Source organism: Pyrus communis, chromosome 7 (assembly GCF_041283825.1).
Source record: "Pyrus communis isolate YQ-2024b chromosome 7, ASM4128382v1, whole genome shotgun sequence".
Taxonomy (NCBI): Eukaryota; Viridiplantae; Streptophyta; class Magnoliopsida; order Rosales; family Rosaceae; genus Pyrus; species Pyrus communis.
Genome location: NC_142571.1, coordinates 26,732,411 through 26,871,127, shown reverse-complemented (window position 1 = coordinate 26,871,127; position 138,717 = coordinate 26,732,411). Strand labels below are relative to the sequence as shown.

Genomic DNA, 138,717 nt, shown 5'->3' with positions numbered 1-138,717 from the left:
TTATTTATTCGCATTTATTATTTATTAGCATACATAAAATTATCATTAATTGTTGATATTTATCCAACAGCCTCTACATACACTATTGATACTATTAGGATTAGAATTATCACAGAGTGGTTAAATGGTTGGAGAAGAATTTCAAACCCGTATGCCACACGACACGTCTTGTGTTCAATTTCTGACACTGGTGAATCAACCATGGTGACCAGAGGAAGCTGAAATGACTTTGTAAGTCTTCTCGACTTCCAAAAAAGTGGACTGCCTTGGTGAAGTCACCAACTAATCTCTCTCTTTTTTTTGTTTTTGTTTTTTTAATATTTAAAAGAATACCGTTAGAACTAGGGAAATAGTTGATTTTTCTATGTATATATATGGGTGTGATTGAGCAAGCCACACACATGCATGCCTCGTGCAAAATCTACGTATACCATGAGCTAGCACAATGTATAGAACAAATATAGGGTCTTACTTTTTTAAGAATCTTCCACATATGTTCCACTTTGTAAAGAGGATAATGCCTCACCTGACATGGAAAACTTATTTGTCTCCTACATATGATTAACGTATTTTTATTGTATGAACATCATAATCGAGACGATTCATTTTTTATTATCAGGTAAAGATCATACGTTTACAAAATATTCAATTTAAATATCTTTTAATCATTCATATGATAAAGAAAATGAACGTTTCTTCCATGAGGGGAACACAAACAATATCCTTTTAAAGAATCCGCTAATTAGCATTCTTAACTACCATTTTAATTTGCAGAAAAATAAACTTTTCTTGCATTTCCAAAGAGATAGTATATACTTACATTCCCTCATAGAAGAATGAACTCATTCCCTTACTTGCATATAATGTATCTTCACCATTGAAATTTTATAATCAAAATTATTCAATTTTTTAGTTAAATTAAAAAAAATGTCTAGACCCCCCCTAGATGCTTAAGCACTAAAAATTCCTACCCGCCTAATCTCCGCCTAAACGCTTGAGCTCAAGCTGTGACATTTCATCTGGAATCCTAAACCCCACCCCCGGTACCTCCTTTTCCCTCAAGAATTTGTAAAGCTACAAAATAGAAATGTATTCTTAATTTGATTGTTTTGTAAAATTAATCACTAATTTTCTTTAGGCCGGCAGCTCAAGTCAATGGCAAGTCTCTCCACGTCAACTTCATCACAGAAGGACCCATGACATGCATGAATATTAAAATAAAAGCCTTCAGTTTTGTATACAACGCGTCAATTTTAATTCGGAGCCTATTAGTATTATCCATCGATTTTGTTCACAGCATGTCACATTACTAATTTTCTTTTTCCACATTGCTGGTTTTTTTTTTATTTTTTATTTTATTTTATTCGATTTTACTCAACCAACAGTGCACGACTAAGAGAAAATTTTCAATGTGCATAAAACATAACCCGATAGTCGAATAATTCAATTGATTGAATTTTTTTTTAATTTTTTAACTAATTATACTATTACTTTTGATGTATCGAATTATATTCTCGGTATACTAAAAAAGTTTTCCACGACTAAAAGAGGAACAACAAGTCATCTCACCACATTTTCTCTTCCACATGAATACAAGTGAAGACACTCCAATATGATTTTATCATTGGCTTGTGCCATCACAACCTGCAGGCCCAAAGATTTTTTGAAAACTGCCTAACTAAAATGGATATAAATTAAGTTTCAAATTGTTGAATTGATTAATATAAAATATCGATGATATGGATAATGCTAGGAAAATCAAAATTTCAAACTAAATTTCAAACCAAATGATGTGGTTATAGATGATCGGATTATTAATTGTTGATTAACGTGTTTGTTTTTTTATTGGTGACACATTATTTGGTTTATAAATTTGGTTTAAAATTTTGGTTTCCTAGCATTATCCTTAAACATTAATAACATATGTAACACTCAAAGACAACACATCGATTAATTTCAACAATTGAAATTTAAAACAAATTTGTAAATCAAATGATGTGGTTGTAGATGATTGTAAACCAAATTTTTACAACCATATCATTTGATTTACAAATTTGTTTTTAAAAAAGGGTTTTTGAACTTTAATTCGTGATGAAGATTAAAATTCAATAAAAACCTGGTGTTAGATTGGATATTAATTTTAGTCCTCTAATGTGTACTTAATTCAAATTTATATATTTTTTTAATATTTAATAGATATCTTAATGTCATTACATTACATTAAAATTATCATTATACACATTTTAATTCATTATATTTATTTTACTTCCTGTAATTAGTGTACCTAAGCGTTCGTATCATAATATATTTTACTAAATTAGTGTACCAAAATGTCCGTACCTAAATATATTGTAGTGAATTAGTAGCACATAAGAAAATATACAAAAACATAAGTGTATCGAAAAATTCCGTACCTAAATATATGATACTAAACTAGTGTACCAAAATTGTAAGATCCCACATCACCCATGAGAGTGATCCTTATATGTATATTCCCATCCCTACCTAGCACGAGGCTTTTTGGGAGCTCACTGACTTCGGGTTTCATGGGAACTCCGAAGTTAAGCGAGTAGCGCGCGAGAGCACTCCCGTGATGGGTGACCCACTGGAAAGTTCTCGTGTGAGTTCCCAGAAACAAAACCGTGATGGCGTGGTCGGGGCCTAAAGCAGACAATATTGTGCTATGGTAGTAGAGCGGGCCCGGGATGTGGTGGACACCAGGCCGGGATGTGACAAAAATGTCGGTACCTAAATATATTATAATAAACTAGAGTACTGAAATGTTCGTACATAAACATATTATACTAACCTAGTGCATCGAAATGTTCGTACCTAAATATATTGTAATGAATTAGTGGCACATATGAAAATAAGCAAAAACATGTGTACCAAATCTTTACGAAAATATTTTTTTATATAAGATACTTACCATAATGATAATGATAATTTATAATATTTTCATAAAATTTAATTTAGGCCAAATTGGATAAATGATCCCTGTGGTTATAAGGTATTCGGAAGATAGCTTCTGTGCTAAAAAAAACTTGGATTTAAACCCTTGTGGTGTACTCCGTTAGGAAATCTAGTCTAAAAGTGATTTTTCCGTTAACTATCTGTTAATACATAAGTAAAATTGTACTTTGGTTTAACCTCCTGGGATTTCTAGGTTTCTATCAAGACTTCACCTTTTTGGACCAACTCCAACAATGGCTTATAACCTAAAATTTCCCTTTTTATCCCCCCCAAGACCCACTCCAACCCATGACCTAAAACTAACCTAAAATCTAAAACCTAAAACTAACCTAAAACCTAAAACCCAAAACTAACCTAAATACCAGCCCAAATTTAGGCCACAAAGCAAAGTGGACCCCAACAAATGAGATTGAAATCGGGCTGTGAAGCCCACTGCCCAATTCTTGACTCGCCTACATGCCCACGCGCTAGACCTTTCCCACCAGAACATACCCACGTAGGGTTGTTCCCCTGGTGTCAGATCCATAAGTAGCCCAACAACTACTTTTCTTCATCCAACGGCTCCATTTAAATGGGCCGTTGGTTAATCCAACGGTCCAGGTTCAAGTTATTATTTTTTTGTTTTATATTTATATATTTATTGAATCCAACAGCTTAGATCGAATATAATCAAATCTAACGGTAAAAAAAAAGATCTAACGGTCCAAATTTAAATCCAATGACTAAAATAATTTAAAAAAATAATTTAACTTAAAATTCAACCAAAAACTCTATAAATACCTATGTATTTGTTCAAACATCCACACAAAACTCACTTTTCTCCTACAATTCTTCCAATTTTTCTTTCTACCATTTCTTTTCATTTCCAAAATTTTCAAGATGGCAAAAGAGCATGTTAGAGGTCGTAATGGGACCTTTGACGAAGATATTGCTTTATGTTTGGCATGGATTTCTATTAGCGAAGATGGTGCCGTCGGCACAAATCAAAATAGAAAGGTTTTGTGGGGTAAAATCGTTGATAAGTTCCATGAAAACTCCAATGGCGGCCAAAGGGAAGTTGGTGGTGTTTATGATCGGTGGAAGATTATCAACAAAGCGTGCACTTTGTGAAAGGGAAGCTTGGAGAGAGCCATGGTTGACATGCCTAGTGGAAGGGGCGCCTCAAAAATTGTGAGTTTCTTTGTTGATATTTTATTTGTCATGTACATAATAGTATTTTGCAACTAATTGTTTTTATGTATTCGTTGCATAGGGTGACAAAGCAATGTCAATTTACAAGACAAGAACTACATAAAAAAATCAAGCTTTTAAGTTGCATCATGCTTGGAACATCCTCAAAGATTGTCCGAGATGGGGAACCGATGCGGACCAACAATGAGGAAGATTATTTCATAGTGAAGCCCCACCCCCAAATGATGTCAACGAAGGTGTGAATTTTGCCGACAATGAAGGTGTCCAACAAATGACCCCAACTTCTTTTGCAAGGCCCCTGGGTAGAGATAAGCAAAAGGAAGAAAAGAGAAAAAGGAAGTCTCAAGATCCAATACGTGCACAATTTGCTAGCAAAATGGTAAGAATGAATGAAAACCATATCTCTCGGCAAGAAGAATTGACCAAAATGTGTTTGGCCATGAAGGAACAAGGGGATAAGGAGCAAGAAAGGTTCAAAATTAATTTGATGATGGAGGACCTTGACAAATACACTCAAGAGAGGAAGAAATACTTACGTGGTAAGCAAAAGAACATTTTACGAAGGGATGCCACAAGAAGTATATTTCAAGATGACGATTCATCCCAAGACTATCACCCAAGTCCATCACCAAGTCAAGATAGTGGATATCATTATTAAGTTTATATGGTTTATTAATTGTCTCTTTTTTTTTTTTTTTTAAGTTTATGTGGTTTATCATGATTTTCATGTATTGATTTAGTGATTTTTCAAAATTTATCGGAATTTAAATATTTTTAGGTTAAAATGTTCATATAATTAATTTAGGATAGTCTACATAATTTTTTTTTTTAAAAGTTAATTTAAAAAAATTAGCCATAATTCATTTTTTGATAATCTCGGGCTAAAATTTTACGCCAGAAGGGTTGGAGCAGAAAAGTTGTTTCTGGGCTAAAACCTAAATTTTCTGGGCTAAATATTTTTAGGTTTTAGATCACCATTGGAGATGGTTTTAGAGAGAAAATCGAGAAAATGGCGAATGGGGTAGAGAGAGAAAGTGGGTTGGTGCTGTTTAGCCACGAAACTGGCAATGTAGGTTTCATTCTCAATACACCAACTTAAAGAAAAGCTCTTTACTCCACAAACAAGCCAGAAACCATCTGGACTCCACCATATGAAGAGTAGGCAAACATATAACTACTGTACACTCAGCAAGGAGAAGGCATTTAGTGAGACAAAACAGCATACACCTCAACTGTATGCCCAAAAAAAATACAGTGAACAGCTTGCAAAAGCAAAAGCAAACGCTCGTCGTCATCAAATACAAACCCAATAGATTAGGCAGATCGGAAAGGGACTGACAGACTGCAGCCATCAACGTCAAAACCCAGTCCACGATGAACTCAAAGAAGCTCAAAACGCAAACAACATGCATTAAAAATAAAAACCCTTTTTCCCAAAAAGCAACAAAGTGAGAGAGATCAAAACGGTAGAGAGAAAGACCTTCTTGACAGCCAGGGGTGCACTCGCAGGTGACTTCCAGGTCACCATTGACGAAAACCCTAAACCTCCCGACTGCATCACCGTATATGTGGCTGGTGCAGCCGCTTGTGACCTCTATATGGTCCGACCCTTTATTCACCCCGCTCATCTCTCTCAGCTCATCGTCGCTAAATAGCACCAACCCATTTTCTCTCTCTACCCCATTCGCCATTTTCTCGATCCTCTCTCTAAAAAGGTGAAGTCTTGATAGAAACACAGAAATCCCAGAAGGTTAAATCAAAGTACAATTTTACCCATGTATTAACAGATAATTAACGGAAAAATCATTTTTGGACTAAATTGGCTAACGGAGTACATCACAGGGGTTTAAATCTGAGTTTTTTTAGCACATGAGCTATTTTCCGAATACCTTATGACCACAGTGATCATTTATCCGATTTGGCCTTTAATTTATGAACACCCTAAAATTATAAATAAAAGAAAGAAATATTTAATATGCTGACATTAAATAGAGTCTAGAGACTAAAATTAATTTTTAATCTTGTACAAGACAAAACTGAAGGCTTATATTTTAATATTCATGCATGTCATGGGTCCTTCTGTGATGAAGTTAACGTGGAGAGACTTGCCATTGACTTGAGCTGCCGCCCTAAAGAAAATTATTGATTAATTTTACAAAACAATCAAACTAAGAATACACTTCTATTTTGTAGCTCTACAAATTCTTGAGGGAAAAGGACGTACTGGGGGTGGCGTTTAGGATTCCAGATGAAATGTCACAGCTTGAGCTCAAGCGTCTAGCGGAGATTAGGCGGGTAGGAACTTCTAGTGCTTAAGCATCTAGGTGGGGGTCTAGACATTTTTTTAATTTAACTAAAAAATTGAATAATTTTAATTATAAAATTTCAGTGGTGAAGATATGTTATTTGCAAGTAAGGGAATGAGTTCATTCTTCTACGAGGGGACGTAAGTATACCATCTCTTTGAAAATGCAAGAAAAGTTTATTTTTCTGCAAATTAAAATGGCAGTTAAGAATGCTAATTAGCGGATTCTTTGAAAGGATATTGTTTTTGTTCCCCTCATGGAAGAAAGTTCATTTTCTTTATCATATGAATAACTAAAAGATCTTTAAATTGAACATTTTGTACATGTATGATCTTTACTTGATTATAAATAGAATGAATGGTCTTGATTATGATGTTCATACAATAAAGATACGTTAATCGTAAGTAGGAGGCAAATAAGTTTTCCATGTCAGGTGATGAGCATTATCCTCTTTACAAAGTGGAACATAGGTGGAAGATTATTTGAAAAGTAAGACTATATTTGTTCTATACATTGTGCTAGCTCATGGTATACGTACATTTTTCTAAACTTCATTTTATTTAAGGATTAAAATCTAGGTTTCTATTTAAAGAATTTGGTTTTCCTAGCATTATCCATGGATAATATACTACATTTTCTAAACTTCTCAATAATAAAATAAAAGAGTTGTGTTAAGGTAGTCTCTACTGCTAAAATGCAACAAGAGCAACAAAGAAGGAACTCAAACAAAAAAGGAAAAATATCAGGGAAAATCATGAGGGCAACAGGCTCACTGGCCGTGATCATATGCTTGTTATGGTGTGGTGTCTGGGAGGTGGTTCCGATGGCGAAGGCGGACACGTCGCCGAGCCAGTGTAAGCAGGAGGTGGGCCACGTTCGTGATGAATGCAGGAGCGCGATACTTCCAGGACGTAATCCTTCTGCACTCTGCTGCCAAATTGTTGGGGCTGCTCATGTTGAGTGTGTGTGCCCTTATGTCACCCCCAAGGTGGCCAATTTTATCCCTGTCCGACGTACAATTAGGCAGATTGAAGGTTGTGGAAGAAGTGTCCCTCGTAACTTTTAAGTGTGGGAGCGAGTTCTCCACATCTAATCTCTATCTGATCCATATTAGCTAATTAATTTATAAATCACATTAATTATTTTATGCGCTTAATAAATATTTTTCCATTTTTTCTTTTGCAGGCATCACAGCCCTGCCATGAGCATCAATCCCACAAGAATAAGTATACTTAAAGAGCTCTTACTCACCGTCCGATTAACGCCTAACGCATTTTAGAGGCTTAATATATATTTCACGTAAAATTAATGTCTTAATACAAAAGATATTGTGGATTTGTAATTAGTGATTACCGTGAAATTTTCCATTTTATTGGGGTTTGAAATTTTCCATCTTATTAGGGTTTGAATAACATTGCAAAATTCTAAAACGAGGTGAACACGTTCACATTTATATTATAAGCGGTGCCATTTTTTCCCCTCCATTTTTCACACAGCCGTACTTTTGAGATTGAGAATTGAGAATAAAAGATTAAGATTGAAAATTAAGAAGTTGTACCAAGGAAGACTCTTTGTTGATCTGTCTCTCCGTTTCTCCCTCGGCCTCGCCCTGGTTCTCTTCTCCTTGATTTCTGCACAACTACAAACAAACTGCCGGTGTGCAGTTAATGACTGCGTGGGAAACTAGCGTGTGCGAGGGCTGCGGTTGACGGAGAAAAAGGATGACGAATCAGTTTTTTTTTCGGTTTTTCTTTTTTTCCTGATTTGTTTACAAAAATACCTTGTGGTTTCATGATAAATCAGTTTTTTTTTTTTTTTTTTTTTTTTGCAGCCCTTCGATGAGAATCGGGTCAGATGGCTATGATTAAAAGACAACCCTTGCCCTGAGTAATCGAAAGACCAAAATCACACCCTCAGTCTGAACTTCTCATCGCCAACTCTATCTCTATCTTCCTCACCTGAACAATGGCTACCACAGCATCGTTGTCGTTCGACAGCGATGACGACGCAGCTAATAAATCAGAAACATCTCTCCGATGCACCTCCTTTCAGAGACGAAGCCAGAATTTTAACTAAGAGGGGCACCTTAAAAAACTTGAGCTCATTTTTCAGACAAATAAAGCTAGTTCTTTTACAATTGCTGAAAAAATTAGTTACAAAATACCTAATTTTATTACTCTATTGTTTAGTTTTGTCTTTAATTGATGTATTGACAATCCAATACTCATTTGTACTAACTAACCAAATGCATGCAACTCAATAAGGTTTAGACATTAGTGCATGAGCAAAATATACAAGAAGGAAGGAGGGGCATTTAAAAACTAAAAGGAGATTTTCATTATTTTAATATGATTAATTGAATAATTTGTAATGCAAACAAAATAGGATGAGAGGGGGCATGTGCCCCCACTGGGCCTTACCTCCCTCCGTCCATGCTCCCTTTCGCGATCTAGCAACCACCAAAACCCTAAATGCCAAAATTAGACGTCCCTTGAATTCCTACCCAATCCCTATCAGCCCCTAACCGAATGGCGGAGACCCAATGGTCAGACGGAATGGCCTCCACCTATTCCTCATCCGCGGGATATCTGAGTTTGCAGTTTGAGAAAAGGCTAATGCGCAGACTAAATTTGTAGACAAAATTTTGAAAACTAAAGAATATGGAAGATGATGATTGATTCATTACTTAGGCGTTAATAAACGTGCTTATTCGTATTGGTAACACATCATTTAGTACGCAAATTTTGTCTCCCTAACATTATCATTGAGAAAAACTGATTTGCATCAAATGTGGTGGGATTTTTCTCTTCCACGTTTGTATTTCTAATTGTTCCATATTACTATTTTATCCCTATTTAATTGGGTAATTGTTAATTAATTTCTTACGACCTTTGAGTTATCTTAGGGTGTTGTGATCATGTTATTTAAGCTATTGGCTAGCTCTTAATCATCTTGCAATCATTAATCAAATAACATTTTCGATTGTGTCCCTATCTCTAGTGAATTCCAAAAATTGTTGTTCCTTGAAATTTACGCTTGTAACCCTTATACCCTCGTGATTTCTCCTAAAAAATTGTAGAGCTACAAAATAAGTGTATTCATAGTTTGATTATTTTTTAAGGCTTCAATGTCAAATTGGTCCTTGTGTTTTAGTCTAATGATCAATTTAGTCATTGTGTTTTCAATATGTTCAAATTGGTCTCTGTGTTTAAATCAGTTAACCAATTTAAGACAATCCGTTACAACATACTTAAAATTGACATGACCTAAATCGCATAGTATATAAGTGAATTGATCAAAGCGTCAATTTCTAAAGATAAACATCGTATATGTTTAGTAGATGTACGTGAAATCATGTTTTTGTCTTCTCACATACTTGCCACATGTCAATTTTAACGAATTGTCTTGAATTGATTAATGAATATAAACCCAATGATCAATTTGATCAAATTGAAAATATAAAAACTAAATTGACATTTAAGCCATTTTTTAATAAATAATTTCTTTAGGGCGGCCATCCGAAGTCAATGGCAAGTCAAGTCTCACCAGTTTGACTCTCTGGAAGAACCCATGTGAATATTAAAAAGCCTTCAAATTTTTAGCCCATTAAACGTCAATTGTGTCTACAACGAGTCAATTTTAATTTGGAGTCTATGACCCATTAATTTTGTCTACAACACGTCACATTACTAATTCTGTTTTTCCACATTGCTTGTTTTTTCTCCTATATTTTCTGATTTACCTAAGTAATGATGTCCGATTGAAAAAGATTTTTCAGTGCGTCAATGACACCATTTAGTATACTAGACCATGTTCTAAACCACTGAAGAATTTCTCCACCACTAAAAGAGGAACATCAAGTCATCTAATACAACAATTCAATACACTCCATTAAGTTCTCATTGACTTGTGCCATTACTAGCAGCCGGCCGAAAGATTTTTGGAAAACTAGCTAGCTAAAATATCGACTTACAGTGATTAAATATTGACAAACATATATAGTGTTCAAAGCCTTCAATGCTTTAGCGCATTGCACGTCAATTTTGTGTACGACGCGTCAATTTTAATTTGGAGCCTATTACCCGTCATTTTTTTCTACAGCATGTGACGTTAATAATTTCCTTTTTCCACATTGCTGAATGTGCGACTAAGAGAGGAACAAGAAGTCATCTCGCACATTTTCTCTTCCACATGAATACAACAATTGAACAGATCATAGTCTTGCGTACACGGTACACTCATTGCCGGCCAAAAGATTTATGGAATACTGGTTAGCTAAAATGATTCGAAATTAAGTTTTGATTAATATAAAATATCGCCGATACAATGATTAAATATTCAAATATCGACAATATAACAATTAATTTTAACATTTGAGATTTAAAAACGATCATTACGGTGTCATAATATCAACCCAAAAAGTTTTATTGGGCAATTTCGTCGAACACCTAGTAGGCACTTGTCAATTCTTGCCAAGGACAGCCTAGGTGAGAGGTGAATGGTCACTGCCACGATTAATTCTTAGACGTTTAAAAAATAATAAAGGGTGCCTAGACTTACCTAGGCACCTACTTAGCCCGTCTAGATCGCAACTTTTACATAGGCAGGAAATAGATAACTTCCATTTTACATTTTATTTTTTCAATAAGTTGTAAGAAACTTATTGGATAATTGAATGAACTCTTTATGACCCCATCTATAAAAAGGGGTAGTCTCCACTGCTAAAATGCACAAGAGCAACAAAGAAGGAACTCAAACAACAAAGGAAAAATATCAGGGAAAATCATGAGGGCAGCAGGCTCATTGGCCGTGATCATATGCTTGTTATGGTGTGGTGTTTGGGAGGTGGTTCCGATGGCAAAGGCGGACACGTCGCCGAGCCAGTGTAAGCAGGAGGTGGGCCGTCTCCGTGATGAATGCAGGAGCGCTATACTTCCAGGACGCAAACCTTCTGCGCTCTGCTGCCAAATTGTTAGGGCTGCTCATGTTGAGTGTGTCTGCCCTTATGTCACCCCCAAGGTGGCCAATTTGATCCCCGTCGGACGTACAATTAAGCAGATTGAAGGTTGTGGAAGAAGTGTCCCTCGCAACTTCAAGTGTGGGAGTGAGTTCTCTCCACATCTAATCTCTATCTGATCCATATTAGATAATTAATTTAAACTACATTAATTATTTTATGTGCTTAATAAATCTTTCTCCTTTGTTTTCATTTGCAGGCATCACCACCCCGCCATGAGCGTCAATCCCACAAGAACAAGTAATCTTAAAGAATAAAACGTCCCTTTTTATTAGCTAGCTTTCTTGCTAGCTAAATGATGAATTAATTTACATGCAATTTAAATTATGAAGGGATGTAACGTACCCATGTTTATGTAATAGAGAGTGGGACGGAATGTATTACTTATAAAAGTCGTTTGATAATTATTTTGTTTTAGGTTTCAATTTTTTTTTTAAAAAAAAAACTGAATTCTTATTTAGTAACTACTTTCAGTTTTCTAGAAAAATGAAAATTGAAAACCAAAAGTAAAAACTCAAGGAAGTGGTTTTTAGTTTTCATTTTTTTTTTTTTTTTTTTTTTTGAAAATTGAAGAAAGTTACCATACAAGATTTTAGTTTTCAAAAAACTAAAAAACGAAATTATCAAACGCCGTGAAATTATCAAATTCTATTGTTCTTAAGGGCTTGCTTAGGGCTGCTTAGGCGTTAGGTGCCACGATTAATTCTCAGACATTTAAAAAGTAATAAAGGATGTCTAGACTTACTTAGGTACCAGCCTAGATCGCGACTCTCACATAAAAAAAAATAGATAACTTTCATTTTGAATTTTACTTTAAGTTTTAAGAAACTTGTTGGATACTTGAATGAACACTCATTATATGTTTGTTCCCAATGTTTTCAATATGCTCTAGTACTTTATAATTTATATATCAATTTATTTTGCAATTTAATATATTAGAATACAATTATGTATATTTTTTAAGTATAAGTCATTTATTTATATGTTATATATTAAATTTAGTAAAAATTGAAAAAAAATATCCTAGGCCCTCGCTGGTCTCCCTAAGCGCTAAGCTCCTACTCCTGTCCAGCTAGCACTTAGCGCATTTTAGAGCCTTAATATATATTGCACGTAAAATTGATGTGTTAAGACAAAAGACAATGTGGATATGTATTTAGTGATTGCCGTGGAATTTTCCATTTTATTAGGGTTCGAAATTTTCTATTTTATTAAGTACAATGCTTGGCTACTTAAGAATAAGTAGGAACTCTTACTCAAAACTCTTCTAGTTCGAATCATAGAGATTTGTGCTTCTGATCAGAACCCTTCATATTATCAATCACGTTGTAAAGATCATCTCTACAAAAAATAAAATAATAGTAAGATCTTTTAGTCGATCTATTGTAGCAAATATATAAACAATTCGTAATGTTTTTACCAATTTCATTCTTTTGTTTTTATACAATTAGATTACTAAACGATCTTAGTTTTAATTATTTTTTGCGGAGGTGATTGTTATAGAGTAATTTATAACATGAACGGTTATGATCATAAATGATACACCCCGACCGAAGTCCAGACGTGCTGGTCGTCATGTGAGGGTGACGTAGCCAAGCGCGCAACAGAAGTGATGATGGTAATAGGTAAATGTGAATAAATAAAAACCAACCTAAGCTAATTTAACTAGTGATAATAAATAAGTCCGTGAAAGTGATCAAATACCAAATACAAGTATTTAGAGAGGCAATCCACAGTGCAATGAAACCAACTAAGTGCTAATTATACAAAACAAGGAGAAGATTCCTACGCTTATTTAGTAGATTGTCAGAACCGCCGAGAAGTCCTCGTGAGCCACCAAGATGTATAGCTACCTAGGACCTAGAGGGGCGCAATACAGAAGGGTGAGTGGGCAAAAACAAAACGTTTGAAAACACATTTATCTTTTCTGAACATAATAACCCCTCACTGTAAAACTCGTATAGTTTCCAGAAAATAATACTACGTATATACATATGAATACCAATGCATAGGGCCCGAAAAAAAAAACGAAGTATGCCATGTCATAACATTTTCGCACTAAAAGATGTAAGCTAGGTGAAATCAATATAAAGTAGTATGCCAGTCGGAGTAACCTAATGTGACCCGTACGACTGGACCCATAGCTCATCAGTATATGCTAGCACACGAGTTGGAACCACCTATTGTGGTATGTACGACAAGGCTGGGTGTAAATATGTATGTTCAAGTGCTACGATCACATGAAGGCTGTGTGAATAATCGCGAGTCACCTACGAGTTGGAACCACCTATTGTGGTCTGTACGACAGGGCTAGCACCAAACTTAGATCTAAGGTGAGCGTGTAGTGCGGGAGGTGAACATCACGTGAAGGACTGTGCCTCAACCTCGGGCGGGAACACTAACATCGAGGTGCAGCAATGATGAGCTCTAAATGCATCCATGCATAACAATGTGTAATGCAACCAATACCATCACAATATACTCACATGAAACTTAACTAAGCCTCTACATCATCAAACAATATAATTCACGATTTATAATAATGCAATACTTAAAATGTAACTCATTTTCGACATGGCACTTAAAGCATAAATCATTTTAAAAATGTTCTGGAAACCACGATGTGTGTGTATATATATATATATATATATATAGAAAGAAAATGGCCACTCACTAATAAGTAGCAGGATCGTGGCCCCCCTAACCTCGCTTGCCCATGCTCATCCTCGGGGTACGTTTCACCTATATACGAAATAACTAATTTTTCGTTAATTTTAAAGCACATACATAAACTCGGGGAATAACTTCTCATCCGTTGCTCAAATGGGGTGTTTGAATATACCAAAATGATCTGCTCGACAACATGAACACCCCTATATTTTTAGAATAATTTTTGGACGTCACATGTGCCAGCCACGCGCAGGCACGTGCCTGGCACATTGATGGAATCCTTAACGGCGTTAGGGAATATTCCGTTAAAATAGTAGAATATTCTGTTAAATCCTAACAGAGTTACCTGACACCGTCAGTATATTCCGTCAAAGTTGACGGAATATTCCTCTTCTTCTCCGGTGACTCACCGAAATCCGCTGCCGACCACTATATGTACTCGCCAGTTTCTGGAAAAATTTCAAAGTTTAATATCCTCTTCAATTCTCAACCAAATCCATGAAACTTACATGGATTTGAAGGTCTTGAAGAGTAGAACACAACCATACCTATTAGAGGTCCAAAATCTAACGGAAAACAGTCAGAATTATCCTTGAAAAAACCGACCAAAACTGGAACTTCAAGAACTCGACAATTCCGACGTCTAAACCACTCCAAAATTGTTCCAAGATGTTAGAGAAGTTGAGTGGGTTCCTTACTAAGCCTTAAAACCTTGAAATCACGTCAGGATCGTGACGGAGCAAACTTCACCTCGTCGGAGGTTATGGTTTCTCGAGTTCTGTTAATCCGTTCTTCGAACTAAGGGTACGGTTAGGTTCCTAAGCTTGCTTGCAAGGAACACGAAGGTGGTCTTCAAAAGCTCGATCCATGCGAGTTAATGATGGTTGGGTGTATGGGTGCTATGGTGTACGGACGAGGAAAGGTCGAGAAGGTGAGGGAGAGAAGAAGGATGCGTACGTGTGTGGGTGTCTGGATTGTGGGGAATAAATGTCTTCACACATGGGACAATAGATTTTTACAGTGCTTAATCTTGGGATGTCTGACTCATCAACAGGCAGACAACGTTGTTTATTGCAGTTCACTCTTGGACATCTGCCAAAATCATAGTTCCTGTACTTCTCCAACTGAATTGCACACTGTTAAATTAGGAAGCCTCAAATATAATGCCACAGTTCGAAACGCGACCGGAGTTTCGGGGTGTGACATCTAATATTTTGAAAGAAAATAAAGCAATATTAATATGTACATTGTAAACACCTTACCATTGCAGACAATCCCTTGTTAGTTGCTATATATCTGGCATGAATTAAACCGTAGAGCATCTGTAACAACCCGTCCCGAGATTTACGGAAGAAAATGGGTATTTTTGTATTTTCACTAAATTTGGGGTATACTTTCTTTTTTAAAATTATTTTTGAACCTTAATTGGTGAGCCCAAGGGGCCCACCCCCTGTCTTGTTCCCGGTTCCCTTTCCCTTTCCCTTTCTTTTATTTTTTTTTCTAAAAAGTCTCTTCTCTCTTCACTCTTTCTTCCTCTGATTTCTCCATCCCCCCTCTCGGTGCTCTTTCCTCCGACAAGAACACACACACACACACCCATGCCCACACCTATAGCTCTTTTCTAACCCTGTGGTTGTGTTTTGGACGTCAAACCACGAAGAAACCACCTCGGAGACATTTCCCAGTTTTCCGGCGAGCACCGCCCCTTTCGAGGCAATTTCCGGCCAAACCATTGCGAGTTGGCCGGCGTACAAGGTATCAATCTCTTCGTCTCGCTGAGTACTACAACTTTATTTTTTGTTTCACTCAATTTCATTGAGTATTGAAGAAGTTATGCTCATTTGAATCTTACCCAGTTTCCAGCGGACACCCGTGGCTTCCAGGCTGTTTTCCGGCCAACACCGGCCACGATGATGGGAACCAAGGGTATATTTCGATTCCTTACCTTCAGGGCTTCAATTTGGTATATTGAATGACATGTTTTGGTTGAGTTTTGAGCTCCATTGGAGCTTGGGAATTCTCCGGCCGAAAACCGGCCTTCTCCTTCCTTGGAATCCGGCGAACCACCAAAACCCAAGGCCTTTGGGCCTTTCCTGCCAAGCCCAAAACCCTGGGCAGCCCAACCCAACCTTTTTATTTATTTTATTTTGTTTTGTTAATTTAATGGCCTTTGGGCCATTTCCTTTAGGGCCTTCGGCCCGTTAACCCTAAACCCATTAGACCAAAACCCTTAGGCCCAAATCCGGATCCAACCTAAGTCCAAACCCTTTAACCCAATTCGGATCCAAGCCCAGACCCGTGTGACCTGTTGACCCGGACCCGGTCTGACCGTTGACCCGGTCAACGGTCAGCGTTGACTATGACCGTTAACGGTCAACGTTTACTTTGACCGTTGACTTTTTGGATTTTCGTGCGGGACCCCTCCTAGGCTAATTTCGACGTCCTGAACCCGTTTCCGATGTCCGTTTTCCCGAATTCAATCGTTTGAGTAGAGTTTGACTAAATGTACCATTTATGTGCTTAGGGGCGATTATCTATGGCGTTTCCTTCTTCGCTAGATGGCGTGGCTTTTCGACGGCGAAGTACTGTGAGTGGACCCCTTCTAAAAATGCATGTTTTGATAGTATAAATGCATACATGAAAAGCATGATTTGATGATTATGTTTTATGAAACGTTTTACGAGATAACATGCTTATTGAGGCTAGTTTGAATTACTACTATTTTTCCTATAACCCATGTTCTTATAGAATATCTGATGAATGACGATATGATATATAGAACATGTTTAGAACACCTCTTTATAGTATAGATGATGCATGATTTTATACTATGAAGTTGATTTTCAATATATGTATGTTCACTGGTTGTGTACTTACCTAGTGGTCCTTTCCGCTACGGGACGTAGGGATAGATCTGGTCCGTCCCGGGCGACGGTTTGGTGTTGGCATAGGGCCTGGAGTGTGTTTTCCTCTGACTGTCTGCTCAGAGATGGGGAGCCGGCATGGGGCCTGGAGAGTTGTATCGGACATCCACTAGTGTTTATTATTTATGCAAATTATGATTTGAGACATTGCACGACATGCTAGGTTCGGAAAACCTATGTTTATCATTATATATGTGTTTTCATAAAACCTGGGGGTTAGTATGTTGATAACTGTTTATTTATATATATATATATATATCAACTTGGTCCACTCATGTTTGTTTTGCGCCCCCTTCAGGACTTAGAATCGAGGCATACAATCCCGACGTCCAGGCACTTCCGCATCGTCATTTTCGAGTCCTCTCGGTGTAGGACCCAGTCCTTTGTTTCATTCAATTTTATATTATTTTCTTTTAGTGTTCTAGATTAGAGGTGTGCTTTGAACACGGTCCTTATTTGCATATTAATTATTCTTTTATATTTATAAACCTTATTTATCCCTTGTTTTTAGCATTTGCACTCAATAAATGGCTTTCGTCACCCTCGGGTGTCAGCCAGCACGTGCCTATCCTGGTATTCGGGGAATATCGGGGTCGGGGCGTGTCAGCATCTCCGTCGCGGATTCGATCAGATTGTTCTGTTCCTGATCAGTTAAGCCATCTGTTGATCCCATTGGAATTTACATAAGAATTTAATAACTTCGTATTGCAATGAAAGCTGAAATCTTCATCAAAGCAATTTTGGCTGATGGACTTATCTGATTCTTACCGTTGGAAGACTCAATGTCCAACATTAAATCCAGTGCATAATCATAGAATGGTACGTGGTTTCTTAAACCTGAACGGTTGAAATCATCGAGGATGTAATCATCGTCGACTTCACAGAAGAATTCATTCCCTTTCTGATTGCAGAACCATGATATCCAAGATGCATCTTCATCACCATATAGCATCTAACATCTGAATCTTTGCAACTTGTATCAGCTGATTCCGCTGCACAATTGTTGTGGGGAAAACATACATTCGAAAGATTAATTGTAAACACATCAGAAAGAATGCAACCTGGAGTTATGGAATTAAATTAGAACCAAAATTGTTGAACAAAAATGAGCTAGAGATACTACTACATAAAGCGGCAGCAGCCACGGTTTCATGGCATGGGTCACCAAACCATGGCTTTTTTCACTCAGTAGCCATGGCTAGCTATCGTGGTGTTTGGAAGAAGTTTGTTCCTAATTGTTCATTCCGATTCACTCAATAAAAAGTATCGCCAAACACATAGGTAGTGGCGTTCTAAGACTTAGTGGGATAAGGCTTTGTTATTATTGTACATGGATTTCAAACATGGATGGAAAAAGACAAATGATACTAACGCCAAACATATATAGCTTAAACCAAATTTAGAAACTCTCTAACATGAACTACTCGATCCATTCAAATGATACTAACGCAAATTCATGAAAGCAAATGCCGCGACATGTTGATATGGTTGTATTTCTCTTCCACAATTAATGTTGGAAGTTCTCTGAGTCCAAATTTCCCTTCCCATGATCGAAAACAAAAATGCCATGACATGTAAACTTTCGTTAACCATTCGACGATGAACGTTTAATGTGGGATTATGCATGCATGCATGAACGTTGAATAATGTTTGTGGAACTGAAACTTACCCTGATCATAGAATGTATCAGTATCATGGGGATTGGCAGCAAGTGACGTAGAAGGAGCCAAAGATTTGTCTCTGAGTCCATTAGGGTTCAAAGCCGGTTCAGAACGTGATCTAATTACACCTCTCTGATCTTTAGGCATAGTAATTACTCAGTCTCTCCCTTGATCTGTCTGGACCTGGAAGTAATGTGCAGTTCCGGTTTCTGTATCGACGGCGATTTCAACGTACATTTGGATCTGGAAGTGGCAATCAAGGGGGAAAATAATTTTTATTTTTATTTTTTGTTTGATGAAATACTCGATCTCTTTTTTCGGTTTTGGGGAAAATGAAAACGTTTAGAATAATAATAATAATAATAATAAAACTATTTTAATTTCTAAATAACTTTGTTTTAAAATTATTTATGTAATACTGATAAACCTGTTGTTATTAGACAGTTTACTAACTCAATACCAAAATATGTGGGTGATAAGTTTACAAACTCTATCACACCTCTTTCACTTTGCACTCTCAAATAAAATTGGACAAAGAAAGAAATAGAGAAAGGAGGGAAGCAACAAGCTTTGGCAAAACACTTGGACTTTGATATATGAAAAAGGTTTACAAACTATTGGAATAAGAAAGCTTACAAGCTTCTTCACAATTGGAAGTGGGATTTGGATGGGATGATTTACAATGCTTGAGAACTTGGGTATTTATAGCAAACCAAATGATTAAACTAAGATTATTTATTACCACACAAAACACATTAATTGCACCTAATAATTTTTATTCAACCATACCTAACATTGCCTAACTTTCCATGCCTAACTTTGACATTGATTTTCAACAATAGCTAGCACCAACTTGTTTTGAGTTGAATTTCCAACACACCTCCTCAAATCAAAACGCCTTCATTCCTAGCATTTCACGCAGTAGCCGGAATGTTTCAATTGGCAATGGCTTTGTGAAGATGTCTGCCACTTGTTCCTTGGTGTGACAGTAGACAAGTTCAATTGTCTTTTGCTTCACATGGTCCCTTAGAAAATGGAACTTGGTATCAATGTGCTTGCTCCTTCCATGTTGAACAGGATTCTTTGCAAGTTTGATTGCAGACACGTTATCTACGTGAATCACAGTCGATTCCACTTGTGGATGACACACTGACTTCAACAGATTTCTTAACCAAATTGCCTCACACACGGTTGAGGCTACAGCAACATACTCGGCTTCACATGATGACAAAGCAACAATTGATTGCTTCTTTGAAGTCCATGAGAAAGCTGTTGATCCTAGAAAAAACACATAGCCAGTTGTGCTTTTCCTTTCATCTTGGTCACCTCCCCAATCACTATCTGAATAACCAAATAATTTTGCATCTTCACCAAAATTATAAAATAGACCATAGTTTAGAGTACCTCTTATGTACCTCAAAATTCTCTTGGCGGCCAGCCAATGAGACTCCCTTGGTGTTTCCATGTATCGACTCACGAGTCCAACACCATAAACTATATCAGGTCTTGTGATTGTAAGGTACCTTAGGCTTCCAACGAGGCTTTTGTACACTGTTGAGTTTACAAACTCACCCTCTCCTCCTTTGGACAGCTTCAATCCAGTTGCGACTGGGGTATTGACAGTGTTGCACTTGTCCATATTGAACTTCTTCAATATGTCTCTCATGTACCTTTGTTGAGAGATGTAGATACCATCACTTTCTTGCTTCACTTCTATGCCAAGAAAGTATGACATTAATCCATTGTCAGTCATCTCGAATTCACTGAACATGGATTGCTTGAACTCATGGAACATTGCCTCATTGTTTCCTGTAAACAATAAATCATCTACATAGAGACAAATAATTAAGAACTCCCCTTTTTCACCATTCTTCATGTAAACTGAATGCTCGTATGGACATTTCTGAAATCCATTTTGGTGAAGGTAGTTGTCGATCCTTGAGTTCCAAGCTCGTGGTGCTTGCTTGAGGCCGTACAAAGCCTTCTTCAAACGATACACCTTATCTTCTTCTCCTTGTACTTGGAAGCCTTCCGGTTGTTCCACGTACACTTCTTCCTCAAGTACTCCATTAAGGAAGGCTGACTTGACATCTAGTTGATAAATTTTCCATTTATGATGTGCGGCAAGAGAGATTAGCAATCTTACCGTGTCAAGTCTCGCAACTGGAGCATAGACTTCATCATAGTCCACTCCATACTTCTGCTTGTAGCCCTTTGCTACAAGCCTTGATTTGTATCGATCCACACTCCCATCTGCAGTGCGTTTGATCTTGTAAACCCACTTGACACCAATAGCCTTCTGATTTGGTGGGAGCTTTGTCAGCTCCCAAGTGTCATTCTTCTCGATGGCATGGATCTCTTCTTCCATGGCTTTCTTCCAACAATCTTCTTCCACAGCTTCATTGAATGAGAAAGGCTCGTGGTCTGCATACAAGCAGAAAAGGTTGGTTTCTTCTTCTTCTTCTTGTCCATAAATCTCTGTGAGACTCCTTAACCTCACTGGAGTTGAGGAGCTGCTTTCCTCACTAGATGTAGGACCACTCCTTGCAATTCTGTGCACTGGAGTTGTTGTGATTGTTTGAGCAGGCTGTTGCTCAATCGGTGGTACAACTTCTGGTTCTTCAAAATCAGTGGAGACGATCTTCTCTTTACTGACTTCTTTGTTGTTCCACGTCCATGTCTCTTCCTCACTGAAGATGACATCTCTACTAACCACTAGTTTGCCAGTTAGTGGGTTGTAGAGCTTGTATGCCTTGGACTCTTCACTATAGCCCACAAACACACACTTCTCACCTCTATCATCAAGTTTCCTCCTCTTGGCTTCTGGAACTTGAGCATATGCAACACACCCAAAAATTCTTAGGTGTGTAACATTCGGCTTGTATCCACTCCAAGCCTCTTGTGGTGTCATCCTCTTGACACTCTTTGTTGGACATCGATTCAACAAATAAATCGAACAAGCTACAGCTTCTGCCCATAACTCTTTTGGCAAATTCTTCTCCTTAAGCATGGACCTTGTCATGTCAAGGATGGTTCGATTCTTTCTTTCGGCTATCCCATTTTGCTGTGGGGTATAGGCAGCAGTAAGTTGATGCCTAATTCCTTGCTCCTTGCAGTATGCTTGGAAAGCATTGGAGGTGTACTCTCCACCTCTATCTGATCTCACAGCCACAAGCTTGTGGTTACTTTCTGCCTCTGTGAGTGCCTTGAACTCCTTGAAAATTTTTAGGGCAGCTGACTTCTCCTTGAGAAAATAGACCCAAGTCTTTCTACTGAAATCATCAATGAAGGTAATAAAATACCTATTACCTCCATAAGACATGGGATCCAATGGACCACATATATCTGTGTGCACCAACTGCAGTGGTGCCTTTGCTCTCCATGTATCACCAACAGGGAACGATAGTCGTGCTTGCTTGCCAAGCACACAACCTTCACATACTTGGCGTGTGGCTTCAATCTGGGGTAGACCACGAACCATTCCTCCACTTGACAGCAACTTTAGGCCATTGAAATTAAGATGGCCAAATCGAAGATGCCATTTCCATGACTCATCTTCCATTACACCGATGTTGCAGCTTCCAATCTTTGTGTTCAAATTCAACGGAAACATCCGGTTCTTTGACATTCGAACACGTGCAATAAGCTTTCTCCTTGCATTCCTGAGAGTGAGAAGCATGTTCTCCATATGTATAATGTACCCTTTCTGGAGCAGTTGACCAATGCTCAGAATGTTGCTCTTCATATCTGGTATGTAGTAGGTATCGGAGATGTATTCTTCTCTTCCATCCTTCTGGATGATCTTGATCTTCCCTTTGCCTTCAACTGGCAACTTTGAGGAGTCACCAAGACTTACAGATCCATAGGCCCCTTCTTTGAGTTCGGCAAAAAACTCCTTCTTTCCACACATGTGATTGCTTGCACCAGAGTCCAAATACCAAACATCTTGTTGGCTACTGGAATCATGGTGTGCTAGTAAGACTGTAAGTTCTTCATCAGTATTTCCACTTGATTCTGCCATGTTGACATGTTCACCATTTTTATGTGAACATTCATTGGCATAATGTCCATATTGCTTACAGTTGTGACACTGGATATGCGCCTTTCCTCGAGTAGATCTCCACTCCTGAGACTGACCTTGATTTTGTGCATAGCCTCGACCTCTTCCTCGGGCTCGTCCTCGGCTACGGTTGGATGAGCTCCCACGACGTGAGTTCCACTGCCCACGACCTTTATTTGGTTTGTCAATATTCAACTTTGACTCCAAAGCTTGCTCTAGCGTTGTGGGGCTTGCATTCTTCTGAATGCGTTGCTCGTGAACTAGGAGGGATCCTAGTAGCTCTTCTGCGCTCATCACCTCCAAATCCTTGGATTCCTCAATGGCAGTCACCACATGCTCAAACTTAGATGTGAGTGACCGGAGTATCTTCTCCACAACTCGTACTTCATCGAGTCTCTCGCCATTTCTCCTCATCTGATTTACTATCACAATGAGCCTTGAGTGATAGTCGGAGATGCTCTCCCCTTCATTCATATGAGCAGTTTCAAAATCTGCTCGAAGTGATTGTAACCTCACTTTCTTGACTCGATCTACTCCTTTGTAGATTGTACTGAGTGTATCCCATACTTGCTTGCTCGTTGTTGCTTCTGCAACCTTCTCGAACGTTGAATCTTCCAAACCCTGGTATAGAAGATACAGCGCCTTTTGGTCCTTCTTTCGTAAGTCCCTGAGAGTGTTCCTTTGATCCGCAGTATATACGGCTTCTTGCTCGGCAGTGGGTACAACATACCCACTACTGACAACTTCCCATAGCTCCTGTGATCCAAACAATGCTTTGAATTGGATGCACCATCTTTCATAATTTTCTTTCTTCAATGTGGGAACTTGGAGTTGCACTAAGTTGGACGCCATAACTGCTGCACCTGCCAGAATGGTATTCTGGCTCTGATACCAATTGTTGTTATTAGACAGTTTACTAACTCAATACCAAAATATGTGGGTGATAAGTTTACAAACTCTATCACACCTCTTTCACTTTGCACTCTCAAATAAAATTGGACAAAGAAAGAAATAGAGAAAGGAGGGAAGCAACAAGCTTTGGCAAAACACTTGGACTTTGATATATGAAAAAGGTTTACAAACTATTGGAATAAGAAAGCTTACAAGCTTCTTCACAATTGGAAGTGGGATTTGGATGGGATGATTTACAATGCTTGAGAACTTGGGTATTTATAGCAAACCAAATGATTAAACTAAGATTATTTATTACCACACAAAACACATTAATTGCACCTAATAATTTTTATTCAACCATACCTAACATTGCCTAACTTTCCATGCCTAACTTTGACATTGATTTTCAACAATAGCTAGCACCAACTTGTTTTGAGTTGAATTTCCAACAAAACCCACTAAGGATAATATTGTTTGTCACTAAGCCAGTTAATTATAAATAAATGATTGTTGTATTTTTAAGTAACAATTTTTGTTTTGTATTCCCTTGAACTCATTAGCTCCTCCAATAAAGTATAGACTCAATGTCATTAGATCATACCAGATTTATCAAGTAATGATTTTATATATAAACGTGGAGATGAATATTGATATATATGAACTATCTCATTTTATGGTTGGTTATGCTATGTTCCTAGTTATATAATTTTGTTTTTACTTTTCTATTCTTTATATTTCTTCCCAGTGTGGTAATAGTTTAGGACTCTAGGAGTTAGAAACATAGATTTTTTTTGTTTCTATTTTAATTTGGTTAGTTTATTATTTTACCTATGTTTGATAAATATTTTTTCTCTACTAGCTATTTATGAATTGGATTTTAAAACTTTGTAATGGCCTTTAACTTTATATACTCAATTTTAAATGAGTGACGTCATCCATACACCCTTTTTCATTCCATGTAATTTCTATCATCTTTTTTTTTTTTTTTTAATTCATTTGATCCTATGCTCTAAATAAAAAAAATATATGAAAGGTAAAAAGAGTTCTGTAAATAGCACCAGACTTTTAATTAATTGAGCATCAAGAGGTCCAATCCACATCATGCCCATGTGAAGCAGTATGCGACGCGTCAATTTTAATTTGGAGCCTATTACCCGTCAATTTTTTTCCACAGCATGTGACATTACTAATTTCCTTTTTCCACATTGCTGAATGCGCGACTAATAAATTCCTTTTTCCACGTTGCTGACTTCTCGACTAAGAGAGGAACAAGTAGTCATCTCGCACATTTTCTCTTCCACATGGATACAGCAATTGAACAGATCATAGTCTTGCGTACATTAATTGCCGGCGGAAAGATTTATGGAATATTGGTTAGTTAAAATGATTAGAAATTAAGTTTTGATTAAATATAAAATATTGCTGATACAGTGATTAAATATTCAAATATCAACAATATAACAATTAATTTCAACATTTGAGATTTAAAAATGATCATTACGGTGTCATAATATCAACCCAAAAAACTTTATCGGACCATTTCGTCGAACACCTAGTAAGCTCCTGCCAATTCCTGTCAACATAAGCTGAAAGCTTATGCCAACATATGTCGACAACTATTCGTATTATAGAAAACTAGATTTTAATCCCTAAATAAGATGAAATTTAGAAAAATGTCTTATACAAGATTAAAAATTGATTTTAGTCCTTAGACTCTATTAAATGCTTGCATATGTATTCAATGTCTCTCTTTTTTATTTATAATTTTATGGTGTTCATAAATTAAATTTTATGAAAATATTATAAATTTTAATTCTCATTATGCTGAGTATCTTATAAAAGAAAATATTTTCGTAGAGATTTTTCGGTATACTTATGTTTTTGCATATTTTCTTATGTACTACTAATTCATTACAAAATATTTAGGTACGACCATTTCAGTATACTGGGTTAGTATAATATGTTTAAGTTGGGACATTTAGGTAACTAGTTTTATATCATACAGTTAGGTACGGAATTTTTTGTACACTTATATTTTTGCATATTTTCTTATGTGCCACTAATTTACTACAATATATTTAGGTACGGATATTTCGGTACACTAAATTACTAAAATATAATATGATACGGACGTTTAGAAACACTAATTAGAGGAAGTTAAACAAAATTAATGAATTAAAATGTGTATAATAATAAAGTTAAAATTTAATGTAATGACATTAAATAGGATATCTATTAAATATCAAAACAAAATTATAATATAAATTTGAATTAAGTACACATTAAGGGACTAAAATGAATATCCAATCTAACACCAGATTTTTATTAAATTTTAATCTTCTTGAAGGATTAAAGTTCAAAAACCCCTTAGTATTATTTGTAGAGGCTTTTCGAATGTGGATGTAGGATATTGTGGAGTAATGTAGAATACTGTTAAGCTTGTCAAATAAGGTACTTCATCGAGCACATTCCAATTGCACACAAGAAGAGAGAAAAGAAATACAAAAATGATAGGTAATGCCCTTCTTTTTATCTTTTTTGTGTTGATATATATATTCATGTAATAGCTAAACCGTTTTCAAATTTAGAGGTTATCGTATTCAGAATTTAAAACAAACAGTGCATCCCCCTAATATCATTCCTAATTACTGTGAGTCGCAAAATGCGTGACTCGGTGGTTTCGTGAAATTCTTCAGTTTTAAGGATGAAAGACTACAATATTCCGTGATACTGTTTAGAAATTAAGCCATCATATAATACAAGAAGCCCCTAATCACACCTTAATTAGCTAGTCAAAGGTTCTGAGACATGGAAAGTAGACATGCTACAATATTATGCCTTCTCTTTGCTGGTTTGGTACTGGTTTTTATATTCAACCAGACCTCATATGGATCGATACCACTGTTTGTCTTCCAGTCTAGCCAATACTGTAATCCCTCTACCCAGGTAATATCAACCATCTTTTCCTACTTTTGTTTTGTTGTTTTTATTTTGCTTAATCTATAATTTTGTGGTGATTAATCTGTTCATATTAAATTTGAAGAGCAACACAAGAAATTATACAGATGCGCTTGAATCAGCTTTATCCGAGGTTTCCATGGCAAACAAGACTGTGATAATTGCAATTGTAAATAAGGCCTATGTAGAAGGAGATAAGCCAATGCTTGATTTGTTTTTAGATGGTTTCTGGCTTGGAGAAGACACAAGAGGCTTGATTTCTCACCTACTTCTTGTTGCGGTCGACCAAACATCTTTCGAACGTTGTAGGTTTCTCCACCTTCACTGCTACAAACTCGAAGCAGATGATCACGCCAATTTTGAGGCTGAGAAACTCTACATGTCACAGGAATTTATTAAGATGATGTGGAGGAGAACTCTCTTCCTCAAAGATTTGCTCAAGCGCGGCTACAGTTTCGTATTCACGGTAAGCTTTCTCAACATAATTAATTTGATCATCATCATATTGAGAATTGTCTGACATCATAACATGTCATATCCTTGTAAAAATTCAATTAGTATTATGTTTTAATTTAAATGATACCTTATTTTTGTGTTTATAGTTCTAAATTGGACTTATAATTAGCTTAAATATATATATCCAATTTCCAATTCCAGGACATAGATGTGATGTGGCTAAGGAATCCATTTCCAAGGCTAAATAGCTTCAATGAGAGCATGGATCTTCAAATCAGTGCTGATAAGTTCAATGGGGATCAATGGTCTGAATCCAACCCCATCAACACAGGCTTTTACATGGTCAGATCCAACAACCGAACAATTTCGTTATTTGAAAAGTGGTACGACAGGAAGAATAACTCCACCGGAGTGAAAGAGCAGGATGTTTTAGACAGCATGATGCATGAAGGTGTTTTCAGAGAATTAGGCCTCAGTGTGAAATTTTTAGACACACTTTATTTCAGTGGCTTCTGTGAAGTCAGCAAGGACTTCAAAGCTGTCACGACGATTCATGCCAATTGCTGCCGAACTATAAGCGCCAAGGTGGCTGATCTGACGGCGGTGATTCATGATTGGAAGAAGTTCGAGATCTTATCGAATTCGAGCCAGACATCGAGTTTGAAATGGACTAACCATGTGAACTGTCAGGGTTCCTGGAAAGATTTCAATGTGACATTGGGCTAGCTAGTTTTGATTGACTTCTAATAAAACCTAGTTTAAGCTACTTAATACTATGGTCTAGTGATTTTCCTCTTTACTTGTAAGTGAAAGATCTTAGGTTCGATTCTCGCCGAACCACAGTATTGTTAGTCTGTTGTGAGGCAAAGCTCATCCCTCTTTTTTAGTGTATATAATATCGTTTGTTAAAAAAAAAAAAACATAATTTATGTAGGATTATATACCTTGTGTTTGATAAATTTTAGGCGACTCATGTGTTTTGTATTTATCTTCACAATAATATCGTTTTGGATTTTAAAATATACAACAGTTAATATATACCAACAATACGCCTAATATATGAATCACAAATATTGCTCTCTTGAACTCTCCAGTTTTTGTATGGATAGAGAGTTTTTTTTCAAAATAATTTTTTTTTAAAACATCTTTTTCTGTTTAATCTAATAATTATTGTGTTAATTTGATACGCGTAACCAATACTGCATTGGATACGGGATAGGCACCAGATTGACGTGTCCGTATGGATTGGGTCTCCTTCACCTTAAGTAGCTCGTCCAATTGTGATTTCGAGTGCTTCCTTATGCTCCTATGGTTTATTTGGAGGGCAAGGAATGAGCTTCTGTGGAATGGTAAGTATGAAGGCCCTAACTTGGTTGTTTCCCGCTCTATCAGCCGGTGGCAGGAGTCCAAAACCTCCCACTGGTTTTCCAAAAATTATTAATGTCGATGGGGCTTTCTTAATTAAAGACCCACCACTTTCCTCCATCCCTCCATTTCAGCACACCACCACTAGGACTAAAGATTTAATTGTGCACTCTAAACTTTTTTTATTTAGAAAGAAACATACTCTTATAAAGAGTGCATGATTAGATTTTTGGAGTGACGATAGTATTTATCTTAACTAATTAATTTTAATCTTCTATAATATAAACGACATATATAGCATCGCAAACTATTCTAATGTTCCTTTGACGGAATGAGAAATAGTGAGAGATGAAGTATACTTCTAGAGAATTAAGTGTGAGAAAAAAGAATTTTAAAAGAGATATTAGATGCCGTTCGAGTTTTAAGAGTGTTGCGATAAATATATCAATCATAAAACCATAATTATCCATGTTCTTTCTCAAATTAAGCTGTATCTTCCATAGATAGTGGTTTTTTTTTTGTTTAGTTAACACAAAGGGTGGATATGAAATCCCAAACATAAACGACATCCAAACTATCCGAAAAGTTCTCCAAGCCTCACATATTTTGGATTAATAACCCCTCTAATCATGCACTTTACCTTAAAGCACCTAATGCTTTGTGGACTATAAAATCAAAACCTTCTACTCACCATTTTAATCAATAGCACCCCAAAAAATAAAATGGCCGGAAAAAACACATGCATGGGCGTCCATGCAGCTCTAATTATGACAATTCTCCTCACCGCCACCGTTGCCACAGCGGACGACAATACACCGATACCATCCGACCATTCCCAAATCAACACATGGTTCAATAACAATGTGAAGCCATACACAGAACGGCAAAGCACGCTTGACCCTGCCGTTGCGACAGTCGAGGCTGGTCAAACAGTCATCAAGGTCATGCAAGATGATAAAGGAGACTTTAACACCGTTACTGACGCTATTAATAGCATTCCGGCCGGGAACACCAAACGTGTCATTGTGCACATTGGCGGAGGAGAGTACAACGAAAAAATTACGATTCCACGAAATAAACCATTTGTCACATTATATGGTTCTCCAACAAACATGTCAAATTTGACATTTGATGGCACGGCCCAAAAGTATGGAACTGTAAACAGTGCTACAGTGATTGCAGAATCTAACTACTTTATTGCCACTGACCTTCTTATTAAAGTAAGTACTAACTATGTCATATCACGTGATATTATCATCATACAATTATTTTTCATTAACGTTCTCTTGGTGGATTGGTTTGTGTAGAACTCTTCGCCAAGGCCAGATGGGAAAAGAGTGGGAGCACAGGCAGTGGCATTGAGGGTGTCGGGCAACAATTCAGCCTTGTACAATTGCAAGCTGGTTGGATTTCAAGACACCCTTTGTGATGATAGGGGCAATCATTTGTTCAAGGACTGCTACATTGAAGGCACTGTGGATTTCATTTGGGGAAGTGGAAAGTCTCTCTATTTGGTAATGCATCCCTATTGACTCTAAAAATTACAAAACTTACGTGGCGCGCATGCCGAGTAACTAATAAGCTAACTACGTCCTTCGGTTGAATGCGGGACGTGCTAACTCGTCGGCCGAGCTCGGCCGAGGAGTAAAATTCGTTGATGTTGCGTTGAGCGCGTTGTTGACTTCTTTATCTTGCGACTGCGACCGAGGAAGGAACATTCTCGGTCTTTGGGTTCTAGAGCCTGAAGACAAGGCTGCTAGTTCTGCGAAGTTCACAAATCGTCGGTGCCCGATTCGGTCACTGTGATTATATTCGTAAGAGTATAAGCACGTCGAATCGACACTGGACTATACGGACACAAGTACTCAAAGGTGATGTAGGTCTTGATGGTGAATGTAGTTCGGCCGTCAGAATGCCGAACTCTGAAACTCACTTGTGAGTATCCAATCATAAAATCACTCGGCGTCCAGCACGCCGAATAACGAACTCGTGACACCTTGCTATGCCACAAGGGCTAACAAGGCGACCTCTGCCAACAAGGATTCGAAAACCCTTCTCAGCCGAGACTTGGATAGGTAACCAGTCGGCCTCGACATAGTGCTGTTTATCTAAACTGAAGGTGCTCCTCGGTCGGCTGATTCTACGGCGACAGTGCTGTTTATCCAAACTGAAGGTGTTCACCGGGTGCCTCCACAGTGCTGTTTATCCAAACTGAAGGTGTGTTGGCGGAAAAGAAAAGGAAAAAATCTCAAGATGTATGAGAGGCTTTGCGCATGGCAATTGTATGTTGAATCGAAGGTCCTCTACATTGCATGATTTCTTGTATTTATAGCCCCCCATTCCTTGAGACCGAATCGCACCCTTATCTGGATTAGGAGTCCTTGTCCCGTTCCAACTTCACTTCGAACAAACCTACTCCCACTAGGACCTTGAACTTTCCCCTCTTTCGAGGCTTTATTCTTTGCCGGTCGGGAATCCTAGTTGTGCCAGGACTTCCTCGACCCTTTCTGTTTATCTGGACTACTCATTCTTAGGATAGAACTCGATCGACCCTGCCAATTGGCCCGTGATTTATCACTCGGCCCATATCATTTGACCCAGCCTTGGGCCGAGCACAACCTTTTGCTCAACTCAACAATATTATTTTGGGCCCAAACATTGCCCCCTCGCTTCTGAGGTCACCGACTGTCAACCTTTGGTCGGGCCTCGAGCTTGAAGAAGCGGAAGCACCTTTTGCTTTTCGGACTTCATTTTCCTTTGATGACCATTACTATGCACATTTATGAGACATGATTGCACTATCCTCGTTACCCCCGACGTACAGCCACGTGTCGACTCTCTGTTGATCCTAATAGCTTTTAATCATGGCCCTCGAAAACGTGCACCCACCGAAGTGTCTCTTCCTCATTAATGCATTAAAACCGCTGCCGCACACAATCGTGCGTCCTGGATCCTTGAAAACCTCGATCCTATCCTTACAAGTTCCCAAAATATCTGAAATGATTGGAACCATTTCCCGGTAAAATTTCCCCCTAATGCAAACTAGTGCTTTTCGAATACCAAACGTTTGGTCTTCTTTCTGAAAAGCCTATAAATACCCAAACTCCTGCTTGTTCAAGGAATGCCCTCAAGTTCATCTTTTTGTAATCTCCTTTTTTAAACCCACATTTTCTCTTCTTTACCAATGGCCTCCTTCATTTCAAAGCTTTCCGACGAGTGCAACAAGTGCAAGGATTTCATCGATCAGAGCGCCATCAAGACGCTACGCTTCGAAAATGACATGGCCACCACTGACCAGATTCTGGGCCCACTCTTCAAAGACACAGTGTCGTCGCGTATCACTAACCTTCTCAAGGAGCAGTGCTTAACACCCTTGATGCAGGGGTTTGATTGGTCGAAATGGAGCTTGGCGCAGCCTCAAGGGGTCTAGCCCTCAACTACTGCAGCCTGGGCCGCCTGGGTCGACCGAATGGGCGCCTTCTTCGGCAAAGAATGGAAAGCTCTTGGTATCTATGATGACATCATGCTTTCGACCATGGAGATTACCATAGATAGAAAGCTGCTCATGGCAGCCCTGACTTTATGGTGTTCGGCCACCAACACCATGATTCTTCCTTTCGGCCCTCTCGGCCCCACAGTCTTCGACATCTCGGCCATCCTTGGAACATCTCCATCTGGTCTCCTAATCGATGCCGGCCTTTTCGGATGCCCCTCGCTTCTCGATCTAAAAGCGCTGTTCGACGAACGGGCCGTCGGGATACTCAGCCGAGGCGATCGGGAGCCTTCAAAAGAAGAAGTTTAGAAGCTCCATAAAAACTTCTTCAACTACAACACTCTCATCCTCCACTTCGCCGGCCGAGGCGAGGAAAGCCTTAGGAAGGGAGAACACGAAGCCTTCCTCTTCTACTGGTACAATAAATTCATTTGTTGTACCAGGTCGAACAAATGCCTGGTCGAGAATATGACGGTGGCCCAGGCCCTGGCTAGGGGTCGCTCATTGGCGCTTAGCCCGGCTATACTTGCCAACCTCTTCCGCTGCTTGGCCGAGACGACCATCAACAAAATTGACCTGCACCAGAACGGACCCCTCTAGGTCTTCCAACTCTGGCTGCAGGTTTACTTTTCCACTCTTCGGCCCGAGGTTCATACTTTCCAGCACTCGGCCGCCCTCGGCCCTCAACTGGCTTCTCGACCGGCGCCTCCTCACCGGGCCGACGAGGTCCTCAAACACTTCTTCAGCCTCGACGTCCTTTCGGACGACGAGTTCCTGGTGTGCCGGCGCCAGGAGTACCCTACCTCGATCAGGCTCCCAATGGCAGCGTGGGCCAAGACCGAGGATGCGGACCTTCGTCAACACTCGGGGTCATTCGTACTGGCTCGCGATCTCCCCCTTGGTTGCGATACCCGCCGAGCCAGCTGGGAGGTCTACCATCCCCACTTTGTCGCCCGGCAGCTTGGCTACCTCCAAGGTTGCCCCGTACCCCTGCTCGCCTCTCGTTCCCTCTTGAGTCGAGGACGCCTTTCTGGTTCATCCGAGAGGGAATGCAAGACGACGGAGCAGGAGTTTCAGGATCAGTGCAAGAAATTTCGACTTCGGCCGACCGTTCCTGAATCCTTGGGTAACGACACCTTCGGAGATTGGTGGGATGAGTACACCTGCGACTTCTTCGGTGCCTCGGCCAAAGACGTGGTAAACAAAGTCTTCGGTGACCAGCCCAGACCAGCGCCCTCGGCCCAACCCAAGGAGTCGATCCAAGGTATATTGTCATTCCGCCCTTTGTACTCCAATTACTTACCCCTTGTTATTAATTACTTCGTTCTTTCAGGGGGTCGTGTGTCGAGGAAGACGGAACTGGTCACCGTGGTGGTAAAGAAAAAGTTGGTTTCCACGAAAAAAACCATCACCACCGGGCGGACAGTATCAGCCAAATGCCCCCATCAAGACGCCGAGCCGGAGGATGACGTTCCTCGCCCTTCCAAACGCGTCAAGAAGTTGGCGAAGAAAGGCGACCGAGAGATTCATGTTGTTCCTAGTGACACCACGGGGACAACTGCACCTGCCGGCTCTCCTGCTATCCCGACTGCCCCGGCTCCGGCAGACCCCATTCCTCCAGCCGTCTCTTCGGCTGAGGTTATGGCCGATCCGGCCGTCATCTCAGCTACAGCTTCAGGGCCGGCCACGGCGCCTGCCGTGGGGAGGATGGCCGCACCTGTCGAGGCACCTTCCATCCAGCGACCGTCGGTCGTTCTAGAAGAGGTATGATTCCATCGTCATTCTTTTGTTTATTTAGCTTTCTAGTCCTAACAAAAGGGTTTCTCAGGATGTCGAGAGTGATGAGAGCGACGAGATCCCGCTGGAGCGTCGCCCTCGACCAGCCAACTCTCCTCCTGTCCATCCTCCTCCGGTGGTCGAGGCAACCGTTCAACCGCGTCCCCCTACGGCGGATCGTGGAAAGAGGCCCCTGGTCGATCCTGAGGCAACGGCCGAAACGCTGATCCATCCGCAGGATGAAGACCTTCTCATTCGTCCGTAAGAAGTCTTTTCGACCTTTGTAAGTCTTATCTCTTTTGCGTTGATTTTATCATGACACATGTTCTTAAAAAACTATTAAATGTCAGGTGCCCGAACGTTCATTTCACCGACAATTTTATGCGCCGACAGGCGTTGTCTATATTTCCTGGCCACCGTCGTGGCCATCAAATGTAGATAACCTCCATCGGCCGCGTGAATTGAGAAGCGGTCTAAGGCATTGGGCTCGGCCATTAAGTTCCCTGGGTTCGAGCAATGACCCAGAGGGTATGGCCGAAGTCTCCTCCCGGCAGGTCTAAAACAATCCTTTTGTCATGCACTATATTACCACGTCTTATTTTTCTTCACAAGTTCTCCTCTTATGTGCAGCCTTCGTGGGAAATGGAGCTCGACGCTCTTCTTTAGAGCACGACTGGTGAGGCCGGCTCCTCTGCTGCTCCTGCTGAACCAGTGAGGACTGTGCCCGAGGCCCAAGCTCTCGTCAAACTGCACGAACTCCTGTCCCTCTCCGCCTTTCAAATCCTCCAATGCAAAGGTCTCGACTCCATTAGGGAGTGTCTAAACGACCTCGCCAGCGGCGGTTACCTGAGCACGGAGAACATCTCCTACCTTACCGAACTTCTGGAGCGGACTCGACGGCACTTCAATATTTTCGAACAAGCTTTTCGGGCCGATGACGACTTGAAGACAGCCAAGGTCGTGCATGAGGCCGGCCGAGCGGAGGTGAAGGTGATAAAAGCCAAGAAAGCGTAGCTAACCGAGTTTAATAGCCGGATCTCCGACCTCCAGTGTCAAATTTCTAAACTTCAACGGCAAAGGTCTGCTGCTGCTTCAGAGCTTGAGAGGGACTTTGAGGCCAACAGGGCTCGGCTGAAGGCCTTCACTGCCGGCGCGCGGCACATCCAACAACTGCAGCTCAACAAAAAGACGAGGCAGGCAGAGATAATTTTGAGCGAGGTGAAGTGGCTGGAGCTAAAAGCTGCTATCGAGACTTTCCTTCCTTCGACCCCCTAGACAATTATTTTGTATCCGTTTTCTCGTCATTAATACAATGATATTTTATTCTTGCTATTAACACAATGGTATTTATTCTTGCATCTCCCATGTGACTGGATAGTACTTCTTTAAAAATTTTCCATTAATCGGCAATTTGTGAATTAAACCCGTCCGATCTCTGAGATGATATGCCCCATTGCCGAGAACCTTGTGAACAATGAATGGCCCTTCCCAATTCGGTGACCATTTTCCAGACCGGGGGTCTTTAATCCCAACAGGCAACATCGCTTGCCAAACTAATTCTCCTTCGCCGAACGTTTTTTGTCTGACGCGTTGGTTATACGCTCGCTCGGCAATCTTCTTCTGTGCTATTAACAAGTTACCCGCGTCGATCCAATTTTCTTCCAAGTCTTCTAATTCTTGTGCAATAGCTTGACTATATTCGACGCTAAACAAACTACTTTGCTCGATTACTCGTAATGAGTTTATACTCAACTCGACTGGTAACATAGCGTCATGTCCATAAGTTAACGCATAAGGAGTCGTTCCAGTGGCCGACCGAGGTGAAGTTCGATATGCCCATAATGCTTCGTTTAACTTCAAATGCCACATCCCAAGCCTTTCTCTTATCGTTTTTTCGAGAATGCCGATCAACACTTTATTGCTTGCCTCAGCCTGCCCGTTTGCCTGTGGGTAGTACGGTGTAGATTGCTCAAGTCGGATATTCAGACTTGCCGCGTATTCCTTAAACCTGTCGGCCGTGAATATGGTGCCATTGTCGGTTATGATCGTTTCTGGCACGCCGAATCTAGTCACGATATTTTCCTCTATGAAATTGCATACCTCTTTGGTTGTTAGTTCGGCGTATGACCTAGCCTCGACCCACTTAGTGAAATAGTCAGTTGCTACTATTATCCACGCATGTTTTGCCGCCCCCGAAGATGGCGTGATTTGGCCAATGACGTCCATTGCCCATCCTCTAAACGGCCATGGTTTAGTAATCGAGTGGAGTAATTCGGCCGGGGCTCTTTGCACGGGTCCATGAATTTGGCACTGTACGCATCTTCGGGCATATTCGATGCAGTCCTTTAATATACTGGGCCAAAAATAACCGTGTTGTCGAAGCAACTAGCATATCTTTCGTCCTGATTGGTGAGCCCCACAAATTCCTTCATGTACCTCGGCCATTGCTTGGGCAGCCTCGTGTGAGCCGAGGTATAATAGTAGTAGCCCGTCCTCACCCTTGCGGTATAATTCATTTTGGTAGGACACATAATTGGTGGCGAGTACCTTCGTTCTCCGATCGTGTTTTCCATCGGGGTTATCGAGGTATCGTAGCATCGTCTTTCTCCAATCATCTGGTTCTACCTCGACAACACATATTTCTACGGGATCTCCCCGTTCTAGTAGGGATGGGAGTGACATCACCCTTGTGCGTATTACGTGCATGCGCTGGAGAGTTTGCTGATTGACCAAGGCTGGGTATAATCGCAGACTTGTGGGTGTTACCCGGCCTAGCTTGCCCCCTGTGAGTTGTGCTCCGGAGGCGATATGGGCAATTTCGTCGGTGTCTGTGTTGTGAATACGTGAGATATGTTCAAATGTGATCCGTTCAAATGACTCGGCCAGGTAGGTAGCGACCATGTGATAGGGCGCTAAAGTACAACTCATGCAACGAAACATGCAGTTGAGTTGGTTAATCACAAGTTCAGAATCACCGAGGACTAGAACGCGGGGTGCCCGTAAATCGTGCAAAACGTGGAGGCCGATGATGAGGGCTTCATATTCGGCCTAATTATTTGTATAGCTGAAATCCAACTTGAGAGAAAAATACCAGCGACAGTGGTCGGGTGACTGAATGGCAATACCAACACCAGCCGAGGTCGAAGTTTTGATGCGGCGAAAAACAACGCTAAGCAAAGTTTTTCGACAGGTGAATAATTGAGCTCCGGCGAATTCAGATTACGACTGAGATAAAAGATATCTTGTTCACGCCCTACATTGTTATCTTGCGTGAGGAGACAACCAATGGATTCAGCGGCTGCAGAAATGTACAGTTTAAGGGGTTTGCCGCGACACGGTAGAATTAGCACGGTGGTGTGGAAAGGGCCACCTTGATTTGCGTAAATGCCGTTTGGTGCTCGTCGCGCCATTCGAACTTGTCGGAATCCTTAAGTTTGAGGAGCGTAGAAAATGCCTTCATCTTACCGGCCGAATTGGCGATGAAGCGGCGAAGGAAATTTATCTTCCCGAGTAATGACTGGAGCTGTTTCTTTGTTGTCGAAGGTGGGGCGCTAATGATTGTGCGGGCTTTATTTTCGTCGACTTCGATGCCACGATGGTGCACCAAAAACCCTAAGAAATTACCGGTCGAAACGCCAAAGGCACACTTGGCCGGGTTCATTTTGAGACTATTTTTGTGCATGGGAAGGAACGCTTGCCGCAGATCATCCAGGTGCGTTTGGTGGCGCTTAGATTTTACCACTACATCATCAATATAAACTTCGACGATTGTACCGATTAAGTCGTGGAATATCGTGTTCATGGCTCGTTGGTATGTGGCGCCGACATTCTTCAGGCCGAAAAGCATGACTACCCATTCATAAGTACCGAGTGCCCCCGGGCAGTGGAAAGCCGTCTTGTGGACATCGGCTTCGGCGATAAAGATCTGGTTGTAACCAGCATGGCCGTCCATGAAGGATAGCAATTCATGATTAGCTGCCGCATCAATTAGCAAGTCTGAGATGAGCATTGTGTATTCATCCTTGGGAGTGGCCAGATTTAGGTTACGGAAATCGATGCAAATGCGAAGGGCACCACTTTTCTTTAACAGCGGGACGATATTGGCCAACCATTTGACATACCGAGCGGTCCTAATAAACCCAGCTTTCAGAAGCTGAACTAATTCGTCCTTGATGCCAAGTTGTACTTCGGTCGAAAACCGGCGTGGGGGTTGGTGAAACGGCTTGCACCCGTCCTTGATGCGTAGCTCATGTTTGACAAGGTTTCGATCAAGGCATGGCATTTCATGATAGTTCCACGTGAAGCAATCTTTAAATTCCTGGAGTAACTTACAGAGCTCAACCTTCATAGACGGTGGTAGTAACGCGCTGATAAACAACGTTCGAGGATCATCGACTGTGCCCACGTTGATTTCCTCCAATGGATCCTTAACCTAGGGCCGACTGTCTTTGAGTTCGGCTGGTGCGGCAGGAACTTTATCAAAAGATAGAACGGGGCCGTTATCTGCTTTGGCCAAAAATTCGACTAAGTTGATGCTGGAATTTGGTTGCTTGGCAATGGCGTACCAATGGGCCAGCAGACGTTCCATTGTTGATGAAACCGCAACCTTACGCCTTTCTTGGTGGGTGGCGTCAATCATCGGCATTGGTGAGTAAATCTGCCAAGCCAAGTCTCGCCGAATCCTGTTGGACAGTCTTGGCACCGACCTCAATAACTTTCTGTACCGAAATTCTCGTCGGCCGCCCATCCTCATTAAAACCTTGGAGGGTGATATAGCCGACGTGATCATCGTAATAGCGAGCCTGAATCATGTTGGTTTCAAATGGCTGATTATCGACTAGGTGCACTACGACCAACTTGCCATCCCAAAAGATGAGGACTTGGTATAGTGACGAAGGAATGCAACTGGTTTGGTGGATCCAATCGCGGCCGAGTAATGCGTTATAGTCGGTCTTGGAGTCAATTATAAAGAATGTCGTCATGTGGTGACGACCGGCAATGCTGACTTCCAACGGGAGTACTCCTTTGGTCTGAGACTTGTCGCCGATGAAGCTGCTCATTGTTATACCTGACGGTATGAGCTCGTTATCAGAACAGCGTAAGGCCTTCATGACGGACATTGGCATAATGTTGACCGTGGCCCCACAGTCGACAAACACTTTAGAAATGAGAAATCCTTCGATATGAGCCGTAACGTATAATGGCTTTAGATGTTGGAGATTAACCAAGGGTGAACGGGGGAATAGTTTGGCCAAAGCTGCCTTAAGGTTGTCATTGTTTCGGACTTCCCTATCGTCGTCGTTTGTGACGAGATCCACTTGTGTTGCTTCTTCAGCAACTACGTCCCCATCCAAGAAATTTGACTGATGAGTACTTGGTTGGAACTCAGCTGGCAGGACGTGGACCATATTAATCTCCATATGTTCGAGGACCAAGGGACCCATCGGATCGTGGTCGTCGTCTTCTACAGAAGTAACCATGGTATCAGTCGTCAGATCATCCTCAATTTGACTTTGGAGTGTCTCTGTAGGAACCGGCTGCTGAGGCGTTTTGACCGAGTCTATCTTATTCTGGCAGTCTTCTTCGATCAGGTTTACTGTCGAAGATTTACTCTGGTCCTGTATTTTGCGGGCTTGTTCTTCGTAGGCGATGCGGGCGTTCCTCGTGTCTAGATACGCATCCAAACGCGCCACCTTTTTTTCCTTATCGGCCGTGAAGCCGAAGAGAGATACAGCCGAGAAAACTTCAAAATGATATCGTAAATGCTGAAGGTCCCCGAGAGAAAAATGTAATTCAAAATGATATCGCAAATGCTGAAGGTCCTCGAGAAAACTTCAAAATGATATACGGCCCGAGCCTCCCGTATATGTTGGAATCTAGCTTTTATTGTTGGGTCGGAAGTTTTCTGGATAATTTGCTCGGCATCAGGGCAAGTTAGTGCTAGGTCGAGGGCTTCCTGACACGCCTTGGGTAATCCGTATAAGTCATTGGCGGAATGTTTCTTATGAAACTCCCGCATGTACTCCAAGGAGTCACCGAGGAATAGAGGGTGTAGATTGCGTCGTATTTTGATGAACGGCTCGAGCGGTGGTAACGGAGAAAGTTTTCTTTCGGCCTCTTGTCTAAAATGCTCGAGACGAGCTCTCGTTTCCCCAGGCCGGAGAAGAAGCTTGATACGTTTCTCAGACTCTTCAATAGTGGTCTCAAAGTTGGGAGCCGCTACCTTTTTCCCTTCGAGTAACTCGGTCATGATAGTCGGGGTTGGCCGCTCACTAATGCTTTCCACGACCTCTTTTGGTTGCCACCGGTTGGCAGGGTTGGCCTGCACTTCTCGTCGTCGAGCCATGCAATCTATCTGTTGGCGACGACGTTTTTGAGATTTAGACAACGCCGTATATAGGCCAGTCGGAGAATTGTAACTGTACCAGCGTTGATCCGATGTCTTGGGTGGTTTGAACGTTTTTCGATTGGCTGGTGAGCCCAAACTGCTGGCATTGCGCGAGTAATAATCCTCGTTATAGAAAGGTGCGTCAAAGTCAAGACACCGCCTGACCGAGGCCTGGTCTTTTGGTCGTACCTGTGGGCCGAGTCTCTCAAACACTTGGCATCGTGGACCATTACCAAGTCCCCTTGGCGATGTTGTAGGGGTCGTAGATGGTGTCGAATATGTCTTCTTCCTAGGTTCGACCGGTGTTTTACAATGGTTGCATAACACCATTGATTCATGAGTTTCCTCGGAACTTGACCCCGTCATAGGCTCGTCGATGGGTGGCCCCAAGCGTTCTGTTGGTGGTGCATTTGAAAACAAATCAATCTTCAGTCGTGGTTGACCATTCTGCTTACGGACATGCTGCACCGGGCCGTTTTCAGCCTTCCCTTTTCCTTTGTTTTTAGGGAGATGAGCCTCCACCATACCAATTGTTGTTGAGGGGAAATGATTGACGTCGACCGCCATCTGCTTCTCTGGGAATTTTAACTTTCCTTTCTCGATCCAACTTTGAATCGTGTCTCGGAATACAACACAATTATTGGTTGCGTGCTTATTAGAATTATGATACTTGCAGTATATCTTGCCCTTTAATTCGTCGGCCTTAGGGATAGTGTGCCCCGACCGAAGCTTGATGATTTTTGCTGCCAATAATTGATCAAAAATTGCATCGGCTTTGGTGATATCGAAAGTGTATACTTTTGATGTTTTACTCATTTCCTCGGCGGCCGAACGGGTCTTGGTGTCTTTGGAACTAACTTGAGCTAATGCCTTGTAGACATAAGGTTTATCTATTACTATCTCGGCCGCGTCCACACTAGCATACTAAGGATCCTCGCTTTCGGCCAATCCATAGCTAACCGTGGGATTCTTATACAACATTCCCCGGGATGGTGACTTTGATATCTTTTCTTCTCGGAGCAAATAATCATACTGCTCAACGTGTTGAGCAAGTTCGTACATATCTCGAATATTTTCCCTCAGAAACTTCTTTTTGTATTCCACGTCCAATCCGTTGAGGGCGATCCTGACGAATTCCACTTCGGGGAGAGGTACTCGACACCAATTCCTGGCTGACTTAAACCTTGTTAGGTATTCCATTGGAGATTCGTCGGACGCTTGAGCCATCCTGGCCAACGATGATACGGACATTTCCATCCCCGACCGATAGATTTGCTCATGGAATTTCTCGACTAATTCTTCCCAACTCTGTACAGAGTTTGGTGGGAGATTAATGTACCAAGCGAAAGCTGAGCCTGTCAATGAAAAATTAAACAGCCGTAATTTGTAGAAGTCGCTATTGACGTCTCCACACTGCGCCGTGAACCGAGCCACATGTTCCAATGAGGATAAAGACGATTCTCCGACGAAAAGACTGAAATCAGGGATCTTGAAACCTCGCGGGTATTCAAACCTCTCTACATAAGCCGGGTATGGATGGATGAATTTTGGAAACTTCGGTCCCTTCTTTAGGGCCGAGTCAATCATTCTCTGGACCTCGGTCATGTTTACGGAAGCAGCTTTTTCTCCCTGGCTTGGTCCGTCGGATCTATTGCCCGGTCCACCTCTTTTCTCTAAGTTGATTGGTTGTGGCCGGGCGGAAACTTTCTCGGCTTATACTGGAACATTCGTAGAAAGCTGCCGAGGTTGGCCGACCTGGCCATCTTCAAAAGCTTTACTAACCAGTAGTTCAAGCATCCTGGTCTGTGTGTCGTTGTTACTTCGTATTGCGTCTAGTAATCATTCATCTTTTGACCAATCGACTGCTCGACCTGTCGATACTGTTCATCGAGTCGTCTCCGAAGAAACGACCTAGTTGGTGGATCAGAGCCCTCCCCGCCATCGTCGTCGCAATCTTCCACTATTCCTTCAACGAACATGCATGCTGGTTGGTTAAGGACTTCTAAGTTGCGAGGTTGTTCGCCGAGATAGATTTCATTCTCTCGGCGTGTCGAGCTTGTGGCCTCGGGTGGCGCAACAATGATCGAATTTTTTGCCGGGTGCAAATCCTACCCAAGGCCTTGCACAGGTAAGTCAGCTGTTGACTTTCCCATGATTGTTTTTTTCTTTACAGACCGTGTCTCCATGGTCATGAACTCCAAAGGTCTAGCACAATGGTCCCACTGGGCGTGCCAAAATGTTGACTCTAAAAATTACAAAACCTACGTGGCGCGCAGGCCGAGTAACTAATAAGCTAACTACGTCATTCGATTGAATGCGGGGCGTGCCAACTCGTCGGCCGAGCTCGGTCGAGGAGTAAAATTCGTTGATGTCGCGTTGAGCGCGTTGTTGACTTCTTTATCTTGCAATTGCGACCGAGGAAGGAACACTCTCGGTTTTTTGGTTCTAGAGCCTGAAGACAAGGCTGCTAGTTCTGCGAAGTTCACAAATCGTCGGCACCCGATTCGGTCACTGTGATTATATTCATAAGAGTATAAGCACGTCGAATCGACACCAAACTATACGGACACAAGTACTCAAAGGTGATGTAGGTCTTGATGGTGAATGTAGTTCGGCCGTCAGAATGCCGAACTCTGAAACTCACTTGTGAGTATCCAATCATAAAATCACTCGGCGTCCAGCACGCCGAATAACGAACTTGTGACACCTTGCTACGCCACAAGGGCTAACAAGGCGACCTCTGCCAACAAGGATTCGAAAACTCTTCTCAGCCGAGACTTGGATAGGTAACCAGTCGGCCTCAACGCAGTGCTGTTTATCCAAACTGAATGTGCTCATCGGTCGGCTGATTCTACGGCGATAGTGTTGTTTATCCAAACTGAAGGTGTTCACCGGGTGCCTCCACAGTGCTGTTTATCCAAACTGAATGTGTGTTGGCGGAAAAGAAAAGGAAAAAATCTCAAGATGTATGAGAGGCTTTGCGCAAGGCAATTGTATGTTGAATCGAAGGTCCTCTACATTGCATGATTTCTTGTATTTATAGCCCCCCATTCCTTGAGACCGAATCGCACCCTTATCTGGATTAAGAGTCCTTGTCTCGTTCCAACTTCACTTCGAACAAACCTACTCCCACTAGGACCTTGAACTTTCCCCTCTTCCGAGGCTTTATTCTTTGCTGGCCGGGAATCCTAGTTGCGCCAGGACTTCCTCGACCCTTTCTGTTTATCTGGACTACTCCTTCTTAGGATAGGACTCGACCGACCCTGCCAACTGGCCCGGGATTTATCACTCGGCCCATATCATTTGACCCAGCCTTGGGCCGAGCACAACCTTCTGCTCGGCCCAACAATATTATTTTGGGCCCAAACAATCCCTATCTAACATTATAATTCCCAAATAAAGCCGGCGATTTTAACCTTACATGGACGAGTCTCACATTAACGGTGTATTTTACGTACATGTTGTGAGAAAAAAAAAGCTAAATATGGTTGAGTCATACAATTATCTTTTTCTTCGTAAAAGAAATTATGTATGAATTTAGGTCATATATAAGAACGACATTAGTGAAGTGGGTTGTGTGAATCTCACCATATAAACAGTGGATCATTCCATGATTGTTCCCCTTCCTCTTCTCAAAACATAATTTGGGTGGATTAACAAGAAGATATATATAGTTAATCTTTTTGTTTGTCTATACAAGTCATATTGGTTTTGAACTCTTGATGGTTGGTGACTAATAATATAACATATAATTGATGGGTGCAGAACACTGAGTTGCATGTGCTGGGAGATACTGGAATAACAGTGATAACAGCACAAGCAAGGGACTCAGCTTCGGAGGACACTGGATAGTCATTTGTTCATTGTAACGTAACTGGGATAGGCAGTGGCACATATTTGGGCAGGGCTTGGAGAGTCAGACCCCAGGTGGTGTATGCTTCCACCAGCATGACTGAGGTGGTTAACCCTGCCGGTTGGAGCAATGATAACCACCCCGAACGTGACAAGTAAGCAAATTATGTTAATTAGTACAAGATTAAGCATTGTCATATAATTAGTTTCGAGAGTTAATAATATAATTTGAAATTGCAGCACTGTGTCCTACGGAGAGTACAAGTGCATGGATCCAGGTTCAAGTACATACAATAAGAGAAATTTGAGCAAAGAACTGACAGACGAACAAGTCAAGCCTTTCATTAGCCTTGGATATATTCAGGGTTCCAAATGACTGCTTCCTCCTCCAAATCCAAAAGTGTAGTTATATATATACATATATACACATAGTACGTGTGTGTATATATATGCATTCAGTGGCGAAACCATGAATTGTTGTGGAGAGGGGTGAAAAGGGGCACTGTTGACCAAGAACACTGTAGAACGATTTCTCAGTCGTGGACAGAGATTTTTGAAATAATGGCCAAACCGCCAGCTGAATATTTTTGTTCACAAAATTATATATAAAGTATATTTCAATTGCATTAATCGCATATATAAATCAAAATATAAGGGCAAAATAATAGAATTAAAAATAGAGTGAAGTGTTGATTTAGTTCTTGAATTATCACCTCAGTTAAAATTAAGTCCCTAAATTATTTTTTTCAGTAAAATTAGTCCCTAAATTCATAAAAATTGCTAATTTCATCCCTATTTTTATATTCAAAGCAATTTTTCATCAATTTAAGTCACTTGACATACTTTAGAGTGTAATATTGTCATTTTTTTTTGCCTATAAGCCCTTAACATTTCATATAAGTTGCGAATCTAATGTTTAATTTATCATCCAAAGTTAACTTCATACACTATTTATTTATGAAAAATTACCAATCTACCCTCCAATGTGTATCACATGCAAGTAACGTGACTTAAATTGATGGAAAATTGAATATAGTAGCTTTGAATCTAATATTAGGGATGTAACTGGTAGATTTTTATAGTTTAAGGAATGATTTTTCTGAAAAATAGTTTAAAGACCTAATTTTCACTTAGATGAAAATTCAGAGACTAAATTGGCAGTTCACCATTAAAAATAATTAAACGCTTATTTTATTGGAAACTGTATTAGCACTCCAAAAATCTCATTCTACACTTTTCATAAATGTATTTTTCTTTCTAATTACAGAAAATTTATAGTGCAAAATGAAAATTTGAAAGTACCAATTTCCATTTTATTCGCTAACCTAATTCAACATCAGTTGCATCTTTCCAATTCAAATTTGTTTGTGGCTAATGAAAAAACATTAGCTCATGCCTACAACTCTACAAGGTCTGACCAGCCCAAGACAACAAATCCAAAAGCACAAACGACATACATTTGCTAAACGCAAAACCTAAAAACTAATCACCGGCACAACGTGTTAGAGCACCTAAGTAATATGCAACTCAATCTTCTTAAATAAATTGCAATTGCCTGCAATGAACAATAACTGCTCAAGTGTATCTCCATCCTAATTGAATAGCTTAAGCAATTCGTATTAAAATATTAGTATTTTTTCATTTTATAAAATAATAAAAGATAACTTTATTTTTAATTTCAGATAATAATAAAGGATTAGTTGAAAGTATTCGAAAATATTAAAATGTACTGTAAAGTGAAAGAACATGATTACAAATTTATAGAAAAAATTATAATCTTTTATATTTTTAATTCGGTTTTATTTATTTATAATTTTTTAATAATTTAAATCGTGTCTGATGTCATCATCAGCCTTCGTCACATAAGCAAGGTGCTGAACTAGATGATTATTGCTTGACTTCTCCATTAGGCTCGCCTTGTGTCCAAATGTCTGAGTGGGCTAGAATGTTTTAAGAAAAAGAGAAAAAGGATTAGATTGCCTATCCTCAAAACAATAAGTTACGATAGAGTTGCTCTTAACCAAACACGGAAGCCAACTGGCCAACGCATCACTAAGCCACCCTTTAATTTTGCCCACTTCATTCCACCGTTATGCCCAAAACATTCTCAAATTCCCAAAATGCCACCCACTTACTCACCAATTTCACCTAACAAAAGCGATGGCACCCATGTAAATTCTATATAATTCAAGCCTACCTTCCTGAACCAACCCTTCCCTCCAAATATTCCAGAACGCTCCAACTCCACCTGTAAGCTTCCCACCATCTTCCCTTTACATTCTTTTCAATTTCATTACAAACAATCCAGAGGCGCAGCAGTAGGGAAGGACTTCAGGACCATCACTCCTGGGCTTCATTTCCGAGGAGGGGAGGGTGGCCGATCCTCCATGCCCCTCTGTAGCTTTGCTTCTATTGGAGTTTGAATCAAATTTCAAATCAAATGCGGGGTATTATTGGAAATTTTGAGTAGAAATTTCATTGTTTGACATTGACCATTACCAAAAGGTTTCCCCACTTTATAAGGCTTTGTCCCTTATAGATAATGATTAAAGTAATGGATCATGAAGAATGAAATTGGGCTCAACCTTGAGGTTGGACTTTGAGATGTACTAATTAATTGATAATTAATATATAATTAATTATCAAAATTAAATTCTTTAATTAATTAATTAATTAATTTTTTATCAACAGACTCATCTTTTCAGATGAAGTCTATTGAGATGAAAGAACGTAGAGCAAAGCACCCCTCTGTGAAAGATGACCTCCAACAGGCACATCACATTCTCATATCTGTTGTGAACATGTATAAACCTATTATGTATACATTCATCTGCATGGCATTTAGAACACAAAAAATATCAAATTCTTCTTCTACAATCCTAAACCTTATTACTGAGAGAACAACATAGAAATTTGCCAGAAGTCAGTTTTCTGGTGCTGGAATTCTAACTTAGATCGTTGAATCTTGGTGAATCTTGGTGAGGCAGACGTCTGTAGAGCTACAAGCACTGAGTAGGGACGAAATATATGTTTCAAGGACATTGCGGTACGCAAGCCTCGATCTTTAATTTGTCAGTTCAATATTATTTCGCATTGTTAATACTCTGTTATTTATTTATTCGCATTTATTATTTATTAGCATACATAAAATTATCATTAATTGTTTATATTTATCCAACAACCATTGTATACACTATTGATACTATTAGGATTAGAATTATCACAGGGTGGTTAAATGGTTGGAGACGAAATTTCAAACCCGTATGCCACACGACATGTTTTGTGTTCAATTTCTGACACTGGTGAATCAACCATGGTGACCAGAGGAAGCTGAAATGACTTTGTAAGTCTTCTCGATTTCCAAAAAAATGGACTGCCTTGGTGAAGCACCAACTAATCTCTCTCTTTTTTTGTTTTTTTGTTTTTTTGTTTTTTTTTGTTTTTTTGTTTTTTGTTTTTTTTTTTTTTTTTGTATTTAAAAGAATACCGTTAGAACTAGGGAAATAGTTGATTTTTCTATGTATATATATGGGTGTGATTGAGCAAGCCACACACATGCATGCCTCGTGCAAAATCTACGTATACCATGAGCTAGCACAATGTATAGAACAAATATAGTGTCTTACTTTTTTAAGAATCTTCCACATATGTTCCACTTTGTAAAGAGGATAATGCCTCACCTGACATGGAAAACTTATTTGTCTCCTACATACGATTAACGTATTTTTACTGTATGAACATCATAATCGAGACGATTTATTTTTTATTATCAGGTAAAGATCATACCTGTACAAAATATTCAATTTAAAGATCTTTTAGTCATTCATATGATAAAGAAAATGAACGTTTTTCCCATGAGGGGAACACAAACAATATCCTTTTAAAGAATCCGCTAATTAGCATTCTTAACTACCATTTTAATTTGCAGAAAAATAAACTTTTCTTGCATTTTCAAAGAGATAGTATATACTTACATTCCCTCATAGAAGAATGAACTCATTCCCTTACTTGCAGATAACGTATCTTCACCATTGAAATTTTATAATCAAAATTATTCAATTTTTTAGTTAAATTGAAAAAAAATGTCTAGACCCCCACCTAGATGCTTAAGCACTAAAAATTCTTACCCGCCTAATCTCCGCCTAGACGCTTGAGCTCAAGCTGTGACATTTCATCTGGAATCCTAAACCCCACCCCCAGTACCTCCTTTTCCCTCAAGAATTTGTAAAGCTACAAAATAGAAATGTATTCTTAGTTTGATTGTTTTGTAAATTAATCACTAATTTTCTTTAGGCCGGCAGCTCAAGTCAATGGCAAGTCTCTCCACGTGAACTTCATCACAGAAGGACCCATGACATGCATGAATATTAAAATAAAAGCCTTCAGTTTTGTATACGACGCGTCAATTTTAATTCGGAGCCTATTAGTATTACCCATCGATTTTGTTCACAGCATGTCACATTACTAATTTTCTTTTTCCACATTGCTGGTTTTTTTTTATTATTATTTATTTTATTCGATTTTACTCAACCAACAGTGCACGACTAAGAGAAAATTTTCAACGTGCATAAAACATAACCCGATAGTCGAATAATTCAATTGATTGATTTTTTTTTTTTCAATTTTTTAACTAATTATACTATTACCTTTGATGTATTGAATTATATTTTCGGTATACTAAAAAGTTTTTTCACGACTAAAAGAGGAACAACAAGTCATCTCACCACATTTTCTCTTCCACATGAATACAAGTGAAGACACTCCAATATGATTTTATCATTGGCTTGTGCCATCACAACCTGCAGGCCCAAAGATTTTTTGAAAACTGCCTAAGTAAAATGGATATAAATTAAGTTTCAAATTGTTGAATTGATTAATATAAAATATCGACGATATGGATAATGCTAGGAAAATCAAAATTTCAAACTAAATTTCAAATCAAATAATGTGGTTGTAGATGATTGGATTATTAATTATCGATTAACGTGTTTGTTTTTTTATTGGTGACACATTATTTGGTTTGTAAATTTGGTTTTCCTAGTATTATCCTTAAACATTAATAACATATATAACACTCAAAGACAACACATCGATTAATTTCAACAATTGAAATTTAAAACAAATTTGTAAATCAAATGATGTGGTTGTAGATGATTGTCAACCAAATTTTTACAACCATATCATTTGATTTACAAATTTGTTTTAAAAAAGGGGTTTTTGAACTTTAATCCTTGATGAAGATTAAAATTCAATAAAAACCTGGTGTTAGATTGGATATTAATTTTAGTCCTCTAATGTGTACTTAATTCAAATTTATATATATATTTTAATATTTAATAAATATCTTAATGTCATTACATTACATTAAAATTATTATTATACACATTTTAATTCATTATATTTAATTTACTTCCTATAATTAGTGTACCTAAGCGTTCGTATCATAATATATTTTACTAAATTAATGTACCGAAATGTCCATACCTAAATATATTGTAGTGAATTAGTAGCACATAATAAAATATACAAAAACATAAGTGTACCGAAAATGTCACATCCCGGCCTGGGACGGATCATTTCCCGGGCCCGCTCCACCACCGTAGCACGATATTGTCCGCTTTGGGCCCCCAGCACACCCTCACGGTTTTGTTTCTGGGAACTCACACAAGAACTTCCCAGTGGGTCACCCATCATAGGATTGTTCTTGCGCGCTACTCGCTTAACTTCAAAGTTCCCATGGAACCCAAAGCCGGTGAGCTCTCAAAAGATCTCGTGCTAGGTAGGGATGAGAATATACATATAAGGATCACACCCCTGGGTGATGTGGGATGTCACAATCCACCCTCCTTAGGGGCCTGACGTCCTCGTCGGCACACCACGACCAGGGTAAGGCTCTGATACCAAATTGTCACATCCCGGCCCGGGGCGGATCACTTCCTAGGCCCGCTCCACCACCGTAGCACGATATTGTCCGCTTTGGGCTCCCAGCACACCCTCAAGGTTTTGTTTCAAGGAACTCACATGAGAACTTCCCAGTGGGTCACCCATCATGGGATTGCTCTCGCGCGCTACTCGCTTAATTTCGGAGTTCCCATGGAACCCGAAGCCAGTGAGCTCCCAAAAGGCTTCGTGCTAGGTAGGGATGAGAATATACATATAAGGATCACACCCCTGGGTGATGTGGGATGTCACAGAAAAATTCCGTACCTAAATATATGATACTAAACTAGTGTATCAAAATGTCAGTACGTAAATATATTATAATAAACTAGAATACCGAAATGTTCGTACATAAACATATTATATTAACCTAGTGTATCGAAATGTTCGTACCTAAATATATTGTAATGAATTAGTGGCACATACGAAAATAAGCAAAAACATGTGTACCAAATCTTTACGAAAATATTTTTTTATATAAGATACTTACCATAATGATAATTAAAATTTATAATATTTTAATAAAATTTAATTTAGGCCAAATTGGATAAATGATCCCTGTGGTCATAAGGTATTCGGAAGATAGCCCTTATGCTAAAAAAACTTGGATTTAAACCCCTGTGGTGTACTCCGTTAGGAAATTTAGTCTAAAAGTGATTTTTCCGTTAACTATTTGTTAATACATAGGTAAAATTGTACTTTGATTTAACCTCCTGGGATTTCTGGGTTTCTATCAAGACTTCACCTTTTTGGACCAACTCCAACAATGGCTTATAACCTAAAATTCCCCTTTTTATCCCCCCCCAAAACTCACTCCAACCCATGACCTAAAACTAACCTAAAACCTAAAACTAACCTAAATATCAGCCCAAATTTAGGCCACAAAGCAAAGTGGACCCCAGCAAATGAGATTGAAACCGGGCTGTGAAGCCCACTGCCCAATTCATGACTCGCCCACACGCTAGACCTTTCCCACCAGAAAAACATACCCACATAGGGTTGTTCCCCCGGTGTCAGATCCATAAGTAGCCCAACGACTACTTTTCTTCATCCAACGACTCCATTTAAATGGGCCGTTGGGTAATCCAACGGTCCAGGTTCAAGTTATTATTTTTTTGTTTTATATTTCTATATTTATTGAATCCAACAGCTTAGATCGAATATAATCAAATCTAACGGTAAAAAAAAGATCTAACAGTCCAAATTTAAATCCAACGGCTAAAATAATTTTAAAAAATTATTTAACTTAAAATTCAACCAAAAACTCTATAAATACCTATGTATTTGTTCAAACATCCACACAAAACTCACTTTTCTCCTACAATTCTTCCAATTTTTCTTTCTACCATTTCTTCTCATTTCCAAAATTTTCAAGATGGCATAAGAGCATGTTAGAGTTCGTAATTGGACCTTTGATGAAGATATTGCTTTATGTTTGGCATGGATTTCTATTAGCAAAAATGGTGCAGTTGGCACGAATCAAAATATAAAGGTTTTGTGGGGTAAAATCGTTGATAAGTTCCATGAAAACTCCAATGGCAGTCAAAGGGAAGTTGGTGGTGTTTATGATCAGTGGAAGATTATTAACAAAGCGTGCACTTTGTGAAAGGGAAGCTTGGAGAGAGCCATGGTTGACATGCCTAGTGGAAGGGGCGCCTCAGAAATTATAAGTTTCTTTGTTGATATTTTATTTGTCATGTACATAATAGTATTTTGCAATTAATTGTTTTTATGTATTTGTTGCATAGGGTGACAAAGCAATGTCAATTTACAAGACAAGAACTACACCAAAAAATCAAGGTTTTAAGTTGCATCATGCTTGGAACATCCTCAAGGATTGTCCGAGGTGGGGAACCGATGTGGACTAACAATGGAGAAGATTATTTCATAGTGAACCACACCCCCAAATGATGTCAATGAAGGTGTGAATTTTGCCGACAATGAAGGTGTCCAACAAATGACCCTAACTTCTTTTGCAAGGCCCCAGGGTAGAGATAAGCAAAAGGAAGCAAAAAGAAAAGGGAAGTCCCAAGATCCAATACGTGCACAATTTGCTAGCGAAATGGTAAGAATGAATGAAAACCATATCTCTCGGCAAGAAGAATTGGCCAAAATGGTTTGGCCATGAAGGAACAAGGGGATAGGGAGCAAGAAAGGTTCGAAATTAATTTGATGATGGAGGACCTTGACAAATACACTCTAGAGAGGAAGAAATACTTACGTGGTAAGCAAAATGACATTTTATGAAGGGATGCCACAAGGAGTATATTTCAAGATGACGATTCATCTCAAGACTATCACCCAAGTCCATCACCAAGTCAAGATAGTGGATATCATTATTAAGTTTATATGGTTTATTAATTGTCTTTTTTTTTTTTTTTTTTAAGTTTATGTGGTTTATTAATTGTCATTTGTATTAAGTTTATGTAGTTTATGTGGTTTATCATGATTTTCATGTATTGATTTAGTGATTTTTCAAAATTTATCGGAATTTAAATATTTTTAGGTTAAAATGTTCATATAATTAATTTAGGATAGTCTACATAAATTTTTTTTTTAAAAGTTAATCTAAAAAAAATTAGCCATAATTCATTCTTTGATAATCTCAAGTTAAAATTTTACGCCAGGAGGGTTGGAGCAGAAACGTTGTTTCTGGGCTAAATATTTTTAGATTTTAGATCACAATTGGAGATGGTCTTAGAGAGAAAATGGAGAAAATGACGAATGGGGTAGAGAGAGAAAGTGGGTTGGTGCTGTTTAGCCACGAAACTGGCAATGTAGGTTTCATTCTCAATACATCAACTTAAAGAAAAGCTCTTTACTCCACAAACAAGCCAGAAACCATCTGGACTCCACCATATGAAGAGTAGGCAAACATATAACTAATGTACACCCAGCAAGGAGAAGGCATTTAGTGAGACAAAACAACATACACCTCAACTGTATGCCCAACAAAAATACAGTGAACAGCTTGCAAAAGCAAAAGCAAACGCAAACGCTCGTCGTCATCAAATACAAACCCAATAGATTAGGCAGACCGGAAAGTGACTGACAGACTGCAGCCATCAACGTCAAAACCCAGTCCACGATGAACTCAAAGAAGCTCAAAACGCAAACAACATGCATTAAAAATAAAAACCCTTTTTCCCAAAAAGCAACAAGGTGAGAGAGATCAAAACGGTAGAGAGAAAGACCTTCCTGACAGCCAGGGGTGCACTCGCAGGTGACTTCCAAGTCACCATTGACGAAAACCCTAAACTTCCCGACTACATCACCGTATCTGTGGCTGGTGCAGCCGCACGTGACCTTTATATGGTCCGACCCTCTATTCACCCCGCTCATCTCTCTCAGCTCATCATCGCTAAATAGCACCAACCCACTTTCTCTCTCTACCCTATTCGCCATTTTCTCGATCCTCTCTCTAAAAAGGTGAAGTCTTGGTAGAAACACAGAAATCCCAGTAGGTTAAATCCCAGAAGGTTAAATCAAAGTACAATTTTACCCATGTATTAACAGATAGTTAACGGAAAAATTATTTTTGAACTAAATTTGCTAACATAGTATACTACAGGGGTTTAAATTCGAGTTTTTTTAGCACATGGGCTATTTTCCGAATACCTTATGACTACAGTGATCATTTATCCGATTTGGCCTTTAATTTATGAACACAAAATTATAAATAAAAGAAAGAGATATTTAATAAGCTGGCATTAAATAGAGTCTAGAGATTAAAATCAATTTTTAATCTTGTATAAGACAAAACTGAAGGCTTTTATTTTAATATTCATGCATGTCATGGGTCCTTCTGTGATGAAGTTAACGTGGAGAGACTTGCCATTGACTTGAGCTGCCGCCCTAAAGAAAATTATTGATTAATTTTACAAAACAATCAAACTAAGAATACACTTCTATTTTGTAGCTCTACAAATTCTTGAGGGAAAAGGAGGTACTGGGGGTGGCGTTTAGGATTCCAGATGAAATGTCACAGCGTCTAAGCGGAGATTAGGTGGGTAGGAACTTTTAGTGCTTAAGCATCTAGGTGGGGGTCTAGACATTTTTTCAATTTAACTAAAAAATTGAACAATTTTAATTATAAAATTTCAGTGATGAAGATACGTTATTTGCAAGTAAGGGAATGAGTTCATTCTTCTACGAGGGGATGTAAGTATATACCATCTCTTTGAAAATGCAAGAAAAGTTTATTTTCTGCAAATTAAAATGGTAGTTAAGAATGCTAATTAGCGGATTCTTTAAAAGGATATTGTTTTTGTTCCCCTCATGGAAGAAAGTTCATTTTCTTTATCATATGAATGACTAAAAGATCTTTAAATTGAATATTTTGTTCATGTATGATCTTTACCTGATAATAAAAAGAATGAATGATCCTGATTATGATGTTCGTACAATAAAGATACATTAATCGTAAGTAGGAGACAAATAAGTTTTCCATGTCAGGTGATGAGCATTATCCTCTTTACAAAGTGGAACATATGTGGAAGATTCTTTGAAAAGTAAGACTATATTTGTTCTATACATTGTGCTAGCTCATGGTATACGTACATTTTTCTAAACTTCATTTTATTTAAGGATTAAAATCTAGGTTTCTATTTAAAGCATTTGGTTTTCTGAGCATTATCCATGGATAATATACTACATTTTGTAAACTTCTCAATAATAAAATAAAAGAGTTGTGTTAGGGTAGTCTCTACTGCTAAAATGCAACAAGAGCAACAAAGAAGGAACTCAAACAACAAAGGAAAAATATCAGGGAAAATCATGAGGGCAACAGGCTCACTGGCCGTGATCATATGCTTGTTATGGTGTGGTGTCTGGGAGGTGCTTCCGATGGCGAAGGCGGACACGTCGCCGAGCCAGTGTAAGCAGGAGGTGGGCCATGTTCGTGATGAATGCAGGAGCGCGATACTTCCAGGACGTAATCCTTCTGCACTCTGCTGCCAACTTGTTAGGGCTGCTCATGTTGAGTGTGTGTGCCCTTAGGTACCGTTTGGTACGTGGGACGGGACGGAACAGAGTAGGACAAGGCGTTCCGTCCCACGTTTGGTGCACCTAAAACGGGTGGAACGAGCTGTTTCACGGGACGAGTTTTGGGTGAATTTTCGTTCCACCTCACCCCCTGGAACGACTCGTTCCACATCTGTGGAACACAAAATTATAACCTCTCCATCTCCTTCTTCTTCCTCCTTGTTTCCATCCAAGGGCATCTTTGCTCCCGCTCCGTTCCGTTCCGTCCTGTTCCGTCCCATCCCGTCTCATTTCGTTCCGTCTCGTCCCGTCTGCATACCAAACGATACCTTATGTCACCCCCAAGGTGGCCAATTTTATCCCTGTCCGACGTACAGTTAGGCAGATTGAAGGTTGTGGAAGAAGTGTCCCTCGCAACTTTAAGTGTGGGAGTGAGTTCTCCACATCTAATCTCTATCTGATCCATATGAGCTAATTAATTTATAAATCACATTAATTATTTTATGTGCTTAATAAATATTTTTCCTTTTTTTCTTTTGCAGGCATCACAGCCCTGCCATGAGCATCAATCCCACAAGAATAAGTATACTTAAAGAGCTCCTATTCACCGTCCGACTAACGCCTAACGCATTTTAGAGCCTTAATATATATTTCACGTAAAATTGATATCTTAAGACAAAAGACATTGTGGATTTGTACTTAGTGATTACCGTGAAATTTTCCATTTTATTGGGGTTTGAAATTTTCCATCTTATTAGGGTTTGAATAACATTGCAAAATTCTACAACGAGGTGAACACGTTCACATTTATATTACAAGCGGTGGCATTTCTTCATCTAGAATCCTAACCCCCCCAGTACCTATATCCTCTTCCCTCAAGAATTTGTAAAACCATTTAGAGCGGCTAGATGAAGTCAATGGCAGAGTCTCTCCAGGTTAACTTCATAGGACCCACGACATGCATGAATATTAAAAGCCTTCAATTTTTTAGCGCATTGCACGTCGATTTTGTGTACGACGCATCAATTTTAATTTGAAGTCTATTACCCGTCAATTTTTTCTACAGCATGTGACATTAATAATTTCCTTTTTCCACATTCCTGAATGTGCGACTAAGAGAGGAACAAGAAGTCATCTCGCACATTCTCTCTTCCACATGAATACAACAATTGAACAGATCATAGTCTTGCGTACACTCATTGCCGGCCAAAAGATTTATGGAATACTGGTTAGCTAAAATGATTAGAAATAAGTTTTGATTAATATAAAATATCGCTGATACAATGATTAAATATTCAAATATCGACAATATAACAATTAATTTTAACATTTGAGATTTAAAAACGATCATTACGGTGTCATAATATCAACCCAAAAAGTTTTATTGGGCAATTTCTTCCAACACCTAGTAGGCACCTGTCAATTTCTGCCAAGGGCAGCCTAGGCGAGAGGTGATTGGCCACTGCCACAATTAATTCTTAGAAGTTTAAAAAATAATAAAGGGTGCCTACACTTACCTAGGCACCTACCTAGCCCGCCTAGCTACATTGCAACTTTCACATAAGCAAGAAATAGATAACTTCCATTTTACATTTTATTTTTTCAATAAGTTGTAAGAAACTTGTTGGATAATTGAATCAACTCTTTACGACCCCATCTATAAAAAGGGGTAGTCTTCACTGCTAAAACGCACAAGAGCAACAAAAGAAGGAACTCAAACAAAAAAGGAAAAATATCAGGGAAAATCATGAGGGCAGCAGGCTCATTGGCCGTGATCATATGCTTGTTATGGTGTGGTGTTTGGGAGGTGGTTCCGATGGCAAAGGCGGACACGTCGCCGAGCCAGTGTAAGCAGGAGGTGGGCCGTCTCAGTGATGAATGCAGGAGCGCTATACTTCCAGGACGCAATCCTTCTGCGCTCTGCTGCCAAATTGTTAGGGCTGCTCATTTTGAGTGTGTCTGCCCTTATGTCACCCCCAAGGTGGCCAATTTGATCCCCGTCGGACGTACAATTAAGCAGATTGAAGGTTGTGGAAGAAGTGTCCCTCGCAACTTCAAGTGTGGGAGTGAGTTCTCTCCACATCTAATCTCTATCTGATCCATATTAGATAATTAATTTAAACTACATTAATTATTTTATGTGCTTAATAAATCTTTCTCCTTTGTTTTCATTTGCAGGCATCACCACCCCGCCATGAGCGTCAATCCCACAAGAACAAGTAATCTTAAAGAATAAAACGTCCCTTTTTATTAGCTAGCTTTCTTGCTAGCTAAATGATGAACTAATTTACATGCAATTTAAACTATGAAGGGATGTAACGTACCCATGTTTATGTAATAGAGAGTGGGACGGAATGTATTACTTTTAAAAGTCGTTTGTTAATTATTTTGTTTTAGGTTTAAATTTTTTTTTTTTTTTTTAAACTGAATTCTTATTTAGTAACTACTTTCAGTTTTCTAGAAAAATGAAAACTGAAAACCAAAAGTAAAAACTCAAGGAAGTGGTTTTTAATTTTAATTTTTTTTTTTTTTTGAAAATTAAAAGTAGTTACCATACAAAATTTCAGTTTTCAAAAAACTAAAAAAACGAAATTATCAAACGGCCTATAAATAAGTCAAATTCTATTGATCTGGAGGGGACACCACTTTGTTTTCTGTGTCTTACCATTTGCTCAGGAGGCTCAGCCTCCTAAGCTTAGGAGGGGATCCAGTTCCTTAAGTGAGCAAGCCTATATATCGGTGTTCTTAAGGGCTTGCTTAGGGTTGCTTAGGTGCTAGGTGCCACGATTAATTCTCAAACATTTAAAAAATTATAAAGGATGTCTAGACTTACTTAGGCACCAGCCTAGATCTCGACTCTCACATAAAAAGAAAATAGATAACTTTCATTTTGAATTTTACTTTTTCAATAAGTTGTAAGAAACTTGTTGGATACTTGAATGAACATTCATTATATGTTTGTTCCCAATGTTTTCAATATGCTCTAGTACTTTATAATTTATATGTTAATTTATTTTGCAATTTAATATATTAGAATACAATTATGTATATTTTTTAAGTATAAGTCATTTATTTATATGTTATATATTAAATTTAGTAAAAACTGAAAGAAAAAAAAAAAAAGACCCCCGCTAGTCTCCCTAAGCGCTAAGCTCCTACTCCTGTCCAACTAGCGCCAAGCGCATTTTAGAGCCTTAATATATATTACACGTAAAATTGATGTGTTAAGACAAAAGACAATGTGGATTTGTATTTAGTGATTGCCGTGGAATTTTCCATTTTATTAGGGTTTGAAATTTTCTATTTTATTAAGTACAATGCTTGGCTACTCAAGAATGAGTAAGAACTCTTACTCAAAACTCTTCTAGTTCGAATCACAGAGATTTGTGCTTCTGATCAGAACCCTTCATATCATGAATCACGTTGTAAATATCATCTCTACAAAAAAATAAAATAAAATAAAGATCTTTTATTCGATCTATTGTAGCAAATATATAAACAATTCGTAATGCTTTTACCAGTTCTGTTCTTTTGTTTTTATACAATTAGATTACTAAATGATCTTAGTTTTAATTATTTTTTTTGCAGAGGTGATCATTATAGAGTAATTTATAATATGAACGATTCTGATCATAAATAACACGCCCCAACCGAAGTCCAGACGTGTTGGCCGTCACGTGAGGGTGACGTAGCCAAGTGCGCAACAGAAGTGATGATGGTAATAGGTAACTGCGAATAAATAAAAACCAACCTAAGCTAATTTAACTAGTGATAATAAATAAGTGCGTGAAAGTGATCAAGTACCAAATACAAGTATTCAAAGCATAGGCAAGCCACAGTGCAGTCAAACCAATTAAGTGCTAATTATACAAAACAGGGAGAAGATCCCTACGCTTATTTAGTAGATCGTCAGAACCGCTGAGAAGTCCTCGTGAGCCACCAAGATGTATAGCTACCTAGGACCTGAAGGGACGCAAAACAGAAGGGTGTGTGGGCAAAACCAAAACATTTGAAAACACATTTATCTTTTCTGAACATAATAACCTCTCACTGTAAAACCCATATAGTTTCCAGAAAATAATATTACGTATATACATACAAATACCAATGCACAAGGCTCGAAAAAAAAATGAACTATTCTATGTCATAATGTTTCTGCACTAAAAGATGTAAGCCAGGTAAATTAATATAAAGTAGTATACCAGTCGGAGTCACCTAATGTGACCTGTACGACTGGACCCATAACTCATTAGTATATGCTAGCACACGAGTTGGAACTACTTATTGTGGTTTGTACAACAGGGCTGGGTGTAAATATGTACGCTCAAGTGCTACAATCACATGATGGCTGTGCGAATAATCGCGGGTCACGTACGAGTTGGAACCACCTATTGTGGTCTGTATGACAGGGTTGGCACCAAACTTGGATCCAAGGTGAGTGTGCGGTGTGGGAGGTGAACATCACGTGAAGGACTGTGCCCTAACCTCAAGCAGGATCACTAACACCGAGGTGTAGCAATGATGAGCTCTAAATGCATCTATGCATAACAATGTGTAATGTAACCAATACCATCACAATTTACTCACCTGAAGCTTACCTGAGCCTCCGCAGCATCAAACAATATAATTCACAATTTATAATAATGCAATACTTAAAATGTAACTCATTTATAAAGAAAATGTCCCCTCACTGATAAGTAGCAGGATCGTAGCCCCCTAATCTCGCTTGTCCACGCTCGTCCTCGGGGTATGTTTCACCTATATGCGAAATAACTAATTTTTTGTTAATTTTAAAGCACATACATAAACCCGAGGAATAACTTCTCATACGTTGCTCAAATGGGGTGTTTGAATATATCAAAATGATCTACTCGACAACACAAACACCCTTATATTTTTAGAATAATTTTTTGGACGTCATATACGCCCTCATGCGCAAGTACGTGCCTGGTACACTAATGGAATCCCTAACGGCGTTAGGGAATATTCCGTTAAAATAGTAGAATATTTAGTTAAATCTTAACGGAGTTACCTGATGCCGTCAGTATATTCCATCAAAGTTGACGGAATATTCCTCTTCTTTTCCGGTGACTTGCCGGAATCCGCTGCCGGCGGCCGTCTGTACTCATCGGTTTCTGGAAAATTTTCAAAATTTAATATCCTCTTCAATTCTCAACCAAAATCCATGAAACTTATATGGATTTGAAGGTCTTGAAGAGTAGAACACAACCATACCTATTAGAGGTCCAAAATCTAACGGAAAACAATCAGAATTATCCTTGGAAAAATCGACCAAAACTGGAACTTCAAGAACTTGACAATTCCGACGTCCAAACCATTCCAAAATTGTTCCAAGATGTTAGAGAAGTTGAGTGGGTACCTTACTAAGCCTTAAAACCTTGAAATCACGTTAGGATCGTGACGGAGCAAACTTCACCTCGCCAGAGGTTATGGTTTCTCGAGTTCCCGTAATCTGTTCTTCGAACTAAGGGTACGGTTAAGTTCCTAAGCTTGCAAGGAACACGAAGGTGGTCTTCAAAAGCTCGATCTGTGCGAGTTGATGATGGTTGGGTGTATGGGTGCTACAGTGTACGGATGAGGAAATGTCAAAAAGGTGAGGGAGAGAAGAATGATGCATACGTATGTGGGTGTCTGTGTATGTGTGCACGGGATTGGTAAGAAGAAAATGATCACAAGCCCTGATTGGGCTGCCATGAGGAAGAGAGAGAGAGTTAGGTTCTAGTTAGCCTAAGGAAAACAAAACAACCCAAATTTGATTGGCTCAAGAATATAGGGACTAAAATGATTGGTGAATAAGTGATAGGCAACCCAAAATTATATTTCTACCCAATCTCGATCTTTAATCCCCATAACATTTTTGTTAGAAATCCGATTCGACCCTAACTCGCGTCGACGCGCTCGTGACGTCAAGTACGATTTAATTACAATGGTGAGGAAATAATTTAAAACTACATATGTGCATCCACGTCACCAAGCCAACGAGGGCATATTCGTCACTTTACACACTTGGGGAGAAAAATTATGTAATAATTTGAGACGGGTCGTCACAATAAACACAAAATTCTACGAATCAAAAATGAAGAATTTTAAATGTGAATTCTTACTCATCATTTAAATAGTCAAGTATTGTTCTTTTATTAGGGTTTGACTAAACCAACCCCCCCCCCCCCAACCACCTCCTTTTCCCCTCGAGAATTTGTAAAGCTAGCAATATTGTGGGATTTGTTGATTTTATGATAACTTTAACTATTTGTTTTATTTCAAGTTTTTACGTTGTTTTTAATAGAACCTATTGGGCACGATTGAAAGTTGTGCGCAAATGATTGTCACATGGTTGTCAGAAGTAAGGCACAAATAGACTGCTAATTGTGTTTAACTATTATGAGCACAAATAGCAAGTGTGTGCCTTATCACCAAAGAACACGTCCATCCATAGAAAGCACCTCTAACATTTTAGTTGCTGCATTATTGCTATTGATCTATGGACACATATGTAGGTGTCCTTAAGCCTCATAGGGCACAATTAACTTTTTGTGCGCAGTGGTTATATTTTTTGTAGTGGCACCAAATTTATGCACTAAATTTGTATATCAAATAATGTGACATTACTCAAATTTGTGCTTTAATTCAAATTTAAATTTAAATGATAAATGTAATAAAAGTCCATGTGGTGTAACATCATTTGGTGTCTCTAATATTACCTTATTTCAACTTTTGAATTTGATTTGGACTACACTTCAAAGTAATTAACCCTTTAAAAAACTGGTTCAAAACATTTAAAAATTTGACAATTCTGGTGAGGAACAATACTAAAATCTAGGGGTGCTTCGGTATAGAGTCCCAAACCGAAAATGGAATCCCAAATCCTAAACAGAAAATTTCCGGAAGAATTTGAAGACCAATCCCGAACCGAAATTTCAGTATTCATATTTTTCAGTACTTCGGGATTGGATTTTTAGTTTTGGGTTTTTGGGTTGAAATTTGAGATTTTTTGGATGTGAGCTAAAATTTGGGCTTTTGGCTTAAAATTTTGTTTTTCAATTTCATATTAATTGAAATTTAGGTATTTTTACTCATATTAATTTGAAATTTTATACCAATTCATTCATATCAAGTCAAATTGATGTTTCAAAGTTCCAAACTACTTTGATTTCATACTTCTATTTCTAATATAGTCTACTATCAAACTACTTAAATTCAACATTCAACATGCATGCAACCAAAGTAAATATATATATATTTTTTTCGCTTTGGTTCAGGATTCCCAAACCATTGAATATATAATTTTGATTTCTGTACTGAAAGGTTTGTGATTGGTTCGGTATGGATTCAAAAAAATTCGGATCAGTTTGGGAATTTTTCAATATGGGATCAAGATTTTTTTGGTTTGGTTTGGGATTTTTTGGAAAATTTTCTAGCCCTACTAAAATCTTGTCATACAAGGGAGATAATTGCACAATGGTTCAATATTAGTGAACATTTTCTTAACATACTAGTCTCTCTGAATGCACTCACACGCAAGCGAGAACGCGCCCCTTAAGATACGTTGTGTTAGTTGTTTTCTTTCTCATACAGACTTTTACTGCATTCATCTACGTGAAATGTATAATGATTTGATACATTTTTGAAATATAAAATATAAAATTTATTAAACTAACTGTATTATGATTAGATTCAACAACAATTGCATATATTTACATAATAAGGGCACACCTCTTATTATATTAAAGAGATACAAACAACTTTTGAATTAATTTGTCATCTCAATCCACATTGCTTTGATATTTATTCTATCTAACACCCCACCAGCTATCAAATCAAATGGTCTTGAGGAACGAACTTCTGCATATAAAAAGGGTCACGAGAAGTCTTGCATTGTAGTCCAAAAGAAGCCAACTAAATCACTGTTAGAGACACTTGCAAGCTTTCAGCCAGAAACGCGTAGTTACTACAAGTAATGGGAATTGCATACTGCTGTCATGTAGAGAAAAAGCTTTTAAATTGAATGCAACGCCTCTTGGTCTTTTTTTTCATCTTGACACTTTATGGAAAGCTTACAGCATAATATAATTGAAAATGTTGCAGACCAATCATGAACTCAAATGGTTGCTGAAGGTTTTTCTTAGTTGCCAAACCCTTTGGCCTGCCAAATTCACAATTTACGTTATGCATACTTCTGCAACAACATCATGCATTACACCTAAAAAATACAATACCCAATATACGTGAGATCAAGTTCATTTGAAATTATTAAAAAGGAAGATAATAAAAACCTCAACTATGCGTTTTTGATCGTCAAGATGAATTTATTTTGTCCATCCATACGTTTTGCGCATGGTGCCATTCAATTCCCCTCCATTTTTCACACAGCCGTACTTTTGAGATTGAGAATTGAGAATAAAAGATTAAGATTGAAAATTGAGAAGTTGTAACGAGGAAGACTCTTTGTTGATCTGTCTCTCTGTTTCTCCCTCGGCCTCGCCCTGGTTCTCTTCTCCTTGATTTCTGCACAACTACAAACAAACTGCCGGTGTGCAGTTAATGACTGCGTTGGAAACTAGCGTGTGCAAGTGCTGTTTGACTGAGAAAAAGGATGATGAGTCAGTTTTTTTTTTGGGTTTTTCTTTTTTTCCTGATTTGTTTACAAAAATACCTTGGGGATTCATGATAAATCAGTTTTCCCCCTTTTTTTTTCTCTCTATTTTTTTTTTCGCAGCCCTCCGATGAGAATCGGGTCAGATGGCTATGATTAAAAGACAACCCTTGCCCTGAGTAATCGAAAGACGAAAACCACACCCAGTCTGAACTTCTCATCGCCAACTCTATCTCTATCTTCCTCACCTGAACAATGGCCACCACAGCATCATTGTAGTTCGACAGCGACGACGACGCAGCTAATAAATCAGAAACATCTCTCTCTCGACGCACCTCCCTTTCACGATCTAGCAACCACCAAAACCCTAAATGCCAAAATCAGACGTCCTTTGAATTCCTACCCAATCCCTATCAGCCCCTAACCGAATGGTGGAGACCAAATGATCAGACGGAATGGCCTCCGCCTATTCCTCTTCCGCGGGATATCTGAGTTTGCAGTTTGAGAAGGGTAATGTGCAAACTAAATTTGTTATCAAAATTTTGAAAACTAAAGAACATAAAGCTGAAGATTGATTTATTACTTAAACGTTAATAAATGTGTTCATTCATATTGGTAACACATTATTTAGTATGCAAATTTTGTCTCCCTAACATTACTTCTTGAAAAAACTGATTTGCATCAAATGCGGTGGGATTTTTCTCTTCCACGTTTGTATTTCTAATTGTTCCATATTACTATTTTATCCCTATTTAATTGGGTAATTGTTAATTAATTTCTTAAGATCCTTGAGTTATATTAGCGTGTTGTGATCATGCTATTTAAGCTATTGGCTAGCTCTTAATCATGCTAAAATCTAAAAGCCTAAATTGAAATTTAAAATATAATTTTTTTAATACATACAATACTATCTACATTAAAGAGGGAGAACATTCAGCTAATTTTCAGAATATAATTTAGTTTAAGTTTACTATGTTGAAAATCAAATCTAAGATCTTTTATTTATAAGTAAAGAGGAATACCATTAAACTGTATTATTAAGTGACAACAAAATTAAAAAAAAAATTCTGATTCAATTTAAGTTTAAGTTTGTTCGCATGCACTTGCCCATAGTCTTCTCCCTCGTGAAAGTTGTAGGTTTTTTTGTTTTTTTATTAACAAATGATATTATCTACATTAAGGGGAAGGGAGTGGACTTAGCCTCACAATGGGCTAGCAATAATGTGGTTAAAACTCGCTTTTAGCGAGAATCAAACCTAAGATCTCTCACTTACAAGTGAAGAAGAATACTACTAGATTGTAATTTTAAGTTTGTTTTGTTTTGGTTAATTGTACGTCTTTCCTCGTCTAATCAAGTTTTCTGACCTTATGCGGCATATATTTCTTGACCAGCTATAACTAGAGGAAGACCCTGGGGTTTTATAAGTAGAGGCTGTTGTAGTTGGATTATGAATGTAACTTCTATTAGAAAACCTTCGATTTTAACCAGGTTTTTATGTTAAAAAAACTAACTGTATTTTACACCCCAATTTTGTTATGGAATTTTTTTTTTTTTTTTTTTTTTTTTTTTTTGGGTAAGCAACCCGGATCTAGCAATCTTATCTCTACACTGCAAGAATTTTGGTTAGAGGACACCATTTTCATTGGTGTCTATTATAAAGAATGGGCATTGACATTGGTGGCAAACCTCAATTGCCACCATGCAGCCACCATATTGGAGTACATGTCCTATGTAGAAGTCTCTATTGTAACAATAGCTACCCTTAATACATTGGTGACATATAAAAACAATGCCACCAATATCATTGGTGCCATCTGAAAATAGTACCACCATAAATCATTGGTGTCAAAGTTGCAAATTGTGTTTTTAAAAAAAGGATGTCACGTATGGTACAGGCACCCAAATTAGAATTTCATGTTTCTTTTTCTTTTCCTTTATTTTTTTTTTATTTTTTTTTTTGTGAGAAAACAAATTGTAATATCATTGATATATGAATACAACTACAAATTTACATAACTGATCTCTTATTCAATTTTGCACAAATGGGTAACGATGACCGTTAACAAATAGACCAAAAATTTAGAATCAATGAAGGGCTAAATGACAAAAGCTTCCCTTACTGTAATCACAATTCTGTTGCAAGATTAAGCTACTTCAGACTTACATTTGCTCCTTACACAAAGATAACAACTTCCTATATGCATAGCACCATTTTAACTGATACAAAGTGCTCGTTTTATGAATCCTTGTAACATCTTTGCTCCAAGCTATTAGTGATTTGTGGGGGAGAAAACGGAAACACATGAGATGGAATATAGAAATAACTAGCAAGGGAGCCCGTGCAATGCTGCGGGTTTTAAAACCGTATAAAACATGTGAAACTCTATTTATATACATGTAGAAATATCAAATCTATTCGTACTCATCACCTGAGATTGAGAAATTTCTAAAAAGTTTGATATTAAGGAGGAAAATAAGGAGTAAAGAAACTCTTTAATCTCAACAACTACAGTCTAGCAATTAAAAGTTTTAGCAACAGAGTATGCATGCTTGACCCTACATTTCACCATCTAAACAATAAAAGGAATCAAAATATAAGTCAATTATATACATGATTTTTTTATTCTATTTATGATATAATGACACAAATATCCACTTTGGTTGGATCAATGATTCAAACATCCATTAAATCTTCATAGTTTCCAGTGTCAAGCAAATTTGCAATCACTTAATAGTTATAAATTCTTTATAAAGTATGATGGCTTACCGTAAATTCAGTGTCTTAAAAACTTTATTTAGTGTGCAGACTTGCATGACTAATAACTTGAACAAAAACATTTGATTATCAGTAATAGTGACAGATATAAAGAAGGGAAAAACAAACGATGGAAGACAGAATTTTGGATAGCAGAAGACTAGCAAATGTGATTAACATGTGAAAAAAAAAAATTAAAAGCAATTGAGAGCGAGATTGAGATAGAAAGACACAGACGTTACACTTTTATCGTATGAAATACAACTTCCTATGTATACTCTTTACTGGAAGATTGAAAATCATGCTATAGCCAAAACTAAAGAGAACAGTAATGTCACAGCATGGGGAGAAAAAGGTGCAAAAAAAAACATAGTTTCCAGCTTCACCAAGTGCACTCTTAAGGTTCTCCACTAAATGATCCTCATGTAGGTTTTCTACCAAAACAGTGCACTATAATGCACAAATTAGATGCTTGAAATTTCCTAAAAATAATACATAAAAAAATTAAGAACAAAAACTTGAAAAATTACAATCAAGTTCGAAAGGATACCTTTGGATCCCTGTTTTCAGTTAATGGAAGGGGATGAATCCGTTACACCTTCCCATTCGAACTCACAGCCTACAAGAAAGAGATTTATGCTTATCTTTGGCATATTCGCCATTCAACTTGCACTTAATTCTATAAAAGAGAACAAATTTAGAACATTACAAGGAGGGAAGACTCCCTCAACGCAGTCGCTATTGACAAATTGTTTCGGACGAGCTTTTTCATTTTTCTAAAAGAAGCAACAACTGAAATTGGAACTGCAAAAAGAAATGTCAATAGTTAGTGAAAACTGTTAATATAACAGTGTGAAGAAAAGGAGATTTCTAAGTGCTCCACAAGAAGCAATATTATTATAGATACACAAAAAGAATAATTAGAACTTATTGATCTAAAAGATTCAAGATTGGGAGCTTAACTTTAACTGTAATATCAGTTACCTTGTTCCCCCTATTTTGAAGCAAATATTCTAATTTATATAAAAATGTGATAGTTGTGGTTAAGGAGAAAATCACCCTGTTCACCTTAGTTTTTTGGGAATTTAACGAAAAATTCTGAGTATTATTCACTTTAACGAAAAACCATATTTTTTACACTAAAAAGTCCATCTTTGTACTATTTACTTTACCTTTTATTTTGTCCTTATCGTTAAAACCCAAAATTTTTAAGACCTTTTCATTAGCCTTAGTTTTTTTTTTAGGAGAACCCTATTCACCTTAGTTTTTTTTAGAAGAACCTTGTTCACCTTAGTTTCACCCACAACCTTCCAAGGCTTCCATTCTTCTCGGCCCAGATTGGAAACAACCTTGGTTAACCTTCTTCGTCCCCAATCTTCAACACGCATACAAAAAATGGTATTAAAATTCGAAATCTAGAATCGATCCAAAAATTAAAAGTTTTTATTTTGAGAAATCACTTACACCAGGGAACAGCCACGAGGAGAGGATCATTTTTACCTCTTAGGTTGAGGTCCAATTCTGGCAGACATCGCCGAAAATTGGTTGGAAAACCCGCGATCACCGTTTCTTAGATCTGAATTTGAGAAAATTAGGCTACGAATTTGTAGAAACTAACTTGAGGGTTGGAAAGAGGAAGGGAAGAGGATTCTGGAGGTATAATTTGATGGCAGTTGGTGACGGAGGCACTGCTGCATGAAAGAGAAGAGGGAGAGAGACGGGAGGGAGGAGAGAGAGAATGAAGGGGAGGAGTTGGACTTTTGTGAAGGGGAGAGATGTTTAATAGTTTTTTTATTTGTTTTATTGGTGCCTAATAAATTCTATTGGTGCCCCAATAAATCACAAATGCACAAGAAATTACTTTTTAAGAATAAAGCTTCTAACAGACTGGTTGGTGTCTCAAATTTGAACACCACCAATATCAGTGGCATCCAACTAAAAAGACACCAAAAAATGTTAAAAGTGCTATCTATCTATCTGTAGTTACCAATTACAAATAGTCTGCAAACATTGGTGGCCTATAGCCATAATTCTAACAGTGCTAAACCCAATTTTAACAGTATGGAAATTTCAGTTATGATAAAAAATAAAAAAAATAAAAAAAACCCAACTTTAAAATTTTGTCTCCCATACAAATTTGCCCTTAAATTAAATTTATAAAAAATAAAAAAAATAAAAACCAAAATCCAAAACCCAGCTACAGACGGTAACATTACAACCCCTCCATTGGCTCCTATGAATCCAATCGAAGCTCTGGCCGGACTCTGCAACATCGTCGAAGCCCACAATACCCCTCCACTTTTTATCGTTCTTCTCCTCCCCCTTCCCTTTAGTTTTTATCATTCTCCCACCTTCCCTCTTTTCGACTTCCGGCGACCTACCTAGACACCAATGGTGGTTCCCATGACACAGTGACCACTGTTCCTTTCTCTTCAGGTTGGTTGTTTCTTGGTTTTTATGAAATTCTACATATCAACAGCTCATGAACCATGGTGTAATTGGATACCTTGTCTATGATGGAATTCAGTTATAAAAATAAAAATGAAAAACTAAAAACTAAAATTTAAAAATTAAAAACGAAATATTATCAAATAGCCCAACTAAAGAGTAACGTTATACTTACCACTTATTGGTATCATCATTTGTAACATCTCTTTAATAGAAGTGGAGTTCGCCAGCACATGTAGATCTCATCTTTATTAGAAAGATGATACAAGTAGATATAAAAGTAACATTTTTGCTAACTAAATCAAATTATGTTGATCCGGAGAGGACAACCACTTTAGTTTTTTGTGTCATATCATTTTCTGTTTCCATTTTCTTTTTCTCATTTTGTATGAATAGATTTCAAGGATTGTTATTTGGACTGAAATCCGAGAGGGCTCTTATATTGTGATGGATTTTGCAACCTGGTTATCCCTAAATCCAATTGGAAACCTTAATAAACTTGTGGTTGGAACTTTGATAAGAATATACAGAATAAAAGAAAATTTTTATTCAAACCCAATAATTTTATCTCTATTAAGAAAGGATCGTGTAATATACTGGTTAATAGACACCTAAAGTAGTTGATGTCCCATGAGGATCCTCGTTGGATTCTCTTTGTGAGGATCCTAGGGATCCTCCAATTATATTTGTTCATCGTACATTGTGTGGTCAGAAATCATTGTAAACTTTTTTATTTAAAATTGAATATAAACAGTATCTAACAAAAACTGGCCGCACAATGTACGATGAACGGATGTGATTGAAGGATCTCCGAGATCCTCACAAAAAGGGATGCTCTCTCGTTGACGTGAAACCCCATTAAAAGAGGGATGCGATTTCCTAGGCATTATTGTAGATATAATTAGCTAACTTTAGGCCATCTCCAACCGAATGGTCCAGAGGGCCAAAAATAGTTCGAAAACCGTCTTCAACTGAAGGCTAGGCCAAATGGCTCGTGGGCCCCATTGGACAAAATAGGGCCAACCGGCCGGCCCAAAGGAGCCAGCCAGCCCAGGGCTGGTCTAAAATTTGAAAACCAATGGTAACTAGCTGACCTCAGCTAGCCGTTATTTTTTAATTTTAATTTTTACAGTTTTTTTTTTTATTTTTACAAAATTTGTTTTAAAAATTGTAAATTTTTTGTTTCCCTATAACTTCCTAAACCATTAAACATTACATAACATTAACTCATTAAGTAATATGAAACAACATTAAACAATATTAAACAATATTAAACAACATTAAATAACATTTAACAACATAAAAATAAAACATTTAACAACATTTTTAAAAACATTTAACAACATAAAACTTAAACACCTACTTCATACTTCTTTTAGCCGTTAGATTTTAATTTAAGTTGTAGTTTTTAAATAATAAATTATGTTTGGCCCTATGGCCCTTTGACCCTCGGTTAGAGATGGTTTTTCCTTTGGCCATCGGTTGGAGATTGTAAGAAATATGGCCCTACACTGTTTATTAAAATATTAATTTCTTTAAGGATCAGAGGGTTAAAACGAGCCATGTAGTCAGCTTTCAGTTGGAGATGGCCTTAGTTGTGTATATATGGAAAGGGATCTGATCCCTCTCCTGTATATATTATACTCTTACTTTGTCAATGCAATATACGAAAAGTGTTCAGTCCATCACTTTCCATAGCCGTTCAATATACCACTTTAATACATTTGAGAACATCTTTCACCAAGCTAGGCGCAGAAGTCGAAACCGGGACAGATAGGTGAATCAAACCCTCCATCGTATCACATAGCCATTTGTCTTCCCAGACTTTGACAGAGCAGCCATTCCCAATTTGCCATCGCCCGTCTCACATAATGACTACTTGACCTTCATAGCAGTTCTACTATGGGCAATAGCCCGATTGACTGGTTCTCAAACACGGCCAGATAGCCCGAGGAAAGTGGTCCAGCGTGTGCTGGCGAGGGAGCCTTAGCAAGCCCGAGGGAGAGGCCTGGCAGGAATCGCTCGCCCGAGAACCCGAAGGCTGTGTGACGTATGGCTAATGTGCGGCATCGGTGCATGCGCCGAGCTTGACATCTCCCCGTCCACCTTCAACATGTTGCTTCAACTCATCCCCTTTCTTCTGAACACCAATTTGCTTATCCCTCTCACCCCTTACCTTCCCATATCTCAACACCTCTCACAGTACACCCTAATCCCAGAAAACCCACTTCAGCTTTGAACTTAATTACACAAACCCAACAGCTAGAAAGCTTTTCTCTCAAGAACTAACCATACCTTGTAACAAAAATTAAAGAAAATATTTATTTAAAAATATATACATACACAGATATATGAAATCAGTGATCCAGCCATGTGGCTATCCAGCAGATATTCTGATACCTCTCTCACGAGTATGTGCGCGGCATATGATCCAGCAGCTTCAGTGATTCAACCATGGTGCTTTGTGAAATTGGGGAAGGAATTGAAGGGGTTTAATAGGAGGAAGAAGAAAAGAAACGACCAGAGATGAGAGGGAGAGAGAGAGAGTTGTTGATAGAGACAGGAATAGAAGGCCTTGGGGTCTACAAGGTTTAATGGATTAGGTGAGAAAAAAAATATTAATATTTTATTATCTGTTGCTATGACTATTTAGTTTTAGGGGTGGAGATGCAAAAAGGTAGTTACTGTTCATTAAGGGCAGTTATTGTTCACTTGGTGGATTGAATAGTGAATAGCCCGATGGGGCCTTAGTAACTGTGGAACTGCTCTCAAGGAGGCTACTCCAGGCCCAAAAGCTCGGGATCATTTTTTCACATTCATGACCTCCCAATTTGGAAAATATCTCCCATTTAACACCCTCGCCCAGAGAAAGTCAGGTTCTTGGATTAATCGCCAAAATTGTTTCGCCAGCAGAGCTTTATTAGAGTCTAAGAAACTCCTGAATCCCGACCCACCAACCTTCTTATGGAGACTCATAGTATCCCAACTCCAATGGATACAACGTTCATCGTTATGTTGACCCCACCAGAAATTCACAATAAGAGTGTCTAATTCCCCTGCAAAATGTTATAGGAAAAAGAAAGCAAGTCATTAGGTAAGTTGGGACCGCATATGTCATGGCCGATTAAAGTTTCGCGGCCTACCAGAGATAGGGAGTTGATCTTCCATGATTGAATTTTCTGCTGGATCCTGTTTTTGACAAAAGCCAAGGCCTCTTTCTTAGGGTTGGTTTGGTATTGCTGTGCTTTGAAAAAAAAACTACTTCTGCTGTGTTGTGAAATTAAGCAGCTGTGAAATAAAGCAGCAAAATGTTTGGTAAACTTTTTTGTAAAAGTGCTTTTGAAAAAAAAAAAAAAAAAAAAAACAGTATTATAGTGTTTGGTAAACTTTTATGTAAAACTGATGTGAAAAAAAAGCCGGTTTTTCAAAGCTGGGTTTTGCAGCTTCTTGTTTTTGGCTTTTTTTTCACTCAAAACTGTGAAAAAAAACTGAAGCTGAATGTTTACTAAACACAAAAACAGCTCCCAGCTTTTTTTTTTATACCAGTTTTTTTCAGAATCACCTCAATACCAAATCAGGCCTTAGAACGACCCCAAACCGTAGGCAATCTCAGGTATTTTCCTGGGTCCGAGGAGTCACCCATGTTTTAAACCGCACCAATCTCAGCTCTGGTACGCTCCGGGGAATTCTTAGAGAAGAACATAATGGACTTATCATAATTAATCTTTTGTTCTGAGGCTTCACAATATGCATTAAGAATGGGCTGGCACCAAGTGAAGAAAATGGCCCGGCCTGCAGTGAAGTTGCTCCAGCCCGCGAAATTGACTGGCACCCAGCCCGTGCCAGTCAAGAGCCCAGCCCAAAATGGACAGACCCAGAGGCCGGTCCATTTATTGGCGCGTGCACAACACGCGCTCTGCCTGGCGAGTAGCCGACCGCGTCTGCAGGCGGTGGGGCCCGCGTGTCGCGCAAGTGGACTCATCACTCCTCAGAGCCGTTGGATTTCCAACGGTTAAAAAAATTTAAATTTCACTTTTAAATTGGACCGTCCGATCACAGATCAATAGTCCACGTTTTTTTCACCAAAAAAAAAAAAAAAAAGGCCCAACGGTCAGAAATTTGACCGTTGGCCACGTGGCAGCGTGTTGGCTGTTGGATTTGATTATTTTTCAAATCCAACGGTCCAGATTAATTACAACATTAAAATTTATTAAAAATTAATTAAAAAATGTCAAATTTTTTTTAAAAAATACAGAAAAATTTTAAAAAATTAATTTTTTTTCTTCTATAAATACATAACCCTCATCTTCCACCTTACACCACATTTCAATATTTTCTACACTTTCTACACTTTCTACATTTGAATTTTTTGTACACTTTGAGAGAAAAAAATGACTTCGTGGAAGCTCAGTGAAGATGTTACGTTGTGTGAATGTTGGTTAAAAAAATGACTTCGTGTGAATGTTACTTCATAGAAATCTATTCATAAAATAGTACGTTCGGATAATGACACGTGGCGTAACGAGATTGGTTAAAAATCCTATCCGAAATTAAAACTATTTTTTTTTATTTTATAAAAAAAAATTTATTTAATATTTTAAATGGACTGGGTGCCAGCGCATTTTGTAGGGGTGGAGATCGTTTGTGCCAGCGCATTTTTTAGACTGGGTGCCAGCACATTTTTTTTGGGTGGAGATGTTTTGGCCTATTACTGTTCATTGAGTCTATTACTGTTCAATTAAGTGGATAAATACGCTGGGTGCTGGCGCAAAGTGGATAGGGGTGGAGTTGCTCTAAGAAAAGCTTGGCAATTATGAGAACTTGCTTTCAAAAAGAAGAGTGAATCATTAGCAAAAAATAAATGAGAGATTGTAGGTCCCCCGGGAAAGAGTTATACTCTGGATAGCATTCTCCTCGCAAGCTCTTGTTCTTTTGGTAGATATGCTTCTGTCACTAACAAGAAGAGATAAGGAGATAAGGGGTTCCATTGCCTTATGCCTTTGGAGGGTTTGAACTTTTCACCAACTTTGCCATTTAATAAGAGAGATTATATTCACACATCTCAAGTTACTTTTCTCATATCTTTTTAATTTTTTAATATTTTCTACACATTACTAACGCTTGATAGAAAAATATTAAAAAATTTGAAAGGTTGTGGGAGGAATAATTTGGGGTGTGTGAATATAATCTCCTTTTAATAAAACCGACAAAGAGACGGACTCCATGTCTCATTTATGTATCTTTTTTAATTTTTTGACACGTGCTTTTTACTCGACGCCAACATCTAACACTGTTAAGTTTTAATAAAACTAATTAATAAATAAATAAAAACTAAAAACCCAGGCATGGAGAGAGCCATTCGGCTCCTATGCTCGTTCGCCTCGCCATCGCAAACCCAACAAAGAGCAAAGTAAAAAAATTCGAAAATCAAACTGAAGAAGAAGATGACGACGATGTGTTGGTTAATAAAGAGACCGACGAGATCGGTGGCCGGAGCCCACACGTTTCTGCAATTGGGAGCTAAACGGCTCGTGCGCTTATTTTTTAGTTTGTTTTTTTTTCCAGATTTGATCAAATCATGATAGCAATGGTATGCAACCTTTAAGAGGGAGAGATGCACCTGGGAGAGAAACGGTACGGTGACTTCTAAATCACCGTCCAACAAAACAATTCTCAGTAGAGAAAGATGCACCTCACCAGTCACCAGTGAAAAGTTTAACAGCAAAAACTCTGGGTATCGGGAGTTTTGGGGTGGGTCTCGGCGGTTTTCTTATTTCTTTGAATTTTTTATAATTTATTTTATAAATAGAAGTGTTATTGGCACTTCAAAAATCTCATTCTACATTCCTCACAAGTGTATTTTTTTTTTCTTAATATAGAAGTTTGGAATGTAAAATAAGATTTTTTTAGTGTTAATAACAATTCCCTTTATAAAAAGTAACAGTGTTTTGTGGGGTTAAATTGTAAAACACGTGTCATCAAACTAAACAAAGAGACCAAGGAGACTCGGAATCCGGGACAGCAGACCCACAGCCGGGACCAGAATCCCGTGGTGAAAGAACTCCAAGGTAGCACCACTTATCACTTCGTTGATGGACTGCCAGAAATTCTGGTAAAAAATGCCTTGAACCCGTCCGGACCCGGGGCTTTTAGCCCCCTCCCATTTGAGTAGCCACATCTTTGATTTCTTTCATTGAAATTGGTTGTGTGAGGGCATGATTCATATCTTCCGTTACTATCCTTTAAAGACCACAAATTGTCTCATCCATATTCATTGGTCATTCCGTTGTAAAAAAAAAACTTAAATAGCTCTCAAACTGAATGCGAATATCCTTTTCGTCTTCAATCCACATATCACCATCCCCCTTGATTTTAAGAACTTTATTTGAAACTCTTCTTTGAATTATGGTGCGGTGAAAAAACGACGTATTTGCATCCCCATCTTTTGAGCCACTTGACTCTTGACCCTTGATACCGTTAGCTTTCCTCATTTTTCCTCATTTTTCCAGATCAATCAGCTCCTTTCTCTGCATAAAGTCCTTGAGAAGGCGCCTTCGACTGAAATCCAATCTCTGCCACCACGCTTTTCATGTGGCCATATCAGTTCGTTGAAATCCCCTGCGCACATCCAAGGGAGCCCATCGGCAGAGAAGGCTTTCGTTTTTCTTTCCCAAAAATCGGCTGTACTTTCCGCTCGAGGGGGACCTTACTACATCCACGTGAGACGAGCCCCAATTTTAATGCACAAATTTAGTGAGGATTTTGGTGTCTCAAGCCTTACCCTATTTTAATTTTGGAGTTTGATTTGGTCGAAACTTCCAAACTAATTAACCCTGTATAAAAAAATTAGATCAAAACATAAAAGAAATTGATAAAACAATCACTACCACGATTCTGATGAGGAACAATACTAAAATCTCGTCATAGGTGAGATAATTGCACAATAGTTCAATATCAATGAACATTTTCTTAAGTTGGAAGTTTGTAATTCAAGTAATTAAAAACAAAAAGCTTCTTTTTAGCTACACCTTTTAAAACTTCATTTTTATCTCAATTTGCCCATGTAATTCAAAAGTCATCATTTTATTTACTGAAACTCAAAATTTATTCCAATTTGACTTGTGGACTCTCTCTTCTCCTTGAAAACTATAGGTTGGCTCCTAGAATATCTATGGGACTCAACACCCAATAAGACTATGTTATATGTGAAATACATTTGATTATAAATATCATTGTACATTAACATTCAATAATTAGATAATATTAAATTTAAAAGAAAATAAAGAGATGAAAAAAAAAACAAAAATGAAATTTGTTTAACCTAGCACACAAAAATCAAACTCACATAAGAAATTAACAGATTTAAGGTAATATGGAGTGAATTTTGAGCTTTATACAGATGACTTTTAAGTTTCATGGGACAAAATGGAATCAAATTGAGTTCCAGGGAGCAAAGTGAAGCGAATTTTTAGTTTCAAAAAGTAAAATAACGACTTTTGAGTTACAAGAATCAAATTAGTTTAAAATCAAGTTTTAAGAAACGTAACTAAAAATAAGGCTTAAGCATATATGTTTTGTACCCGATTTTCTATGTTCGAATACATATACCCAAAATCACTCATAGCAAAAACATGATTTCTTAAAATATATTAAAAAAAGGGTTTTTTTTTTTTTTTTGTGGTCTTTGTGGTGACACGCCACTTTCAATGTGATCCTTGTGGTGAAAAGCTATTAATTAAACCCCTGTAGTGAGTCATGTTAGCAATTGAAATCCAAATCTAAAATTCCATTAGTTTTCTATTAAATAAAATCATGTGACTATCATATGTGGATGGTCAAAATTAAGTTTATTTATTTTGGAAAATAAAAAGATAAAAACATGATTGAATTAAAATAAAATTATAAATAAAAGAAACTTATAAAGATTAAAAAAATTAAAAAATTAAAAAATTAAAAAAAAAACACTCAACGGTTCGTATCTCATCTCAGCCTCCCAACCACCGTCATAGCCACTCGTGACCTCTTCCACCGTCACTACCCATTATCCCAATTTGGCCCAAAAAAAATACATAATACCACTAGTTAATGACGTGGGTTTTATCCAGCCACTGAGAACCGAATTCGCCCTTTCCCTGGAATCCAAGACAAGCAAACACCAATCCAAACAACCCTCAAAGCAGCACTCTGCCTGCACATCCCCCATGGCCATGGCCACCACCATCCTTTCCTTACCCCATCTCTCCCTTCCACCTCACCGCCGCCACCACTACCTACCCAACGTAACCACCGTTCCAACTCGGGTTCGACTCGGCCTGCGAACTCAGTCTCTGGGCAATGACATGCTGGGGGATTTCGGTGCCAGAGACCCCTTTCCGGCTGAGATAGCGAGTGGGTTTGGTGAGAAGGTGCTGGGCAACGGCAACACCGACCACAAAATCCTCATCCCCAACTTGTCTGCTCTCTCTCTGTCCCAGTTAGACTGCAGCCCCGTCTCTCCCCTCCAGCCTCCTATGGCGGAGGACGATGCCAAGGAGCTCCTCAGAAAGGTCAATTCAATTCTTCACTTACATCCCCATTTTGTATGAGATGCCCATATGGTGTTCGATGAAATTACCCCATCAGTCTCTGTCTTTTTTTCTTTTATCATAAACGAAAAATATCAACTTCACTTGAGGGAGGGGACCCTTTTGGGTTCTGTTCAAAGCTCAGGACTTTGTGGGTTGTCTGTTTTTTTATACAATACAAACTGCGGGCGCGAGGGGGATTCGGACTTTGGGTGAACATGGCACATCCGCTCCAACCAATATGGCTACGCCCGCCCTGCTTCGGTTGTGTTTGTAAACTTGAAATGTGCCTTTTGTTTTCTGTAGGTTGTTGGGTGGAGATTGATAGTTGGAGAAGGTGGGCTGAAATTGCAGTGCCTGTGGAAGTTGAGAGATTATCAATGTGGGGTTGAACTCATCAACAGGATTTATAAGGTTGTAGATTCTGCAGGGCATTTCCCAAACCTTCACTTGGAGCAACCAAACCAAGTTAGAGCAGAGCTATGGACATCTTCCATTGGTAAAACATCTTGTTACAACGTCTCTACTTTTTTTAATACAAGCGATATTCTAAATTAACACAGGTGACGTCCAATGAGGCTACGTCCACGCACGCTTAACTTTAGAAAGTTTTGATTGGGCTAACAGGTAACTTTGATTGCAGGAGGATTGAGCATGAATGATTTCATCGTGGCTGCCAGAATAGATGACATAAAAACATCAGATCTTGTGCCCAGAAAAAGAGTTTGGGCTTAGTGGAAAGCATTGTGTTTGTAATATGGATTTTGTTACAAGAGAATGTTTATGATTTTCGTATAAATTTTGTGGATTTTGTTTCTCAGCTTTGTGTTTGGACGAGGGATTTTAGGGGGAGTGTAATCAAATGAAGCATTACGGAATTACATATGTTGTTGTACCATAAAAACATGTTGAATCAAGTAGTGCAAAACATTGATTTGTTGTACTAAACATGGTTAAAATGCGATTCGAAATTTGATTTGGTATTTCGGGTTGCTGCACTTCTCTTTGATACAACTGGACCTTGACGCCCCTCCCCCCCCCCCCCTTCCTCTCTTCTAATTTCAGGGAACACAGTAGCAAGTAACAATGCTTGGCTACTATGAGTAGAATCTTCTGCTTAAAATTCTTCGTCTTCTAATACAGAGCTTTGTGTTTATGATCATAACTGTTCATATAATGAATCACCTTATAAATATCATCTCTGCAAAAAAATGAATTAAAACTAGAGAACTTTAACGAAAAGCTCTCGTATTGTTCATTTTAACGAAAAATCATATTTTTACATTAAAAAGTCAATCATGTTACTATTCACTTTACCTTTTATTTTAGAGAGTTTAAACGAAAAGCTCACAGTACTGTTCACTTTAATGAAAAATCACATTTTTACTCTAAAAAGTCAATTTTAGTACTATTCACTTTACCTTTTATTTTGTCCTTATCATTAAAACTCAAAGTTTTCAAACTATTTTCATTAGTTTTCCTTTTATTTTATCCTTATCGTTAAATCTCAAAATTTTCAAATCATTTTCATTAGTTTTCCTTTAAAACTAAGGTTTTTTAATCAACCTATTATAGTAAATATATATTATTCGTAATGTTTTTACTATTTTCGTTCACCTGTTTTTATATAATTGGATGAGGCCTTAATTTTAGTTGATTTTTTGTAAAGACGCTCTTATAGACTAATTTATAATATAAATAACTTAAATCATAAACACAAAATTCTATATGTCGACAAACGAACGATTTTAAGTACAATCTCCTACTTCTCATTTGAGTAGCCAACGGCCTTCGTGGTTTCTTCACATCACGTGTGATTTCCAAAAAAAAAGAAAGAAACTGGCTTCACACGTGTGTGAAAAGCGGACCAAAAGCGGCGTGGCCGTTCGGCGGGTAGCAAATAGCCGTTGGGCGAAGTTCCAAAGCTCAAAAACCCGCTCTCATGGAGAAGCTGAAGTCTCTGGTTCCAGAAACCCTAAAGCGATCGATCGCCGCCAGCACCGCCGACGATCTTCCTCGAACCTGCTCTTCTCTCGCCGATTTTCTCCTCCACTTCGAGCCCTTTCACCAAGTAAGTCGATATCTTTATACACTGAAATTTGCGAGCTTCGAAAAGGAAACAGGAACAGAAGAAATCAGATAAGAAATTGATTGGAATTTGTGGGATTTTATCAGATGGTGAGGGACTTAGCGGACCCTGAAGTAGCTCTCTGTGGAAAGAACATAGAAGCTGCTTTGGAGGCGAAGCAAAAGGGCAATAAGTGCTTTTTGAGAAGTGATTATGCTGAAGCTTTGGATTGCTATACCCAGGTACTTCTGTATTTGAGATTACTTCTCTAAACAGTAGGCATTGCTAATTCTATATTATGTTTGTATATATTTTTCATTGGCATGGGGCACACAGGCATTGAGAGTTGCTCCTATGGATGTAGATGAAGACAGAAATCTGGTTGCTACTTTGTATACAAATCGGGCTTCTGTGTTGCAGGTAAGACTCATTCTTTAGATATGTGGGTAATTGTGTATGCACCAAACTTAAAAGTTCAAAGCGTTGTCGACAGATTTCATTGCTTACTGCTATATGTTTTCTTTTAGAAACTGGGTCTTCTGAGGGAGTGTGTACGAGACTGCAATCGGGCACTTCAAACTTCTTCAAACTATGCAAAGGTGAAATGCTTTTATTGTGTTGCGCTTTTTCGTGTTTTGTAGCGTGGATTTGAGTTTGACTCCTTTGTGACTATAGAACAAGGGTAACAAAAGGTGTTGCGCTAGTTTTTCCAAATTTACATTTTTTGTATGTGCTGCAGGCATGGTATAGAAGGGGCAAGGCAAATGCTTCTATCGGAAATTATGAGGATGCAATCCGTGACTTGGATGTTGCTAAGGTTCTGGAGTTGTCAATGAGTGGAAAGAGACAGATAGAAAGTGAGATGAAGATAATTTCGGATCAGCATAAAAGTATGAATCCATCAGAACAAGATAACGAGAATAACTCAAGTATTTTCGGTAAGATATTAACACTGTTAAGTATTAAAGTATGTGACTATATTCAAATCTTTTGACCTCTGGACTGACGGTCACTGCTCACTTTTGATGAATAATCATTCCATGGTTTCTCAAGATAATTTTAGAGATTGGCCCCAATACGTTTTTCTAAACCCTGTGATTAAAACAACAGATGAATAAATAACAATTTGGAGACATGCAAAAGCTACAAATATGAATCCATGTTGACGCCTAACAGCTTGAAATGATATAACTCGCTTGGAGTATTCGTTATTTCATAATATTTGTGTGTCTTACGTTATATTCACTTAAGCTGATGGATTTTTCACACTTACGTTAGGATGTAGCAGTGGCCAATGGTCTCATTTCTAGTGTACTTTTGTTATTAAAACTCTTAATGCAATCTTTACATGGTTTCCAGTTTTCTAAGATACCTGTGACTGTGCAGCTTGTTTTACTGGTTAAACTTCGCAACAGTTATTTTCTTTCTAATAAAGCTAGTCGTAACTCATCTTGGGGATGCAAGTACTAATGACCTAATTAAAGTACGTTGTAATCCACCAGATGAACTGCGCCAAATGGAATTACAATGTGTCACCACACCAGAGAAAGGAAGGGGTATGACTTCAACCAGTGACCTTCCTCAAGCCTCCTTGGTACATACAGAAGACCCTTTTGCAATGGTATGAACTGACATCTCTTTCATATTTGCTATTATTTACTTTTTAATCTTGTTAATTTCCTTTAATTTTAGATTTTAGTGTTTCAGTCCAAGTAGATTTCCTTTTTATTCAGCTTTTCTTGAATCCTGATGCTATATTTGTGGTGTGGTCCATTGCCTTGTCTTCTTTTCCCTTCCAAAAGGGAGGGATTGGTGCATTTCTGTGCAATACTGATGGATGAAATTTTGGCCTGGTGTTTTGCAGATAATATTAAAGCCTTGTCGGGAAACTCACTGCCACTACTGCTTGAATGAGCTACCCGCGGATAAAGTCCCATGTACATCATGTTCAACACCATTGTATTGCTCCCAGAAATGCCGTATACAAGCAGGAGGAAAAATGTGCTGGGATTACCCAAGCAATCAAAACATTCTTGAAAATCTGTCAGCCGATCTTGAAAAGTACATTGCAGATACCACTTTAAATGTTGAATCTGAAACAGATACTGAGCACATTCCTGAACATAAACATGAATGTAAAGGTGTACACTGGCCAGCAGTATTGCCATCAGAGATAGTTTTGGCTGGCCGAGTGCTAGTAAAGTCTGTGATCAAAAGAAGAGGTTCCACTGATACTTTTCATCTTAGTGAAATTTCGGTACATATACTTATTATATTGTCCACAGTACTAACTTTCATTTCAATTTATCATATCACTATCTCATGAATAGATTTTACTTGTAGCTAATGAACTCTATTTTTTCTTGCAGGATCTTTCTCATCATTATTCGAAAATGCCTCCAGAAACGAAGTTGGAATTACATATATATTCTGCTGTATTATTATACTGTCTTCAGCATTCCGATGGTTTTGAATTACCAATAAATGGGCTCTCTATTTCACAGGTCGCCTCTCTATCTCTCAGTCTTTCTCTCACTCACTTACACACACACACACGTACAAACCCAATGCTCTCATAAATGCAAGGTGCACGTGCAGATCCTAAATTTGTTCATTGGTATCATCACCAAATTATGTTATCATTTCAGAGATTGTAATAAATATTGAACTTTTTTATTGACATCTGTAAATACTTAGATGACCTATATTTCAAAAGGATTTTATATGTCACATCTTGATTGTCATCTGTTATATGAGGTTCCATTCCCCTGTTGTTGCAGATTGTCATACTTATATCCCAAATTAGGGTGAACTCTATGACAATTGTTCGTATGAAATCCATTGATTATCATGGGTTAGAAGATCAATTTGGAAAGCTTACACCTTGGGGAGAAGGTCTAACTAGTAATATGGAACAGGTTCGCATTTATGGTATGCTTTTGTTTTTATTTGTTCTTGTTTGTTTCTCCTCTTTTCCTGACCATCCTTGCCATCCTTGTTCACTGCTCTTGCGTTGAACGATCTTTATGAAGTGGCTATTTTCATTTGTGACACTTGTGATAATTTATGTAAAAGATGCTTGTGTTGATCAGTTGATCTGTTTATGTACATCGAACCTCAATTCATAAATACTATGCCCTCTGATCTATCTGCAACATTATTTTTGCTACTTATATAGGTCAAAGTAGGTCAAGCAATCTATTTATCCGGAAGTCTGTTCAACCATTCTTGTCAGCCAAACATCCATGCGTATTTCCTTTTACGCACTCTCTTTATACGAACAACAGAATTTGTCGCATCGGGGCTTCCTTTGGAATTTTCATATGGTCCACAGGTATGCCCAGTTACCATTATATTGTTCAGTTTTTCTAATATGGAATAAGATTATGATGTTCTTCCATGAAATGCTATGGTGATATTGAATCTTGTCAATGAAGGAGCTGTATATGTAATTGTGTATCAATGCAGGTAGCCCTTCCGAAGGGCCCTTTCTACATGGTGAAACACTACAAATTTCTGTTCTTACTATAAACTAAGTTTTGTTTATACAGGTTGGGCAGTGGGACTGTAAGGACCGTGTCAAGTTTCTGGAAGATGAGTACTCATTTCGATGTCAGTGTAGGGGTTGTTTAAATGTGAACTTTTCCGACCTGGCCCTAAATGGTTTTCACTGTGTCAAACCAAATTGTTCCGGCATAGTCTTGGATACCGGCGTTGTTAACATTGAAAGAGAGAAACTTAAGAATTTGCCCAGTATCATCAGCACTAGTAGTGTGGAGCCTCATCTTCAGGTATTGTAAATAACTATATATCTCAGTAATGTATGATCTCCCAAGTCACTTTCGGTTCTTTTCATGTGGTCCTTAACTGAATTTTTTTTATTGATTTTCATTTATGATCGTACAGGTTGAAGAGTTCAATACTGATGAGATCAATAAACTGGCTCCTCATGTGCAACCCAATAATGTTTTCGACATTAATCCGGGCTTTTGTTTAAAATGTGGTTCTTATCGTGATCTGGAATCTTCCTCTGCAGCTGCAGATAAAGCTCGGATGTGCATCAGAAGGTATAACACTGTCTGAAAAGTGGTTCTTATCTTTCCAAATTACCGGAGTGCCTATTTTCTATGTTCACTATGCGTGCTGGAGTATTGACTGTTCATTTCTTGACAGGCTACAGGATGCAATAGTCTCACAAGATGTTTCTAGTACCGTACTTTTGGATGCTTTAAGTTCTCTTGGTCTGCTGAGATCAACATTTTTTGCATATAATAGGAGCATTGCAGAAGTGAGTTCTGACCACCCTTTACTTCTGTATCTTAGAAATTTATCATCACTAAAATCATTAGGATCTTTAACTCTACGTTTTTATCCGAGGAGCTACTTGGCCATTGTTTATATCATTTGAATGTGCAACTTTTATTTGTATATGGTTAACTAAAATAATTCGACATTTGCAGGCGGAAGACAAACTTGCGCAGGCATTTTGTTTGGTCGGAGAGTTACAACCCGCCATGGAACATTGCAAAGCATCAATCGAGGTAAAATTCTTGTTGCACACAAGCCATATCATCCTGAACTTTATGCATTAGTGTTGGTTAGATCTAAGTTCTGCAAGGATATGTATTCATAGATAGTTATTTGTGAATTAAAATGAAGTATGATCTTCTTTGGTTTTTATAAAAATATCTCACTAGTCACTTGGTGTATTTTTCTTGTGCATAATTCCAAATGACGTTTTCATGTTCGCGTTGGCAATTGGCAGATCCTGGAGGAGCTCTATAACCCTAATCACATTGTCATTGGATATGAACTTGTGAAGCTTTCATCTCTTCAGTTATCCTTGGGTGACCGTGCTGCCGCGGCCAGCATAAAACGACTGTATCAAATATTTTCATGTTATTATGGGTCTCATACGTACGTGATTTTCCCATACCTTCGATTTCTGAGGAGGGAGAAGCACATCAGTTCTTTGGAGGACCAACTCACATGAAAGCATGATTCGGTCTGATCTCTTCTGTTCTTGTAAGGACCAACTTCCCTGATTCTGTTGCAATATCTAACTCATCACAGACTGATTAATTTTAAAAACTGTTGAGAATACTACATGTAGATATAAGTTTCGATGTATAATTTCTCTTTGAGTCTCGGCACCTCTCGACATTGTTGCACGAATTAGCATTCGTTTTGCATCGTCTCTTTCGATTCATAAGCCGCCATCTACGTGAAACAAGATGTGAGGTTGCAACCGAGATCTACTTGGATAAGATTTGGATATGGTATTAGGTTGCAACTATGATATTTTTCCAACATGTATGAGAAATTCTTCAGTCTGGACGCCGCACTAGACGCAAGTGGGTGTGACCGGGGGTGGGTAGGATCAAAATACAAGAGGATGTGGTGGTGCGTGTGGTTGACCTCCGAACCCAAGAATTTCCCGACCGACCGCACATGTAGATAAATTCTGGGCGCAAGGATCATCCGCACGCACAAAAAGTCCCAAGAGAAAACTGGTAAATGACGTGCTCTTCGCAATTCAGGTGGTTTATGGAACAAGCAAAAATGACGTGCGACGCAAATACTGAAGACGAAGTCGGCATTTTACTATGTAATTTTGTAAAGAATTTAGGAAACAGACATCCTCTGTCACAAAGCATTCGTATTGATGCCAATATAGGCAAAGCATTCGTATTGATGCCAATGTACCGATCTGTAGTCGCTTTGACATCCGAAGCATAAGGGTTAAGAACAAGAGCTCTGTTTAAATCTCCGAGAACAACAGAACAAGGGCATATAGCATGTACAAAGACCCGGCAACACAGTACTAACACAAGAAAGGAAGTAAAAAGAAATGCCACAAGTATAGGGATGAATGCATCATGCATGCTAGTATGCTACAACGACAGTGAACGAAAAATTGAAGGTTTCGCAGAATCTGACTCCGGTACTCCACATGCGCCTCTAGGATTAGCGAAACTTCATTTCATTTGGTTTGCTGCCTCTAAACGCTGAAAGAGAGAAGAATGACCTTGTTGCAGCTGAAACACAAAGATAGTAGCGTTGGAATCTTATTAAGCGAATTAGAATTGGCGCGTTGAAATTCTGTATGCAGGTGTAGAAAAATTTGCAAGAAAAACAAATCAAAGAAAACGATACTGTGTATACTCTAGTCGCGTGGGAAGACAACCTTTAGTTGCGGGTCCTGCAGCTGCATCACGGTTCTCTTGTGACTTATGTGAAGAACTCTGATCGTCGAATCTGCTAATATTTGATTGAGCTGCATGCACAAATCCAAAATGTTAATTGCACGAGGAAAAAGATGAACATTCAAACGTCTAACTTTTCACAACTACAATATGAAATACCATCTGTTTTTGTCAAATAGGAAACTTACTAGAGTATGGTTCATAGTTCCTTGTATGAAGCGAAGCCTTTCTGAGTACACTGTCAACATCATCCTCTCCTTCAGAGAAAACTGGCGGACTAGACCAATCAGTCAAATTACCATCTCCCTTGCTCTTCCGAGCAAACTTTAAGAGCCTCTTCAGTCCTTTCGGGGCATCCTTTTGGAACACAATGGCAGGAGGATTTTCAGCATTTCCCCACTCAATATTATCTGGTCCGTTAATTTCCTCTTGCAGCATCTGGGACAAAGAATGACGGACACGAGGACTTGACAGGCCAGCTGGTGCAACATTGGCTGAAGTAGTTACTTGAGATGAGCCGTTGTTACAAGGGGGCATGGCCTGATGCTCCTCTATTTCCACCCAAGCACTTGGGGAGATGGTTGATTCTTCTTCAGCTTGAACTTGCAATGATGATTCTGCAACATTTTTTAAGTCATCATTACGATCAGGAGAAACTGGGTCAACATGTTGTGTCTCACTACATGTCAGGCTATCATTTACCAGAGCTTCTGGTTCCACAGCATCATTTGAAAGGCCGACTGACACAACATCTGGCTCTTGATGCTGACTCACAGGATCAGAGGCACTACCAATTACCTCATCCTCTTGAGTCTCAATCATATTTGTGCTGTTTCCCAAAGATTCCTCCGAGTGAGGAGAAGTTCTTGTCTTGTTAACAACGGGACCAACACCAGGGCTCGTTCGAGAACCCTTCCGAAGAAATGGTTTTGATTCCACTGGAACTACACTGCTTTTCTTGGTCACCTTGCCGTGCTTTGCTGAAATTATATCAGAATAATCACCAGAGGTTGTCGCTACTTTGGGTTTTGTTGTTTTACCACTCTTTTTCACTGCTTGCTGCTGCTTCTCATTCACTCCCTTTGAGCTCCTGTCATTAGTACTCACAGATTCCTTCACATTCCTCTGTCGCTGCAGGGGTCTTTCCACTTTAGTGCTGGGTGGTGTTGGCTTGGGTTTTTGACGGGTAGGGGTAGTGCTGGTAGAAGAGACCCCAACTGGAGTTCTAGCTGGCGATGCCCCTGTGGCTCTCGGTGTTGGTGTCGATGGCCATGACTTGCGTGTAGCAGGCAAGGGTGATGTTCTAGGCAAAGCCTTCTTTGTAACAGAAGGTTTTGCATTTTCCTTTCTAGGATTTGCAGGTTGAGATACTTTTCCAAGTGATTTTTGGGGCTTCTGCATGGCACTTTTTTTATCAATATCATTCGCCTTTGTAGAAGACATTTCAGCTTTCCTTTCATCAAGAATTTGTTGCATGGCTTTGAATTGGGCTTCTTTCTCTGCTCGCTTTCTAGAATTCTCACCTCGTAGTTTTTCATCTCTCTTCTCCTTGTAGTGGTCATAAAAGCCACCTCTCTGTTCAGAAGGAAGGCTTTGATTTCTGGTAGCTTGAGGCTTTGTAGATTTAACAGGCTTCACAGGCTTAACAGGCTTCACAGGCTTAATAGGCTTACTTTCCATCATTTTCATCAGCATTCGGTTCAATTCTGCTTCCCTTTCTCGAGTCCATTCCATTGATGCTGTTGATTTTTGATTACTTTTCTCTCCCGGAGTTACATTAGAGTCTGCTTCATTATCAATTGGACTAGATAATTTTTTCTCAAATTTTCCTTCGTTAACTGCAGGTTGAGGAGCTTCAATAGTACTTTGATCTGTGGGTAAAAGATCAGACTCGGGTTTCACTTCTTCTGAAGATGTTGGCATCTCATCATTTGGTATATCATTGGGAGTCATTGGAACACGGTCTCCAGAGACAATTTCAGATTGGCATTGGGTGGAAGCTTCCCCCAAACTTGAATTCCACCTTCTTAAAACAGCTTTATTTGTACTTGTAGAGATATTTGTTAACGAGCTCCTTTTTTGAGCATCTGCAGCAGCTTGATCTCTTTGTTTGCTTTCGAAAAGACTAATTGCATCTTGAACACTCATCCTCAGTGCATTACTCTCAGATTTCTTATTTGAGTGTTCAGGTTCACCCTCTTCAGAAAAAGGCTTTTCCCTAGAAGGAAAGTAATTGAGGCTTTTAATGGTTAATGCAGCGGCTCTGCGCGATCCAGTTCTCCCTATTTGAATCCTCCGCATTGGAGATGCTGACCTTCTAGGTGTGGCACTTCTCATAAGACTCCGACTTCTTTCTGCAGATGTTTGCTCCTCATCACTTGACTCAGATGACTCCCTGCTTTCAGTTGAACTCTGGCGCTCAACCTGGGCAGCTTTCGCGGGTGAAACACTATATTTTACTGGCGTATCAAAATTCATGGGCTTTGATATCTGAGCACTTCCATTTGTCTTATCAACATTCGCAATTCCAAAATTGCCGCACTTGTCATCATTTTGAGGATCACCACTCTTGCTTTGTTGATACTGTTCTAAAATCTTGAACAGAGCATTCCTGCATTTTCACCACAGTACTGCCTATGTAAGAAAATTTAGCAGATAAATCTTCAAACAACGGATTCTTTCAGAGCAACTAGGAAGCTAAAATACCAGTGCACTTTCTAACAATCTAAGTGACTACCTGAAATCTGTTGTTCCAAAATGTTGAGAAAAGTTTGCTAAATTTGAAATCTCTTTAGAGTTAAACGAGGAATGAGAAGCCTTTTCAACAGCAGTAATTAATTCCCTTTTTAGTGCTGTGAGCCTCAAATCCAAAGCCCGCAAAAGTTCGTTCCTGACAGCACAAATTCCTATAGCGTCAGGCTGATGCAACTCAAATGAAATTTTAAATGAAGAATTAAAAGGACTTACTTTGAAGCATCTGATGATGCAATCTCAGCTTCAGACTGTTGACAAAAATCACACACCTTAGTTACCAGATAACAGAATAGTTATTAAACCATACATTCAAACATCAATCTTGAAAGAAGGGAGAAGGGACCTGGCCATATAAAGAAACATGAAACTTTCTGGCTTCTTCCAGTTGAGATATTTCTTCTTCGGTAGCAGTAATGGTTTGCATTATTTCTGGTGAACCAGTAATTTGCAGGAATCTATGATGAAGTAAAACAATTTGTGAATCAGTAAATAAAATGGATAATTTCCAAAAGTGAACGGTTAAAAGAATTGTAGTGGTAGGAATTATTACAAGTCTTTATTATAAACTAAAGGTAAAAAGACAAGAAAAGTGAAACACTAGTGTGTTTAAAACCTGGTGAAAGTCGACTTCGTGAACCAGGCAGCACCGTGCAGGCTTTTAGGAAGTCGAAGTGTGAGGCTGGCATTCGTTCCGTTCCGATGCAATTCATTTACTTCTGGTAAATGTGGCAACAGTGGCTCTAGCGTCCCGCCTGCTAACTTTTCTACTTCTCCATCACTGGAAACAAGCGCCTCATACCTAGAGCATCCCTCAACACATTAGTGAAGCAAACTAGAAACAATTGGAATCACCAACGGGAAATTATACATATCTTTCTGTCGATTTATAGGTTTCATGAATATCTTGAATTTTTTATAGAATCCTATCTCCAAAAACTCGTTCTAGTTAAAGTGATGATCAAAGGTTTCGTAACATTTGTTGCGATTTTGATAATGCACTTAGTGTAGTATGTACATAAAGAATAAATTTTTATAATCCAATACAACAGAAGAGAAAACACATGCCCTTAAAAGAACAAAATTTACCGAAAGGCGAAAACCTAACCTGTTCTGGGATGGAAAAATCTGAAATTCAGCGTAGTCCAAGGGTGCATTGGCATCAATCTTCGCCTCCATTCTAATGCGCTTACAACTGAACCGAAGCAGAGCAACCTGTATGGCAAAAGAGGGAAACAGATTTTAGGTAAAACCCAAAAAAAACAACAAAAATGACAATAACTAGAGTGACCTTTGACCGAGTAGAGGTAAAGAGTGTATGCCCAGGCTGCTAAAAAGTAGTAAGCTTTATGCTGCAACAAGTGCAGTTTCTAAGAGAATTTAATCCGGTAGGCGCACCGACAACCCGAAATTCAAAGCATCGTTCTCAGTCTCTCTCTCGCAATTGCAATCACAGTCTCACATTTACTTATCCACATCAAAATTTACAGAAAATATATAAACCATTGCTCAACAAAGTCACTGAAAACTCAGATTCAGCTGAAATTTTTTCTTTTCCGATCGAGATTCAGCTGAAACTTGAGCATTTCATTTACTAAAAGAAAAGTCAGCATTTGAAATTTTGAAAATGCAGATCTAGAAAAATGAAAGTCCTCCCCTATATCTCAGCATCCAAATTATAAACTAACAACCAAATCAGTCAATGATAATCTCACCAATAATCTAAAAAACATTCGATTCATTCGCAGTACATTGATTCGAATCCAAATCAAACAAAAAACAAAGAGATTCAATCAAAATAGTAACCAAAAATGCAGAGGCAATGCTTACCTTTTAGCCTGAGAGATCTGCGAGCGAGTGCGAGTGCGAGTGAGAGACTGAGAGCTCCAATGGCGAAATGCACATGCAGGAGGCGGAGGAAGAAGAAGAAGACCGAGGAGCAACACACACTAGACTTGTAGACTGAAGAATATGAGAAAAGCCACCGCGTTGATTGCTTTGTGTGGATGCTGGAGAGTATACTTGTCCTCCACTCGCCTACTTCTCACGCTCTCACCTCCCTCCCTCCCTCCACCTCCTTTTTTCTCTGTGTGTTTCTTTTCCTAATTGGCATTTTTTATCCCCGCAAGTTTGTTTCCTTTTTCACTTCGCTGTCATTTCAGTTTCGAGCATGTTTGACTTTCTAATAACAAGGTGAGTTTGAGGCTGTGTTCGGTTGATATTTTTGTAAAAAATATTAGGAAAAAAATATATATATGGAATGGAGTGAAGTCTAATTCTGTATTGGAGAAATTCTCAAATTTCAGTTAAAATTGACAGTTTTCATTAATATTTCAAACATATCATTTAAATATCGACAAAGTGTCATATAATACTCCCTAAAGCCTTATTTAAATTTTCACGTTTTTGGATAAATTTCTATCATTTTCATTGAAGGAAACAGATATCGATATATCCCCTGATATTTTCAATAATTTATAAATCGATATTTCAACCGATACGATGTCGTAAACACTGGTTGTAGAAAGTTTATGATATTGGTAAATGTTATTGTGGCGAAGTCTACTAACAATATAATGAAGTGTGTACATACATCATAGTTGCAACGTTCTTGTGCCATATGAATTGTTGACTACCATTTTATACAAAGTGAGCTAAGTTTCATCTGTGTACATGTCGGACCTACATGTATTAAAAGAGTGAACAACCATGCGGTCAGTCTTTAACAGAAAAAATATAATTTGATCAATAAATGTGGTTTAAATAACAACATCATCTTTTAATCTTGTAATCTTATTTATTTAGCAAGCAAGTGTTCTAAAATTGCTAAAAAAAGTTAGATGGTGTTTTTTTCTTTTTTTGTCAAACGATAGATTTTGTCAGATTAGATGTTAGATGGTAGTTAATTTTGGGTTAATCACAAAAATGTTTTAGAGAGATAAGACGTCACCCCCACGTGGTGGTTGCATACTACCCCATTGGATTTCATGTATTAATATATATGGATTTTATGATTAGGACTTGATTGCAAGTCATACTAAACTAGAGGACCGTTAAGGGAATTATGTTAGAAGTGAGACTCTTCATGAATTCTTTGACACTTCATAATTTAACGTGAATTCTTGTGCAAATATTATGCAAAAAACATGAGATGACGAAAGTTGATGGAGAGTCTCACTTTTGAGAGAGTCAGTCATCTCACAATTTAACGTCAATTTTCTAACTAATATTATTTTTTGTTATTTTAATTATGGCTAAAAGCGTAATAATTAAAATGACAAAAGATAAAGTGAAAACGAGTAATGTAATAGTTTTTGTAACTTTTGAGTTTGAAATTCCAAAAGCAACAATTTTGTTATTATCAGATAGTTGTGCTAAACACATACTACATTTTACCTTTCATCCATTTTTTTTTAATTTTCGACCATTAAATTAAATAAAGTGTATAAAATCAACCGAAAAATGAAAAACATATAACACTAGTCATTCTCATATTGCATGCTCGTGTCGTGTTGCTCAACAAATTTAAGGACAACAACAAAAGTAATGTAATAGTTTTTTACCTCACAGTTTAACGTGAATTCTCGTGCAAATATTATGCGAAAAATATGAGATGACGAGAGTATAGTTTTTTACCTCACAGTTTAACGTGAATTCTCGTGCAACTATTATGCGAAAAATATGAGATGACGAGATTCGATGAAGAGTCTCACTTTTGAGAGAGTCTGTCACCTCACAATTTATCTTTAATTTTCTAACTAATATTATTTTTTGTTATTTTAATCATTACTAAAAGCGCAATAATTAAAATGACAACAAATAAAATGAAAACGAGTAATGTAATAGTTTTTGTAACTTTTGAGTTTGAAATTCCAAAAGCAACAGTTTTGTTATTATCAGATAGTTGTTGTCACATCTCCCACCACATTCCGGACTCGACTCCACCATAACACTATATTGTCCGCTTTGGGCCCCAACCACGCACTCACAATTTTGTTTATGGGAATTTACGGTAGCAAAAATTCCTAATGGGTCATCCATCCTGAAAATGCTTTGGCCCCTTTATCGCTTAATTTTGGAATTCCTACGAAATCCGAAGCCAGTAAGCTCCCAAAAGGTCTCTCGTGCTAGGTAGAGATGAGAATATACATAAAAAGCTTACATGATCCATTATCCTTGTGCTTAACACAAACTTCTTTTTACCTTTTACGCATTTTTTTTAATTTTTGATCATTAAATTGAATAAAGTGTATAAAATCAACCGAAAAATGAAAAATATATTACACTACTCATTCTCATATCACATGCTCGTGTCGTGTTGCTCAACAAATTTAAGGACAACAACAAAAGAGGTCGTTTCCAAATTCCGATACGAAGGAAATTTTATATGTTGGTTTGGTGCCATTAAGATCCAACAGACAAGACGAAACGACTACGTTTCCCACAAGCATTATTAAATCTCGTTCTCTCTTCCTATATTCTCATCATCTCTTGCCAAATGTTGTCTTATATGTTGTCACGCACAACCAGTGGAAGTGTGCATATAGTTGCAGCACAAGGACACCTGTAGGTCCGACAGTGTATGACATAAAAATTTAAAAATACTTACGGATACAAGTAATTTATGTAATGAGATACTCTTTGGGAGTGTGTTTTAAAACAATTAAATGTGTTCTTAAATGCTTTTAGGTTAAAAATAAGAAAAACTAATGAAAAGGACTTGAAAACTTTGACTTTTATAAATAATGACAAAATAAATAGTAAAGTAAATAGTATCATAATTGACTTTTTAGTATAAAAATGTGATTTTTCGTTAAAATAAACAGTATCATGAGTTTTTCGTTAAAGTTCCATTCAAAATATTAATGTGCTTTTAATAAAATTGCTTTTAATGAAATCACTTCCGAGCAAAAGTGCTCTTAGATAAGCACGTTCAAATGGGTCATGCACAAGGACGGGTGCACATTGGGACCAAGGTGGTCCCATGAGCACCCAGAGGTTGGGAAATAATCATGTGAAGGCTTTCTGGAGATCCCATGGATATGCGGCACGGGTCCCTCTTGTACTTACCAAGCGTTTGATGTAATCCCTACTAGATATATCTCGGCGGTACTCAAAAGCACTCATCAGATTACTTTAGCAAATGTCGATATCTGTTAACATATGTCCAACATGGTTCAACTGACAACAACAAGCCCACTAAATGTTTGATGAAATGTCTCCGTGAATAAACTGAAATTTGATTGTGCGTTTTGCACTATGTTTCTATCTAAAAACCTTGGACATTTAACATTAAGACCCCTAAGTTAAAATCTTTATTCCGTCACTTGTCATGCATCTTCATGAAGCATTTTCAAGATATTTTTTAAAATAATTAACCGACCTTTTAAAAAATAAAAAAGTCTGGCATGCTTTCAACAAAAGCTCCTACAAGCAGAAGTGCTTCCAACGAAAGTTGTCGCAAACGGCCCCCTAAATTGTTATAATTGAGTGGTGCTGCAGAAGTAGCACGAGCTTGACAAAGGGATCGAAGGTTGGCAAATCGTAAAGCTGCCGATCCACTCATGCCTTGGCATTTCCATATGATGCATGAATGGTAGATATTGCGAGCCTTTTAATCCATGTAAAGTATTCTTCACACACCAATTCCCACTTTATTCCTTTCAGAAAAAGGTAGGAAAAAAGTGAGCTAGCTGTTCCATGTGGTCACACCAATTCAAATTCGGATCACCCTTGACTCCAAAGTCCGATGCTTAAAGATCAGGAAATCCAAACCCTAAGTTTATGTGAAGAGAAATATATGCCTCTAGTTTGTGCAAGGTGAGATAACAAATTGAATTATTATGGACCGTTAAATTCAATTTGAGCGAGCTGAGTGAATCTCTGTCCCACCAATTCCACTTCCTAACATTTCCAGCTCCATTACTGTAACAATAATTGTTGTAAAACGAGTGCAGTTAAAAGGGAAAAAAAATGGCAAACTCAATTCTACATTTATATTACAGCACCATGAAAGAGTCGCTAGAAAATAAGTTCTCAAGCTCAACAGACACAAGGAACGAATTCGGATTTCAGGCAACACAAAGGGATTAATGGTACACGAGCAAACTAATGGTACAGTTCTAGGGAGTCGTTGCGGTGGGGAGCAGCGCGATCAATTCAACCATCTAGAAGACCAAGAAAGAATCTAATGGACATGGAGATTAAACTCGGAGAAACCATTAGTTGGACCATACGTGAACTAGACCGAGCCTATTGCCCGTGTAAATCTCGTTGCGCTCTTCGTCGTAGAAGAGAGCGGTAATGTCTTCCAAGGCTTCTGCAACTGTACTCCTAATTCGGGATGAAAGGGCCCGCTTCTTCGAATTGGAACTGCTACCACAAGACTCACCACTACAAGTGCATTCTTTTTCAGCATTGTTGGCTGCTCTTATCTTAGCAAGGCATTTTCCAGTCAAGATATTGCTGATGTTTATGGATCCAGCTGCAAATATAGATGCAAACACCGTTTCAGATACAAAACAACTGTCACAGAGAGGACTCTCCATCCAATGAGATCCCTGTGGTGGATAGTTGAAGATCAAATTGGATAGAAGACTAGAAGTAAGGGAAGAAAACAACGTTACCATTTCCTTCAGATAATGGATCGTCAGAATCAGCCTTGCAGTAAGAAATAATAAGATCCTGGTCACTAGTAATGTATATGTTATTGGTATTGCAGTCGGGATGCCACAAAAGATGATCCTCAAACGAAGTCACAAGTTCTCCTCTAAAGTTCCAAACAGCCACGGTTCGATTCCGAAACGTCAGGAATAACTGATTCTCATACAGAAATATGAAGGCTGATGGTGTCATGAATTGAGTTCTGCTTACTTCTGTCATCTCAAAATTGCGAACCTACAGATAATAGCAGTCAGACGTACAAATCCAAATGAATAAATTATAGTACTTCTGCAAGATATCAAGAAGTCCTCACATCAAGAATTTGAAGGTTCTCATTTTCTTGCTTTACAAGAAGCTTTTCGTTGAACTGTTCGATGAAATCCACCTTCTTATTCCGATGAAGGAGATGGTTAAAGGATTTGAGGACAGTACCATCCTCTATAGACAGAATCTTAAGAGGAACATGACTACTAGCTTTAGTAAAAATCAACAGCATGATCCCAGGGCTATGACAGAAACAAAAGAAAAATCGGAAATCATAAGCGACGCAAATGTCCACTAAGCAATAACAAAAGGATACCAAATACAAAACGGACACACTGTTTAAGGAGGCATGTGAACTACCTGATCTTAATCTCTTGGACATTCTTATCCGATATGGAGTACAACATTGTGTAGTTTTTCAGATCAAACACCTTGTATATACTGATAATAAAATGGAAGCAAAAGGAAGGTTCATCAAATCAAGAAGACAATAGTGTATTAGAAAGGTATACCAATAAGACAGACTATTTACCTATCCTGTGCAGAATAAGTAAGAACCTTCCCATTTACATCATCGAACTCTACAAAACCAGGCCATTTCAGTGACTCGGATTCAAAAAGAGCAAACCCAGCATCTGGTTTACCCCTTCTTATGTATCTGGATCATATAATTTTATAGTGCGTTCAGAAAGAAATAAAAGAAGATGACGTAAATTGGACAACTACACTGTTGTTTCTTTTGAATTTCTTTTTCTTTTCTTTCTTTTTTTTTTTTTTTTTTTTTTTTGTTGTGTACTGGAGGGGAGGGGGAAGGTGGAGAGATACGTACTCAATCCTTGTGCTTCTGCATTTCAAAGAACTGAAGTTGTCTGAGGCATAAACCGAAACAGTGATAAGTGAGTCATTGTTTTTATTATAAAACAAGCTTCTTATCACTTCATCAGGACTGACATTCAGAAAGCATATTCTCTGGTTGGTTTCTGCATAAAACAATATAAACATTACATATTCCCTTCATTGAATATTTATACGTAATAAGATTAGTGCATGCAATATAAGTTCAGAAATATAGATACTACAGCTACTACCTCGGCTAAATGCTGCACAAACACCGGATTGTGCGAGGGCAAACACAATGTCACGTGCTGCTACAATTTCAATAATTTTGGACCTCTTTCGCAGGAAAGGCAGAACCATGGCACAATGACCCTTAGGATCATGCGTATCATATTCCTCCTATGCATCCAAATATCATGACAAGCAGAAATTAGGTATTGCAGACACACACTAACACCACAAGTGGAAAGAAAAAAAAAAATCCTTCCACACAATTCAAAATTGAAGAGAGCATGCGTACACAATAGCTTGACTGCACAAATTCAAATCTCCAATCTTGAACTCAAAATGTTCTTACTGCATCGTTGCATCTAGGCTTTAATATACAGCATGCTTTCAAATGTTGGCATTAGTAACATGGCATGGACTCTGAACGTGTGCTACCAATTTGATGGTAAGAACCTCTCGAGGATAAAAGACATATTTGCGCAAACTTAACAGGAAGTACTAACGAAAACAATCACACACCCAGAAGTAACGCTACGGGGGATTTTCTGGTAGGGGACTTGACAAAGTAATTATCCATTTTTCAACAGCTAAGAGAAAGATAAAGCAAAATTAAACTAAAAATGCAAATAATTCATAACAAAATCCCCTTTTTTCAAGTTTTTGTGAGAAGATCTAGCATCCTAATAATTTAACAACAAAATCCCATTACTTAACTTTGGTTTTTGAATTAAATGGAAACCATCGAACCAAAGCAGATGAGGTAAACAAGCATCAAAGCCCCAAGCTTTCCTTCGATTAAATAAATCAAATCAAAGAATAAATAGTACCTGGAGGCGGATATTACGAAACCTCTCCTGGGCATCGCTCATAGTAAAAGCACGGTCGCGCTTGGAGCTGATTTCGCGCCTCTGGAGCTTCTTAACGCTGTTGACGAACCCATCAACCCCACCAATACGAGGTCGTTTCTTCGCCACCACCCTCCTACCGTTGCAAGGCCGAGGACTCGCCGAGATTCTCCTTCCCCCTTCCATCAATTTCTCTCACAGAAAAACCCCAATAAACTCACTTCAAACCTAGAACCAAATAGCAACACATACCTACTCCTCCAATTCCTCACTAATTACCCAATTTCTGACCCTTAGCAGCATGCATAAACCCTAAAAACTCAGAGAAATCGAATTCGGGAGGAAAATCAAAACAGTTCTAGGGCTTTAGCTGCAGAGACACCCACACACAACCCTAATTTCAGAGACAAAACGGCGTCGTCTCCCTCTATCTCTCGCTACGCGGAGCACTCGGAGGTGGAGCTCTGTGACGGAGAAAGAGATTTTTGTTGTCGGATTGGGGATGTTGGAGTGTTTCTAGCTCCGATCCATTTTCAAAAATCTCTCTTTTTAGAAAATTTACGATAATTACCGACGGCGGTTTTGTGGGCTTTTAAATGAATTATTGGATCATATAAGGCCCATAGACATGTTTGGGCCAACATTGTTGGATTTCGAATGGTTTTGACTTATGAGGCCCAGTTCTAATTTGGAAGCCCGACTTGTACCCCTTGGTTCTCTGTTTATTTTGGGCTCCACTTTCCTTTTGAGTGCTTCGATGAAGAAGCATATAGCAGGTGTTACTTCATAAATCATTTTCTATGACTCATATGCTCAATAGTGATTTCGTTAGAAGTATATATATAGACACACACACGAAGCACAACCAATTTTTATTAAAATTTCAAGTGATGGTTTTTTGAAGGTAATAAGTATTATATTAATTAAATAAAACGAAGAACATCATCTGTTAAGAATACAATTTTATGACTACAAACGCAACAGAAAGACACTATAAACCTACCCCACCACCCCACACATCCATATCTAATAAAATGGAAATCACGAGGACAAAACCTTGCATCACTTTCTGATAAACTTGCAAAAGACGACACTTCTTTGGCAAAGAAGCCTTGCTATGAGTGTCCTCATAGACTCACGGTCCTTTGGCAAGCAAACAGACAACGAAAGCACAACCAAAACAAAAAAACAACACAAAAGCTAAAGTCTTCAAATGTACGATTCTTCATCACGGGAGACCCACCCCTAACCAACAAAAAAGATATGCTCACAAGGCCTAAACTGTCCAATCAGGACCTAACACCATTAAGACACACAAAATAAGAATCGTACTATCATCAGAAGACATTGAACAACAAGGTAAATAAATTCCAAGTGATGCTTGAAGAAGAGTTATTTCTCTAGCAAGCACTCATAAATTCTTTTATAATTTAGAAACACTTTTTTAATTTTTGCTACACATCATAACGAACGCTTTTGGTTATTTAAAAACGCTTTCTTCTAAAAGAGGCGTCAACAAATGCCTTTTAAGTATCTTATGTGGCAATACACAGTCTAACTTATAAATTCCTAAAATACATTTACACATCCACGGAACATTAAAGCACCATTCTAGCAACTCATTCATTGTACCTGAATTCCAAATGACACTTTCAAATTGCATGCGTTGAAAGGGAAGTCTGAGATTTATATGATCCAACATGCATTAAGTATAATGTTCTTTAGTATTTTGTTTTCTCTACTTGGAACTTTGAAGTAATAAGATACTACCACCACTTTGAAAAATTTTCAGCATGTCAGGAATACGGTCCGATACACCAAATATTATAATACAAGTGGTTGTTTTTTTTTTTTTTTTTTCAAGTATCTAACTACTTATATAATAATATCTAATGTACCTAATCGTATTTCTAACACATTAAAAAATCTATCCTCCACTTTGTCGTATCAAGAGATATCTCTTTCCCTCTTTGTGTAACCAATTATTGAACCATACAGTCCAACAAGAAGTTTATTATTATATAAGTCTTCTATGGTGACCTAACATATATAGATAGCTAGATTTCACTATGGTCATCATCATCAACACTTGTAGACTTGTAGGTTTTTGAAACTATAGTGTTGACACATTCAACGTGTGTCCTGATAAGCTGTATTAAAACAGATAACGATGACATGTCAATTTAACGATTATTGCTGTGTTATCTTACTTGACAACTAAAGGGTGATCATAAGCTAACAAGACTTTTAGTTTTGCGAGTTTCAAAAGAAAAAAAACGTCTATCGTTCATAGCCTAACTTTTACTTTATAAAAATGTTATTTTCACTACTTAAATCCATGACCTTTTGATTACAAATAAGTAATTTTTGTGTTGCGTCAAGACTCGTCCTATAATTACTTAACAACTAACATGTAAAATGGGTTTTGAAGCAATCGTATTGATACAATGCAATGAATTGTGTTAACCTATATATATTGCACTAAAGAATGATGAACTCATCAATCTAACAGATACAACGGCAATGGCTTACCAGACAACTCACATGTACAGATTTGCCTTTGAAATCATCGTGTTAACACAACTCAATTGATGGTGATTAATCGAAACACAAAAATATGAACTCGTGAATCTAGCATCAACAACTTCGTTCACTCACCCGACAACTCACCCGTCAAACTGACAATTCAGTTCTCTGAACACATTCTGTGTATTTCTGGAGGATGGTGGATCCCTCTCGTCCCACTCTATGATCCCAATGTGTGTTGTATGGTTGAAAATGGTTGAGATGAAGTGGAAAAGGCTGGCTGTCCTCCCAGTGGAGGGCTACCTGATTAACCAAGGAACCCCAATCTATCTTCCGGACAACGAGGAGTACCCCTAGCCCCTATCCATTTTTATGCCACGGGGCAATCCTGTGTTCCGACTTCCAAGGACGGCGCGGTCCGCCGGTTCCTGGTCTTGCTGTCTATAAATGAGGATGTTATCCGAATTCTCTTTATCAAGATTCTGAAAATTCTTAAATTATGTATATTCATCATCGTACGATTAGTTTTTCTCATTACTATTCATATTTAATTTTAAATAAAAGTATTTAAAATAATTTCTGATCGCACGATGTATGATGAACAAACGTATATTCTCGTAAAGAGAATTTGGAAAGAATCCTCATCAGCTTTCTACCTATACCCAATAATGCATAAAAACATTGTTGATTGAAGCATCACATGATGGTGAATCACATAATGGTAGGTAAGGGAAAACTAAAATGCATTTATGAGCCTTTTTTGTTCCAAAAATAATGAACTGTCGTGACAAAGTCACCATCTAATCCCTTTTATTAGAGGAAAAAGCATCACACCATAGTCCTCTACAGCCATTAGCCATTAACTAGCTTTTGTTTTAGACCTTGGCTTTTGCTAAAGTTTCGTTGGATTCTTATTATTCACGCATGCAACAAAAGTATGCCTTCGATCATTGTCTGAACCTTTAGATCAACAAAATTATGTTGATCTAGCAATTCAAGAAGTGTCTTCGTAGCACACCACATTATTGTGCAATGCTGAGGGGAATTTTCTCGTGCGATCGTTGTCTGAATCGTTAAATTTGTTAATTTAATAATTCAAGATGTGTTTGTGTAGTTAATAACAATGGTTTCAAGTATTAGGACAATATAATTATGTTGATCTAACGATTCACAATGTGTTCATATAGCTGGCAATCTCGTCAACAAATGCGATTAGGGCATCGTAAGTTGAGAGTTGGAAACAAGAAGATAGTTTCAAAGCCCTTCAAACAGGATTAATTTACAAGTTAATTAGTTTGGTCAAATCAGTAGTCGATTAGTTTATTGAGATAGCTCAAGTACAAAGTGGTCCAAAAATGTAATTAAGAACCTTGAGGTTCGTTTGTCAATTTCTCGCATATATAATAAGCTTATCGGCCTGGTCCATCCTAAGATTTCACCACCAAAGTAGGAAGTGGCACTGCATCCAAGTGTGTGCAGATTACAATATAAGTGTTATTTTCTAGTAATTAAGATTCTTTAGGTTCGATTATTATCAAATGCGAGTTTGAATCATATTATTGTTAACTTATTATAAGGCTAAACTCACACATTTTCTCTTAACGTAGATAATATCGTTTGGTTTTAAAAAAAAAATAATTAGTTATTATTATTTTTGTTTCTTTTTTTAAATTCCTTTACGGTACGATGGAAGATCACTGTTAAGTTAATTATAGTTGAATTTCTCATGTAGTTAACGTTTGCGAATAACTTATTTCCGTCAAGAATATTTTTTCCTCACAACTTTGTTCCTTATCATTAGAAGAGTTTAAATTTTGAGATCTATTTAATGGATAGATACAAATTTTAAAATTTAAACTCATTTGATAGTAATAAATAAAATGATGGGCATTACCACCATTTGAGGATGGTGAGTAAAAATGCACCCATTTTTCCCTTCCACCTTATCATAGGCTACACCCCATCCCGAGCATCTACAAAAGTGATAGCCAAAATTTCTAGCCACTTTAGCCAAAATTTCTAGACATAATTCCTCATTTTGGTATTTGACAATGAAAATCGATAAAAATGGTTTCTGAGTTTATCCACTGTAAATCATTTTAGTTATTCCATGAAAAATCTATCAATATCCTCATTAAATTGTCATGTGAACAACCACATGGCCACCTTTTAAAAAGTATTTTTGTCAAACCAATAAACTCTTCCACTCAACTAGAATATTGACAGATTTTTCATAAAATAATTTACGACGGACAAACTTAAAGTTTACTTCAATTGATTTTTATTGTCAGGAATTAAAATACGAAGTTACGTCAATATAAAAAACCATTGTAGCTCAAAAGCATAATTTTTGAGACGCTCTTCGCGTTCTTTTTTTTGGATAGTAATTCGTGTATATATTATATGTGTAAATAAAATATGAAAAATGCATGCCATCAGCACCCCATTTAAATTGCATACATCAACGTCTAAGTTTCCCAACTTACCATAAAAAAATAAAATTCAACTAATTGATGATGTCGTCCTAGACAGATCCATTTCATCAATCATCTCATCACCAAACAAGTACATGATCATTCTTCTGGCAAGACTTAAAACTTGCTTTTGTGTGTACGATAGATTACAACCCCATGCCCCCTTATATATGGTTGAATTCTTTGGAAAGAGATTCGGAGAGGATCCTTCTACTTAATTCATTCAATTATCTAATTCGAGTTTTTAAAATTTGATCAAATAGTTAAAGTTATTATAATTGTTAAAGAGACCCCCTGTTTGTAGCCATTGGATTAAATTTCAAGAGTTCTGATTGATTGATTAAGTGGATTTGGTGGAAGGGATCCAGAGAGAATCCCTTTCCAAATCCTTCAACCTTTTATGTGTACAAGCATGCTGCACGTATAATTATTTATTGTGCACAACTCAATTTTATATCAATAATGCCAGGCATATCAAATCTGTTTATCGTATACATTTGATTTTTCATTGGTTATTCAGTATAAATGTCATATCTCACTTGTCAAAAATAAGATTTAGTCAAGTTTGTTAGGACATCACAATTCACTATGTGCACTCAAGTTCGAATAAACCTATTTTATATCAATAATTTACAAGCATCCTACACGTTTGACCTAGATATTTACTGTGCACAACCCTATTCTATATCAATAATGTTAGACATATCAAATTTGTTTACCGTATGTATTTGTTTGTTCATTGGTGTTTTAGTTTAAATGTCAATATCTTGCTTGTCAAAAAATAAGGTTTAATCAAGTTCGTTAGGGCAATGTGATTCACTGTTTGCACTCAAGTTTAAATAACCCTTTTTTATATTCATAATGTAGAAGCATGATACACGTGTGACGTATATATTTATTGTGCACAACTACGTTTTATAATACTAGACATATCAAATCTGTTTCTTGTATGTATTTGTTTGTTCATTGGTTAATTAGTATAAATGTCAATATCTTGCTTATCAAAAATAAGGTTTAGTCAAGTTCGATAGGGTAGTGCAATTCACTACTTGCACTCAAATTCAAATAACCCTATTTTATATCAATAGTGTACAACCATGCTGCATGTGTGACGTATATATTTATTGTGCAACAACCCTATTTTATATCAACAATGCTAGACATGTGAAATTTTTTTTACCATATGTATTTATTTGTTCATTGGTTTTTTTAGTATAAATGTCAATATCTAGCTTGTCAAAAATAAGGTCCAGTCAAGTTTGTTAAGGTAGTGTGATTCATTATTGGCACTCGAGTTCGAGGAATCCTATTTTATATCAGTAATGTACAAGCATGTTATACATTTGACGTAGATATTTATTGTGCACAACCCTATTATATATCAATAATGCTAGACATATCAAATCTGTTTACCGTATGTATTTGTTTGTTCATTGGTTATTTAGTATAAAGGTCAGTATCTTGCTTGTCAAAAATAAAGTTTAGTCAAGTTCTTTATGGTAGTGCGATTCACTATTTGCACTTTTGCATTCAAGTTCGAATAACCCTATTTTATATCAATAATGTACAAGCATGCTACATTTGTGACATAGATATTTATTGTACACAACCTATTTTATACCAATAATACTAGACACATCCCTTATTAATTTATGTCCTTTGATTTTTTTCAATTCATTTAATTCGACAGCTGAAATTTGAAAAAGGTGTGTGAGAGGTAAAAAGTGGTGTGTGGATAGCACTACTCTATCTTGTTTGTCAAAAAAGTAAGGTTAAGTCAAATTGGTTAGAATAACACAATTCACTATTTGCACTCAAGTTCGAATAAAATAAAGAAGAATCGTATGGAAATCATTTCCCCAAAGTAATTTACTTTCAAAGTGGATCCAAATTGAATAACAATGGCTCATTTAAAAGTATTTTTAAAATTGTTAAAAGCGTTCATGGTGAAAATGTTTTTAATTTTAATCTTTAGTAAAAATGCAAGTGAAACATGGAAAAACACTTAAAATGCTTTATACAAGAAACATATAATTGGTACTTTTTGCAGAAAGCATTTCAAATGCTTTTGAGATCTAAAATCACTTTCAGTCATTTTAAAAATGCTTCCAAATGACACCTAAAACAGTATCAATCGCTCAATTAACAAAAAATTGGTAAATGTTTCATCATTTCTTATGGAAAAATATCAAACTCTTTATATGTATATCAAGTCATTCTTCATTGCACAAAAATCAGTATTGGCATGTTTGCAAAAACTTTTCTTTTCTGCTTTCAATGAAACATTACTGTAATTTAATTAAGAAATAAATACCTTGTAAGGAGCTAAGCAACTGTGGTTTGTAAGACAATTGGCATATTTTATTTTTCCATACTACATTTCGAAACCGAATAATATTCATATAAATAAGTACATTTACTCAATAATTCGAAAGAGTCTGAAAAATACGTATGACAATAGAACATTTCCGCTCGTTCCATGGCCTATATATCGTCACTCTAACTAGCTACAAACTGAAACTGAGAGAGAGAGAGAGAGAGAGAGAGAGAGAGAGAGAGAGAGAGAGATGGATGTCTCTATTGTCTTGAGAATAATTTCTTCCATGGCTGTCGTGGGACTGGTTGGCTTCTTCCTCCACCTCTACAGCACTGTTTGGCTAAAGTCCGAGAGGGTCAGAAGGAAGCTCCGACTGCAAGGCATCAAAGGCCCTGCACCTACTTTTCTGTATGGGAATCTTCCCGAGATGCAGAAAATTCAACAACTACAAGAGTTGAAGACTCCAAACCTGCAGGCTGATTTTATAGCCCATGACTACACCTCCACTCTCTTCCCTTATTTCGAACACTGGAGAAAACAATACGGTATTGATCTTATCCCTTTCTGTTTGTCGTAATTAGTCCCATCCAATGTTTGTTCTTCTTTAAGAATTTATCTGTGGCATGTTATATGTATAATATATATATATATATATATATATATATATATATATATATTATACATAACACAGGCTATATATATTAAGAATTTATATATATATATATAAATTTTCATACGTAACACAGGCTATAGCTCCTATATATTTCTGTAAATTTCTTTTTTTATTAAACGTGAAAACAGATAATTTATTAGAGAAATAAATCCGAAAAAAGAAATGGATATCAGCTAAGAAGGAAATAGAGTTCATAAGAATTTGATTCTTGCTGGATATGTTGAATATTTTGGAGATTTAAGAGGCAACCGTCCAGCTAAGAAGGAAATAGAGTTCCTATACACGCCAGTCGAGTTTGACTATCAAAACCAGGCCATGTTCTAGCCAATTAATCTGAACCCGTGTGTCTTTTAAATTCATGTTTGAATCCCATATAAGTTAAAGTCGATAAAAGTATTTCATTAATATGATCATAACAAGTACAAGGTGATAAATGAGTATGTATTCTGTAATGATTAATTTCTGGATTTGAAGTGAATAACAATGAAGGTAAAAAGAAAACAACTACATCAACGTCTGCAGATCCTTAAGCCAGTTGGTCTATATATGTTCAAATCTCGTTTCTTGTAAATTAAACCAAATTAAAAATCGTTTTTGTTAAATAAAAAAAATTCATGCCAATGTCTCAGGCCCTATAACTAATGACTAGAATCCAAGTTGAACAAATATCCAAATTTTAAGGGTGGTGCTTTCACAGCTTTCTTTTTAACCTTTCACACAATTAATGTTATTTTTTGTCTTTTAATTTTTTTCAAGTTATTTGATCCGACGTTTGAAAATTAAAAAAGGTATATAAAAAGTAAAAATAGTATATGGATAGCGGCACCCAATCTTAAATCATGTTACTTTCTAATCATGTTCTCTTTATTATAAGTTACAATTAAATGTGAGATGTCAAGACAGTGACTACTATTAATAATAATTCAAATTATGAAAAACGATACCACTTTTTAATACAATATTCTAGAATTTTACTATGTTATGTAATTTGTTTAGGATGATTGGAACATGGGAGGGCCACATCTAATATATAATATGAGATTATAAAATACTAATTCTCAAAATTATCAACCAGAATTGTTGATGTGGCCATGGCTCACAATCTAACAAAAAAATAAAAGTATTTTATAAAAGTGTGAAGATTTAGATGAAGGTTTAGAGGATTAAATAATGATTAAATGGTTGTTAACATGGAGAGTCATATCTTTTAGGTTTCCCAAGGTGTCCTCAGGCAAAGCCTGAGACTAATCCTTCGAGGTATGGTCGGGCGCATATGCGGGGACCGCTCTCAAGAAAGTTTTCTGCATTCACAAGGGCTCGAAACCGAGACCACTTACTTAAGCGATCAGAATTCCTTCCACTTTGACCAACCTTCATTGGAGAGTCATATCTTAATCGTTGATGATGAAATTGATGAGTTTTCAATTTGGGTAGACAAAAATAAAATTTTTATAGCTGGCCCGATCTCATTCTGTCCCATCATAGAATCAAAATGGACTTCATGAATCATGAATGTTCTTTGTTAACTTGTTCAATTCCTTTGGTGGTTACAACGGAAGTATCCTCCAAATCATAGGTACTAATATGCTCATGACCTGTTAGGATTGTTTTTAAAATGACTAAAACGCTTTAACATAATTTGGACAGAAAAGGTTAACATTCAAAAGTTTTTCTGTATTATAAGAACACCATTTAGTGTTTTCTATTGTGGTAGGTGTTTCTTCGGTAAGCAATTCCAAATTTTTAATAAAATCTTCAACGTGTTTGATGTTTCTAATAATAGTGCTTTCAACAAAAACAATTATAAGCAGAGGTGCTTATAAGCATTCTCAAATTGGCCATAATCTGGTGGAACAGTTATTTCGAACGTTGAAAGATGTTCCAAGTTTGGATCTCCTCTAGACGTCGATAAGAAAGATTGGTGACGTGAAGTATGAAATGTTGCAGGTCTAGTGTACACATATTCAACAGGAATGAGGCAACATTTGTATGTGAACAACCCAGAACTAGTGAAGGAAATGAACCAGTGCATGAGTTTGGATTTAGGCAAGCCTACTTATGTAAGCAAGAGACTTGCACCCATGCTTGGCAATGGAATTGTGAGGTCCAATAGCATTGTTTGGTCACAGCAAAGGAAGATTATTGCCCCTGAGTTCTTCTCAGACAAAGTCAAGGTAATTAAACTCGCTTCCAAATCAAAATTCGAATGGTTTTGCCGCAAATAATTGTTTCATTGCATGATTAATTTGTAAACTGAGACTCACCGTTTATATAATGTGGCAGGGCATGGTGTCGCTGATGCTGGAGTCAGGACAGACATTGCTTAGAAAATGGGAGGACTTAATCGAAGCGCAAGGCAGCGTGACAGCGGAGATTCAGGTGGACGAGGATTTGAGAGATTTCTCTGCAGATGTTATATCAAGAACTTGTTTTGGAAGCTCTTATGTAAAGGGTAAAGAGATTTTCAAGAAGCTTAGAAGTCTTCAAGAAGTAATATCCCAGCAAAACTTCCTCTTTAGTAATTTGGGGTACGAAAAATTTTCATTAGTTAACAGTGTATGCTAAACAGCAGACCTGAGCGTAGCCAGGTTGACAATTTAGATTACATTAGAATATCGCTACCCGTAAAATTTTAATTCATAAATGCATGTTTAACAATGCAGTGGATTGAAGAAGCAAAATGAGAAAGGCTTGGAGAGGGAGATAGAAACTTTGATTTGGGAGGCAGTGAAAGAAAGAGAAAGTTCATGTGACCAAAAGGATTTGTTGCAGAAAATACTAGAGGGAGCCATCAATGACCAAACCCTAGGCAATGGTTCATCCAAGCAGTTCATAGTTGACAACTGCAAGAACATATATTTTGCAGGCCATGAATCCACAGCTGTTGCTGCCTCTTGGTGTTTGATGCTGCTCGCGTTACATCCTGAGTGGCAAGCCCGAATCAGGATGGAGTTGGCACAAGCTTGCCCGGATGGCCTGCCAGACTCAAACACCCTCCCTCAGTTGAAAACGGTACAAGCGTTTACATTGCTCGTTATGTTAGTTAATTAAGTTCGAAATAGAACAATGTTTTGATGCCATACTATATTGTCACTGTACATTCAAACAAAATGCTGATAAATTGGTGATCTTGATTGACAGTGTGACAATATAACTAAGGATTGTCTGCCCATTCAAACAATATTCCACCTCACTAGTAACCCGTATTCGCAATCTAAAAACATAACATGTTAAGACTGTTTGACCATGCAGATGGCAATGGTGATCCAAGAAGTCCTGCGCCTATACCCGCCGGCTGCATTCGTGTCAAGGGAGGCACTCGAAGACACCCAAGTGGGAAACATGACTTTCCCAAAAGGCGTATGCTTATGGACACTGATCCCAACACTGCACAGAGACGCAGAAACTTGGGGACCAGATGCAAATGAGTTCAAACCAGAGAGGTTCACTGATGGAGTCTCAAAGGCATGCAAGTTTCCCCACGTCTACATCCCATTTGGGTTGGGGCCTAGGACATGTTTGGGCAAAAACCTTGCCATGGTTGAACTAAAGGTTGTGCTATCCCTTGTTATCTCCAAGTTTTCCTTCACTCTATCTCCAAAATATAAGCATTCTCCTGCCTACAAAATGATCGTGGTGCCTGGAAATGGTGTACATATTCTTATTCAGAAAATCTGTTGACGGATTGAAAAATAAGTCAGCTAGGTGTCTCTTGATCGGAATTACAGATAGAAGATAAGAAATGTCATGTTTGCAAAATGTGGGATAGTGGAATGTAGATGTAGGTTTGCTTATCTAAAACATTTTTTTTTTGCTTTGGTAGTATCTAATTTGTATGCACGTGTTCAGTTATGATTTTTCTATAATGAAAAATGACTCAACATGTATATAGTGATGGATGTACATTGAGATCATGGTAGTCCCTAAACCACCAGGAGCTCGGGAAATATATATATATATATATATATATATATATATATATATATATATATATATATATATATGTAAAGTTTTTTCGAGGATCCTTCGACTTTTTGGTATGGATCCATTTTGTGCACACCAAATGTTTGATGTAATTCATGCTATGCATATTTCAGCATCACTCAGCATGTTGCGTCGAGAGCAATTGACAAATTCTCTTGATATCACTCATCATATTACTTTGACATATATCAATATTTGTTGTCATGTGTGCAACATAGTTCGGCTGACGACAACATGCCCAAAATGTTCGACGAAATGCCTCAAGAGAAATAAACTGTGCACGCTTTGTGCTATATTTCTATTAAAAAAACCCTAAGACCTTTAACATTGGGAGCCCCCCAATGTTCAAATTATGAATCCGGTATTGCATATATAAGGAGTTGAAAATTTCTCCCTAGTCCTGGTTTTTCATTCCATTTCACCGGAAATTTTGCAATTTAAGTCGTTAACAACATTTACTTATGAAATCAATCATCAGTTTCATAACCAAATAAATAGTAGGGAAATTAAATTCATATATAACTTGGAGAATTTACGTCATCATTCCAATCGGCAGATAATATACATCCAAAAGAAATCTGAGAATTTACATCGTCATTCTAATCTACCGATGTATGCATCAAAAATAAATTAATACCTTACATATAGATAAGAGGAATTCACTCAAACAAAGTCCTCAAACACCTTTCTCTAATGTATAAAATGAGAAATAAAGGATTTTTTTTTTTTTAAGTGTTAATAACATTCTTTTTGTAAAATCGTGAATACATGCAATAGAAAATAGTGAATTTTTGGATTGTTAACAAAAATTTGATTGTGTAATCATACAAGGTGACATAATTCTTCATTTTAATTCCTGATAATAAAAAACAGTAAGTATTCTCAAGTTTATCTTGAACCATTTTTGTCATTTCATAAGAAAACTACCAATTTTAATCCTAAATCCTAAATCCTAAGGACCATTTATTTTCATTGTCGCTGTCTGAAAGAAACTATTGGGGAATTTATGTGAGGAGAATACTTGGGTACTCATAAGATTTTTCAATGTGACCGTTATATAGGATGATACATCACGTGTCACTGTATAAATGATGAGATACGTGTGTTAAAAAGTTAATAAGTTAAAAAATAAAATTTTCCATCATTTATATAAAAACACATGATGTATTATGCGTATTCCCGTCACAACTAAAAGTTTATTTACTGGAGAGTACCCGATTAGCCTTTATTCTTCATTTGCACACATATAACCAATTAGCCTTTATTCTTCTAGCCAAACATGTGTTATTCTGCTATCCAAACACGGTGGAAACACTACCCAGCCGTCCATCCCAATCCACCATCTTTCCCCACCACCACCAACTCCTTTAAACACACCGATTCATCTCCTTCCTTCCTCCCTTGATTTGGTGCTGCCATGGCAAATCTACCATGGCTGCCGGCAGACCCACCCCCGTCCCCTCTCCACCCACTCGCCTCCCTCATCACCAACGTGTTTCCTCTTCAATCCCTCTCTTCTCCGGCGAGCCATAACCAATCTTTCCCTTTTCGTCGACCCCAAAGCGAACCCCACTCTCTCATGCTCTTCGACGGCGACGTTTGGTTACAAGAATAGTGGGTTTATTTAATTTGTTTTAAAATAACATGTGTCATGATATTACTGGGCCAACTAAAAGGTTCAATATATTGGATACTCACAAGTGAGTACCCAAGTATTGTCCTCCATGTGACGGCAGTTTGGCTACAAATCCACCGAGTTTATGCTATGTGGATCTGTTGTTCCATGGAAAACATCACTTCTTAATCGATTTAGCGACCATTTGCAAAGCGCAGTTGTATCCAAGCTTCTCCACATCCTCCTCCTTCACCATGTTTCCTGAATTTCGCAGAGGTCAAAGAAATAGCAGCGTTTCAGCATCGTCTTCTTTTACTGCAATGGCGACAGTGGCGTCAGATTCCGACCCAGAAGGAGTAGGTCACTGCAACCCATCAAAGTTATGGACTATTGGGGCTCTCTTGATCCTCCCTTCATGCAAAAAGGCGGAGAAATTTCCCCAAAAGATCACAACTTTGAGTGCTCCGGCTGCTTGGAAAATCTTCAAAGTCGGCAAGAACATCTTTGCTTGCAAATTCGAGACTGAATCTTTGTAAGAAATCCCAACATTTTCTATGATTTCCTATCTCTATATCTTTTGGGTTTTTGTTGATTTTCAGCATAAACAAGTTTGTAAGTGATGAATTTGGTTTTTGTAGTGAGAGTTGATGATCCAAGAAATCTTCTTGGCCACTTGGGATTGCTTCAGACCACCATAACTGGGTTTCCAATGGTTTCAGAAATGATACTGGTATGCTTGCTTCTGCAGTTATCGTGTTTATTGAAGTGTTTTCTTAATAAATATTTAATATAATTGATTTGTTTTTTAGCTTCATGAATTGTTACCTACCTTTTTCAGTGTGGTATGTGCTATATGAACAAGCCTTATCACAGAGTTGATTCGTGTTAAAGCATTGAGCACAAGGCATGACCACAAAATAGATATAGAAAGTAATGTGCTTTAATCAAGAGCTTCTAAAGGTCCGATAGTGTATTCGTTCTAAACTTTAAAGAATGATGTATATTTGGGAAACACGTAGGAGTTTCTAGGCAATTGTCAAGTGGTTCGTTCACTGATTTAGTCCAAGGTTTTCATAACAGATGGCGCATTATTCAGAAATCATATCTAAAGCTAGATATGTGTTTTTATTTTTTGTTCATTCTTCAAGAGAGTTACTAAGAAATTGCCATAATAGTGAAGATTTGATTTGTAAAGGCTTCTGAGAAATGAATTCAAAATCACACATGGAAATGAAACAAAGTAATCGTTTGTAACTCTTCATTTTATTTTCATTTACATTACTTTTAGAAAAATAAAGCTCTTATTCATTTCAATCGCTTTTGTTACCGCACTTTAGAGAAATGAATTTGAGTTTAACGGCTAAGTTTTGTTTTTTATTTATGCATTTATTCTCGATGTGTTTTGCCAGATGTGGCAAATGCCACTGCACTGGTTCACTATAACGCAATTGTCAGGTCAAGTGCTTCATGCACCGGGTGACCCATGCTAGTCATTATCCGTTCATATCCAATCAAATCCACCAAACTTACCTTAAATGAGGGGTGGAATTTATTGAGGCGCTTTATAAAATGGCCTTCATAGGGTTTGTTTGAGCAATGAGGATTGACCTTATCGCGGCGGAGGTCTTGTAAATACTTTCGCTGGTCAGTTTCTTGAAGAAGAGCACTTGGTAATTCTCTATCGCTTTTATTTTTTGAATGCAAGTCTTGCTTGTTGTCTTCAGTTGTTTTTTGATGGCCGAAGGAGAATCTAAGAACAAAAATTGCAGATCTTGATTGCTCTTAGATAATCTTCCTATGTTTTTGTATATTCACTAATCATTTTTTGCTGCCATGATCAGGATATAAAGGGATCGAGGGTTTACTAGTGGTGAATCGTTGAGTAGATCAGTTGCACGGATATCACATTTACGATAATCGAGGTAAACTGCTGATAGGCAAGTCCTGCTAAAAAGAAAGAGTATTTCTGATGATCAGAAATATGATTGAAATTTTTTTTACCCCTTCCCAAAGGGCTTTGTACCTTGTTGATTCTTTAATTGTTTTTATATCAAGTGGTGTTTTTGACATAATTGGATCTAATCCTATCATTTATGTTGTGGTTGTCATCAATTTATGATATTGATGTGTTAAGATTTTGTCTCTTAGAGAAGCTCTGATGCCGAAATGGTTGTGATTGGTAAGAATTGAAGGATTTGGAGTAGTATTGGAAGTTCATTGATATCGAAAATGTTGCGGCTGGTACAAAAAATGATAGATTTGGAGTAGGCTTGGAACCATTTGTGTTGAAATCAGACCTTCAAGCACACTTGCTTGATATTAAGCTAAACCCAGAGTCATAATATTTTTGGCATCTGAGCTTGGTTCCAACACCTGATTGCTTATCAGATTGTTAAACAGTTGATGCCCAAAGGGGAGAAGTCAAATGGATGGAGGAAGGGAAATATTTATATACTCTAGTTTGGTTATAAATTAGAATGTCCAAGGATTTTTGGGTTCTGCGATGTCCCTAATTCGAATCCGAGTCCAGGAAGTGGGTTTGGGGGATTTCTAGGTGTAAAAGACAGAAGTTTTCCTCATAAAAAAGAAAAAAAACAGGTCCATCAAATTAGCAATATAACGAAGAAACAAACAAGGAAAAAGAACATGTACCATGTTCATTATGTAGCCTGTCATTGAGTATGTATTTCTCTTCATGTGTCTTCTTTTGTGGAAAATGCCAAATGGATGGTGGTAGTAGTACTCATTAATGCAAAAACAGGTTGCATGTTGTTCTTTTGGAATATGTATTCTATTAAAATTGGACTCGAAAATTCACTTGCCTTCTTTTAGGAGATTGAGTTGTGAATAAGAAATTTAGCTTATGAAAGTTAACATAATTACTCATATTTCATTCTGCAGAGTACAAGACGATTGGGGTTTGCCTTTTTTGGTTTGCATTTATTGTAAAACTTGCAATGTTTCAGTTGAATAATAGTTGGATTTGTGTTCTGTCACATTGTAAATCTGAGATCGGGTGGCATCAGTTCTTTCAAATTTTTCCAATTTTTCTTGGTTGACTATAATGCAAATCAGATTTTTTAAATTGAGATAAAAAGGGTGCCAAATCTAAAGAAGTGAAAGATGTGATGGTTTCCTATCTAAGAGCATGTGAGAGAATATGAAAATTCAGTGAGTTTCTAGTAAGAAGAGCACTGATCAACATGGTTTTGTGAGGTTTGAGAACCTCCCCACAGATTAAGTTTAGGAACAAATATATCCGATGTCACCCTTCCTCTTCCACTAAAACTATTTCTTTTTGTGGAATCACTAGGAATTTCAGTACCTTTTATTTTCTGACACCTTTACTTTTCCAAAATTGAATATATTATACATGAACATCTCATTGTCTTCTTGAAATTACCATGCTTCATCCCTAATATTTATCACTTGATTTATAGATTAGGAGACTGGAAAATAACAAATAGCAGTAACAATGACGTCGGATGGAAATAGACGTAAGAGCGCAAGGTTACTGGATGCGGAAAGCAAGGGCAAGAAAATATGTTACACTGAAGAGGATGTGTCTTCTGAAGAAGATGATTCCTGCCAGACACGGAGAAGAAAAAGGGTTCAGATTGGACCTGTCCAAGATCCGGCCGCAAGCAGAAATGAGAATAAACTGAAAACAGAGGTGTGTACTTAATAATGCTGTGAAAACTGGAACGGTTATTGAACAGGAAGTGGGAATGTCGAAGTGTGTTGACATAATATGTATGTAAATATACCTTATATAGAATAACCACTTGACGCTTAATTTATTCTTTTGAGTTTTTATTAGTCAAGCATAATTTCTGAGTAACAAAATCTGGCAGGCACTCCACATCTTTTCTACATACTTTATATTTATTTAAGTTAATTTATTTTGAATGTAAGGACATGATTGTTTATTGTGAATTTTGCTCTAGAGTCATGGTTTTTAATCTTTTTTTTTTTTTTTTTTTTTTGTGTGCATAAATTGCAGGTTGACAATACACATGCTGGTGATGGTCTGTATTTTTTTTCTTTTAAGATTTAAATTGCAACTTACTATATATATGCTAAGAATAAAAAGACTCGGTAATTCATTTTTATTGTATTTAATCAAACAGCTGCCATGCCATCAGAGACGCCTCTACCAGAATCATGGAAGCTTGAACTGCTTCTTAGCTTTCTGCGAAAGTAAACACTGGGTTATGACATCTTTTCTTAATGATTATTTACAGTTAGCCACGCTATAATATTTAATGAAGTGAAATTTTGTTTTCTTTTGCTCGTATAAGTGATTAGCCTCTTCTTTAGTGAATTCCTCATCAAGAAAGTTAATGCCTTTCTATCTGTCTCCAACTTTAACTACAGGAAAGACTCTTACAATATGTTTGCAAAGCCAGTAAATCCACAAGAGGTTTGCCCTCTTTATTTATGGTCTTTCCAAGTGTATATACTTGTATGGTTGCTAATATATGGTTCTTAATGTGAAAGGTTAAAGGGTACAATGATATCATTAAGGAGCCAATGGATTTCGGCACGATTTCAGAAAAACTCAGTGCAGGAAGCTACAGAACACTGGAAGAATTTCAGGTGGTTCTCTACTTGTTTTTCCTTTCAGTTTCCTTTCGGTAAGGCTCGGAAGAGAAAACTGGTCTTTGCGCTTCTGTATTTAACTCCTCTCTCTTTTTGAGTTTGCTGAAAATTTTGGGTCAGCGTGTGCATAAACATTTGTTTTGACATAAACAGGTCGTCTGGGGTTGGTTCATAAGTTTCCTTATCAAATTTTAATTTTCATTCTACTTTATGGTTGTAGGATTGAAACAAACTGTGTCCCATCACATTTGTGATTGTAACCTTAATGGTGGATTAAATTTTAATACTGATACACAAATCTGGTGCTTTAGTTTTGATGTTCATTTGGTCAATGTACAGCATGATGTGTATTTGGTGTCGGCCAATGCAATGTCATACAACCCCCCATCCTCCATTTTTAATAGAGAGGTCAGTACATAAGCACTGTTATCATCAAAGTTGACCAACATCTTATGCTCTTGGAATCTCCATTTTTGCCTGAAGTATATTCAATTTACGGCTTTCCAGGCTCGTTATATAAAAATTATAGCGGATGAGTTGTTTGGTGCACTGAAGAATGACCTCAAAAGCTTTGAAAGTGTGCGTTCCTCAAAAACATCACGAGCTGGTATGAGGAGCAAGAACATCACGAACAGTTCTGCTGATAGGTCAACTAATGGGATGCCTTCAAGGGGTAGGTGTAAGTCCAAACTACGCATGCCCTAAGTTCAACTTTGAAATTTACATTTTGGCTAAAGTGATTATACAGGAATAGACTACCCTCATTTCTTATGAGATATTGATCAAAGACTTATTCAGTATTCTGCATTTGCTTGTAACAGCGCAACGGGTTGCCGAGCAGAAGTTACAAAAAGCCGAAGTTCTTAATCCTCAGTTTTCAACTTCAAACTTTCAGCGTAGAGATCTAGATCTTAGTGTGGCATTATCTCATAATGGCATCAATAATTCTCAATCTTCAAATATCATTCCGCGTTCCACCCCAACTCAGTACTGTGGTGTACAAACAAACGTTGGGCGCCATAATGGTCAGTTTATTGGGACTCTGCCCTCAATCAATGCCTCCTTTAACAGCAGCATTGGAACTGATGTTGGTAGGGGTAGGGGTCCCGTTATAACTAATCTGCCTGCTTCAGAACTAAGGAGGCAATTTGAAAAGGTTTATGGTCCATCACCATCTTCTTCCAGGTGGCGCTGCCCTCGGGGTAATTCAAGTTGGACTCCAGCATTTTGCTCCACACTTGGGCTGAACTCAAATTGTTCGGGAGGTGAACCACGTCAATTTCAACCTCTGGGTGGTAGAGGATGCACACCGTATGGAACTAATAGTTCCAAGCAGGCAAGCCAAGGTCTGAACCGGTTGAGGCCAGCGGAGATAGGGCCACAACGACCTGTCTTCCAACCATTCGAGCAGCAAGGGCAAGGCCGGAGCACACCAACCTCTGGAAGCCAAGGTCTGAATCCATTGAGGCCAGTGGAGATAGGGCCACGACGACCTGTCTTCCAACCATTCCAGCAGCAAGAGCAAGGCCGGAGCACACCAACCTCTGGAAGCCAGGGTCTGTACCGGTTAAGGCCAGCGGAGATAGGGCCACGACGACCTGTCTTCCAACCATTCCAGCGGCAAGGGCAAGGCCGGAGCACACCAACCTCTGGAACCAGCATGAGGCCTATAAATTTGTCAGACGTAGATCAATGGTTTGGGCATCATTGGAGTGGAGGGGTATCAAACACTGGAGCTCCTCCTGCAAGCTCACAAGGGCTAGGTGCCGCGGAAACAAACATGTTTCCTTTGAACTCTCCGCACTCAGGGGGATCAAACACTGGAGCTCCGCCTGCAAGTTCTCAGGGATGTGACTGAACCCGTGGAAATATCGGCCATGAAGGTTGTATGAATATGTTGCGTGAACAAACATGTCAGTGTGCTCGCGGTTCTGTTTTATCCTACCGTTTCCATTTCGTCAGAACATAAGAGTTGGAAGTTATGCTTTGTTGTTTTTTTATGAAACTGCTGAGATGAACTCAACTTTTGGCTTTGGTTTTGGTTTTTCCTAGACAATTACAATCCATCTTCTGCTTGTTGCATGTTGCTTGTGTGTCGGAGGTTTTAAGTTCAATTTCTCGTTAAGTTCAATTCCCGCTACTTCTGTAGTGGGCCTAACTTGTAATGGGCCGAATAAGAGATAGTCACAAATAGTGGCCCAATGGATCCTAACAATCTTAACCCTTAAAATACTACGTGTCCTCGTGCTGTTTCCGGTAAAACCTCACCGCAAGCAACCTGATTCCCTTTCCGGCAGTAAACGATAATTTGAATTTTTTAAGATTCTGAAAATTTGATTAAACCCGATGTGTCCTCATCTGTAAAAATGCAACGGACTTAGGGGCCTTTCGTGAATAAGGAGAAATATATAATGTCGATTTGGCCCTGTTAAATTTTAAAAAGGCAAGGGCATAATCGACTTATTGGACTCCAGTTGTGCTGTTTCTAATCTATCACTCGATTTTGGTACGTATACCCATTATCTTCCACTATCGACGCAGAATAAAAGCAGAGGGAAAGAGAATGGAGGTCAGTGCAGCGGTGGCTACGGCGGCTGCCGCCATGTCCGTCAAGAGCATGGAGTTGAAATGGGTAAGCAGCAGAGGCAAAACCCAGATGGAAAAAACCATAAAAACGCCATCAAAGTCCAAATCGCCATTTCCCCTGCAAGCCATGGTCCCAATTTTCATATCCACAAACCCTTCTCACGTACACCCATCTGACCTCCGAGACCTCTTCACCGCCTGCAAACTCTCACCCCACCGGTTCCCCAATTACGCCGACGACGGCGGCGTTGAAGCCGTCGACTTGCACAAGCTGCGCATTGCTCTCTCCCACAGCTCAGTCCTGGTCTCTGTCTTCTGCAAGCCAAGTGATTTAATTGGTGATTCATCAACTTTATCTTCTTCCATCGAAGCGCAGCAGCAAAAGAGGAAGAAGAAGAAGACGGTTGGCTTTGGAGAGTTGCTTCATAATGCGGTGATGCCTGTTTCACCATCTAACGGTCAGTTGGTCGGCTTTGGCCGCGCCGTTTCCGATCTCGGACTCACCGCCTCCGTCTACGATGTCATGGTATTAATTAACACCATTTTTCCAAGAGAAAATGTTGAAATATGGATGTATTGTATGAAGATGCTTAAGTGTCTGTTTGTCAGGTGATTCCTTCGTTGCGGGAAATGGGAATCGGCAGGATGATTGTTAGAAGAATCATAAGGTGCTTCAGTTTTCTATCATTCTTAAAACCGATTTTTTGTTAAAAGTTTTCAACTTCATCGTTTGCTCTGAATGGTACCTTCATGAAATGTTCATGTAGCTCACAATGTTAAGTAACACCGGGATTTGCAGACTTGGGCATAGCTAAGTTGGCTACCCAAGTTTGAATCCTCTTCCCGTAGTTTAGATTAGATTAGAATATCGCTCCAATAAGAAAACCGCGAGGATTTTGGGAGATTGGGAGTATATTTCTTCTGTGGTGTGTGAAAAGCTTTCCATTACTTGTTGCAGAATACTCACAAGTAGAGACATCTATGACATAGCTGCCCTGTGCTCAGAAGATGAGAGGTAACAATTACACAGATCTCGCTTGAATGCCGAAAAGCCTCAATCTTTTGGTGAAAAAAATATCTGCTGTGAATCTTGATTTCAGGTCATTCTTCAAAGGGTGTGGCTTTGGGGATGACATTTTGGCCTCCACTGCAATGATGTATACAAGGAGTAGTATTTCAACTGATCCTGAAGGCAATCAACAGATGATTAAACGTGCCGGTCGGAAGCTATTGCTAGTTCCACCCCTCTTAAGTACCTTAGGATGCAAGAAGACTAGGAAATCGTAAAGCCCAGCCCCGATATACCCTTGGCTAAAGCATCGAGATTCGAGACCCAAAACGGACTCTTTTCTTCTTCTCTTTTCCTGAAGGAGGGAGGGAGTAAGCTAGTTTACCTGTAAGCTTTTGATCATGTAAACTTGTGTAAAAAATAGTCTCACTGTTATATATTGCCTTCATAGTCATATTCCCTACAGTATTATGCTGTGCGTTTTGTATTTTAAATCACAGATTCCTGCCCATCTGTGGTGCACTTTTGGCAGGGAAAAGAAGTTTGACAAAAGGGGTTAGCCCAAAATGTTGGTAGGGCATAAAAATTATCTCACCTCCAAAGTAAAGTAGCAATTTAGATCATGCTAAACAGCTTCCCTTCTTTTTCTTCAAGAAAGTTGTCTCTCTCAGCTTCTCTCTTTCCTTCAATTAGCCTGGCATGGGGAAACTCTTGGTTGAAGTGTGCCTGATATCCGCTCGAGGGCTCACGCGTTCCTCTTCGTTATGGAAGCTCCAGTGGTATGCTGTTGGGTGGACTAATCCCAACAACAAATACTGCACCAAGATTGATGCATCTGGAAATGCAAATCCGGTTTGGAGAACCAAGTTTGCTACCTTGGTTGAGGGCTCGGAGGCGGACTTGCAGGATCTGGCGCTGCATATTGAAGTGTACAGCAGAGAGCCTATATTCCTCAGAGAAAAGCTTCAGGGGACGGCAACTATTGTCCTGAAAGAGTTTCTGTCTAAGCATAACAAGAACTCTGGGGATCCAAGGCAAGGAGCTGAAGAAGTCGGGAGCTACCAGTTGCGGAAGAAGAACTCCAACAAACCTCAAGGGTTCGTCGATGTTTCAATACGGATTTCCGAGGATATGGAAGCTCAAAGCTCGTACACAGGTTCATAATTTATCGAAAAACTTTGAAAGATCTTTGTATAAATTGAGTTTCGAATTTAATGTGATTAGACTTCACTTCTGTTTTTTATGGGCAGTGAGGGAGGACCTATGGATCACAGCAATACCATCACCTTGGCTACTGGAGATGGGTCTGCACCAGCGATACGACCTGTAGCTCGACAACAAAGGCCAGAAGATCAGTTCCGTATCAACTCTCCATATGCACAACTAATGCCTTTCCCTCCGAACTATTCCAATCCTTCTGCAGTTGGACCAAGCTACCCACCAGCCAGCGCCCCAAGTTACCCACCAGCAAACGGACCAAACTACCCTTCAGCAAGCGGACCAAGCTACCCACCAGCAGGCGGGCCAAGCTATCAGCCGCCTCGAACTCTACCACCGCCTCCCCCACCTTCTAATGTTGGCTACGTACCCACTTTTGTCCGGAGAACAGATCGAATGCCAGAGACCTATATTAATATGCCATCATCTGGAGCACCGCCTGGTCGCAGAGGAGCAGCTGGTGTTGGAATGGGAATCGGTGCTGGAGCGCTGGCGGCTGGTGCTGTGATCTTTGGTGATGACTTCATGTCAGGATTCGACGTTCCTTCTGGCTTACAAGATGCTAGTCTTACTATATCAATTGATCCTCCTTTCTGAGCATGTTTGTAATTAGCATTAGATTATGAAATGAAAATCTGTTAATTACTTTTTAATTACAACCATAATCATCCAAACATAAATTTTATAATGAAAAGTAGTACAGCTATTGTGTTATACTTCAATTTACAGGTATTTCCCATTCCGTTGCTGAAAAAAAATTCACGTCCTAAGAACTTCGCCTGAGCACATTCCGATGTTAGTTTGCTTGATCAAACCCGTCATTTACGAGACAAGCGTCACACTACAGCTTGTATGTGCTGCTCCTGAGAGTCTCCCAAAGCTGTTTGCAGAAACTTCTTAACTATTGAGACAAACTCATGAAATTTCTCTTCATGTGGCAAGTGCCCACAATGCTTTATTACTTCAAGGTAAGATCCGGGTATGGCTTGTGATAGCCTCTTGGCATTCCACGAGGGGACAATCCGGTCAGTATCACCCGTAACAATCAGAACTGCGTTTCAAAGAGAGAATGGTTAGGATCAACATTACATGTTTCCTCTCCAACATAAACGATAAGACAGTGTCTATTAGCAGAGCATAAAAGGTCTTGGCTAGACTAAATGTTCATGGCTCAAACACACTAGCCAAAACTAGAATCTGGTTATTTGGCTCGGGGAAAAATATAAGGTTAAACTGTTACCAGGGCATGAGATTTCACGTAGTCTTTTCGACAATGGTGGCTTCGACTCAGATGAAGTGTCTGTGAGCATTGCTGCTGTGTACTCTAGAAGTGCCTTGTCCCAACCCTTAATACTCAATGGCTGCATGTCATACGAACATCCAGGTTAGCACCATGCTCCCCCGAAACCAAACACAAAAAAGATGGCAAAACTATTCAAGATGATAACCTTTGTATAACCTTGTATGACATGTTCAGTGACTTGTTTCGAGTCATACCACGCATTCTTAACACCAGCAACGCCAAATTTATCAATAACCATCCTCACCTGAAAATCATATGGTAAGTTACTGTCAGATGTCAAAAAAAGAAAATACCAGTATATCTTGTCCAGGGACATAACTATACAACCATTGTACTGAACTAATAGATTTTTCAAGCCAGAACTTAGAACATTAGGAGAAAACATTTTCAAGATAATCTTAAACGTTTGATCTTTTGCTCTATTTCGCTGGAACACTCGATCAATTTACAGTAACTGGAAAAATGAAACCAAATGCAATGTAAAAAAATTGAGAAGGGGAGATCCTTACGAGCATTGCAGCCAAGGCAGAGCGTAGAATAGCCAATAAGAATTTCTTGTACAAAGAGTTAAGCATGCCAACCATTCCCTTCACGAGTTGCATTACTGCATCTGAAATAAATTTGGTAAACTTGGACAGAGTCTTGAAAAACTGGATAAATGGATTTCCTTGATTTACAGAATTTGAGGCATCTTCTTCAGTCTGGTTATCTTCTTCCGGTTGATGGCCCTTAGCAACCTTCTCAATAGCCCTTGGGGCAAAAATTGCTGGGGAGATAAGGATTAGAGCAGCAACACGCTCTGGGGATTCAAAATATGAATCAACTGCTACAAGACAACCAGCGGAATGCCTGATTTAAAAATTCAAATCATAGTGATGAAACGATGACAATGATTGAGAAGCTTTACTATCTCTCTTAAAACAACTTATATATAGCCCAAAGGCACTAAACGAGACTTAATCTCAATGGGAGTACCAAGAAAATGTCAGCATAACCATTTTTTCTTTCTTTCTCGAGACTGATTTATAGGGTGCAGAATTTGCCCGTGTTTTCTTCTCTTCTAGATCAGTGAATATCATATTCAACGCTTGCATAGATGGTGCTAGTCATTTTGATTCGGACACAACAATAAAAACGGCTTAGATGACTGGCCACCCGGTCAGCAAATTTATATGTTTCATTGAGGTTTTAATTCAAGTTTATCCAACATCTACTCAGGGTAATCCAAAGAACGAGCTTTCTCGACACAGGCATGTTTACTAAAATTGCAATCTCCAGAATAGATAAATGAAAATCAAGGATTCCCTTAGAATAAAAGGCAGATCAAGAGAACGACAATGTACATACCCCACTAGAATCGCCTTCTCAGCTGCCAGAAAATCAATGAAGTACAAGGTAGCAAGCACTGCAAACGCCATGGAATACGGATTCAAAGGCTTGGATTCCCCATTTTCAGAAGATAAATGCCCAAAAGCGCTTACCCTTGATGTCAATCCAAAGGCTGGTCTATCAAAGGCAAGAACTTTGGAACCAGTAGCCTCTGCCAACGGCTTCATAACTCGACTGAACGAGAAAACTGAGGCTCCGAAGCCATGTAACAAAATCATAGGAAACCCAACATTCTTAGTCTGGCTAGAGAGAGCCTCAGCCTCATGTACCTGTGATTGTGCATCATATACCTTGTGGTGTATCTCCACTCCTCTAAACTCACAAAAACAACTATCCGGGTCAGCTAAAAGTTTTGGATTCTCCAGTTCATCTTCTTCAACCCCAGCTATTCCCCTCCTCTTCTGCTTTGTTTGCACATCCAGCAATTGCTCTGGTGGTGATTTAAAGTCAGAAATAAAATATTAAAAAAAAAAAAAAAAAAAAAAAAACAAACAAACAAACATACACAAAAGGTAAAGGGAAGTGATTTCCACACACCCCTTTGTCTCTTTATGCACGCCTCTGTTTAATTCTAACTTACGCAGAAGGAGAAATCATTTCCTAACGTATACTAACAACTAGGAACAACCCAATAAGGCATAAAGCAAAACAGGAGCAAATAATTCCAATGATGAAAAGTTATCCCACTTCCCAATTCCAACGGCTAATTAACATGATGAGCGGAATAACGAGCATCGATAATAAAACACAGAAAGATAAGGAATTTACGCTTACCAGAACCGGAGTATTGGGCGCCGCCGGAGCCACTGACGGAAGCAGCAGAAGCGACCGGAAAAGACTTGAGAATTGTGTGGTTTTTGGCATCTGAACCAAATCTTGACGGAAAGCTTAAGCTGATGGTGGTGTTGCCGCCACGAAAGCTTGATACTTTGCTGCAATTCTTGAGCAAGGCAAAGTCCGGAGGAAGCACCCCAACTCCTGCGCTGCTCCCCATTGGGATTTTGGCGCCTTCAATCTCTACCCACTCACCTGAACTTTACGTAGTGGCCTTGAATCTGTGAAAAGACTTTTATTTAGGTGTCAAATTGTAATATAACTTGCACTTTGGGTGATTCAATGTAAAATTATTAGTTCGTGAGGCAAATTCACAAAAATAAAAAAAATTCAGGGGCCATTTCTGCAATTCTTCTTTTTATTAATGTAAGAATTGGACAGTCTAGTTGAAATTCCCGAGGATGACGACGATGGAGGCTCTGGTGTGCCGGAAACTGGGCGACCCGACACAACCCATATCAGACGGAGGAGCGGAGAAAGCGATAGTGGTGGAGAAGAACCACCCAATTCCGGAATTGGGTTCTCCGACATCGGTGAGAGTGAGAGTGAAAGCTACGAGCTTGAACTACGCCAATTATCTGCAGATACTGGGTAAGTACCAGGAGAAGCCGCCCCTCCCTTTCATCCCCGGCTCCGACTACTCCGGGACCGTCGACTCCGTCGGACCCGCCGTCTCCAAGTTCAAAGTCGGCGACCCTGTTTGCTCTTTTGCCGCCCTCGGCTCTTTCGCCCAATTCATCGTCGCCGATCAGAAAGAGCTGTGAGTTCACTTTTCCCCTCTCCCCTCCTCTCTCTCTCTCTCTCTCTCTCTCCCCCTCTAAATTACTGATGTGGGATTGTTGAGGTTGGAAGGTTTGGAGTGCCGGAGGGGTGTGATCTGGTGGCTGCCGGTGCACTGCCTGTTGCATTTGGGACCTCACACGTGGCACTTGTTCATAGGGCCAATTTTTCCTCCGGTCAAGTACTGATCTTTCTGATAATCTTTCTGTGTTTGTTTTTCTATGTGTTTGTTCGTGTTTGATTTATTGTGTTGTGTGTGTGAATTTGTAGGTATTGCTGGTTCTTGGTGCAGCTGGAGGAGTTGGCCTTGCGGCCATACAGTTTGGCAAGGTTGTGGGAGCCATTGTCTAGGTACTTAAACTTGTTTCGATTTGACTGTAATGTTCTTTAGTTTTGCTTTTGAATGCATTTAAGAAATGGGATTTTTTTTGTTGGATGCTTAATTTGCAGGGGAGCTGAGAAGGTGGAGTATTTGAAGCATTTGGGGGTTGATCATGTGGTGGACTCGAGCAGCGAAAATGTTATCCAAAGTGTGAAGGATTTCATGAAATCCCGAAAGCTTAAAGGGGTTGACGTTTTGTATGATCCGGTTGAAGGCAAGCTTACGAAAGAGGCCATGAAGGTTTTGAGTTGGGGAGCCAACATTTTGGTCATAGGCTTTGCAAGTGGAGAGGTCCCTGTCATTCCTGCAAATATTGCACTCGTTAAGGTACAATTATTGATTGTTTGCAGTCCCAAATATCGCAATTGTTGGCGGCAATGAGTAATGCCGGCTTAAGATTCGATGGTTAGAGAAACATGGGAGTATTTAGGATTGATTAGTGAATAGGAATTGATCACCTGAAACTCTTACTTCCTTTTTCCAAGTACTGATTGCAGAACCAAGTCGATGGTTTAACAGTAACTACGACTTCAATCATATAGCCTTTAGCATCTGTATGTGAAGCGATCATTGCTTGAAATATATGAGAATAATGTTGGAGAAGGCTGAATGAAAATATGAGTATAAAATTGTGTTTCTAACTTACGTGGGTCTTATATTTTGTTCCTGAAGTTTTCGTTCAAGAATAATGCGCTTATGCTTGTGTGTTATTTGCACCAGAACTGGACGGTGCATGGACTTTACTGTGGTAGCTACAAAATACATCAACCAGGTGTTCTTGAAGAATCACTCAAGGAGCTACTGTCCTGGGTGGCAAGAGGCTTGATCAGCATCCGCATTTCTCATGCTTATCGCCTGCCCGAGGTTAGGAACTCGTACTCTTTTTTAACCTCTTATCAGAGCTACCAGCTCTGGCTTCTGAGTTTTCAGTACTCTGTGTGAGTAACATTATGATTTGGATGATAGTATGAAGACACATCCTATAGAACTGATCAGATATAAGTGAACGATATTTAGAATAATTCTTCAAGGAACTCCGTCTAGTATTGTCCATGTGATTAAGTGATTTGTTGCTTTGACTTCAGTTTAGTGCGGAGATTGATTATCTGAGCTGTTTTCATTTGCATGTAAATGACAGGCCTATCTCGCTTTCTCTGCCATCAAAGATAGGAAAGTCATTGGAAAAGTGATGTTTGTTCTCGATGACGAGAGAAGTGCAAGGTCAAAGCTTTAACTGGATCAGAGTTCATCCGGGATGGCGGAGCCTTGTAATCGTTGGCACTTCAAATCCAGAAACATTCGTAATGTGTTAAGCGTAGTTTACCATTTGATCAGATGATGATAGAAAAACAAATAAGATCTGTTTGATCATATGATGATAGAAAATCAAATAAAATCTGATGGTTGGGGCCCGTAGTACCAGTTATGTAACCTCTCTGTTTTATTGACCTGCCTCTGTTTGTCCATTTTTGTTCATTTGTGAATGCACAATGAAGCCAAGCTTTGAATTTCGTGGATGGCAAATTCGATTATAAATTCAGTTGCCCATTGTGAGATTTAGCCGAGCTCTCCTTCCCATTAGTGTAAAAATATCCATGTATTAAAAAAAAAAAAAATTGAAGCCAAGGTTTATTTGCGAATGCGAGATCAATTAATTGATGCACTTCAATTGAGATTACAAAAGCGATATTTTATCACATTTTTTACTGATTAAAATAAGAGAGTTTTAACGAAAAGTTCACAGTATTGTTCACTTTAACGAAAAACTATATTTTTACATTAAAAAGTCAAACCTGGTACTATTCACTTTACTTTTTATTTTGTCCTTATCGTTAAAACTCAAACTTTTCAAATCATTTTCATTAGTTTTCTTTAAAATAATTATTTTTTATGTATGGGAGGGAAAAGAAGGCAAAAAAAGAGGAGGTTTGGGTTCCACCAATGAGAGGTGATGCAAAGAGGACGTGCTCCTAATTTGTTAAAATGTTTGTTTAGCCAAGAAGCCCATGTTCCATGTTATTCTCTTTTTTTTGGTCAATGCATTTGAGGGCATTTCTGCTCACCACCTTATTTATCACCGTTAGATGAATTTGAATTTTATCATTGTTAGATGAGTTTGAATTTTGAAATTTGTGCGTATCTACTACACGAATCTCGAAATTTCCCAAGAAAGAGCCGCCGTCAACAAGCTCGTGTTTTCTGCACCAGAATAAGGCTCCGTTTCATCAAAGATCCGTTCTTTTTCGTTTACATTGTAATGATCAAGGCGTTTGGCAAAGGGTAGTTTCAGAAGCGCCGTTGAGCTCTTCCGGCGGCTGAGGGAGGACGGATTGTGCCCTGATAATTTCACCAACCCATTTGTTTTTAAAGCCATTGGAAGAGGTTCAGGAAGGTCAAATGGTTCATGGGTTTGTGCCTTTGTAGTAAAAACTGGTATTGGGTTTGATGCGTATGTGTAACTCGCTCATTGACATGTATGCGGAATTGGGCATGGTTGAGAGTTTCAAGCAGGTATTTGATGAAATACTTGAGAGAAACAGGCTTTGTTGGAACGTTACGATTTCGAGGTATATTCGGTGCAGGAGGTTTGAGGAGGCTTTGGATATGTTTCGGAGGATGTCATGTGCTCCGTTGGGAGCATTAGAGCAAGAGGAATGGATTCACGGGTACACCGAATATAACAGAATTAAAAATTGATGCAGTTGTTGTTGGTACCGCGGTTACAGAAATGTATGCAAAATGTTGGAGCATAGACAAATCTTTGGACTCCAGTCATTTATGGGCTTGCAAGGAATGGCAAGACAAGCAAAGGAATCGAGTTGTTCACGAAAATGGTACAGATTGGCATGAAGCCTGATGATTTCACCTTCATTGTTGTCTTAAATGACTGCATTCACGGAGGCTTGGTAAATGAGGGTTGTGAGTTCTTGTTCTTCAACTCCGAGAGAAAGGTATATGGGATTGAGCGAGGTTCGAACACTATGGTTGCCTGATCGACCTTCTTGGCCGTGCCAGACTGTTAGACGAAGCACAGGAGTTGATAGAAAGGGTTCCAAGTGAGATTATAGTCCCGATTTCTACGTTTGCATCCATGGTCAGTTACTGCACATTTCAATCTAAAATTTTGATTTAGGACCGAAAAGGTCGAAGTATGATGCTAATAATTTGGTTCCACAAGAGAATATGAATATTTGTAAAGCATAGAACAATTAACAACTGAACAACTAGTCAATATGGCAAATGAATTGTCAATAAAATGAGGAACAAATCATCTGTTGGATGCGATCAAATCAAATGTCCGAACAAGGGAGCTGGGAAAACAAGAAAGACAGCCGACCTGGTACTGGACTTGACTCATCATACAACCAATCCGGAACTGCTTCAGATTCATATTCATAGTAATAATAATCACCCCTACCAAAATGCTTGTTTTCCTTCAAAGGTTTGTCCCATACTAGATTTACCCCAATTTTCTTCACCGTACAAGAATAATAACCCTCTAAATGAATAACAATCTTGTCCCCGCCTTGCAAATTGAGCTTGAGCTTATCGTTCGATAATTGTACCTGCCAAAAATAATCCTCTCTTCCTCCCGAAGTAGGCTTAGAGACCCTCGAAGTAGTACGCTTGGTACAATTTACAACAGTAAAGGTAACCATTCCAAATTGGAATTGGGAGCAAACCAAGCAGAGTGTCAACCCTTTAAAATTACGACCATCACATTGAGGAACATCAAAACTGACTTTATTGCCGTCACCGACAAAGTCAAACCACTCCGGAATATCATAAATCTCATTCAGAAAAATACCACCACCTCCGCAAGAAGTCCATCCCTATAACATACATACCATGTAATATAGTGTCAAATACTTGTACATGTGCGATTGTGTTTGTGTGTGATTGACGGAGAAAGACAAGAGTAGGAGACAGAGATAGAGAGAGACCTGTAGGATGTTGTTCCTAAACTCAGCCGTGAGATTGGTGCACTCGCGCATACAAAGCTCTGTCATGGAGTTTAATGATTTACCCAAACCTAAACCTGGAACCTCTCTTACTTTGGGCGAATTATCTAGGCACAGTTGTCTCATGTTTGACATTTGCGAAAAGTCTGGCATTGTTTCCAATGCAGGGCAAAAATCTGCTTCCAAGACTTCCAAATTTGTTGGTAAATTGGGGATTGCACGAAGATTCTTGCACACAGATAACCTCAAAGATACAAGATTGGAAAGACCACTGAGGCTAGGTAGGCTACGACAACTATTGTCTCTAAGTTTCAACTTTTGTAAAGAAATTAGACTCCCAAGGTCGTTGGGGAATTGTTTTATGGCTGTACTAGTTACATAAAGTTTTCTCAATGATACCATCTCCCCTAAGCCCCCAGGCAGTTCTCTTAATGAACTGCAATCATTAAGTAGAAGAGTCTCAACAGATTTCAACTTGCAGAATTCCCCTGGGAGACACCTAAGCTTTTGGCAGTATTCAAAATTTACCAAAGTGAGTTTTTTAAGTTGACCGATGGATGGGTGAATCTTGGACAAACTCTCACAGTATGAAAAATGCAGTTCTCCGAGATTTAGGAGCCCTGAGAAGTCTGGTGACTTTTTTAACCGAGGGGAATCACTGAGATCAAGGATTTTCAAATTTTCGAGCGGCTGCACAAACCCAAAAGAAAATATTATTCAAAATCCAAGAAGAATATGGCTTAAAAAATAAAATCAGAAGCTAAGGGTGATTGTACCTTGGAATTCTTCCAGCCTTTTCTGAGTTTGCTGAACTGCAGGTCAAGAACAACAAGTTTTGGCTGATTAAGAAGGTGCTCTGGCATGTACTTGAAAGGGAATCGATGCCAGCACAACCATCTCAACTCTTTCGGAAAATGTTTGAAGCTTCCAATGAGCTCTACATAGTTGAGCCTTAGCAATCTCAGTTTTTTCATATTGACAAATGCTTTTGTACTGAAACTAGCCATTTTTTTAGAGCTTGGCAAATCTAGAGATAGTGCTTCAATTTCTTCAGATCCCTGATAAGTAAACAAAAGGACATATGATGAGTAATAAAAGGGTAATTTGCGTCTGAAAAATGATTTACTTACAAACAATTGCCATATAATCGGTTGGAAATCGATTTAATTGCTTCCATTTCCACGTGAAGGTTTATTGTACTTATAAATGTATTTCTAAATATTATTAAATGTAAGCAGTTGCACTAGAATATGATTTAGCGAGCATTAATATTAAACTTTGTTGGGAATCTACTTACAGATTTATTTGTCAACATATCTGTTACGGCTTTAGGGTCCCACAGTCTACTCAATCTTTCAGGTTGAGTAGGAGATTTTTCAGAAATGATTATCTTGCCCATTTCTCGAATCAAATCATGCATCTTCAGCTTGCCCTGTTCAACAGCTACAAGGCACCGTTCACGAAGAACACTGATTCCTATTATTGGAGATAACCCACATCCATCTAAAATTTTTGTGACATAATCCTTGTTCACATAACCCTGGCCGATTTCAAGAAAGAAACATATATCAAGGAATATAGCCTTCTCTGTATCGTCTAACCCATCAAAGCTTATTCTTAGTTTTTCAATAATGTCTTCTTCAAGTATTCTTTCCAATTTCTCCAGATAGCTTTCCCACTCTATTTTGGGTCTGCCAATAAGAGAAGAGCCTAAAACTTGGAGTGCTAACGGCAAACCCCCACAATAAGAAACTACCTTCTTTGACAATTCAAGATATTCTTCATTAGGGCAACTATTGTCAAATGCATGCCAACTGAAAAGCTCAGGAGCTTCCTCTTCATTCATTCCCCGAGGTCGATATCTCATATCCACTCTCAGTTGATTTAGTAAATGCTCATCTCTTGTTGTTATGATAATTATACTTCCTGGACCAAACCATTCACGACTTCCAGCTATCGCATTTAGTTGCTCCACTTTATCTACATTGTCAACAATGACAAGTACCCTTCTACGTTGGAGGTGTTGTCTTATAACAGGGATCCCTGCAGCAACGCTACTAATAATTTGAGGCTTGGCATGTTTTAAGATGTCAGAAATAAATTTTCGTTGCAAACAGAGCAGACCATGTTGGCTTGTACCATGGTGGCAAACATCTTCAAGGAAGCATTTGAATTGGAAGCTATGATGAATTTTGTTATAAATGGCTTTGGCAACAGTTGTTTTGCCCAATCCACCCATCCCCCAAATTCCAACCATTTTAACGTCATCTGATCCACCACTTGAAATATCACTGATAATTGGTTGAACACGAGAGTCGATTCCAACCGGGTATTTGGCCACGTGTAATTCATCTGTGCTGGGAAGCAATTCCCTAATATTCTCTTCAACAATTCTCCTAATAAGCTTTGCTTCATGCCTGAAAACTCAATTAGTCAGCATTAACTCAATGAAGGATTACTAGAAGCTATCACCTTCACTCAATTAGTCAACATGAACGACATGGAGGGTGATAATATAGCCTGACTTCTTAGACTTTCAACAAAGGTTTAAGAAATTATGGTTTGGGATTTGTGAGAGTTATTGGGTACATGTGGGATTTAGAATTTGAGAATTAAATTATATTTGTGATCTTTACTTTGATTAGTAGTGGAATTTTCTTGCTATCTTCGAAATGCATATGAGTTTAAGCCGAACGAGTATAAATCTTTATGTCATTTTGGATTGTTTTGTTTTTGTTCTATTTTTTCATATTAGTTTATTGATTTCATATTTGACACTTTCACACAACATATTATTTCTCATTGGTGCAATTATATACATATACAAATCGACTAAACTAGCATACATCTATTTGATACACTGATTTCAACCTATAATCAACTTGCAACATACAGGAACTTAATTTTCGATGCGTGGACTTGGAGTATTGTATATAAATTTCAATCCCAAAAATTTCATTTTAGTAACATAAATTGAAATTTAGATGATATAGCCTGTAATCTTAAAAAGCACAGATGTTTGATTAAAAAACAAAAACTTCAAGTTTTAGGCGCTTAAATATAATCAAACTTTTGTAAAATATCCTATCTCGTGAGCATTACTGAGATTTTATCTTGCAAATCTTGATGTTTCAATCAATGAAAGTATTTTTCCTGTGTGCTATTTGCCTAACAACCATTCATTAACATGTTTCAGATCAATGAAAATGGTTACCCGTTATTAAGATCGTGGCCAGACAAATTTGCAGCTTGAGTAAGAGCCTCTTTCCACTGCTTTACCCTTTCTTTCTTGGCTTCACGTTCTTTGTCATCTTTTTCTTCAAGGATGCCATCTTCGTGCTTCTTAAATGCTTGGCCTAAACAACCTTCCTGCTTCCTCACATGTGAAGGATCGACGTGATAGAATATTGGCAAAACCTTTTGCCCCAACTTTTCTCTACATTCCATTATCTTTACCAGCTCGTCAAGACACCATCTTGATTCCGCGTAACTCTTTGAGAAGACAATAACCGAGATTCTGGACTCTTCGATTGCCCGCAACAGTTCGGGTTTTATTTCTTCCCCTCTTTTCAGATTATCCTCATCAATAAAGGCATCGAAGCCCCTGTCTTGTAATGCCGCGTGAAGGTGGCCCGTGAAGCCATTGCGTGTATCTTCGCCTCTAAAACTCAAGAACACGTCGTAATTCCAGAGTTTTGAGGAGGAGGCTTCATGGGATGTCATGGTGTGGTGTTACTGTTTACGGCACTAGAGTGATTCCAATCGAGCGAAAAAAATGGCAGTACAAGAGTATACTGTATATATGATACTGAAGGGACACTTTTTGTTCTTTCCAGGAAGCATCCGCCCCAAGTTTTGAAGAAAACCAAGAACGTTTACTGTGGAAAACCACGATGTTCGTGGCCTCACGATCTGATCACTGGACGGCTGAGATTGAAGTTTCGGAAAAGATCGGGAAAAAAAACAGCTTCAATGAAACCGCGCTTAACGAAGTAAAAGGACACGAAATGATGGGACTTGAGTAGGTTTGAGTAGGTTTGAGTAGGTTTTGCAGCTTTCAACGGGGACTCAGATCCTTTCCTAAGCCGCTGCCAACGGGGCCTAGGGATCAATTGATCCCAGCCCTTCAAATTCATCCTGCGGCCAAGAACGGCCAAGTGGCTTTCAAATTTTTTTTCACGCAACCCAAGGCAATTTTGTTTGCCTTTCCCTACAATTCCCTCTCCCCTAACCCCTAACTCCAGCTTCCTACGAATCCATATCTAATAATATTAACTACAAACAAATCAGCTAGCTACACACAGGACTCTAATCCCATCTCTCATCACCGGAAACCCCCCATAATTCGCCGGATAATTTAGTCAAACCCGCCGGGGCGGATTTGCATGCTCCGACTTCCAACCCCGTCAACGACGATCTCTCTCACAAGGCTATTCCCACACCCAAAGATCTCAGCTTTCGCTTATCTTCTTCCACCTCTCTCTCTCTCTCTCTCTCTCTCTCTCTCTCCCCGTTTCTCCCTATTTCCAACTGTCTCCTTTTTAGGCCGCAGGATGAATTTGAAGGGCTGGGATCAATTGATCCCCAGGCCCCGTTGGCAACGGCTCAGGAGAGGATCTGAGTCCAACGCGTTCAACAAAGTCAAAGGACACGAAATGATGGGACTTGAGTTGGGTTTGCAAGTGCTGTTTACTTAGTTCATCTTCAACCGAATGATCTAAAAGATGAGAGGACCAAAAATAATCTGAAAACTGTCTCTAATCGAGGGTTAAGCCAGAATTCTGAAATCTGAAAGGACCCTACAGAATGAGAGAGAGTTGGCCATTTTTTTTTTAAGTTTATGATGGATTTTCTGTATATTATAACCGACAGGAATACATTGTATTACTAAAATAAATGTATTACTGTCGGTTATAACCGATAGTAATACATTTATACTAAATAATACAAATGTATTTTTTTCGGTTATAACCGACATGAATTCTTTGAATTTTTTTTAACATTTTTTTTATTTTTTTTATTTACAAAAATTTTCCTCTAACTTCTATTTTTCACATATTTTTTTCAAATTTTATTTTTTTTTTCCTATAACTTTTATTTTACAAATTTGTTTCATATATTTTTTTTAAATTTCATTTTTTTCCTATAATTTCTATTTCACAAAATTTGTTTCATTTTATTTTAAATTCTATTTTTTTTCTTATAACTTCTATTTCACAAAATTTGTTTCATATTTTTTTTAATTCTATTTTTTTCTATAACCTCCTAAGCCATTATACAACATTAAATTAAATTAAGTAACATGAAACAATATTAATAACATTAACCAACATAAAAATTATACAACATAAAAAAAACATTTAACAACATGAAACTTAAACAACATTTAAGTTGTAGTTTTTAAATAATAAATTATATTTGGCTCTCGGTTGGAGACGATTTTTTGTGATAGGGCTAAAACGAGCCATCTGGCCCTTGGTTGGAGACGAAGGCAAATATAGCTTTGTACTGTTCATTAAAATATTAATATTTTGGAGAATCTTGGAGGGCCAGAGGGCTAAAACGAGTCATCTGGCCAGCCCTCGGTTGGAGATGGCATTAGTCCTCTTTCAGAACTAATTGGACCAGGATCCCCTCCTGAGGGTGGGGATCTTTCTGACCAAGCTCATCGGATCGTTGAAATTTTATCCAACGAATACAATTATTATAATTTTTAGAGAGATTTCCTGTTTGTAGTCGTTGAATAAAATTTTTAAAGGAGTTTCCTATTTGTACTCATATTGGTGCTAGAGTAACTTGTTATGTATTTTCGTATTATCTACTTGTTCTTTGTTTGAGTGTGAGCTATTGGTGTACGTGGGATTTCGGATTTGAGTATGAAATCTATTTTTAAATGAAAGTATGATCGATTTTTTAAAGCTATTTTTTGTCCCCATTGCTATAAATTTCTGGCTCCACCACTGCACCGACATCTTGAAAAGCTCGAATATTCGAAGCTAAACGAAGACGATGAAGGGGTTGCAGCAGAGGCCGAGATCTAGGAGGGAGCTCCGGCGAGCTCAGAGGAGCGAAGTGAAATTTCTACGACGTAGCAGTGCAGAGAGAATGGTGTTGTGGAGGAATAGCATTGAAATTTCTACGGTGTTGAGATTTGGTTCATACAGGGGTTGGGGGGGGGGGAGAACGTGGCATTTTGAAGACTTTTTGATTATTTAATTGGGTAAGATTTATTTAAAGTCTGCTCGGATTTTTTGATCTCTACAGATTTTGAGTAATTTTATTTATTAGTGATGTAACTGTGAATATAATATCCCACCAAAAATTGACAAAGTCGTCAGATAAAATTTTCTCCTTCTTTTACGGATAAAAATAATTTTCTATTTTTTATGTTTTGGAAAATAATTACGACAAAAATGATAAAGAATAAGAAATGGGAAAGGAGCCAAGAAAAGAGAACGTGAGGCCGCGTCCTAATTTATTAAAGGAGGCAGATTCTATGTCCTTTCATTTTCCGTGCCCTTCTATTTTATGTGATCACGGTTAAATCACGTCAATATTTTATATTATTTATTTTATAAATACAATCAAATAAAAACAAAAAATAGTAATATAAAATGCTAACATGACTTAACCGTGACCACACAAACAGAAAGACACGGAAAATGAAAAGCAGAAAATCTACCTCCTTTATTAAAAGATTAATCTTAGTTTAGTGTAATGAAGTTTCTCGATTTTCAATATTTAATATATGAATTTTTTTTCATTCCAAATAGTACCTAAAAATCATAATTTTAAAACATTTTCATAGATTCCTTAACTTTTCAGTCAAAATCTCTATTAACCGATGATATAACATCGACGTAAACAATTACTGGACGCTACGTGTTAATATAGAACATATTAATAAATGAAAAATTTACAAGGGCATCTTCCTCCCTTGCTCCCCCTCCCATCGTCTTCCCTGCAGTACAAATCTGCGGCGGAGAGCGTCGTCTCTCATCCATATTTGCACCAGTCCAAACGACGAGCCCGAAGTCCATTCTAGCACAAACACATACACAATCAACCTCCTCTCTCATCCAAATCGACAACCTCCCCTCAATTCCCCAATTTCCGCAGATTCAATAATCTCAAAATCACCACCAAATTAAGAAATTTCAACACAAATTGAAACGGAAACCCTTGAAACTTTGGAGAAATCAAATTTCCAAACCCCTAGGATTGTTCAAATTTTGAAATTGGAAATCCTAAGCTCTCTTTGGGCACGAGAGATCATTAGAGGGCCGCAGTGACGGTAGCAAATCGGAGAGAAGTGGAAAGGAAGTCAATGAAAAGAGAGACAGAGAGAGAGGAAAGGAGAGGAGAGAGATGATCTCCTCGTTAGTGGTGCGGGGAGTCGAGGAGGGAGGGGGTGGATGCAGAAGAGAGAAGGGAGAGGATGAAGGGGGTAGGTGCAGAAGAGAGAAGGGAGATGAGAAGGGATGGAGTGTCGGGGAGGGTATCAGGGATAGGGGAGGTGGGGTGGGTGATGGGACGAGATAGAGCCCAGATTTTAATTTTTAATTTTTAATTTTTAATATTTTTAATATCCACGTGGATGCATATTGACACGTGACGTACAATGCTAATTTATCGGCAACCTTGACGGATATAAGAAAGGGTTCTAAAATTATGACACTCTGAGATGAAAAGAACTTGTACTAAATATTGAAAACAAAAAACCTTCCGAGTAGTAAAATGAGCTTACCCCTTTATTAAATGTTTAGCCAAGAAGCCTATGTTCCATGTTCTTCTCATTTTTTGGTCAATGCATTTAGCACTTCTTATTAATTTGTTAAAAGTTTCAAAGTCTGGCTAATATCACAATCCTTGTCGGTTCTTTTGCTCTAGTTCGCTGGAACACTCGATCAATTTACAGTAACTGGAAAAATGAAACCAAATGCAATGTAAACAAATTGAGAGAGGGAGATCCTTACGAGCATTGCAGCAAAGGCAGAGCCAACCATTCCCTTCACGAGTCGCATTACTGCGTCTGAAATAAATTTGGTAAACTTGGACAAAGTCTTGAAAAACTGGATAAATGGATTTCCTTGATTTACAGAATTTGAGGCATCTTCTTCAGTCTGGTTATCTTCTTCCGGTTGATGGCCCTTAGCAACCTTCTCTGTTGTGCCTTGACCCGTTCGTTAGTGCGGAACCGAGATTCAGATTACAACCTCACCAAAAATCACACACACTTGAACAAAATAAAATACAAGAAATAAAGATACAGAGAAATTTACGAGGTTCGGCAAAAAATTGTCTACGTCCCCGGAGAGATATTGCTCTTCACTATGAGAATAACAGTACAAGTATACATGAGTTAAATTGACATAACCCAATCTCATATCCCTTGTACACCCACTCACAGAATTTTCCCAAGAGCCTCACTCTACCCCAAGAGTTCTTTCACTAGAGATCTTTCACTCTAGCTCTCTTGATTTCTCTCACCCGTGCCCATGGTAGAGCCAAATGCTCTCACCATCTCTTTGGATGCTTTTTCCTCTTCATCCTTTGCTCTCTTCCACTACACCTCTCTCTCTACAACTCTCCCTATAAACCGAAAAAGAGCTCTCACGGGTGTTGAAGACAAGCAAACTTTTCCCTTTTACTTTTCCCTTTTTTCTTCCCCAAAACAAGGAAATGTGTTCCAACTTTCTTTCTTTAGCCGAAAGTTATTTTGGACATTTGTCCACTTGGCCACAAACTCCAACAATCTCCACCTTGGCCAAGTTGTACCAAAGTCCATTGACCTTACATACCAGCATGCACACTTTGAATCAATCTCGTTGGTCCTATTCCGATTCAGTCACTGCCAATGCATGTGCAGTTGCTGCAAGCAAAAAAAAACATTTAGCTTCAGACAGGATCTCGACACATCCTCGTCTCCTCCAGCAGGTTTTCCTCCTCTTCATTGTCTGCAACCTGGAAACTCGTCAGCGCGCCTATTTCCAGCAACAACCCATCGAGCCAGACAAAATTCCCACACTTCCTCCTACCTCAGGACCTTCTTATCACCTGTGAATCCCATAGCTCCACCTGCTGCAAAACCCCTGCAACACTTGAGACTAAACATCACCAGGAGAAGTGTTGCTTCGAGTACCTAGAGGGCATACTCAAAGTCTTTCACCACAAACTTGCTAACCCGGCCTTGCACCCGTAGCACTGTGGACCCTTGCCTCCGGAACTGGATCCGAACCTGCTGTCTCTCTCAGATCCTCTTTCCAATTTTCTTCCACGATTTCAACCTTGAATAGCTTAAGCAGTCTTGTGCCCACCATCATCCATGGTCTCTTGTGTGTATCATTCCACACCAAAGAAGCTTGCACCTGCTCCAAACTTACTGTTTCTTTCCTTGCAGTAAAGTTTCACAAGGTTCTCGTACAAATCTGAAAGTGAGGTAAGAAGAAAGAGGCCTTTGTCTTCTTCCTCAACATCAACTTTCGCAGATCCAAGCATCCCTAAACACGGCTTCCATTTCTTCAGGCTTCCATTACTCTCCTTTACCAAGAGCAAAACCGCCTCTCCCTTTAAACTGCTCAACTGAAAATTCCATGGTGAACAACAAATCTGGACCTCCAACGAACCAAAGCCCCCAACGATGCTCTGATACCAATTGTTGTGCCTTGGCCCGTTCGTTAGTGCGGAACCGAGATTCAGATTACAACCTCACCAAAAATCACACACAGTTGAACAAAATAAAATACAAGAAATAAAGACACAGAGAAATTTACGAGGTTCGGCAAAAAACTGCTTACGTCCCCGGAGAGATATTGCTCTTCACTATGAGAATAACAGTACAAGTATACATGAGTTAAATTAACATAACCCAATCCCATATCCCTTGTACACCCACTCACAGAATTTTTCCAA

The 138,717-nt window shown here is 38.3% G+C and overlaps 16 protein-coding genes, 2 long non-coding RNA genes and 2 pseudogenes across 36 annotated transcripts; 14 read left to right on the top strand and 6 right to left on the bottom strand.

Annotated features, from left to right (window-relative positions):
* Positions 1-7,185: 7,185 nt before the first annotated feature.
* On the top strand, positions 7,186-7,536 carry LOC148695984 (uncharacterized). Its single transcript, XM_088696593.1, has one exon. The coding sequence runs from the start codon at positions 7,225-7,227 to the stop codon at positions 7,534-7,536; it is 312 nt and encodes a 103-aa protein (XP_088552719.1). The 5' UTR covers positions 7,186-7,224.
* A 3,669-nt stretch (positions 7,537-11,205) lies between these two features.
* Positions 11,206-11,891, top strand: LOC137735767 (uncharacterized). The gene is made up of 2 exons (XM_088697100.1): positions 11,206-11,574; positions 11,687-11,891. Exons 1-2 carry the CDS (start codon positions 11,256-11,258, stop codon positions 11,704-11,706), a joined length of 339 nt encoding a protein of 112 aa, XP_088553226.1. The 5' UTR covers positions 11,206-11,255; the 3' UTR covers positions 11,707-11,891.
* Positions 11,892-15,056: 3,165 nt separating this feature from the next.
* LOC137734483 (casein kinase II subunit beta-2-like) lies at positions 15,057-18,889 on the bottom strand (annotated as a pseudogene).
* Positions 16,550-17,578, top strand: LOC148695983 (uncharacterized). Its single transcript, XR_015964420.1, has 2 exons — positions 16,550-16,744; positions 17,380-17,578. It is a non-coding gene; the product is annotated as an uncharacterized LOC148695983 (long non-coding RNA).
* A 7,479-nt stretch (positions 18,890-26,368) lies between the features above and the next one.
* LOC148695982 (uncharacterized protein At1g28695-like) lies at positions 26,369-28,051 on the top strand. Its single transcript, XM_088696820.1, has 3 exons — positions 26,369-26,642; positions 26,740-27,120; positions 27,312-28,051. The coding sequence occupies exons 1-3, from the start codon at positions 26,505-26,507 to the stop codon at positions 27,834-27,836; spliced, it is 1,044 nt and encodes a 347-aa protein (XP_088552946.1). The 5' UTR covers positions 26,369-26,504; the 3' UTR covers positions 27,837-28,051.
* Positions 28,052-29,192: 1,141 nt separating this feature from the next.
* On the top strand, positions 29,193-44,610 carry LOC137735753 (putative pectinesterase 63; annotated as a pseudogene). The gene is made up of 4 exons (XR_015964564.1): positions 29,193-29,695; positions 29,783-29,989; positions 43,898-44,139; positions 44,225-44,610. The product of XR_015964564.1 is annotated as a putative pectinesterase 63 (transcript).
* Positions 44,611-54,656: 10,046 nt separating this feature from the next.
* LOC148695981 (uncharacterized) lies at positions 54,657-55,469 on the top strand. The gene is made up of 3 exons (XM_088697445.1): positions 54,657-54,916; positions 55,236-55,338; positions 55,450-55,469. The coding sequence occupies exons 1-3, from the start codon at positions 54,701-54,703 to the stop codon at positions 55,467-55,469; spliced, it is 339 nt and encodes a 112-aa protein (XP_088553571.1). The 5' UTR covers positions 54,657-54,700.
* A 1,142-nt stretch (positions 55,470-56,611) lies between these two features.
* On the top strand, positions 56,612-57,290 carry LOC148695980 (uncharacterized). The gene is made up of 2 exons (XM_088697691.1): positions 56,612-56,973; positions 57,086-57,290. Exons 1-2 carry the CDS (start codon positions 56,655-56,657, stop codon positions 57,103-57,105), a joined length of 339 nt encoding a protein of 112 aa, XP_088553817.1. The 5' UTR covers positions 56,612-56,654; the 3' UTR covers positions 57,106-57,290.
* An 8,239-nt stretch (positions 57,291-65,529) lies between these two features.
* Positions 65,530-68,089, bottom strand: LOC148695979 (uncharacterized). Of its 3 annotated transcripts, none has more exons than XR_015964254.1 (5): positions 67,742-68,089; positions 67,537-67,652; positions 66,987-67,081; positions 66,828-66,896; positions 65,530-66,727 (listed from the first exon to the last, which is right to left on the bottom strand). It is a non-coding gene; the product is annotated as an uncharacterized LOC148695979 (long non-coding RNA). The 3 variants fall into 3 exon arrangements; XR_015964252.1 differs by having other exon boundaries at positions 65,530-65,789; XR_015964253.1 differs by having other exon boundaries at positions 65,530-65,789; positions 67,567-67,652; positions 67,742-68,036.
* Positions 68,090-76,806: 8,717 nt separating this feature from the next.
* Positions 76,807-78,272, top strand: LOC137733860 (Transcriptional coactivator/pterin dehydratase). Its single transcript, XM_068473056.2, has 3 exons — positions 76,807-77,271; positions 77,596-77,788; positions 77,933-78,272. The coding sequence occupies exons 1-3, from the start codon at positions 76,927-76,929 to the stop codon at positions 78,022-78,024; spliced, it is 630 nt and encodes a 209-aa protein (XP_068329157.2). The 5' UTR covers positions 76,807-76,926; the 3' UTR covers positions 78,025-78,272.
* Positions 78,273-79,068: 796 nt separating this feature from the next.
* Positions 79,069-84,510, top strand: TPR9 (Tetratricopeptide repeat (TPR)-like superfamily protein). Its single transcript, XM_068473184.2, has 15 exons — positions 79,069-79,360; positions 79,465-79,599; positions 79,694-79,777; positions 79,885-79,956; positions 80,097-80,295; positions 80,860-80,978; positions 81,222-81,614; positions 81,727-81,861; positions 82,138-82,275; positions 82,536-82,691; positions 82,909-83,148; positions 83,264-83,424; positions 83,531-83,645; positions 83,818-83,898; positions 84,123-84,510. Exons 1-15 carry the CDS (start codon positions 79,232-79,234, stop codon positions 84,348-84,350), a joined length of 2,385 nt encoding a protein of 794 aa, XP_068329285.2. The 5' UTR covers positions 79,069-79,231; the 3' UTR covers positions 84,351-84,510.
* Positions 84,511-85,001: 491 nt separating this feature from the next.
* On the bottom strand, positions 85,002-90,504 carry LOC137733959 (uncharacterized). 5 transcript variants are annotated; one of them, XR_015964162.1, is made up of 10 exons: positions 90,145-90,469; positions 89,423-89,529; positions 88,931-89,116; positions 88,661-88,772; positions 88,531-88,565; positions 88,301-88,453; positions 86,266-88,174; positions 85,752-86,180; positions 85,545-85,634; positions 85,002-85,395 (listed from the first exon to the last, which is right to left on the bottom strand). XR_015964162.1 is itself a non-coding variant. In XM_088696769.1 (10 exons), the coding sequence occupies exons 3-10, from the start codon at positions 89,491-89,493 to the stop codon at positions 85,325-85,327; spliced, it is 3,141 nt and encodes a 1,046-aa protein (XP_088552895.1). In that variant the 5' UTR covers positions 89,494-89,529; positions 89,606-89,666; positions 90,145-90,404; the 3' UTR covers positions 85,002-85,324. The 5 variants fall into 5 exon arrangements, 4 of the variants coding, with proteins under 4 accessions (XP_088552895.1, XP_068329281.2, XP_088552894.1 ...); XM_088696769.1 differs by adding an exon at positions 89,606-89,666 and having other exon boundaries at positions 85,752-88,174; positions 90,145-90,404; XM_068473180.2 differs by adding an exon at positions 89,606-89,749 and having other exon boundaries at positions 85,752-88,174; positions 90,145-90,402.
* A 3,784-nt stretch (positions 90,505-94,288) lies between these two features.
* LOC137734023 (uncharacterized) lies at positions 94,289-97,716 on the bottom strand. Its single transcript, XM_068473267.2, has 8 exons — positions 97,134-97,716; positions 96,330-96,477; positions 96,071-96,221; positions 95,774-95,899; positions 95,602-95,682; positions 95,291-95,483; positions 94,941-95,211; positions 94,289-94,798 (listed from the first exon to the last, which is right to left on the bottom strand). Exons 1-8 carry the CDS (start codon positions 97,335-97,337, stop codon positions 94,536-94,538), a joined length of 1,437 nt encoding a protein of 478 aa, XP_068329368.2. The 5' UTR covers positions 97,338-97,716; the 3' UTR covers positions 94,289-94,535.
* A 6,871-nt stretch (positions 97,717-104,587) lies between these two features.
* On the top strand, positions 104,588-109,028 carry LOC137734906 (cytochrome P450 714A1-like). Of its 2 annotated transcripts, none has more exons than XM_068474225.2 (5): positions 104,588-105,013; positions 107,089-107,315; positions 107,425-107,669; positions 107,805-108,153; positions 108,394-109,028. In XM_068474225.2, exons 1-5 carry the CDS (start codon positions 104,719-104,721, stop codon positions 108,820-108,822), a joined length of 1,545 nt encoding a protein of 514 aa, XP_068330326.2. In that variant the 5' UTR covers positions 104,588-104,718; the 3' UTR covers positions 108,823-109,028. The 2 variants fall into 2 exon arrangements, with proteins under 2 accessions (XP_068330326.2, XP_088552893.1); XM_088696767.1 differs by having other exon boundaries at positions 104,674-105,013; positions 106,353-107,315.
* Positions 109,029-110,356: 1,328 nt separating this feature from the next.
* On the top strand, positions 110,357-117,424 carry LOC137734854 (uncharacterized). Of its 11 annotated transcripts, XM_088696757.1 has the most exons (13): positions 110,499-110,739; positions 111,015-111,272; positions 111,379-111,470; positions 112,150-112,410; positions 112,582-112,662; positions 114,181-114,413; positions 114,744-114,768; positions 114,871-114,940; positions 115,118-115,163; positions 115,241-115,339; positions 115,682-115,750; positions 115,850-116,021; positions 116,164-117,424. In XM_088696757.1, exons 6-13 carry the CDS (start codon positions 114,216-114,218, stop codon positions 117,198-117,200), a joined length of 1,716 nt encoding a protein of 571 aa, XP_088552883.1. In that variant the 5' UTR covers positions 110,499-110,739; positions 111,015-111,272; positions 111,379-111,470; positions 112,150-112,410; positions 112,582-112,662; positions 114,181-114,215; the 3' UTR covers positions 117,201-117,424. The 11 variants fall into 11 exon arrangements, with proteins under 11 accessions (XP_068330263.2, XP_088552884.1, XP_068330264.2 ...); XM_068474162.2 differs by having other exon boundaries at positions 110,357-111,272; positions 112,196-112,410; positions 114,186-114,413; XM_088696758.1 differs by having other exon boundaries at positions 110,357-111,272; positions 112,196-112,410.
* A 15-nt stretch (positions 117,425-117,439) lies between these two features.
* LOC137733634 (Acyl-CoA N-acyltransferases (NAT) superfamily protein) lies at positions 117,440-119,405 on the top strand. Its single transcript, XM_068472770.2, has 4 exons — positions 117,440-118,454; positions 118,538-118,596; positions 118,887-118,943; positions 119,029-119,405. Exons 1-4 carry the CDS (start codon positions 117,906-117,908, stop codon positions 119,213-119,215), a joined length of 852 nt encoding a protein of 283 aa, XP_068328871.2. The 5' UTR covers positions 117,440-117,905; the 3' UTR covers positions 119,216-119,405.
* LOC137733633 (uncharacterized) lies at positions 119,369-120,877 on the top strand. The gene is made up of 3 exons (XM_088696766.1): positions 119,369-119,509; positions 119,631-120,074; positions 120,162-120,877. The coding sequence occupies exons 1-3, from the start codon at positions 119,504-119,506 to the stop codon at positions 120,750-120,752; spliced, it is 1,041 nt and encodes a 346-aa protein (XP_088552892.1). The 5' UTR covers positions 119,369-119,503; the 3' UTR covers positions 120,753-120,877.
* LOC137733628 (alpha/beta-Hydrolases superfamily protein) lies at positions 120,821-123,945 on the bottom strand. Its single transcript, XM_068472765.2, has 6 exons — positions 123,622-123,945; positions 122,806-123,277; positions 121,968-122,307; positions 121,604-121,702; positions 121,396-121,516; positions 120,821-121,206 (listed from the first exon to the last, which is right to left on the bottom strand). Exons 1-6 carry the CDS (start codon positions 123,839-123,841, stop codon positions 120,992-120,994), a joined length of 1,467 nt encoding a protein of 488 aa, XP_068328866.2. The 5' UTR covers positions 123,842-123,945; the 3' UTR covers positions 120,821-120,991.
* A 137-nt stretch (positions 123,946-124,082) lies between these two features.
* Positions 124,083-126,215, top strand: LOC148695978 (uncharacterized). The gene is made up of 6 exons (XM_088696765.1): positions 124,083-124,441; positions 124,534-124,642; positions 124,732-124,808; positions 124,897-125,170; positions 125,564-125,707; positions 125,982-126,215. Exons 1-6 carry the CDS (start codon positions 124,083-124,085, stop codon positions 126,075-126,077), a joined length of 1,059 nt encoding a protein of 352 aa, XP_088552891.1. The 3' UTR covers positions 126,078-126,215.
* Positions 126,216-128,052: 1,837 nt separating this feature from the next.
* LOC148695977 (disease resistance protein RPV1-like) lies at positions 128,053-134,734 on the bottom strand. Its single transcript, XM_088696756.1, has 5 exons — positions 132,020-134,734; positions 130,103-131,222; positions 129,582-129,863; positions 128,788-129,495; positions 128,053-128,676 (listed from the first exon to the last, which is right to left on the bottom strand). Exons 1-5 carry the CDS (start codon positions 132,526-132,528, stop codon positions 128,134-128,136), a joined length of 3,162 nt encoding a protein of 1,053 aa, XP_088552882.1. The 5' UTR covers positions 132,529-134,734; the 3' UTR covers positions 128,053-128,133.
* Positions 134,735-138,717: the final 3,983 nt, after the last annotated feature.

Excerpts from the sequence above, each read along its gene's own strand:
- LOC148695984 (XM_088696593.1), top strand. The coding sequence starts at position 7,225 with ATGAGGGCAACAGGCTCACTGGCCGTGATCATATGCTTGTTATGGTGT.
- LOC137735767 (XM_088697100.1), top strand. The coding sequence starts at position 11,256 with ATGAGGGCAGCAGGCTCATTGGCCGTGATCATATGCTTGTTATGGTGT. Across the intron at positions 11,575-11,686 it reads TCGCAACTTCAAGTGTGGGA|GCATCACCACCCCGCCATGA; the intron begins GTGAGTTCTCTC and ends TTTCATTTGCAG.
- LOC148695982 (XM_088696820.1), top strand. The coding sequence starts at position 26,505 with ATGGAAAGTAGACATGCTACAATATTATGCCTTCTCTTTGCTGGTTTG. Across the intron at positions 26,643-26,739 it reads ACTGTAATCCCTCTACCCAG|AGCAACACAAGAAATTATAC; the intron begins GTAATATCAACC and ends TTAAATTTGAAG. Across the intron at positions 27,121-27,311 it reads GCTACAGTTTCGTATTCACG|GACATAGATGTGATGTGGCT; the intron begins GTAAGCTTTCTC and ends TTCCAATTCCAG.
- LOC148695981 (XM_088697445.1), top strand. The coding sequence starts at position 54,701 with ATGAGGGCAACAGGCTCACTGGCCGTGATCATATGCTTGTTATGGTGT. Across the intron at positions 54,917-55,235 it reads CTCATGTTGAGTGTGTGTGC|CCTTATGTCACCCCCAAGGT; the intron begins CCTTAGGTACCG and ends TACCAAACGATA. Across the intron at positions 55,339-55,449 it reads TCGCAACTTTAAGTGTGGGA|GCATCACAGCCCTGCCATGA; the intron begins GTGAGTTCTCCA and ends TTTCTTTTGCAG.
- LOC148695980 (XM_088697691.1), top strand. The coding sequence starts at position 56,655 with ATGAGGGCAGCAGGCTCATTGGCCGTGATCATATGCTTGTTATGGTGT. Across the intron at positions 56,974-57,085 it reads TCGCAACTTCAAGTGTGGGA|GCATCACCACCCCGCCATGA; the intron begins GTGAGTTCTCTC and ends TTTCATTTGCAG.
- LOC137733860 (XM_068473056.2), top strand. The coding sequence starts at position 76,927 with ATGGCCATGGCCACCACCATCCTTTCCTTACCCCATCTCTCCCTTCCA. Across the intron at positions 77,272-77,595 it reads CCAAGGAGCTCCTCAGAAAG|GTTGTTGGGTGGAGATTGAT; the intron begins GTCAATTCAATT and ends TGTTTTCTGTAG. Across the intron at positions 77,789-77,932 it reads GCTATGGACATCTTCCATTG|GAGGATTGAGCATGAATGAT; the intron begins GTAAAACATCTT and ends CTTTGATTGCAG.
- TPR9 (XM_068473184.2), top strand. The coding sequence starts at position 79,232 with ATGGAGAAGCTGAAGTCTCTGGTTCCAGAAACCCTAAAGCGATCGATC. Across the intron at positions 81,862-82,137 it reads ATGGGCTCTCTATTTCACAG|ATTGTCATACTTATATCCCA; the intron begins GTCGCCTCTCTA and ends CTGTTGTTGCAG. Across the intron at positions 83,425-83,530 it reads GCTCGGATGTGCATCAGAAG|GCTACAGGATGCAATAGTCT; the intron begins GTATAACACTGT and ends ATTTCTTGACAG.
- LOC137733959 (XM_068473179.2), bottom strand. The coding sequence starts at position 89,493 with ATGGAGGCGAAGATTGATGCCAATGCACCCTTGGACTACGCTGAATTT. Across the intron at positions 88,454-88,530 it reads GCATCATCAGATGCTTCAAA|GAACGAACTTTTGCGGGCTT; the intron begins GTAAGTCCTTTT and ends TTGTGCTGTCAG. Across the intron at positions 88,175-88,300 it reads TTTGGAACAACAGATTTCAG|GAATGCTCTGTTCAAGATTT; the intron begins GTAGTCACTTAG and ends GTGAAAATGCAG.
- LOC137734023 (XM_068473267.2), bottom strand. The coding sequence starts at position 97,337 with ATGGAAGGGGGAAGGAGAATCTCGGCGAGTCCTCGGCCTTGCAACGGT. Across the intron at positions 95,484-95,601 it reads GTCCAAGAGATTAAGATCAG|CCCTGGGATCATGCTGTTGA; the intron begins GTAGTTCACATG and ends TTTCTGTCATAG. Across the intron at positions 95,212-95,290 it reads AGAACCTTCAAATTCTTGAT|GTTCGCAATTTTGAGATGAC; the intron begins GTGAGGACTTCT and ends TATTATCTGTAG.
- LOC137734906 (XM_068474225.2), top strand. The coding sequence starts at position 104,719 with ATGGATGTCTCTATTGTCTTGAGAATAATTTCTTCCATGGCTGTCGTG. Across the intron at positions 105,014-107,088 it reads ACACTGGAGAAAACAATACG|GTCTAGTGTACACATATTCA; the intron begins GTATTGATCTTA and ends GAAATGTTGCAG. Across the intron at positions 108,154-108,393 it reads CCCTCCCTCAGTTGAAAACG|ATGGCAATGGTGATCCAAGA; the intron begins GTACAAGCGTTT and ends TTGACCATGCAG.
- LOC137734854 (XM_068474162.2), top strand. The coding sequence starts at position 114,216 with ATGACGTCGGATGGAAATAGACGTAAGAGCGCAAGGTTACTGGATGCG. Across the intron at positions 114,941-115,117 it reads CTTCTTAGCTTTCTGCGAAA|GAAAGACTCTTACAATATGT; the intron begins GTAAACACTGGG and ends CTTTAACTACAG. Across the intron at positions 116,022-116,163 it reads GATGCCTTCAAGGGGTAGGT|CGCAACGGGTTGCCGAGCAG; the intron begins GTAAGTCCAAAC and ends TGCTTGTAACAG.
- LOC137733634 (XM_068472770.2), top strand. The coding sequence starts at position 117,906 with ATGGAGGTCAGTGCAGCGGTGGCTACGGCGGCTGCCGCCATGTCCGTC. Across the intron at positions 118,455-118,537 it reads CCTCCGTCTACGATGTCATG|GTGATTCCTTCGTTGCGGGA; the intron begins GTATTAATTAAC and ends TCTGTTTGTCAG. Across the intron at positions 118,597-118,886 it reads ATTGTTAGAAGAATCATAAG|AATACTCACAAGTAGAGACA; the intron begins GTGCTTCAGTTT and ends TACTTGTTGCAG.
- LOC137733633 (XM_088696766.1), top strand. Across the intron at positions 120,075-120,161 it reads GGATTTCCGAGGATATGGAA|ACTTCACTTCTGTTTTTTAT; the intron begins GCTCAAAGCTCG and ends TAATGTGATTAG.
- LOC137733628 (XM_068472765.2), bottom strand. The coding sequence starts at position 123,841 with ATGGGGAGCAGCGCAGGAGTTGGGGTGCTTCCTCCGGACTTTGCCTTG. Across the intron at positions 123,278-123,621 it reads CGCCCAATACTCCGGTTCTG|AGCAATTGCTGGATGTGCAA; the intron begins GTAAGCGTAAAT and ends AATCACCACCAG. Across the intron at positions 122,308-122,805 it reads GAGAAGGCGATTCTAGTGGG|GCATTCCGCTGGTTGTCTTG; the intron begins GTATGTACATTG and ends TTTTTAAATCAG.
- LOC148695978 (XM_088696765.1), top strand. The coding sequence starts at position 124,083 with ATGACGACGATGGAGGCTCTGGTGTGCCGGAAACTGGGCGACCCGACA. Across the intron at positions 124,643-124,731 it reads CCAATTTTTCCTCCGGTCAA|GTATTGCTGGTTCTTGGTGC; the intron begins GTACTGATCTTT and ends GTGAATTTGTAG. Across the intron at positions 125,171-125,563 it reads CAAATATTGCACTCGTTAAG|AACTGGACGGTGCATGGACT; the intron begins GTACAATTATTG and ends TATTTGCACCAG.
- LOC148695977 (XM_088696756.1), bottom strand. The coding sequence starts at position 132,528 with ATGACATCCCATGAAGCCTCCTCCTCAAAACTCTGGAATTACGACGTG. Across the intron at positions 129,864-130,102 it reads ATATGTTGACAAATAAATCT|GGATCTGAAGAAATTGAAGC; the intron begins GTAAGTAGATTC and ends TTTACTTATCAG. Across the intron at positions 128,677-128,787 it reads TTAGGAACAACATCCTACAG|GGATGGACTTCTTGCGGAGG; the intron begins GTCTCTCTCTAT and ends TGTATGTTATAG.